Source organism: Vanellus vanellus (assembly GCF_965231255.1).
Source record: "Vanellus vanellus genome assembly, chromosome: 20".
Classification (NCBI taxonomy): Eukaryota; Metazoa; Chordata; class Aves; order Charadriiformes; family Charadriidae; genus Vanellus; species Vanellus vanellus.
Window position 1 is genome coordinate 8,682,333 of NC_138925.1, and position 144,179 is coordinate 8,826,511.

At 42.9% G+C, this 144,179-nt stretch overlaps 3 protein-coding genes and 1 long non-coding RNA gene across 4 annotated transcripts; 2 read left to right on the plus strand and 2 right to left on the minus strand.

Annotated features, from left to right (window-relative positions):
• Positions 1–2,659: 2,659 nt before the first annotated feature.
• On the minus strand, positions 2,660–3,729 carry LOC309680097 (transcription factor HES-5-like; the record flags this gene model as incomplete). The annotated part of the gene is made up of 3 exons (XM_082493600.1): positions 3,649–3,729; positions 3,149–3,329; positions 2,660–2,925 (listed from the first exon to the last, which is right to left on the minus strand). Exons 1-3 carry the CDS (start codon positions 3,712–3,714, stop codon positions 2,660–2,662), a joined length of 513 nt encoding a protein of 170 aa, XP_082349726.1. The 5' UTR covers positions 3,715–3,729.
• Positions 3,730–16,316: 12,587 nt separating this feature from the next.
• On the plus strand, positions 16,317–18,162 carry LOC309680099 (transcription factor HES-5-like). Its single transcript, XM_082493603.1, has 3 exons — positions 16,317–16,638; positions 16,820–17,000; positions 17,119–18,162. Exons 1-3 carry the CDS (start codon positions 16,576–16,578, stop codon positions 17,358–17,360), a joined length of 486 nt encoding a protein of 161 aa, XP_082349729.1. The 5' UTR covers positions 16,317–16,575; the 3' UTR covers positions 17,361–18,162.
• An 11,372-nt stretch (positions 18,163–29,534) lies between these two features.
• LOC309679987 lies at positions 29,535–39,488 on the plus strand. Its single transcript, XR_014269865.1, has 5 exons — positions 29,535–29,578; positions 30,819–30,923; positions 31,473–31,572; positions 33,070–33,174; positions 39,473–39,488. It is a non-coding gene; the product is annotated as an uncharacterized lncRNA (long non-coding RNA).
• Positions 37,328–63,946, minus strand: MMEL1 (membrane metalloendopeptidase like 1; the record flags this gene model as incomplete). The annotated part of the gene is made up of 23 exons (XM_082493469.1): positions 37,328–37,427; positions 37,835–37,911; positions 38,853–38,948; positions 40,950–41,015; positions 41,566–41,699; positions 42,745–42,864; positions 44,948–45,006; positions 45,498–45,601; positions 45,873–45,956; positions 46,575–46,673; positions 46,958–47,086; positions 47,324–47,417; positions 47,915–48,051; positions 48,314–48,403; positions 49,011–49,145; positions 51,394–51,459; positions 52,154–52,272; positions 52,866–52,961; positions 53,450–53,530; positions 53,970–54,131; positions 54,999–55,058; positions 63,596–63,759; positions 63,897–63,946. The coding sequence occupies 23 exons, from the start codon at positions 63,944–63,946 to the stop codon at positions 37,328–37,330; spliced, it is 2,322 nt and encodes a 773-aa protein (XP_082349595.1).
• Positions 63,947–144,179: the final 80,233 nt, after the last annotated feature.

Here is a 144,179-nt window from a genome sequence, read left to right on the forward strand (position 1 = left end):
ACACTCAACTAGCTCGCGCATTGAGGGTAAAATACTAACCAAAATAAAGCAGAGCAATATGTTCTTGACCTGGCTGGCCGGCTTTTTGGTCCTTTCCATGCGTATAACAAAGGGTTTCATCCCAAATCAAGTGAGGACTGGCCAGGTACAGTTAGTAGCATTGGAATGCAGTTTGATCTGTCGGCTTAGCGGACCTGAGTTTGCTTAGTGCTTAACTAAGCAGCCATTTGACAAGATTGGGTATTCTAGCTTTCCTTTTGTTTAAGGAAAAAAAAAAAACATATGCTAGAAACAAAATTTTCAAGGGCATCTCTCCCAGGAGAGTTGAAATTGTTGACCAATGGTGTTTCATGCTATTACTGTATGTCTGGGAGAATGAGAGTGCTCCCTCTCTCTTTGATATCCAAATCAACGTGTCACTGTGGTTAGATAATAGTTTTGTGAACTAATTATTTGTGCAGATTTAGTTTACTTTGAAGAGAAGGGAAACTAAGAGGTGAATAGTCCCCACTGAGCAATGAATGGGAACTCTTCTAAGCAAAAGTGAGTGAGTGTTATTGGGGAAAGTGCTGTGTTTTGGAGAGACTGTTGGTATTTAAGGTGCTCAGGGGTGGCTTTAGAATCCCCTTCTTGTGCTTTTCTTCCTGCTTCCCCAAATACCTTCTGAATCCCTTTTTGCTTGTTCACCTCATCCATTCCGTCTTTGTGTAGCTGTGTGGGAGAAGGACAAGCACATCCTTTACAACAGGTGCTAATCCTCCTCCAGTCGCCAGAGTGCAGCTGCCTTAATCCCCGGGAGACAGGAATCATGTGGCCTCTACATAGAGAACTGCAGAAGAGTCGAACAGGGCTTGAGGCGAGACTGCGCGGGGATGCTGCAGTGCCTCTCCTTGCGCTCTCGGGAAGCCCAGGCTGCTCACTTGGGGTCACGCAGCTGGTGCAGGCCAGGTAGGCAGGCTGTTGTAAACCTCCGTGTAAGAGGATATGCTAGGTTTGTTTTCTGAACTGAAGTGGGGTAAGAAAATCAGGGGAGGATCATTTAAAGGATACTTGGGAGAGACACCATCTTTACAACAGGCTGGATAGAAAAAAAACCCTCTAAAGCCTGGTGGAGTGTGGCCCTATTCATGGCATGTTTTGGACCCCTGGGTGGATGTCAGAGAAAGAGATTAAACGTTTGAAGAAAATAAGAGTAGGGGGAAATAATTTAGGAGAGGAAATGCTTTTGCAACCTGTTTGCTATCAAATTATGTATACTTTTAGCCATACACGGGCAGATTTCACTTCAGTAAAGAAAGCAATTCTGTTATGGCCTAACAGAATTTATGTTTAGGTAACAGAAGGTGCTAAAATTAAGAGACAACAAAAAATAGTTCACCCCATTGCAGGTAGTTTCAAAGAGGAGGGTGAGATTCCCAAGCAGAGTCAGGTGCTGAACTCTTTGGAAGTTATTAGGATTTTTGCATGTTGCTACCTCCTAAATGGACAGAAAACATAAGACTGAACTCAGGTAGGTGGGTAAATTAATGGGGGGAAATAAACTGGCTGTGAAATTAGTGATTTGCTGAAGTCTGAATAGGTTGCTGTTAAGTATCTAGGTCTACACCTCTCAGTATCTCACTTCAATTTCACCTCCATTTTAATTTTTGATAACTTTTCCAGATGTTGCTTCTTTGCAGGATCTGAAATCCTGTTCTGCCAAACGAATTTCACAAATATAAACTATACTGGAATGAAGGGCTCAGAAATATGACATTTCCTGATAGTTTCCCCACTGCAGAAGGACTCTACATGCAACACATAGCCCAGGAATATTAGCCATTTTAATAATTTCAAACCAAAAGATTAATGACTAGAACCATTTTTATTGTATTGTACAGTGAAGACACCAAAGTTGAACATCACACAGGATGAATACATTACAACTTTATAAAAGCTTTTAAGCTCTTTAGCACGTTCAGTGAATAAAGTACTTATTGCCTCCCTTTCTCTCCCTTTTCCTTAAGGTATCACAAGCATTTCCTTTACAAAAGGTGTCAATTATCCCTCAACTGTGAGAGCAGCACATACTGATGTTAAGAGAACTTTTCCTAGAGCTATCTGTTATCATCTTAACTTTCTGTAAGAAGGTATACTAAAAATAGCATAGGAACTTCAGAAGAATCGGCATTTCTTAATAACAACTTTCACTCAAAAAGTAAAGGCTCAATACTCTCTTTATGATACAAAATACATTCTTCAAAGTGCTCCTTCTTTAGGAAGGTCAATACATTATCTAGAGATAATGGAGCACTTGAACCAGTGACCCAGGGAGTTAGCAGAGAGATTTCCACTGACAGCCACAGGCTTAACAGCCTTGCCAAGCAAAAGCCTGATGGAAACTGAACGGCATTTGGCGCTCTCCGTCACCGCAGAGCTGGGTCCGCTCTTTGGCTAGGAGCCACCGATAAAAGCAGCAAATTTGCTGCAAGATACAAACGCATTCCTTCACTATGAAGGGAAACTACTCAGCAACCCTCATTTCTTGTGACAGAAAAACAGTAACTGCCCCCTCCCACCTTTGGAAAGCAACGTTTCCTACTTTAAAGAGGAACTATTATATCACAGGTCCCTCTAGTTTTTGTAGCAAAACATAGGAATAAAGCAAAGTTCAGCAGGTCTACCAGGGTCTCCAGATGGTAGGAGCAGCAGCCACAGTCTTCTGGGCAGGTTGCTTTCTGGCAAACAGGCAGGGGGACAGAGGTGGACTACGCAGAGCAGGAGAGTACATGACATCTGCACCCATCTGGGCTTTGCAGAAATGCTTGATGAGCTGCACCTGGGTTTCCTTCTTGGGTTCATAGTAGGACAGAAAATGCATGGCTTCCTTGAGGCACCGCAGGTATCCACTGTTAAAGTCCTGCTCTAGATTCTTGTGAATGAATGCTAGAAAAGAAAGAAAGAAGCATATATAGTGGGTTAAGATCATGGGGCAGTGGTGATTCATGCATTGAGTTTCTTTCAAGAGCCTGAGTCCACAAGCCTTGCTTGTGTGACCCGACCTGGTGTGTTGCAGCCCCTGCATGCCTCGGGGGCCAGGGCTAGAGGGGAGGGCAAAGGCTGGTGGGAGCGGACTTCAAGTGCTGTGCAATAGGTGCTCTGCACTCACTTTGGTCCTGCAGCTGGCTCTGCTGCTTCAGGTAGCTGACAGCCACTTCCAGGATGTCGGCTTTCTCCAGCTTGGAGTTGGGCTGGTGTCTCTGAAACTCCTTCTCCAGGAGCACTTTCAGCTGCTCGATGCTGCTGTTAATCCGGTCACGGCGCATTTTCTCCACCACCGGCTTCCTCAGCTGTAAGAGAGGTGGAGCAAGACCGTTAAGGATTTCTGAGACCTGACCTAGTTTCCCCTTCTGATGCCCTGATACACAAGTGTTCAGACGCTTTCGTTTGGTGGGAGAGCTTTGCGATGCTGCCTATCTGTTCCCTGCTCAATTTCATTTTTAAAAATCGAAATAGTCTCTTTTATCTCTCTTTAACCCATTTGCCTTCCCCCAGACTACTTTCTCCCTCCTTAGCTCATCTTTTCCCATGTAGTACATGTGTGATAGAGGCAGCCCATTGCACAGAGCGCAGACCGGCCTTCCCAATCCTGTCAAGGGCTCTACTTACTTTATTCTTTTCTTTTGGCAGCAGTTTCTCCTCCATGTGGATCACGAGAGTGTTACTGGGAGCCATTCTTAGTGCTCTCAGTCCTGGGCACAGACCCCCACCTCGGGCTGCTGTGCTGAGCGTTAAGACTACGCTTTGGCACTTTCTGCTGCCTCTATTTATACATCGGGGAGCTCCAGAGATACGTGAGTCTGGGGATGGCTGGTGTTTCCCACAGCCGTTCAGCCAATCCAGGCACGCAGCCCAACAATAGAGGAAGCATCTATTAGTGCATGGTACATTGATTGCAAATGCCCTGGAGAGAATAACCTTCTGCCCACGCTGACTGGTGGAGTGTGCAGTGTGGCCCTTCAGGGCTGCCCAGGGATCTGGGAAAACACTGACCCTCCAGCTGGTTGTCTGGGATCAATTGCATTCCTCAGTCCCCGCATGTGCCAGTCACATTTGTGGTGTGGAGGAGGCACGCTTTTGGGGGAAGGCGGGAAAAGAAGAAGAAGAAGGGGAGCACTGTTAGGGTCAAAATCAACAGCACCAAGGACATGTTCTTACTCTTTGTAGAGAGGGCACTTCACAGCCAGGCTCCCAGGTGCAGCTTCCCAGAGTATGGGTGTATTTGTGCTTGTCCCGTACAGTTGTTACACTTTTAACGGGTGAGCCAAAGTTCTGCCAATGTGAAATGACATGTTTGTTTGCATGACACTTCTAAATGCTGTGGAGAATCTACAGTCAGGATGGCGGGATGTCAGATGGACATGGTGAATAAATAGGGAATGGGAAGCAAATGGAAACGGTAACCTCTCTTTCTTTCTTCACGCACTGAGATCTGCAAGCCCGTTGCACCAGTGTTCCCATTGCCTTTGCTAAGGACAGCCACACTCCTCCTAGCAGAACCTGGCCCATGCCTAGTCACACCTGTAGCTCTTTCTTTTCCCTTTTCTACTCTCTCTTTTGTAGAGACATTTATAGGAATGATGGTTGAGATGGGCTAAAGAATAGCATCAGATTCAATCCAGAAGCCTTGGGAAGTCAGAGGCAGGTCGTGAATGGAATCTCGTAGCTGAGGCCCATCTTCGGACCTCAGCGAGGAGGTCAGTTCTGCTTCTTGTCTGAGATTTCTGGTGCGCTCTGTTCTCATCTGACCAAGGAGCATCACAGTGCCCCACTGCAGGCTGGACCTGCCGCAGTCTGCAGAACATGAGATCTTGGAGACCATGTGATTGCCTCCCTGTGTCACCTTTAGCATGTCATCCCCACCCCATTTTCTTATCTAGAAAATGGGGACAGTGCTGCTTGCTTATATTTGCGTGAAAATGTTAATAAAAATAAAGTCAACATTATTTCTTTTGTGGTAAAGGCAAGAAAAAGAATGAAGCTGTGTGGATGCTTTAGTTTGTCTTACAAGAAAATCTGTGCCTGGATAAGTCCTTGAGGCAGCACTGAAAATAACCCAGAACCTACCTGAGAAAAGCTGTGCTGCATCCTGCCATCTGAGGGTCTCAGCCTGTAGTGCCGGGGTGGAAGTGTGCTTGTTCTTTCCCAGTGCTCTGCTTGTGCACAGGAGCGTGGCTGAGAATTGGGAAATGGAAACGGTGGAGGGAAGTGTGCAGTGAAGTAAGAAAGCCAAAGACAATTTCTTACTTGGAAATCCTGAAGTGAAGCCTGAGTTTAATGGGCAGTTGACAGGAAGGAGGGAGGTGTCACTGAAATACCAGCTTGGTGGGTTTCATTGTATGGGCCTGAATGGGCTTAGCTCTTTGTGAAGGGCAGATGTTGTCCTTGGAGCCCTTTATTCCCTGCGTTGTGGGAAAGCCAGGAGACAAGACATCTCATGAACACTTTGAAGCAGTCAAAGGATTATGATACAAAATAAGATACAGCTCAGAGACTATGCCCTGGCTTTTGCCAGCTCTAATAAGGTGTTGCCCTTTTTTCCTGGATCCTTTGGCTGGCTTTCCTCCAAAAGCTGGTGTCCTGTGTTATCCCTTTCCTAGCGAGGGAGCTATGGTGGCAGGCCTTGAAGCTAGGAGCTGACAGGTAGGCATGTCCCACGCTGGTGGAAGAGACTCTTCAGTGTCAAAAACCATCTTTTTCCCAACTCCTGAGAAGCAGCCCTGACCTTTATTGCTGTATTATAACTGATAGCCAGATGGTCTTTTGGGAGTTGGATTCTTTCCCTTTAAATCATTCAGGCTCAAGCACCGTCACTAATGCCGTGAGTAGTTGCAAGGCACACTTCTATTGTCCCAAGAAGAAATGTTATCAATAGGGGAAAAGTATGGGAAACGCAGAGAAATTCAAACCCACACAGCCTGGTGCTAATAACTCCTTTGTGGAGCCTGCACTTCTGTCAAGGCACGATGAACTCACATGGCTTTTTCACCCAGTAAGGCTGAAAAGCACGTTTCCCCGTGCAGGCAGGGGTTTCGCAGAGATCTGTGTTTACCAGGAGAAAGGGGCAACATGGGGCAAGGGGGCAGTGACACTGGTTCCCACAGGGGGTGGCCAGCAGGAATACCGAGCTCAGCCGCAGCGCTGCCTGTCCCAGGGGCTGCTGGTTTAATTCACCGTGCCTCAGTTTGCTCTTCTGGGAAATGGGTTGGAAGCAGGAGCTGAGCCCGTGTCTGTGGTGCGGGGCAGGGACAGGGCTGAAGCAGCCCTCGTGCTTTCCTGGCACCACTTGGGGATACTGCAGAACACCTGCGAGAATGAAGTGGACAAGGAGCAGCTCTGGGGACAGTGTCCCTTTGCAGTGGGAGGGCTAAAGGTGACCTCTTCTCCCGGTCTCGCAGAGGGGTTTCTTTTCCCTCCATCTGTTGGGAGCCTGGCAGAGATGCTGCTTCTGCAGGACACCCCTTTGTCATGACGGCTGCCCGGGGAGCAGGGCCTTGCAGGATCTGTCCTGTGGGCAGTGTGATCTCTAGTGGGCTTTTTTCTCTTCCTCAGGCCAGCCTGTGGCCAGCATTGCTGGAAAGGCTTATTTACACAGGTAAAACGGAAGGCTTTTTAGGACCAAGCTAGCTCTGATCTCACTGGCCAGTGGCAGTATCACTGAGGAAGACAGCAGGAATGAGAACACCCACCAGGGACCCAAGCAGACCTGTGCTGACACATCTGTGTGGAAATTATCTTTGAATGCTTGATAAAACTATTGGGTCTGTGTGTTGTGCCACACTCATACCTTACTATTGCTGGGTGGACGTGTCTTAATGTTTAAGGTTCCTGGATTTTAGCGTCACAAATCCCTTCCTCATCCTCATACTCTTATGACTCGCTCTGTGGAGGTTTCTTGGGTAAGGTTTGAAAAGACAGGGTGCTGTCTATTTGAGGTGAACCCTAACGATCCTTTGACAGTTTTTAACTTATGAGTTGCTGCTTACTTTGGTGTCACAGACGAAGATCCCTTCTCCCAGCCTCCAGGTGCACCTAACCCTGCCTACCGTGTTCTGCTCGGGGTGTTTCAGTGATATTACGTTCTACACAGTAAACAGTTTTAAAAATGGTTTGGCATGGGAGGCAATATATAAAGGAATTATCCTGCAAAACTTGCTATTCAGGATTGGCTTCTTCCACTCTCACAAGCCGAGCGTAATTCTGCTGTCTGAACTAACCGAGTGGAAGTGTAGTGAAATCTGCCTCTTTCAGGGGAAAAGGTTATGTTGTTATTTGACCTATTGTATAAAATATTCCATTAAATGTCATTAGCATGGCGTTATCTCCTCCTTTAGACATTAGAACCCTGGCAAAAAGGGGTCCTTTATTACTGTACAGTACATTCTTCACAGGTTTAACCCCTTTTAATTAGTTTTTCTTTAGATCCAGAATGCTTAATATACTGCCATTCCCAGGTGCATGAGTGAAGGAAAGTGGACTTTGATCATTAAGAAACATATGAGACAATTTGATCTGCATTTTCAGGGTTGTTGGAGGCAAAAGCAATTTCTATAGCTGCTTGTGTGGGTGACCCTGAAACAGTCATGCACCAATGACACAGTCTTTCTACAGTGAGTATTACAAATAATTAAAAATTAAGGAGAATATATTATTTTTCTGCCCAGCTGAAATTCCCACAAGTCACCTCTCAGCATATTCAAGAGTGCACAAGAGGGATTTATTATTTCCTGGTATATTGACTCTGAAAGGTCTGGGGATTACAGCTGCTTTGCACATGAATAGCTGGAGTGTGTTGTACAAAAGGCATGGTCTGTGGGATAATGGGGTTGGATGTGGGAAAGCGCTGACCCTGGGGGAGAGCAGGCTGGTGCCTGATGGCAGGAATCAATTATGTCTCAAAGGAACACATTGCCCTGGGAGCAGGCTTTTTGGGAGCCACCATGTTATGTGTTTACCACCCTCCTCCTTCAAAAACCCATATAAAGCAACCACAGAATACCTCTTATCCTCCTGCTTTTTGCCAGGGACTGCAGCAACACCTTGCTCTGTAGTTCGGCCGGTTAGTGTGAAGTTCGTGTCTCAGTAACATAACTGTTCCCCATCTCAGCAGCAGGGCTGAGACCCAGCAGCTCTCTCACGTGCTACCAGAGGGTTCCCAGTTTTGCTCTAAAGCACCCCAGATACTGCTGACTTCGGTGGGAGCGCACGCTCCCCAAAAGTCCTCTGAAACAGGCAGACCCCATCAGGCAGTCACCTGCTCGGTTCCGGCCAAGGAAGAACAGCCTGTCGCTAACAATGGGGTGGAGGGAGCAAACACAGAAGCTGCTGAGTTCATGCACTTCCTTCATTGTTTTGGGTGGGGTTTTCTTGGAAGATGGTGGTATTCAGTACTTACAATGCATTGTAAGAGTGCTTACAGCATCTCTGAGGATCTGGCATTATTGCTGACCCTGCAAATGTCAAAATTTGGGCTTCAAGAAATGGGCTGAAAATCATAAGGGTTTAACAAAACCACTTTGATGTTTCTAATAAAAATGAAATTATTTGATGGACTTTTTTTACTTACTTACTTTTTGATTATCGAGCATTTGGATTTTGTTTGGATCGATATAATTAATTTTCTCTCTTTATAGAATCATGAAGGCCATAAGTATTATGAGTCTCATGATAAAAATCATGAGACTTACCAAATAGTGCTGCCAAGCATTTTAGCAAGGAGCAGGTATCCTGCAGAGAGACTATTTCGGAGGAGCAGGTTGAGAACTGGGAGTGCGGTTCCTGAGATTTGGCCTCATCAACCACTCGCTGTCATTGACAAGATGGGGTCGGTGTGTTTGTGCCAGATAGGAGGGCAGTCACCTCTCCCCTTACAAGAGCAGCAATTAATCCTGTCTGCATGTGTCAGATATTTAATTACTCAACTCTAGCTAGGGCAGCAGTGGAGAGGGGAGATAAGAGTCACAGACTTCCCTGGTGTCCCCTGAGCCTCATTTGATTGTTCCCTACCTTGGGAACAGGTTTGTATCCTGAAGTTGACTCTCCTGTATGCCCCAGGGAATTTCTCCCCTTCCCTTGAGCCCAGCCTGAGTTTTGGGATGTAAGCTCCTACTGGAATCCACGTTCTCATGCCTGGCAGCTGTCAGTCACCGCACTGCGTGCGTCTGGTGAAAGTGTGTTGGGGCTCAGTGTGAGGTCCTGCCTGCCAGGCAGGTGGATTTTGGAGGACTGAGGATCATCTTTGCTGTGTTCAGCTGGCAGTAGAAGGAAGAGATCATGTCTGATAAAAGCAAGTACCTGCCTTGCAGGCAAGAACGGGTTTTCAGAAGCTAGATAACCTAGTTCTGAGCCAGGCAAAGGACTAGCAGAGGGGCACATGCCAAGAAGTGAGAGACTGTGGTCCTCACAAGGCATACAAGGTAGAATTGGATGCCCTCATCACCGTGCCCCAGGGCAAGGCAATTCATCAGATGTCAGGATGAGGGGGATCTAGTGCAAAAAACAGAGCCAGACTCTAAAGAAAATAGTCTAGAGAGGGTTAAGAATAGGACCAGGAACCCAGAACATCTCCAGTGCAGCTGATAGCACAAACCGTGCCCTGCAATCATCTGCAGCACTGGGTACTGGGCATCTGGCACGACATCCCCAGGAGCTGCCATCAGGAGACTGTGCAGACACCTTTTGCATTCTACCAACAATCTGCACACAGCACTGTAGCTGAAGGTAGCACTGGACTTGTCAGCTAAAGCAGTATGCCTCCTTTTCATTTTGAAAAGTCACTTGTTTTATCCAGGCCAAGTGTCTAGGGCCTGAAATTCCCTTATAAACTCAGAGAGTTCATGTCAGCCGGGGCACACTGCATCCTCTCCTCCAAGGAGCTCCAAGCTCACAATAACCCTAACCGCTGGGAGGCAGCTGATCAGAATTAGATGGTGCTGACAGACAGATATGCACAAGGACTAAGGACAGCTGCGGCTTCCAAGTGAGGTTTTGGTAGGTCTTCAGGAGCACGAATAAACAAATTAAAACAGTTTACTTTCTGGAGAGATAAAGTTAATTTCTGTTGAATAGATCATTAAGTATTTCCTGATCACGGACTTGAGTGCATCTTCTTCTTCAGCCTTTTCATGGGCTTCAACAAGTTGTACTAAATAACATTTTCAAAAAACACCACTGAACTTGAGTACAAAGGAGAATTTTTGCATCTGCTTATCTAGGTGGTGCATGACTGCGAGTGTGGTCCAGGCCGGTAATCCAAATTCTCCCACAAGCTAGGGAGTTGCCTCCTTTTCAGAGATGCCAAAGCTAATTAAAACAAAAGTGAGCGCTGAGCATCTTTGCAAACCAGGTGTCCCAAATAGCCGCTTGGCGAAAGAAGCACTGCAACCCGTAGGCTATTTGAAAGATTGAAATTTTGGGTTTCTCCTGTCTGCCTTATTTTTCTTCCTTTGTAAAACATTGCTAATAATACATCCTTATCTCACAGAGGAGGTTGCTGAGAATTCATTAGCTGGTATTTGTAAAGCACTTTGAAAATGCAAAGCCAGTGCATTATTCCTAGTCTTCTGGATGCTTTCCATGTTATTAAAATCAGGATTTCAGAAAGGCTTATCGGGGATCAAAACAGCATCCCAAACTTGAAAGGAAGCAAGTCTGTTAAACCATCAACTGTCGCCTCCCCCTCCAGCCAGATGTTAAGCCCTAAAGAACTGAAGTGGCACAAGGAATTATTTTCCCAAGTTCCCCCAGCTGGGCTGACAGGCCTTGATCAATGGTTTTCTCCACAGCGAGTGCTATGCAGATGGTCTACCCAGAGCAAGGTTTCTGTGAAGTACAAAGGGAAGTCAAACACCATTTCTAATTCAGCTTGTAGCATGGCACGCTTCCTTTATCCTCTGCCTGAATGCAGTGAATAGGAGAGCAGTGTGGGAAACTGGAAGGAACTCCAAACTCACACAGTCTGCGGGGCTGTAGGACACTCCTGTCCTCAAACCACATCTGCCTGTGACAGACAGAGGGAAAAAGAGTGACAGAACGAAAAATCAGATTATAAAAACTTCACGAAGGGAAAATAAACCCCGAGTAAAAGGGAAAAAGTGAAGGAAGCCACGCAAACAGAACTTGTGCCAGACTCAAACAGGGGACTGCCAAGCAGCAGAGCGAGGGAGGGTCGGAGGAAGTGGCAGGGAAAGGTGCTCCAGGAGCAGAATCTTGCTCAGCCACCAGTAAGGCCAAAGAAAATTGTCCCACTGAAGGTGGCAGAGGTGGTTTCGGCCCTCACTAAGACTTCTGAGCCATATACTTTGTTTGCCTCTTTAATTCCCCAGATTTGTTTACGTTCAGGGAAACACAGCCCCTTGACATTAGTCAAGCTGCTCGTAAGCTCATGCAAACTGTTGCAAACAGATACAGAAGCTCCTCCAATCCTTAATTGCCTTGGCATGTTATTCTCAGTTGCTGTTTGCTGTAATTTAAATATGAGGTTTAAATACAGGATAGATTTCCTCCTGCCACCTTGGAGATCCTCTGCTGTAGGTGAGGCATTGCCTCCGTCCAGCTTTGCCCAGAAGAAGAATGTGGGTTTTTTCTAGGGTTGCCCACGGAGTCGCTGACAGACACCAAGAGTCTCTGCTACCGGGTGTCACTTGACAGTCGGACTGCCCGCGCCCCAGGTTGCTCAATACTGCTCAGTCTTGCTATTCTTTTCATCAAAGAATGGCCCGCCCAGATGTGATGGCAACCATTGCAGCACATGCCCCATAATGGTACAGCAGGGCACCGATTCCCGAGCTCCACGCGTCCGAGTTGGTGTGCTTTCCTCGAGCAAACTTGGAAATACCAACGCAGGTCCCGTTCACAGCCATCACTGCAGTTTTGCAGTGGCATCTTTGCACCTCTTTGCTGCACAGTGCTAAGGGGAAAAGATGACTCCTATGGACCATGAGGATATCATGATACTTTTGTATGATCCATATGGAGCTATGGAAGCTGGGCTTGGCCTTTAAGAAAATTAGATCCGATTTTATACCAGTAATACTATGGGGAAGCTTTTCTCTTCATTAATACTTCTAAACTACTCTGTGTTGCTTGGGTGAAAGAAATGAGAAACAGTAGACCAGATTCTGGTATTGGTATTTGCCAGGTGAAAATTCAGGGTCAAATTTTGCTGGTTAGGATTTTGATAAATTCCACTGTAAGTGTATAGGTAATTTGTATTTACACCAGTCTACCGGACATCAGGAAATAGCTCTGGAGGTGCAAAAGCTGCGGGCAAAATCTGGCAGTTCTCCTCACCCTTCATGAAGTGCAAAGTTTCTGCTGACTTCAGTGAGGATCCAAGTAAAGCCCTTAGGTTTGGACCCATTTTTATTTTTCGCCTCAGGATGGTCTGGAGGACTCAGTGTTAATTGAGTCTCCTACATTTTGCTGTTTTTCCCGTTCTCTATTCAGAAGCATTGCTCTGTCCCTGCTCCCAAGCGTTTTAGCTTTCTAAATGACTTACTAACATAAGGCTATGGAAGTTTGTGTACCTCTGAGTTTCCCACACCGTTTCTTAACTATATTCATTCCTGTCACAAAGGAAGTGTGCCTGACTACAAACCACATTAGCAACGGTGCTTGCCTCTGCATTGTGCTCAGTGGGAAGCCCCGCTCCCAAAAGGCCATCTGGGCAGCACGAGGGAGAAGCAATGGGAGCAATGAGCGGCTCTCCAGACTTGGGAAAGCGGCAGCATCTTTAAGTCTTCCTAAAGAGCTAACATCTGGCAGAGATTCTGGGGGAAGGCTATTGCTAATGCCGTATTTCAAACATGTTATCCAGATCCAGTATCTTGGGATCCTAATAAGGTTTCTATGCAATATTTTGTATGTTTGGAATGCTGGTAGAAGGTGTGTAATTCAGAATTCGTTACCCTTAGTGTAAAGTCCACTGACTCCGATAACTTTATAATAGTCGGGAATTTTTGTTATCGTTTTTCTTTAGGATTTCCAACCAAAACAGAAGCAGAGCATCTATTTTGATGAGTGAGGAAGTAGGAACCTCAGTGGATTCACTATCTGGGGGAGACTGTGCTACATTCACCTCACAATAGTCCATTGAATATTATAATTTTTATTACCACACATGGTCTCAGTATGGGGGGCCTCCAGCCTCTATAGTTTAGTGAATTTCTGACAGCCACAGAAGATCATTGAGCTCAGTAGCAGGCTTTAGGTCAGTTTGGATCCTAATGGAGAAGAAATGTTGAGTGCTGACCCCTTGATTGTGCCACGTGCCCAACCACTACCGCAGGGTCATCAGGCGAAGCGTTGGCACAACTGTCTCCTGCTCCTTTCCCTTTGGACTGGCCAAACGTGGGGCAGCGGGGCTGTTCTGGAATCCCTGCTAGGAAAGCTGGTACTGCCTTTGCTGGACTATGTTTTTTTGGGGTTTCTTGGGGTTTTTTGTAAGGGACCTGAGCTCACATTGCTCTGAAACCAGCATGCAGGAGCTAACCTGAGGGTACAGGCATGAGGGGGCTAGTCACATCCATGCAGTGTGGGTCATGGAGCGTGCGTGCCTTCACCACAGTCGGAGGCGGGAAGTCTGAAGGCTTGGGTTACTGCAATAATGCCTGACCTTGTAATTACTAAACAGCAGGAAAAAAACAGGTCCATTACATCTCAAGCTCACACAGTCAACATACATGGAACAGGACTTGATGCTTGGGATACTGGAAAATATCAAGTAGGCATTTTTATCCCATACAATTCGTTCTTTCAAGAAGTTATATGGAAGTTACTTTCTTGGAGCAAGAAAGGAGATAGAGGTTTTCATTCTTTTTTAACTGAAGCTAAATGTTGTAATAGTGAATTAAGCAAAATTTCTACCAAGACCAAGTAGAGTAAGGTGGTTCAGGGTTGCATGACTGTTCCCATGGAGTTAACTTCGTAATCCCCTGGGTGCTGAGTGGAGAAATAAGAGGTTCACGTGTAAAATCCTGCTGTAGAGATCCCAGTTGGAATCAGCAGTGGCAGACATGTGGGTGGCAATGCATTTGGCCTGGTCTGGATCGGCTGAGGGGCTGCAGCCAGCAACAGCCGCTCTGGGCTCCTGCCTCTCTCCCTCACGTCTTCAGAACCACCGGGCAAACCCCAGACACAGCCAGAGCCCGCGAGTGTGACAGAAGAAAGCCAATGGCAGACCAAGTGACTCACGTCACACATCTGCTCTGCTACAGTTTTGTCATGGAAAGTTAATTTGTGTGTCCCGTGTCCCCCCGTCCTCCCCCCCAACAGTCCTAAGATGCAGGAATGCAATAATGCACAGATTTCTGAGAAGTACGCTTGTTTCTTGTTGTGCACCGAGGGTAATTTCAGGGAAGGCATCTGACCCTTTAAACAGCTTTGTTGGACTAAAACTGGAGTGCCTGTTTATGTGACTTGTGCTGGAGGGGGAAATTATTGCTGTTCTTATAGCTGCTTATTAGTGGGTTAATCTGGAAAACAGAAACTGTCTCTAGCAAAACTGCTAGAGGACCCCGCCGATCACGGGACCGGCACATTTCTTCTTCATGCACTTGATTAATGAGCTCAAGAAATGAGTTTCTACTCAGGAGCTTCTGTTTCAGAGAATCTCCCCAAGAGGGATGCACGGAGCGAAAGATTGGTTTCAGAGGTGGCATTACATGGGCTCAAAGATAATCCACAAGCTTTGAAGAGAACATGTGAAATGGTGTCACAAAAGCTTTCCCACAACTTGACATAAAAGACTCAGAGCTCAACAGCTGCTGCCCTGTACGAAAAGAAGAGAGCCTATTCAAGAGCAGTACAATGGGGATGGAAAGGCAGATCCTGGAAGAGGTCATTTAAGCCTTACCTGGTCTTACGAATAATGAGTTGCAGAGTGAGAGAGAAATTTGTCCGTGTATGTGTATTCACATTAGAAGACATGCGTGACCACACACATATATATTACTATATACATGAACACAAACAGTATTTACTTACTACACTTCCTTTTGCAGTAAGAGATCCCAAACATAAGTCCTAACATTACTTGACAGTAATTTATCTGATTATTATTATTCCTGTGTTGAATCTTATAGAGGGAGATAGTGATGCTCCCAGAGAAGTGTGTTGAACTGATTAGGTCACGTAGCACATTCGGAGTAAATCTGGGACCAGAACACATGGTTCTAGATGTGTGGTTAATGCTGCCGCCTGCCCGCTTCGCCCTTCTTGTGGTGTAAGAGGGCACCGTCGCCGTCAGCCTTGTTCCACCCCGTCCAGGGTGCATGGCCAGAGGATGCAGAAAACACTCTGCTGCCATTTCTTTCTTCAGCTGCTCGTGTGAGGTTCGAGCTTGTAAAAGAAAGCAGTACTTGCATGGGCAGGATAAATGCAGGCAGATCTGGTTCAAGTTTTCCAACCTGAATCTCTGGCTGTGTGTTTATAGGATAGAAATAGCAAGGCCGTTAACTTTTCCAGCTGCAGGCACCTGCTGAGCAAAGACTGCGCATCTCAACATAGAAACTGCCCCAGTGGAGAACGAGGAGTCAGGAATTTGATTTCTAATAATTTTATGGGCTATGTGAATTTCTTCTGCACACAATTTTCCTTTGTGCATAGATTAAATGAAAATAATTAGATTAAAACACATTGTGGGGAGGAAGTGAGAAAGCAGGATGTGAGACCGAACTGATCCCAAAGCACTCCGAGATCCTCCTCCTTGTGGATTTATCTTGCAGGTATTTGAAAACAGAAACATAAAGCGCTTGTGACATGGTGTGACATAGTGCGTTCTAAAGAGGTGCATAAGATATCAAGGAAGAGAACAAAGATCAAAATAGAAAACATTTTCAATAACTGTGTGTGCTTAGAATTAAATGTATTTATTTGCAGTAAGCCAAACTGGAAAAGCTGTTTTCTGTTTCACATGGGCAAAACTGGTGTGACGGTCACCTGAGGGAGAACAACTGGCTCTGGCTTACTGAGAAAACAAGCTGAGTGGATTTAAAGAAATTCTGCTGTGTATCTCAGGAAGCCAGAAGCTGCTCGTGTGTGCGTGTGCATTTGTGTGTGCTGAAGCGTGTGCCTCCGGGCGTCCCCGGAGAGGAGCGCAGCCCCGCGCAGTGCTGTATTTCCCGCCATGACCTCCTCCTTCCTCCACGCATGTGAACCCGAGGCTGCGTCTGGAATGCTATTGATCTGCGGCATTAGTCAGCAGCCTTTTCCCATTGAAGGCCAGCTCTTTCCCAGCTTCTGACACGTAATTCTGATCCCAGCCTTTCACGTACCACACACTCCCCACCTGCTCATCTGGGAGAAGGTCATTATCCCCAGGCTATTCACCGGCAATGGAGCATGCAAGAATAGATGCTTCTCCTTTTGTGCTGCCTATCTCCCTGATTGGCTCTGGAGTGTGGGAAACTCCACCAAGCCGGAGACCCACAGACTCTCGGTGAGGTTGCACAGTATAAATATCGGGCAGAGGCAACTTCCAGCAACACGCTTCTCCTGGACCTCCACTCTGAGACCTTTCTTCCTTTCTCGGGACAGATGGCTCCCAGCACTGTGTTCATGGAACCCGACAACCTGCTGACACCAAAGGAGAAAAACAAAGTAAGTCCAGGCACAGCAAGGCAGCTTCAAGCCACGCTCTCAGCTGTTCTCATAGCAGTTTACACCAGCTGAGAAACTGGTCCACATTGTTTAGGAACAGTGGTGGGCAACAAACAGTCCTGTGCAATGGCAGAGAGGAGATCCTTCTCATAACATGTCTCTTTTCCTTTGCTTTTTACAGCTGAGGAAGCCGGTGGTGGAGAAAATGCGCCGTGACCGGATTAACAGCAGCATCGAGCAGCTGAAACTACTTCTGGAGAAGGAGTTTCAGAGACACCAGCCCAACTCCAAGCTGGAGAAAGCCGACATCCTGGAGATGACTGTCAGCTACCTGAAACAGCAGAGCCAGCTGCAGGTGAAGAGTGAGTATTGAATTCCGTTTCAGTCTCTAGCTTACTGTAAATCTGTGAGAGTTTTATGAATCTCTAGCCATGAACAATTGCTCTAAACCATTCTTTCTTCTCCCTCCCTCTTCCCTAGCTGCAGGATCCTTCCCTAAAAGCTCTCAGTTTGACTTCAGAGAGGGCTATTCTAGATGTTTGCAAGAAGCTTTCCATTTCCTCTCTCTTCATAAAGTCCGAACTGAAACGCAGACCAAACTTTTAAGCCACTTCCAGAAGAGTCAGTCAGCTGCTACGGAGGCCGCCTTTTCCCCTGGGAGCCCCAGCAACCCAAAGCAAGCATCTCCGAAAGATGCCAGTATGCTCTGGAGGCCCTGGTAGTCAGGGGAGTCCTTACGTCGCGGACCTTTGCCTTTCACAGTCCAGAGGAAGGATCTGACTGCATCTGATAGTCCAGCTCTGGTCCTCTCTTCTGTAGGGAATTTTATTTCCCCGTGTATTTTATTTATGTGTGAAAGAATGGCATACTTTTGACTTTTATGGGATCCTTTGGCAAAAGTGCAGCCATTCTGTGGAGCGGTACTGAGGCTGTGTAGAGGCTGGTGACAGCAGTCCACAGCACGCTGCCCCGTCAGGGTGCGAGTGTCTTCAAAATGAAGGAGGGTCTTTTTGTAAATGTTACAGTTGTGACGGACAAGAATTGCTGTAGGAGAGATTTCTCTAATATTGCTTGTAAGAGCCATCAGCTCTGCTCTTGCTTGATGAGCGACGCTTGTTCGCTTAGTCACTCCAGAAGATAAATTTACTACCCTTTGGTTCATGCACACTTGATTAAAATCAGTTTCCCTCTGTTTGCTTATAACTTGTACAACATCATTTTGTTTCGTTTTGGATTTTCCCCCAGTAACCCTTTCATAGTCCTAGTACGTAAAGTGTGACAGATGAACAGAAGCTAGGAAACTATGTGGAATATTTCTACTATTTTGCTGCTTTTTTCAATTTAGAAAAAGAGTATGTTACTGCTTTATGTTAAAGAAAAGGTAGTAGGTAAAAGGCTTAATTGGTCAATGTTATACATTTTGGGTGTAAGCTATGCTTTTTCTAGCATTTTCATTATAATAATGATTGTTGTCTGTATTAAGTGGTTGAATTCATGGTGGATAATGTTTCTCCCACATTTGGGACAGCCCTATGGCTTACATGCATACTGTGTATGCGTCTCTGTCTTTGTAGAGAGCAATAAAATGCATTTGTGTGCAACTTCTGTCTGGGTTCTCTCCTTCTGAGGGACACGCACCCACTTGCGCCCCTGTAAAAGACTAATATGTTTGTCTTCCAAAGGAGTGGGATTCTTTGTAAAGTGAAAGGAGCTCGTATTCTCATCCGCTCTTTATTCTCATGACTCCCATCACGCGCATACCTCACACCCTTAACCTGAAGAAGTGAGCTGGTGCTACCATCACACAGATTCTCTCAGCTGAATCATACTGAGCATTTCCTTCGTCGCTGCCCCTCCTACCCACACAAAACATTCTCACCTGAGTAATAAAGCCTTAAACCTGCCAGCTACATGTGGCAGCTGGAGTCTGAGTCCTCCTTTCACCTAACTTTTTCACCTGACACTGAGAGGAAACATACTCAATGCCTGCAGTACTGTGTATCCTCTAATGCCATCCCACAATTTCTTCTCTGAGAGTACCGAGGGGCAAATAAACCGTCCTGCAAACCTCAGAAAAGCACTGTAGAGCCGCGGGGGTCCTGCTGACGCGGATGGGCAAGTGCTGTCCTGGTGAGGACACACCAGGGCAAAGCCTCATGTTGCTGTTGCACCTACCTGAAATAGGGCTCCACGAGCATCCCTCACCAGCGTCCGTGGGAGGTGTGCCTGAGCCAGCAGCATATCCTTCAGGTGTGTCCCCAGACCAGGGAACTACCGACAGCTCAGTGCGAATTCCCTTCCTATAACAATAAACTGATCATGATAATAAACTAAGTTTGTGCAAGCACAAACTTTGATGAAAAACATTTTATTTTGAGAAAAGAAATACAACAATTCTGCCATTTACATATGAAGTTACAGAATATTTTGGCTAGAAATACATAATGCAGTTATGTTGGCCAGAAATCACACATTGCGTGCTTATGCAGGTTTTCATTTGTTTTTTTGTTATGACAAGGAATGATTTGTTCTGCCACGTTTTATCACTGACTTGTCATATGTATGCTTTTTATTGCAATAGGGAATGTGGGGTCTGTGGTAGGAGATACCATTAAGTGACAGAGTCCATATACACTCTTTCCCTCTTGGCAGTAACTTTGTAAAGCGGTAGGCATCTGGGCATTTGAGATGTTACTGTAACGTGTGTATTGGCATGATGTTGTTACTGTTATCCAGCAAGTGAATTGGCTTGCAGTATAGAAAACTTGCTATATAAACTCCTCTAACTATGCAAAACTATTGTCGCAGTATTTAGAGCACTAAAAAGTCCTTATTGCAAAACAATCTTTAGATGTATACAATTTTTTAATATTGCAGTATGAATACAATTTTATGAAGCTAAAGACCTTGCAAAGTTTATAAATGATATTTTAACTTTTTTATTATTATTTTTAGCCACCAGGGGTCACAGTTACTGTAAAAACATTTTCCCCCTTGGATGAATAAAGAAGTCAGGGCTTTAGGGTTTTTCAAGTGAAGTATGCTTCATGTGATTTTGTTTGCTTCATTTTAATGATCTCAGATGACAGTCAGTGATGGAGATTTTATAAATTCCATCTCCCGGTTTCTGTGTATGACATTGCATTTAGTTTTATGTGGACAGATGAATAGGGTATCTTGATGAAGCACAAAAGTGATGTAGAGAGTTTATTTTTTCCAGCAGTAGAAGTTGAATTCTTTTAAAATTTACATGTCTAAGCTGATGCATAAGCTACTTTCTATCACTTCTCTTGCAGTATTTGAACAGTATCTGTAAAGTATAACCTAAGCAATTCCTTCATGCTGTAAAACTTAGGACTGCAGGTCGGTGGCTTCCATTTACACTTAAAGGTTTTGCCCACTCAAAATGTTACTCAACATTTTCACACAAGAGCCTTTTTAAGAAGACACCACTGATGTATTACCGACGCACAGTTATGTATTCTTTTATCGATGCTTCCTAAAGCTAGAGCGTTAGAAATAATCAAAGTTAGAAGGAACAAAGAGTTTTCTCTGTCCGATGCCTTCAATATCACTTAGACCGGAGTAATTTAATTTCACTGTATGTACTAGGGAATATTACTTTTAATTCTGGCCACAGTTCCAGGTGGCTTATATGGCTCTGTCATAACATTGCGGTGTGAAAAAAACACCAAAAAAGTAGGGAATGAAGCTTTAAAAACGTGCAGGATGACTGGACCATAGACTACTATGCTATCAGAAACACATTAATAATGCTGTTTGATTTGTTGTTTTTTTTTTTGAAGGGGTAGAATTTGATGTTGTCTGTGGTAATTGGAGTTTAGCATTATCCATGGCACCTTTGTGGGTGGTGGACTGTGTTTTGAAAGATGAATGAACAGTCTTTGTGTGCTGGTTGGTACTCTCAAAATACAGACAAGCTGCGTGCAACCTGCTTGCATCAGAACCCTGATGCAGAAGACTTGTTCTTTCTTAATGCAGTTAGTTAAGGTCTTCAGCATAATCTTCAGCCCCAGGCATTAGATATCTGAATGCAAATCTGAGCGTGTACCAATGTGACAGTGATAGAATTGATTTCCATTCTCCAGCCAGAAAAAAAGCCCCACATGAGTCACCAGTGCGCATACTTAGAGATTCCGAGTCATAGAAATCTTACAACGCTCTTTGGATAGAGAGCACCCTGGAAATGTTCTCCAGGTGCTGTCCCAAAGCAACCATGATTATACCACATAATCGAGGGCTAGATGGATGTTGAACTAAGGCAGATTCAGGATTCCTGATCTGGGAATCACAGCTTTGGGGCTGGAACCAACCAGAAGGTTCAGACAGATGCAGATGGAGCGGTGGCTCTGGCCCCTGTCAGCGTGGTGACCAAGCAAGAACAATAGGAGATGATAAACAGATGCTCCTAAACAGAATTCCCATTACTTAGTCTTGAACTAATCCCCTCTTATCGCCTGCCCAAGATCTAGGGTTATTTTTTCCCCTCTTCCTTCTCTCCTAACAGTGAAGGCTCAGATTCTAGCCTTGATCGGGACTCTGCCCTCCACATCTTGCAACGCCTTTGCTGCGTGGAAGCTCCTTGGCAAGGGCATGTATGTGGATCTTCCCAAACCTGACACTAGAATCTTTAGTTACAGGACTGCTGTTGTCTTATATCATAAATTGAATGCTCCAGTCACAGGACCTACTGACTACAGTGTCATGTGAACGGCATAGTGTGGTACAAGCAAAAAATTGCTCAATATTTTGCCCAATTGTATGATGAAACAGCATGTGTGTTGGCCAGCAGCATAAATTAAGTAGGCCTGCAGCACCCTGCTGCGCAGTCGACCTGGGGCAAGGAGGAAGTAGAGAACTGCGGTAACAACTTGTAATAGTTGGTGATTCAGATCCTCACTGAAAAAAACACAACAGCAGGAAAACCATAACCAATTTGGAACTGATTGTCTGGTCACTCCAGGATGCCACAGACCTCATTTGTCTCTGGTGCGTCTAATAGAGATATCTTCTGTGGCTCAGTCTCACATTGTCTGCTAGGGGAAACTGAAATGCACGATGCTGTGCTGCTGCTGCTACCTAAACAGGAGCAGAAAAAACACTGAGACTGTGGGGCAATTTCAACTAAATCTAAAAGACGGTTGGAGGTCTCGGGAATATTATGTTGACATGAGTTTGGGGAAAACAGGCAATGAGGTAGAGAGGGAGATTCAAATTTGCTAGTCCCTTTAGGGGAAGATAGCAACGGGAACTGCCTTTATTGCTGTATACTGAAGAATTCAGAGACGAGAGAAATGTTACAAGTCTTTCCACCACAAGACAAGCTTTGATCAGAGCTTGTACCCTATCAGGTACAAAGTATTTTGAGTGTGAGACATAAAGCTACCAGAAACTTGTCCTTGTAAGTTCCACTGCTCATAAGCGTATTTGATCACAACAGGAAATGTATCTCTCTTCATTCTTGAACAGGTTGCATTAAGTCTATTGATTTTTATTTTTCTTTCCCCATGAGAGATATTTGCACTTAAAAAGCACAGCTGTTATATTTCAGTCCAAAAAAGCAAACAGACTGATAGAATTATAAACAGTTAAAATAACCTGAAGACATGAGAAGACTGCTACAATCTTAACGTGCAGGCTTCCTATATCTTCTAGAAATGACAAAAAACCCTAAGGAATCAAATTGGTGGCTTTTAACCTTCTGAGAAGTGATTGAGGGCATGCAACTCGGGATACCTTTGAACATTATCTGTATACACGACACCTGCAAAGGTAAATCCTGGACTAAGGATGCTGCTGTATGCGCACGTGTGAAGGAACGGATAGTGGTCTGAAGGAGGGGGAGAAGGTCTTTGCCCTCCTCATAGTCCTAAAAGGCTTCTCTTGGGACCTATTTTTTCTTACATCCTGTAAATCAGTATTAAGTCAGTTGAAGACAATAGCTACTGTCCCTCAGCTGTCCAGAGCGGCGTTTCTGTACCTTAACACCCAGGAAAGTCCTTTTGCTTGTGAAGACCAGGCACAACCAATCTGTGGTTGTTGGTGTCTGACAGAAGCTGGTACAAATCTACACCAGGCTCAGGTTCTTTGTATTCTGAAATGGTGATGGGGACACAGAAAAAAAAATGGTCCACAGTTAGGGAGACAAGTCAGGAATGACCTGATTACAGGAATACTGCTGAGCTAAATACCTACTTCCCACCCAACCATGAACTGCACTTTAGGTAGAATGGCCTCTCGGCTTTCACAGCTGATGTTAGATCACAGTGGTAGACAGCACTACTGATTTCTTGCCGAAAAAGTTAGTGCTATATTAGCGCTGAATGCTGGCCACAGCCCGAGCGGTTTCTAACTGTGAAAATCCTGTTGCAAATGTGATAATACCTATGAATTTTGACTTGTCAAACCCATTCCAGGGCAAGGTGAGGCAAGCTCAGACCTTCCCGTCACATGAGGAGCCGCTGTCCTTTGTCAGAGAAGCGTGATGCCCCGCATCAAGTGAAACCTGAAGCAGTGGAAAAGAAGTGGTGATGTGTAGGAAACCCAGGCAGCTGCTGTACGGTAAAATCAGTTCATGTCAAGAGACGGACTGACTACCTGTGATCGCTTTACAGTGAAGAAAACTAAGTAACTCTGTCCCCCAGCCACCAAATCTAGAAACCCCCAAACTCTGTCATTACGAAAAAAGGAAGCTTGACATTCATATTTCACAATTTTACTTCTCTACTTTTCATGTCTAAAGGAGCTTTCACTTTCTTTCAGCTCAAATAGCTATAAAAGTTAGCATAATCACCTAAAAATCAGAGGAAAAGTTGAGCAAACTACATGCACGGTGCACCACCGACACAAGTCAGAGACAGGGCTATCAGCCCTGCCACTAGGCTTGTGCTTCGTGTCCCAGACCACCAGTCATACATGCTCTGTGCGCCCGGTGTGTGCCAGAGCCGGCCATCCCCCGCGTCTCCAAAGTCAGCGCTGGCATTACCTCTGTCTGGCTCACTGCGTGGTCTTTGGCAAGGCATCCCACCTCGCCATCACCGTACGCTAGCATACACACGCTGCCGCAGGAAAGCAGTATCGCTGCCACCCCCCAACGCCTCCCCGTTACTGCAGCGGTAACCGACCCTTCCACCTGCTTGTCAGAATTAGTTCCAGCCACAGCCACTTCCCAGTATGTCGCTTGCTTTATGTGTACTGGTAGTGCGGTGGGACTGGAGGAGTGGGACCGAAAGGAGACAGACCTCTTCTTCCCGCAGTGCTGCTGGTTGTTAAACTGACTGGGGACTCCTGGTGTGCTTGCCCTGAAAAGCTGAGGTGTCAGCAGAATTAGGAAACGCGAATAACAGAGTTTGACGCCTCTTAAGTAGCTGCTCTTGCTATGCAGGCAGGTAACGGAATTTTAACAGATGTGGGCTGAAAATACGATCCCCGACGTTTTCCAGTCGAGCCATTTTCAGTTGGTGGAGGTCCGGGCAGAGGAGCACTGTGCAGCTGCCCCGTCTCGCGAGCGCCTGTGTGCCCCATGGGAGATCCTCTGCAGCGCCGAACTCATCAAAGGCCGCAACAAAAACCTCATCTCTTCGCACTCTTCTCACACTGTGTCCCGCTGCAAAAAATGCTGCCTATGCATTTCAGAAACTTGTAAAGTATTACCACTCTTTTTTTTTTTTTCCTTCAAAGAGGGGGAAATCTGCATTTACATCAACTGCTTCCCTGTAGTACTGGAGGAACAGTGACCCATTTCAGCAATGCGTTTAATATTCATGACAACAGCTGTTTTTAAGTACTACCTCTGCTTTTGGTAATCCAGACATCTGCTGGGAGCCTGAAGCTGACTAAAAGCCAGAACCGTAACCGGGTCAGTAACCCGGCTCGCCAACGCTGGAAAACACACAAGAGCTGCGGGAGGAACCTGAACCCGCTGTAACGGCAGATGCCGGCATTTGGGCCAAATAATTTACCAGCCGGGCACCTTCAACATCTTTTTTTTCAGCTGTAGACCGTTCTCTGGTCAGTCTCGCCTGCCTTTGTGAGGGCGTTTGCAGGAAGGGAGACACAAACACGGCCTCTGCGCCAGGTTTTGCGATGTCGGCTGCCTCTCGGGCCGGGCCCTGCCGGGTGCCGCCAGCTCCTGCTCCCCTCAGCCGCCTCCATTTAGCCCGGGCCTAAGCACAGCGCCTTCCCCTTCCTCCCCCTTCCCCTCTGGGGCAGGCCGCGCTGATCCTTTCGCTTTCCCTGGCGGATGTGGTCATCCCCGGATGCCCACTGGATGTGGCAGCGGCACGGGGCTGCGCTGAGGCCGCTGAGGCGCGGCGGAGCCCCTCGCCCCCCAGCCCGGGCGGCCATGCGCCTGGTGAGTGGGGGCCTGCGGCGGGGCCGTGTCTCCCCCAGGGCGGGACGTGAGGGGACGGGGAGAGGCCCCGGTCCCTGTCCTGCCCTGCGGGCGGGGTGGCGCGTCGGGAACCCCCTGTGCGAGATGGCGACGCTGTGGAGAGGGCGATCCTCTCTCCTCAGCCAGCTGTGAAGTGGAAGCCCCATCTTGTCTCGCCTAAAGGTGTTTGCCATCGCGCCGGTCATGCAGCTGGGTCGTGCGGACGGCTCGGGCTGCGGGCTGGGAGAATATCCCATACATTCTGAGTGCTGCCCCATGTGTGCTGCCAGTAGGTAACCGTGGACTGCTCGCCCGCCACGCTGGCGGTGGAGGACGGCTCCTTCCCACCTTCTTCCCGCCCTCCCTCAGCACGGCGGCGGGCCGTGGAGCTGCCTTCCCCGCCGGCAGTGCCCGCTGCGCCCTGGCTAATAACGCTGTTATTAGCGTCTTGCAGCTCACGGCCGTGTCCTCCTCCAGCCTCAATTCACCCCCCGCCTGCAGCAGCGCAAGGCCGTGTCCCTGCCTTTGGAGCCCCCGTAGTGGCGGCAATGAGCGTCAGAGTCTCTCTGCTGTGGCAGTTGGGAATTTCACAGTTGCCACGGGCTTTCATTTTAGGCCCTGGTTTCTGTTGTAGGATTGTCTCTGCCATTGCTATTAGGATATTTCTGAGGTCCTTGTGGTTTGTGTATAGTAGTTACAGGTGGTTTAATGCCAGTGGCCAGGTAAGCTCTGCTAACGGAGCCACTTCTTCAGGGGGCTTGTTTCTGGTTTTTAGGACTTCGGGTTTACAAGCACTGGACTGCCAGTTCCAGCACGACGTGCATGCCATGCGTTGAGGGTACATACAAAGATCATCCCAATGGCTTAGAACACTGCAGGGATTGAAAACTGTGCGGTAAAGATAAGGAGGATGCTAATCAGTTTAAGTGGATTTTTTTGTGCCTTTTGTGGCTATGTTCTCCCCTTCTTTCTTGCCTCATTCGCTTGGTGAATTGGTTAGCCTGTGAACGACAGAGAGGCTCCTGTCACTGTGAACGCTGTCAGCTGGGTGATGGAAGGGAAGAACTGGCACAGATCGTCAGCTGGCACCACTGGGAGTTTGATCTGCAGCCTCTCTTCTAACATTTAAAAGACATGGTGTGTAAAGAGCTGTCTGGGCTAAGGCAGGCCTGAAAGAGCCCCACCTGAGAGAGCTCCTGCTGAAAGAGCAGGACAGCTCTGCCAGGACAGCTCATGTAAACACGTCTGAGTTGGGAGTATTCTGCTTTTGCCATGCAAATCACTTAGGAGAGACTTAAATGTGACCCACGGCACTGTGTCTATGAGGAACTGGGCTCTCTTCATAGGTCAAAAAAGAGTCATCTTCGCTAATCCTGTTAGTTCTGGTGCTCTTCACCAGTACATCAAGGCAAGGCTAAACGATAGCTTTTGCTTTTGCATCTGTTGATTGTACTCTTGTAAATACTGTGGGGGTGTGTGTAAATTTCTCTTAGGAGCCAACCTAGTGCCAGAAATAGCATGTTCCTATATGAAGAATACTGTGTGTGGCTGTCTGCCTGGGCATTTCTGCAGTTATTTTGGGACTGAAGACTGTGAACTTTGTCAGCCCTACACTGTCTGCTTTCCTGACAGTATGGTAAAAGAAAGGGGTAAGCCAACATAGCATCAATAACAACAAAAGCAAAACTTTCTTATAGGGAATGCCTTTGGAGTTCGATTTTGAGGAGGCTGGCTGTCAGGCCATCCAGAAAAAAAATGAGTGAAGGGTCAGTGTGAACGGATAGGGCGAGCGCATGGTAGGTATGATGTGTACTGGTCCACTGTACTGCTAATTGTCAGAGCAGCAGTGCTCAGCTGAAAGCTTGCGGGATCCATATAAGTCCTAGGTGCTGAGGTAACTGATGTGGCCAAGAATGCTCCTTTTCCTGTCTGCAAAGACAGAAGTGTGTGAGCTTTTGTCTGTAGTGGGGGGTCTCTGCAGTGATGACTTGGTCATTTACAAAGACCGTGCTGAACTGAAGCCCTCCTGAGCCACAGGTGCAGACAGAAATCCTGTTGCTTTCTCCCGTATTGGCACAAAGACCACTGACAATGTGTGTGAAGCTTGTCCTCCTGGAACCTCCTCAACAGCCAGCATGCCTTACAGTTGTACACCACGGTACACGTAAGCAGCTCTTGCTCTTTATGGGCATGGGATTATTCTCTTTTATGATTTTATGATTCTATGAAGGTTGGAAATAGCTGAGCGATCAAGGCATTGGTTGGTATCGTCAGAGGTTGTAAAGCTCTTTTCTGTTAGCAGTGGTTTGTGTGGTATGCCTGGAGCTTCTTTCTTATGTACCAACTTGCACCGTTATCACTTGGCATGCATGTAAATATTCCAAAATATGTTTGTTAGTGGAATAAAATAGCTTTTTTTTTTCATTTTAAAGATTCCACATAACTAATACATAACACATTTTCCAAATGCGTTTTGTACAAATTTTCCCTTTTTAGAAGGAAAGAAAATATTGATGGGAAAAGGAATCTTGTACAGCAAGAAACATTGTAGCTTTGTAATTGGCTTTTAGTAATGCCATGAATGACTTATACACAATTACAGGCTTTTGCTAGTCACTTATGCTCTAATCATAGAATCATAGAATCACAGAATGGTTTAGGTTGGAGGGGACCTTGAAGATCAAGTTCCAACCCCTCTGCCATAGGCAGGGACACCTCCCACCAGCCCAGGTTGCCCAAGCCCCATCCAGCCTGGCCTTGAACACCTCCAGGGATGGAACTTCAACAGCATCTCTGGGCAACCTGGGCCAGGGGCTCACCACCCTCGGAGTGAAGGGCGATAACCTGTGATCATGTGTTACAACAAAAAAAGTTAAGGTGAATGTGATGCCTAGAAACAAAATTCTTACAAATGAAAACATATTTCTCTCTGTAAAGGAACTTCCCTGTTACATGAAGTGAAAACACCAAGGAGCTTGGCTGTTGGCATTATCTTAAAGAGCATCATGGTGGACATAGATTTTTGAGGAAGGATTTGGTGAGGATAGTAATGCTTTATTTATCAGCTGAGCCTGAGGGGAAGAATTGTATATAAAATGAGATGTGGAAGAAGATGGAGAGAGGCATGGAGAAGACGTGATGGGTGCAGCAGGATGCCTGGGAGGAGGTACTGGGGCTGACGGACTGAGCAGATGCCGACATGTACTGCGAAAGCCTCCCAGCATCAGAGTGAGAAGCTCGTGTTGCACAGGGTGCAGAGGGAACCGTCAGTGGAACTGGAGCAGCTGACATGGGAGATGGCTTTGCATTTCCATTTTGAATGACTCTAGGGAAGAGCAGAGGAGTGGAAGGGAGACAGGAGAACAGCTTGCAGTAGCTGTCACGGCTTGCTGATGTTTTTGCCACATTCATGCGGTCCCTCTGAATTCGTGTTCACCCAGGCCACACATCTAGAGACCGCTGCTCCTTGACCAGCAAACTTGCGCACCTTTTCCCCCTGGGACTACAAGGAATGGAAGAAAATGGGAAAGGGTTGTCTTTTGGCTTTGGGAAAATATGATAGATGATGACTTTTTTATTTTTATTTAAACTAATTCTGCTGAGCAAAATAAAGTGACATTTCAGAAACTCAACATGTATGTTTTATAAGAATGGCTACAGATAGCCATATAAAAGTACAGCTCTGTTGTAAAATCAAGCTGCAAGCAACACAAAGGTTTCAGAGATTGCTTTAAAATTCCTTTTAAAGTTTATGCTGTGTGCGTGCAGATCTGTCCATGAAGAAATACCTTCTGTTAAAGTTCTAAAAATATAAATGTTGCGATTTTTAGTGTTTTTTTAAAAGTCCCCACCAAAAGTCATGTACCTTTACATTGCAGTAATCACAGAAGGATGAACTCTACAGTTTCTTTTACTCCTAGTTATTTTTATATTAAAAAGGATGCCCACACTATTTACAATCCCAAAGTTAAAGTTCTGAAAGTATCTGAAACTAAGAGAGAAACAGCCTTCGTTGTTTCTTGTGTGTCTGCCGAGAGTCACACAAGAAGAACTTAATGAGCCCTGACTTCATTGCATTTTTAGAATTGGTTTTACTTTCGGTGGTCAAACGTGACAAGTCGGTAAGGCAGTTGTAACATTCTGAAAATATCAGTGGCAGCCGGCAAATGCATTACTATTTTTTGGTTTTGCCGGTTTTGTGGCCGGTCTGGTATGGCTTACTGAACATGTCACCATGAACAGTAAAGGCATGCGTTGGGCAAGCACATTTTTTTTTCCCTGGCCTTTTTCCTCTAGATTAGTTCTTTGGTACCTAGTTAATGTTTCGTGGAGTTGGATGTTCTCCAACATGTGGCTGACTTTAGAGTTTGCTCATTGTTAACCACTGCTTGTTCCTCCGCAATACCCGTTGTGTGAAAGGTTACTGCCATTGTTTAGTACAAAGCTTTCCTGAGCAGTTTCAAGATAAAACCGAACCCCCAAACGGAGAGAGTTCAGAGAAGAGTGACAAGGAAACTTCGGCCTTCTGTGCTCCATGCCAGCCGTGGGGTAAGTTCTGGCTTTTTCTTATCTTCTAATGACTTACTGTTATTGTTGAGGGCCTCCTGTGGCAGAGGTGGCATCCTGCTTGTGCACCTGCACGGGCGATGCGTGTGGCTTTGAACAGACTTCAGGCTTTGCAACTCTCGGTACTTCTTTCAGCGTACAGGTAGCAGGTGTTGCTCGGTACCTTGCTGGCTGACATGTACATTTTTTTCTTCCCAAAATGCAAATTGTGCAGTTCGTTACGCGGCAGTAACATTTCTGACAGGGGGCCTGGCTTTTTGCCGGGCACAGAGCTTGTTCTCAGTACGGGGGTATTTGGGTTTTGAAGATTTCACTGGTGTTGGTCTCTGCGTAATCCACATTGGTTAATTCTCACCTTGGGTTAATGAGAGTTTGTAAAGCAGTTTGTAAGCCTCAGTGGCCAGGTGTAGGCGCGTGTAAACCTTTTAGAGGTGCCGCAAGTGTGCTGAGAGGCTGCTGCTGCACCGTGGGCTGTCTGGTTGCCTTACAGTCTGTGGGATTTTTAAATTATTATGTTGGCATACTCTGGATCTTAAGTTATTCAGTATTACTTTTTTACTGAGACGAACTTTTAATTAAACAGCTGTGAACGCAAATTAAGATCTCAAGAAGGGAGAAGAGTTAAATGTTACTGTTGCTCGGTGTTGTCATTTGTAGGAGGGATTTATTGTAGTGCTTAGGCAGCGATTGCTCCAAAGATGTTTTTGCAAAGAAATGCCTGTCCTCCAGCCCCATAATTATTAGATGACCGGAAGCTAGAGATGCATGTCTGAAACAGCACAGAAACTTTGCTGTTTCATTACTCCTGAGACTGGAGAGGCAAAACTTGTAGGAAGAGGTAACCTGTGAGTAGGATTCTGGGGCCAGTTCTGCAAAGGACATTTCAGCTGGTATTTCCTGTTGACTTGAGAAACCAAGTTTGTCCTGGTAACCATTGGAAAGACCCTGTAAAAGAAACTGGCAGACAGGTGGGCCTGGGGAGGACCTCTTGGTTTCTAGGACTGCCGTTGCAGTTGAAAGAAGACGCTGTAGATGCACTGGGAGCTTTGCACAGGCAGGTGAAGAGACGGGATGCAGCAGCGGCAATCTACCCACTGGAGAAAAATAATAAATTTTGGTGCCTGCCATAGCAGCAGTGTGCTTAATGTCTGCAGCAAGTGTGCATTTGATGGAGTCTGAAAAAACTTGCTAATGTTTAGATGTGTCTTTTGGTCTGTTTTAGAAGTTGGAGCCTGATTTGTCGCCAGGTGGCAGCATGGGAGAAGGAAAGACTTCATTTCCTCTCCTCCTGGAAAACATGAAATCTGACTCTTCCTTGTTTTCCTAAGTATGTAATAAAGCTCTGATACTTAATTGCCTGCGAGTCTAAAATGGAATCAGATCTGCAGGAAAACACCTCTGGGTACAGTATTTTCCACTAGGCTAAAGTATTTTCTGCAGGAGCTTCTAATTTCTGTCCAGTTACATGTTATTTGTCCGGTACCTTCGTTATTGATGAAGGTGCTGTGTTGTGGTTGGGGGTGAGGGGTGTTAGAGGGGGCTGAAGTGGAGGCTGTTCCCCAGAGTCTCTGACTGAGACTTACAAACACACGTTGTACATAACTCAGCCTGGAAGCCCCTGTAAATGGAGCAGCAGTGCTGTGTGCGGGTCAGCCTTGCTGTCGGACGGATTGCATTGGGCTGGGTAGGGCAGGCTGCGCGCCTGACGGCTCTGCAGATCAGGAATGTGCATCTTCCTACTTCTCGGAGTGCATAAACCCTGTTTCAGTTGTGAGAGCTCTGGATTATGGGGAATTCCTTTAAAAAATATTACAGACCTTGCTTTGGGGACAGTTTCATTCTTACCTAGCACTAAATACATTATTTACTTGTGCAGGTGGAGGAAAAGATGGTCTCGTACCAGGGCCCTGTTCCTTTGAAAATAACTGAAAAGTCATCGCAACGCTACAAATGCTGAAGAAAGTGTGAAACCTCAGGTAGGAGCAGATATTGCTTGTTGCTGAAATTGCTGTCTTGTTTTGAAATGGGGAAACTGGTTGTAGCTTAAACTTCACCTGACCGTGGGATGAATAATAATCAGTGTCTTGGGAGCACAGCAAATGGTCCCTCTACTACCAAAATAGGCTCTCAAAGATAGAATGCTTGTAAAGCTGTGTTCTGTCGCTACCACTGCTGTTCACAAACTGAGTATGTAGCTGCTGCCACCAGCGACATGCAACACAACGGTCAATGCCAGACAGTCCAGCAGAACGGCTGGACCGTGGGATGATTGGTTGTACCAGGTGATAATAACAAGTTGGGCTGGAAAATCGTACTTGGGTGACTGCAGGTTTTTGAAGCTCAATCTGGTCAAGACTTGGATATTCCCGAAAAGGTGTTACCCTCTCTGCTCTGAACTTTGAATTGGCACTTGCGTTAAACTGAGATGGAAGGGAAGCTTAGAGATGGCAGAGGTGTCAGTTGGAAACCTAATGCCGTGTGGTGAACTCAGTGCACAGTAATAGACTCTCTCCTTAACAAGCCACAATATTAATTTGAAAGTCCTCTGCATTTCTGTCTTTGTAGATGTTCACGTACTGATGGGTTAAGGGCAGTGAAACTCCGTTGCTGCCCCTGTCCTCAGCTTGAATTGTTTCTCACTTGTGGTAGCACATCTCCTCTTCTGTGACCCTTGTGCATATATTATGGAAAAGTAACATAGTGGTCAATAGGGAGTGCAGTGCCATTTCCTAGTTGTTTTGAGCCCATCTCTCATCTCTGTTCCTGTTTCATCAAGGTCGTGGGTAGCTGGTGTGGTGTAGGGGGCTGTCAGGGGAGAGGGGAGGTGTGGATGCAGTAGGGGTGAAATAGAAGGACGTGTGTGGGACTGTAAAGGGAGGCTGTAGCTTATGCACTTGGGTTGTGCTGGCGCAGACACAAAGTGACAGATGGAAAGAGTCTTCTGCAGGTGGGAGGCGTAATAAACTTACATGAAAAAGTAAAGTAACTTCCATGTGCTGTATTAAAAACTTGGAATAAAACCTCCCAGGCACATTTTAATTATCCCTTTAGCAGTTGCATGTGCCAGAACTTCTAATGGCACATCTCCAGAGCTTAATGATTTTGCAGAGTAATTAAAATGTCAGCCATGTGAACCTCCTCCACCTGACCTCTGCACGCTGGTGTGCTGTTTCCCTTGCTTGGCATATATATACTGTTGTCACTTTCCTGAGTTCCCTCACGGTAGGCAGTGGCTGCCTAGCAGCTGCTCTAAGACTTGAGCAAAATATAAAATACTGCAATTCTCAAGGCCACTGTATTCTCACTGTATTACTGGTCACAACTTTAGTTGACTCTTCTTGTGTAATCTCATTTTGTTCTTGTGCATAACTCTGTGACCTGTCTCGTGAGCAAGGGACCTTTCCAGCCTTTTGGGAATGTACTGGGCTATAGACACTGCTCCCCAACCATAATTACTTCTGTATTTCTTACAGTGCAATGAAGAGGTCTACATCTGATAACAAAATCCAGGAGCAGGAAGTATCTAAGCAAAAATGAAGCTGCAAAGACAGTCTTTGTTCTATTACTCCCTATTTGTGGTAAACTTGCCTTTTTGCATTAATAATCTTGTATGATAGCTGGACCACTGCAAATATGAATAGGTCTTACATGTAAAAGACACTGTGCCAGACTCTATCCTTGAATTTGTGGTATTGTTCATATTGGTAATCAATAGTTTGTGTTTATTTAATACTTTTTTTCCCCCTTCATATATTGTGTCTGGGATTTTACATTAAAAAGTTACTCCTCAAATTTGCTTCTTTTTTCTAATATTCTGCTGCTTAAAGATGTAGCCAACCCAATTTTTCTGCCCCTAAAGAAGAATTCCAATTGTAGTTCATCCTGAGATACTGGCGACTTAATAGACAAGTTAAACTGTTGAACAGTGTAATATTTAAAATGTCACTCTCTTCTTAATAACCCTGGAATAAAAACATTTTCATGATGGCAGGCAAACTACCTGAACTTGTTATGAAATCGGTGACTGTCGGACGAATCTAGACCTAACTGTGAGGATGAATCTCTGAGCGGAAGGTGGCGAAAGGAACTGTACGTTCACAGCAAAGCAGGACTCCCCGGGGGAGTCCCAGGATAGCAACTTCTTCTTAGAACGAGCCGAGGAAATAGGTGTCTGTTACTGTGATACGTAGGGGGCAAATATTAAAGGCGTCTCGGGCCAGGACACTTTTCTTGGCGAGTCTGTTGCACTGTGAACACCTGGCTGTTAAAGGCATGGGAGGACAGAGGAAAGAAAGGCGTTTTGGCCAACTGAGCTTACTGCAAGCACCACGTGAAAGTATCTGCTACACAAGGGAAGAAGTTTTTGTTTCCTGACTTAGCGTTACTGTATGCACGCAATCTGGCGTGGAAAATCTGTGTAAGTGAAGATGGACAAAATGCAGTTTATTTTGCCTGCCAGCACACACAAATGATTAAATAACAAAAGCCAATTTATCAGAGCACTTGACTGTCTCATAACCACTCGTTTAATGTTAAAACAAATTAAAACCCTTCCAATAGGAAATAGCAGTCAAATGACCTTTCCACAAACATCAGTTTTAGATGCGATGAGAAAGGTGAACCTCACTTAATGGCCAGAACAAAGCTTGGACAGCATCTCCTACTAAGGAGGGTTGTGGATCATGTCAGTTTCTATACAGATAAAGAACAATTTAGGAAAAAAATATCCCTAGCCTATTACATCTATAATCCAATCCAGGAGCAAATACAAACCTAGTCGGTATGACAGTCGGTTTTAAGAAGGCATGGGACGTGAGCATTTGGTTAATTCAAGAGTAAAAACTCTTTTAAAATGAATAAAAACCAGAATGGAACATAATTAGGCTTGTCTTCAACATGCAGTTGCAAACATCTTAAAGCACTGTTGTTATGCAGAACTTAGTCTTCAAAATTGTCAGCAGATCACTGATCTGTCGGCCTCCTGCCTCCCTAACGGTGGTGGGCAGGAAATAACAGAATTGGCATGAAGCCTTTTAGGACATCAGAATCGCACCGCTCACCAATCTGCTGCTACAGCTGTTGTCTGACTACACGGTTCTAGTCCTGAGCAGAGTTGAAGGCTCGTGGTTAGTCATCGTTTGAGTGGAACTTTGATTAATGTCTAAATTAATTACTGTCCATTTGTGTTTTCCAGAGTCTGTGTTATCTCCTAACTAGCTTTAACTTGTCCACTCTTTGCTAATCTTGAAGTCATGTGGATGATTTACTATGATATTCTATGAAATTGCTTCTGTTGTGTCTTAGTAGCATTACTGAGTCTGACTCAAAAGGTTTTGGTGTTCAGTATCAGAGAGAACTGGAACTTATCAGAACAGACAAGTATTAAGTGTAGAATTAAGTGTAGAAAATTCACTACTGTGAATCGGGGGGGGTTGTATTGTAAACTAATCCAGCTCCAAGTGAAGTACCAGGAACGCACAGTACCTTATCCGACTGCCTGACAGGAAATAAACAGCTCATTATGTGTCTCAGTAGAACCAAAAGTTTTAACATGTGAAGCCCTTCAAACTGTACGGAGGCGTCAGCAGGACACATACGTGCCAGGTTCTGTCCCTCCACGTTTCCCTTAAGACCTTTTAAGTCACTTAAAGGGGAGCTTAATCCTCTTATATTGTAACTTTTTTTTTTCAAAGGGCTCTCAGAGCTTGTTACTGCACTCTCCTATTCACCTTTTTTTTGTTGTTGTTGCTGTTTTTTTAGTGTGGGTCAACCCTAATGTTTTCAGGCACTTAAATACGGGAATCCACCAATTCCCATCTGACAAAACATCCTTTCCTCCCACTTAATCTGCCTTGAATCAGGATCTTTGTTAGAATTAATGTGGTCAAGTGCAGTTATAGTCAGGTAATAGCCATAGCTGAAACAATCAGCAAACCCAAATGATTTTGAGTTTCCTTGATGAGGTCTGCATCTACAGTCATCTGAGGTGCAGCAGAGAAAAGAATTAGGTGGGAAGCAGTTTTTCTATTACTATTAACTGCATGGAAAGCCAAATTCTGTGCTTTGCGTAGTATTTGTTTGCAGTAGGCAACTCTGCTGGTGGGTGCTGAGCAGTCTGTTCTCAGTCTTCTGAACAGAGATTAAATCAACAAACTCGCAACTAAACCCTCTTACTACTTCTTCTCCATTCTGAACTTAACTCTCAGACTTTGAAGGGCGTAGAAGAGTGGTTAATCCCTGAGGTAGCACTGATTCTCTGAGAAAGTTATCTTCCAGGATTACTTTTAAAATGGAAATAAAATGTAATTGAACTATAGATTCTCAGCTACAATAAAAGTGGCGATTTATCTGTAGACTGATTTCACTTTCACAGGTGAAATTCATGCAAAACTGGGGCAGGTTTCAGTCAGCGATTTAGCCAACTCTTACTGCAGATGGCCAGAATAATTAATTGGGTCATCTCATGGCAAAGCTGCTTCTGTTATGTGATTTTCATTTCCTTCCCTGTTGTTTAGATAATCCAACCTTTTGCTCGTGGTGCGCGAACAAAATCTGTGAAGCAAAGGAATAGTGGGGTTTGGCAGTTTGTAAGCTGAGCACTAGGAGTTACTGTCTTGCTCTCTCCAGTGATTTCTGTGCCAGAAAGAAAAGCATTTGCTGGAAGAGTATTTAAAATTCACTATTAAGTGTTGGCAGTTTAAAATATTATATTAGAATACCTATTGAGGAAAGCCACCCAAAACTCTCTATAGTAAAATGCTTGCTGAATTGGCTACTGTGATTTTTTAATTTTTTTATTAAAAATTAATACGTATTACATTTTCAAGTGTAAATACTGAAAAATAGCCTATGGCAAAATGAAAAGGCACAGGATTAAAAACAGCTTAATTGTTTCCATGGATACATGTTTGCTATTTGGCAAAAAGTATTTCATACACTTTCTACAAGAATAAGCATCAATCATTTTAAATACATCTGTGAAGGGAGGGACCCTGTCATTTTAACCATAACAACAGAATTTGTACTTAAAAATGTGATCGTTCTATCTAGTAATACCTCACTTGAAGGTCACGTTACAGTTGTTCTTTGGAGAAGATGAACTCAAGTGCAGGAGGAGAGTGCAGCTTTGCGTTGAGTCAGCAGCCGACGGGCATCTGAACATACAGCTCACTCGGTAACATCGCAAGACAAATAGCGACCTCGTACAACAAAGCGGGAATCAAGGTACGCAGACAGCGCGAGAGTTTGAACTAGCTCTGGCCCGGATTTGGGAGGAACGCACCAGAAACTGAACCAGAACACTGGCAAACAGTTCATGAAACATCTCAAACAGGTTTGCTGAGTCTCAGAAGGCGTAAGACATTTTAAAATTATTGTTCCTTTGTGAAAAATAGATATATAGGTGTTTGTTGGTTTTGTTTTTTATTTAAGAATTAGTCTTTGTAACCCTGATGTGGTATCTTAATAACAGTCGGGATGTCATTTGAAACAGTCGTTGCTGTTCTGGAGCGTACTGTGGCTTTCAGCACAGCCCATCGGCCACCGAGACCCCCCTGTCCTTCCCGGGGGAACTGTGCGGGCTGCAGTGCTGGAGCCTCCTTGATTCTCACGGCAGCAGCTGCACCATTAGCCTTGGCTGTGACTGAGTGGGAGAACATCAGGCACATCACTGGCAAGAACTGTTTGTTGTGTCACCAGAGCACGTGTCATTCTCCCCAGTGTTCTTTTTGGTTACCACACTCTGCATTTCTCTGCAGGGTGCATGGCTGTGCCTTTTTTACAGTGGAACACCTCTGAGAACGCTTCAAAGTTCTGCAAAGATCCCATCACCCTAAATAAAGAGAAGGAATGTATTTAGATGGATACAGCACATGGAGGTTGTTGCTCTGGAAAACAGAAAGCCACATCCATAAAGTGATTTCGAGTCTCATAACTCAATTACAGTCTCGGAATATGGGATACTTTATGCAAGAACAATATAGCTCATATGAAAAATGAAATCGTAGAACAGAGCACACAGTAAGCGGGTTCTGGTCCGTTCTCTGTAGACTGGCAAGTCTACCAGGCGGAGTAAAGGAACACACTCTTCAGAGGTGTCCTCAAGCTATAGAACTTCTGAAAGTTAGTCTACATTGATCTTGTCTGTTAGAATATAGCTGCAACAATGAGCCACTCCCCTCCTGCGCTGTGTGGGTGCAAAGCAAGTTACTAATTAGGACATCAGTTCATAAGACCCACCTGTATTTCAGAGGGCTGTGAACATCTGTCTTTATTGACTGGCTAGCATATTCGGGTCTGTAGGAACCACACCAAACCTAGACAAGGAGGATTAATCATTAGTGGGTCAGTGTTAAAGGGAATTCAGTTTAGGGGTCTTCTTGGTGTCTTTCAAAGTTTTTCCTAAGAGCCATCCCAATTTGTTACAATATAGTTGGAGGGTGTTTTATAGAGGAGGCAGAATAGATGCAATTATTTGCTAATTAGGTTTGTTTTATCAAGTTCTTGGATGAAGATTTGATGCTTTGGGATAGATACATGAGCTCTTGATTTCACCCATGTGTTTCCTCAAACAGATGAGGTGAAGTCCAAGAGTCTGAGGCACAGCACTAAGCGTGTTGGCCTGCTGTCAAACATTTGACCTACCACTAAGTATTTGTCACTCTAAGAGCGTGAACACGTGGGAGTTCCTCAGCCAGGCTGAGGGGCGAAATACAACTCGGCAAACTTATTATTTCTGCAGTGTAATAGAGCGGTATGGAGGAAAAGTGGACTCTGTTGCAACATCTGTGATCTGAATAGGCATTCCTATTTCAGGGCTGCTGGTGTGGTATTTCTCGGGCATTCAGTTTTCTCCAGCACATGTTAAAAAATGGATGAAACCCCATCTCTTATCAAAAGCAAAAGGAGTTTTCTCCTAAATGCTAGTGGAACCAATATTTACATGAAACGGCAAGCTCTTGGAAGTTGTTGTCCCCCTAAGTTGCTCTCTGACACACCTTTCTGTTGGTAGATGCCCGGTTTCTCCCTGTCCTCACTCCAGCAGCTTTCAGTAGCGCCCTCAGAAAAGTTATTGAAAACCCTTTCCTCTAATCGCTAGACATCTTTTTCGCATCTGTCCTGAGGACCTTTCAGCGAGTGCAGTCAGTGGTCAATCACTGTCCAGCCGGAGCTGGGGACTCATTTTCTCTCTAAGCTTCAGGATAACCCGATGTATACTCTCAGGCAGCGCCTAGCGGCTGCAGCCCGGTGCTCTTACCTGAGCAAAGTTGAGGAAGAAGAGCTGTTTGTGGGACAGATTCAGTCCAGGCAACTTTGGCTCCTTCCCTTCCTGTTCCAGCCGTTTTAAGTAGGCCTAGAAATGATCCCAGATTCGATTCAGAGAAAACAGCAGGGTGGTGTTTTCAGGCATGATGGGGATTTCCAGTGTTATTTTGGGGTGAGAGATTTTAGTCACAATGTGTGTGAACCCAACATGTCTTCCCTTCCGTATTTTTTTAGTTTTTATCTTTCTAATACAAACAGTACAGCTAATTTTATGAAAAAGCTGTCATTGTAAGTACTCTGTTGACTTTTCTAGTAAAAAAAATGAAACAAAGTTAATTTGCATTCAGCTTCTTAAGTACAGTAATCTCTGAACTGAAAACTGTTATAAAACATGAAAAATACCAAACTGAAATAAAAACATCAGCTTTCACTGACGCTTTCTATAGGAATTTGTATCTGGAAATAAAGCGTTAAGGCTTCTCCACCGTTCTATGGTGATGATTTTTCTCTCTTCAGGTAACTGCGCATAAAATAGCAGATAATAACCTTGCTCAATGTTAAATCCATTACCTGTTATTGTTACACGTTAATTGGCCAATTTTCTTTTTTTAGGTATATTGACATAATGGAGACAAGTTAATGTGTCCTCACGCTGGTTAATTTCAACCGCTCCGTTACCGTCTCCTCTCGGCTGCTGAGATCATCCCAAAGCACACAAAACACAGAAGGCAGAGCTGAGGGTAAAAATACGCTCAGCACCACAGAAGAGGAGCGGATTCTGTATGCGGGCAGTTTATGTCATACCACACTACTCTTCCATATTTGCAATAGCTTTTAGAACCAAGGACACATTCACTTTAACAATGTAATTAATTTTAATGGTATCCGTCAGAGTCAGAATCGTCAGTTTAGATTTCTGAAAATTCAGGATGCTCTTCTATAAACCCCCTTAACTGTTGCCATATTCAAACCACCAGAGATAGAAAGTTTCACTGTGACGTCTGTTAGGATTATTTCTAGAAAAGAATATTCCACGCTCACACCTGAGCTCCACATGGAAAGAGCCTTTGTGCCGATAACTACTGTGTTCCTATTCATAACGATGGTTTGTAAATCTGGAGGATTAAAGATACTGCACTCCCCCGAGTCTGGAAGCCAACTTCCCCTGGTAGAGTGTGAGAAATAAGGTGATACACAATAGTGTTTGTAACAGATAAAACCACCCCGAACATCATAGTTTTTCAACCACAGCATGGAGGTGGTGCTCTGGAACACCCGTTGCATGCCTTGTTTTGAAAAGAACTGAGTGGTTGAAGCAGCCTTTTCCCTTGGAACAAGGCGGGCAGTTCTGAGATTATCAATCCTTGCGTTTTTATTCCGCTTTCTAGCTGCATGGGAAATAAACAGCAGCGAGGTAGAAGGATTACTTTGAGTTATTTTCCTAAAGCTTATAAAACACATAAAGAAAGCACCAAAAGGAGGTAGGATTTTAGAGACAGGTATTTCAGCAGATACGATCCGTACCCCTCTTGGGAAAGAGATGGTATTTCCATCTATTCTTTTCGTGTCCTACCTGACGTGTCACTTTTGAGATGAAAGATGAAAAGCGTGAGAGAAATAAACTTGGAAAAAACCAGTTGCTCTGCTTCGTAATTTCCCCAAACCGTGTTGCCAAGAAATTAGTGCTCTGTTGCCATGTGACAAACGGTTTGAAGTCATAGCTGCCATTTTCAGAATTAAGGGCTTTAGAAAATGGAGGGTGTTTTACCTTTTTACCTAGCTAATACCGTGCCTGTTTATGAGCATTGCTCTTGTTTACCTGAGACAGACGTACGCGGCATCAAGCACTGTATTGCACCCAGTATAGCTGGGAGAATTAGGTGGTCTTCTCCTGGGTGCAAGAACGCCAGCAGTCCTACACTGTCATTGGATCGATGGGGGCATAAGGTTCTAGATATATAATCAAGGCTTTAAGTTTTTGAATATGGTAATAATGTGTTCATTGTCAAATTTTTTATGACAGAAGAGGTAACACCATTGCCGAATCCCAGGGGTAAAGTTAACTCACAGTGTATTTGAAGAAGGTTACCTTATAAGCCTGTCGGACTCCTCCGTTATCTGCAATGTTTTCTCCTAATGTGCTTATTCCACTGACCTGTAAAAGAATAATCATTCACTTACTCTATAGTCAGTAACATTAGCAACCCTAAGAGCCACAAGCTGCAGCACAGTCATACACCGCAGACAGACAGTCATGTCTGGAACAGAAGGAAGCAGTGACTCCGTGCTGTGGCAAAGAAAGGAGAGAAGGAAAAGAGAAATTGATAGGGTAAAAGCTGTAGATTAGAATAGAGAGAATATATATGAATATAACATGAACAGAATACAGGCTGCTGGGCAGAACACACACTAGCAGAGGACAGTAGCAAACACCAGATTTCACCCCCCTTGCAAAAAACGTCTCACAGGGTCTGGCACACACGGGCCCTGTTCACCATTAACCCAACTGCGCACTGGTATTGCTGGTTTTCTAGGCTACACTAGTAGCCCCAATTTACAAGAAACATCCCTTGTATCTTATTTCCAGAAGAATTACCCTGCAGTATGTGGAGTTTTATGCTTATTGTCTGTAGAGATTCTCCATTTACATTTGTTATTTTTCTGTATTAAAAACCAGCAGTGTGCAAATGGTGGGTTTTACTTACATTTTGCCCTCCAGCGAGCTCCCACGTGTAGTTCCCATACTGATAAACCATGCAACGAGACTGCTCCTTGAAATGCATAGCTGAGAAATTGCTCCACCAGTCAAACATATTTCCATCTTTATCAAAATTCCTACCTGTATGAAAATGCAAGAAAAAAAGGAAAGCTTTGAGTGCATGCTTCCCATGCAGTACCCGTTTCATTTTAACATCAACACTACACTTCCTCCTCTCTTTCCTCCTTTGATTTAGATGGTCTGTGCTTCAGAGTTTTATCAGAAATGGTTTTGGCACAGGTGATTCTGCTTTGGCACAAGGGAACGGACAATTGCGGTCTTTCATCTCTGGTCTCTATTATCCCGTGATCCCTGTTCGGTCAGCAGCCCCGACTCCAGTTACAGCGCTAAGGCCTCGTTTTATTTCAAATTGGATTATGCAGACGTGGTGTAACAAAACTTGCCACCTCTTTTGAGGTGTTTAAGGGGCTCATTCTGTGTGTCCACGTGACAGAACTGAGGTTCATAGAGAATTAATTACTTTGCCACAGCAGGAGAAAGCTGGAATTGCAGTTCTGTGTTCTCAGCTCTCTAGAGCACGCTTTTTATTCGCTATAGATCTGGATTGCTGAGGATATATAGTGTGCCTATGTGTAAACTGCACAAGCTTATTATCATAAAAAAACACATTGAAGAAAACTCACGTATAAGAAATTACTGGCTTATGGTATCAGAAGTGAGCTTTTGCCGAAAACTATTTTACGTAGCATTCTAGAAAGATAATAAAAGTCAATTTATTTCAAACTTTCATGTTGAAAAAAAGAGTCTCCTGTGATTTCAAGACACTGCTGACAGCTTCTCTATCCCAAGAATGTAGTTCACAGATTTCACTTTACTTTAGGAGCCAGGGTATCTGCCTGGTGATGCTGTAAAAGTAACAGCTTTTCCTGAGAATTGTCATTGACAATTTATTTTTAACACCTGCTTACTTCTTGTGTGACCTGTTTAGTTCATGAAACATTCACTGCAAAACGTTCAACAGACCATTAATTGTGCGCTCCCAGAGGGGGACGTAGCGGATACGGGATTGTGTGTGCACGGATACTTCAGTCACAGCGGTGTGCAACTTTCTTACAGTGCAATGAATGCAACTGGAAGAGTAATATTTTCTCCGTTATCTTCTCACCATTGTCATCAAACCCATGAGTAATTTCATGCCCAATAACCATCCCGATCCCTCCAAAGTTCAGGGCTTGTGGCTGGTGTTTGCTGAAGAAGGGGGGCTGCAGGATCCCAGCAGGAAAAACTGCAAAGAGGGGAAGAGAGAGGGAGATACTGTAAGGTAGCGTTGGTTTTGCATACTTTGCAGACAGATTGTTTGCTTTGTTTAAGGCTCATGAAGGAACGTAAAATATAAAATGATTAGAAACAACATCATGCCTCCTCATGTGAAATTGTTTCTGTCTTGATAAATGGAAAGTGACAAGTTAATAAAGGTTTAATTTAGCACATCTGCAACTACAGTATCTTCTCGTTTGAGAACTAAGCATCATTTACATTTCAACTTCAGCCTAATTTGGTCTGTAGTGTGCGCTGCAGTAAGTCAAGAACAAAATGTTTAGTAGCTGTCTTTTGGAGATAGGTACAGTTTGTGTTTTAGAGCCATTTTATAGGGGAATTAATGGATGTTTTATTGCTTTATTTTTGTTAAAGGTTGGAAATCGTGCCGATTACCAACAATGCTGGTATGTAACACTTGCACAGCAGTAATTCCTACAGACCACCAAGTGCACTGGGATGCCAGTCCGGGCAGGGGACAGGCAGTAGGAGGTCTGTCCCTCTTCAGTTTACTGGAACAGCGCTATGTGGAATCCATGGGGTTTCGTCTTCATCCCATGTACATAAGATGAAAAGCATATATGCTTCTAGAGGAATTAAGATTTCATGCAATTCATTCTAATGTCTCACTTTCTAAGCGAGATACTGAAATTATATAGCAAATATTTCATTTAGAGACAAAACCCTTTTTGACTACTTAGGTTTTATCCATACAATTTTGGGGAGAAATATGTAAGACAGACTGCAGTAAGACAGAAGGAAGAAACACAAAGTACTGTGGAAAATCACTTTCCTCAAACTAGAGACAGGAAGAAACAGGATTTAACTGACAGCCACGCTGTTGTGGGTAGCTGTGCCTGGGTTTATGGCTCGCATTATTCATCTTCAAGTTACTTAAACCAGTTACTTCCATATTACTTATACAGACAAAGTTGTAGAGGCAGCGATCTTTTGGAAGACCTGAGTTCCTGGCTGGAAAGCTGGCTCACAGCTGACTACAATCAGCACAAAACACTGGGGATAAATAGGGAGCCTGAGCTGGGAGCTGCTGTGCAGGAGGTGGCTGAAGGAGTCCCCTGCTATGGCTGGAGGATTTAGCACAGCTTCTATTGTACATACAATATAAAGGTGAGTGACAGCGATGCAAACGGAATGCGGCTCTTTCTGATAAGGTTAGAGGGCTAAATTATGAGCGCTTTGGATGTTTTTGCATTTAGCAATTATCTAAATTTTCCTCTTGTGAGGGTTGGTTGGCTTGTTTGCTGTTTCTGGCCTTTGCCCTGTGGGCAGCGTACAGCTGCTGTGTGGTCTAAATAAGGCATGGTTTTTTCCTCTTATGGTATTTGGCAGTACTTGGATAGTCAATCTTCTTGGCAGGCTGGGAATTTTAATAAGGACTATTTAGTGAAAATGACTTGGTTCCTCTCCTGTTTGGGGTGCTCAGAATTCAGCAAAGGCTCTGCAGTATCTGCAGGCTTAACCTGAACTTCTGCCCACCTGCACCAGCTCAGAGCTCTGGGAGCACAGGGAGCCAGACAGGTTCACTGTCTTAAGTTCTCTGCAAAGAACAAGAAAGGTCAGCCCAGAAACTGCAAAAACTCATGGATCTGACACTCAGTAAGAAGCAGCAGGTTTCTTTGGTCTGGTATCCCCCTTAGCAAAGCAATTTCAATACCATCTGTACAGGCAGCAAACTGGAGAGCTGCTTGTGTGTTTATCAGGAATGTGGAAACAGGAGTACAAACAGCCCAGAGCACACTGTGAGCATTCTCTGCTCTCTGAAGCTGGCACTCATAGAGCAGCAGTTACTGTCTCGGGCTTTCAAACATAAGGCTCTTCCAATTACAGTATGTAAACTGTGCCCGCCACAGGCGGGGAAGTTAAATATCCATCAACAAAGCGACTACTTGAAAAGAACAGCCCATCTACCTTGCCCAGAATTTCCATCAGGGTACTGGCGGGTTTGCCTCTGGATAGCAGGCTTGCACTCTTGTGGTGCAAAAAGTGATTAATTGGTTCCATGCAGCTGTTTAAAATTGTTGTAAACCTACCTATCTGGTTCCGATTGGGGGAATAGAATGCATTGACCACTGCAGCTCCAATTATCCATCTAAAAATAAATGGTGCACACAAAGTTAGTCATGATTTATAGTTTTTTAGACATTATTTTTATTGTATTATTCTTTTTTTAAAAAAATGCAGGCTGCATATAAGGAAGGGACTGAGGTAGGGAAGAAGGGTGTCATTGAACACAGATTATTTTAAGCTTTTTTTCCTCCTGAATATAAATTTTCAGAAGTTCCATGATATTGTTTCTCTCATCTCCTCTTTGCTGAGTTGTCAGAAAGACCTGTCACTGCTTTTGTGGTAAGTAGCTTCAATGTAGTATCTGAATATGAAGCAGCTTGATGAAGGATTAGAGAGATTCCAAGAGAACTGGATGAATTCCTACCGCAAGAGGCAATGAACTACTTGTTTCATTCCAGGAAATATAAGATCTCAGATGTATGCATTCTCTGCTATCCACAGCATATGACATAAGACAATAACCATTATTTCAGAATTTAGATTGGGTCTGTAGTATGCAGTCTGGAAACTTACATATCTTGGTCAACTCTCTCTCGAAGTTTTTTCAAGCTCTTTTGGGCTCCAGCTCTCAGGTTTTCCAGAATGTTTTCAAAGTAATTGTTTTCACTGAAGTTTAACTAAAGAAACAGACATTCAAGTATATTACTAAGCTGTGTAGAAAGAGGAATTCCTTATACCACTGAATGTATCTTCAAAAAAAATTGTTTTGATTGCAAGGTATCACTTAATAGTAGCTCTCTGCGTGCATTTATTTATTAAAATGTTCAAAATAATCAACTTTGTATGCTGTTGAGCCACTTGGAAATGACAGTTTCACAGGTATAAGTATTCCAAGTGGTGAGAAAATAAGTGTAGGCTTTTATATTGCGCTATGCACTACATACTTACATTGGCATATTCCTGATCTAGTTTTTCATTCTGATCTTCCAAAATATAATCCGGATAGCCAATTTGTTCTTTAATTGCCATTGCCTAGAAGAAAAGAGTTTAATGGTTCATCTTAATTGTGGGGTGTTTTTAAGTTTCAATACATATAATCATTCAAATTATTGCTATTGTCCCCCTGTTTGTGAGAAACTGGACGCAAATATTTAAAGATCTAGTGAAACTTTTCTATTTTTACGGAATGTGCAGTCGTCCTCCCTCCTGGTGTCCAGTCACTATGGTAGACTTGCAGACCCCACAGCACCATCCGACAGGGATTGGCTTTAACCCTCATTTAGTGACCACCCCCCCCCCCTTTTTTTTTTTTTCTTCCTTGCTATTGGAACAGTACTGATGGTCAATGAAAAGTCTGAAAAGTCTTCTTTGGGGTTTGCATTGTATTCAGTTATCATTCTAGTCAATGCGTTTGGTGCCATCTTATCTCATTTACAACATGGTTCACGAGACTCATTAAAGGAAAAAATTTATGTGAGCTAACAAAGATTAAAAAGAAAAGGACAATGTAACAGGATAATGGATAACAGGGTGGTGAACATCAAATCTCTTTTTCCTCTCATTTGTAGAGGAACTGGGAATGGTGACGCTACAGAACTCCAAAGATTTCATATTCAGGGTGGAATACTGAAATTCCTTGTTTTCTCTGACCTTCTCACGAGCTTTCTCTTTAGATGCCTCATCCATCCACTGTAACTCATCTAAAGTCTCGATGAACACTTCACGAATCTTATCTATTAAATCTCGGACCTAAAAGAGAGGCAGGAAGAAACTAATCATTTACATGCTGATTTTTCCCAGGCACAGCTAAGCAGCAGTGAAAAGCTTCTTACTGAAAGATGATGTCCCCAGATTCTACGCTCTAAAACATGGTACTTGGCATTTAAAAGAGCACCACAAATAAGTTCTTATGCCTTCTGACTCTTGTCTGTTAAAGATATCAACCAGCCAAAACAGGTTGGGAGATCAGATAGAGGTGGATGGGCACTGTAGACACTGTGGATGTACAATAGTATGAAGGGTAAACTACATACCATCCTCTTGCTCTCACCAGCAAATGTCTCCCTGACATACATCGCTCCCACTGCATTCTCCATGTTGTTGTTGACATAACTCACACACTCCCTCCAGCGGGCTTCTTCCAGCGTTGTTCCATAAAGTGCCTGAAACACAAACCACCACAGGATTAATTCTGCCTACGCATCTCTTTTCTAAATCATTGCCTAAAGGGGAGGTTAACCTAAGACAAAGGGTTCCATTGTTGTGACTGCTGTTCGTAGGTTTGTTTGGGGATAACATGACATAATAATGTCATTGTATTGAGAAGGACTTGATCTGGTGACTGCAGGACTCTTTTCCAGTACTATGCTCTAAGGTCTCTTTAGGAAGAGAGGAAATACCTTCCTGTAGCTGGCCCGAGCATCCTTGAAACGCCGGCTCAAGCTGCTGACTCGATCAATTACCAATCGCCAAATGAGGTAGTTCTGGATGGTGCTGCGTGAGAAAGCAAAGCTGAGTTTAATCCCCTGTAAAAAGCAACACTCGTGCAGGCAGTCAGAGGGGGATCTTAATTTTGAATGTAGATCAGAAAGCAAATGATTGCTGCCAGTCATCAGTTTCACAGCATCTGCAGGTGACTGTTCCTATTTAACAGGCTGGCTAACTGTAGAGGCATCTGGACTGGGGACTATACTATAGCGTCTGTTCAGGGATTAACTTCTTTTATTTTTGTCCCTTCTAGAGTGTAACAAGAGTTAAGCCTGTGACTTTTTTTTTTTTTCTTCTCATTTAACCTTTTCTAAGCATGTGAGCAGGTGAGACACCTAGTACCACAGTACTCTGGGACCTTAGAAGACATTAGCCATACTTTACAGTGAAGCAGTGTCACTTTTCTTGGAGAAGCTCCAGCAGAACTACCAAGCAGGCCCAATAATTTACATTTCCACAATACTTCTGTGACTTTTGTCTTGGATATTCTCCAGTTTCTTTACCTTGCTGAGTACTTTGAGATAATTGCTTTCAGTTCTTGCAGATAGGGCATGCCATATACAACAACTTCTTCTTCTGGGTCAACCTGAACACTTACTGAAGACATGACACCTTGGATGAAGAAGGTCCAGTTAAATTCCTAGGCAGACAGAAAGACATATACCAATGCCATGTGTTTAAGTGCCTTAGTAACTGTCTGGATTTCCTACAGTCTGTGGGACTGAACGTAGTTGTAGTGGTGTTCAGTAGAAAAATGCTTTTTAAGAGACTCTGAAGACAAGATTAAGAATGGGAATAATTTTATACCTCTCTGTTGCATCACTGAAACTCGCAGAGCCATTTCCAATTGGCATGGTAATAAAAGGAGGCTGAAAGTATTGGACTGCTCATTAAACACTTACATTCAATGCAAACTTTTCCTGTAGCTCTTTTAAGGTCATCTTGTTGTACAGCAAGGTTACATCATGCCTTTCTTCTGCTGGGGTAGTTGCCTGAAGACATTCACAAGGTTATTACTAGAATCAACTGACTAAGTGTCAATGGCTGAAATTGCAAGCATGGATGTGCACATATATGCACTCAAATAATATGCGAATAAAACAGTTAATTTTGAAAAATAAAGCTCATTTGATGGTGTCCAGTGCTGCCTTTTAAATGTCAGTACAGGAACTTGCCCTCCCCCCCTTTCCCCCTTCAATAATGTTTCAGTAATATGTTGAGCTAAGCCGTTCCCTCTATCCTCTTTAGAATGGAAGACTGAGCTCTTAGAAGTCTACAGCACCCTAAAAATCTCTAAGGATGCAGAGAAGCTAGCCCTGGTGTTACCATAGTGTACATTTAGCAGAAGATAGATTATCCTGCTTTAGGAGACTTCCAAAAATAAATATGGCTAGGACTAGCGTAGGCACACTATCAGCGTGTACAGTAGGCATAATTATACACATGGATTTCTGGCTCTGATTTCTGGGCTGCTCGTGGTTTAACGAGTCGTATTCCCCTTGGCCATGAGTTTTCTGCTATGTTGAAAACTGCTACACAAAAGAGCTCTCCCCTTGTCCGCCCCCAACATCCTGAGCAATTCTTGATTTCTGTACTCACATTTGCAATCTCTGTTTCGAGCTCCATAACCTTTGCCATTTCTTCTTGGACGAACGCATCATCTTTAGACATATTCTTGTCTTCCCGGATCATTTTGGCAATGGTGATCATGAACTGCAGGTAAGCTTCTCTCACCTGCACGCAAGAAACAGAACATGCACGTAGCACTGTGAAGAAAAGGTTTGCTGTCTATTGCTTCTCATTTGGCAAACTGTTCTTTTGGTTATTTTAGCTTTAAAGTATGTTGTGAAAAAGTTTGGCCCAGGGGGTCACAGCTTCTGGCCTTGGCTCCAACGCAACCCTCCCCACTCCATTTGTCTCACTTTTTTTTCTACTCTAATAGACAGTGCTGCAATTCCTGGGACCTCAGTTCATCCTGGCGTACCTCACACTGCAGTTGCCACTCTCAAAATACCAAGTCAAAGCAACACTTTCTGCTTCCCTGTGCAATCCAACTCTCTGATGTTCTGGGTTAGAATTACTGCTTGAGCAAAGAGAAAGCACTGTGTTTTTAGTTGATCCCTACTAGCTAAAATACCAGGATAAACACGGAGGGTTTAAGTTCTCTGAAAGTAATACCATAAATCTTCTAAACTCTGTTCTTACTGTCTGAAAGAAAAGCTCTGTCTCGATGGTTCCCGGTGATACCTTCGCTTTATTTCTAATAGGAGGGTACGGCTGTGATTTATGCCTCAGAATGGACCTTGGAAAGATATTTGGCTGCTGAGGGAGTACTGATCTCTGATACAGGAAAGCTTAATACTACCTATTCTTCTTGCATACTTTTGTTCCTCCCTAGACCTTGGAAACCAGATAAATACAGTGACTGTTGTGAAATTGAGTCTGGGCACTTACATGATGATGATTTGTGTTTTTAGGCTGAATGTTGAGGCCTTAATCAGGCCAGACTCCCACAGGCCTCAGTAGGAGTTTTGCCAAAAGATGCTGGACTAAGCACAGGGGGAGTTTGGGTCATCAGAGTTTGGTTCATTGTCTGTGGGAAGTGAGCTGTTAAATAGCAAATAAAAAGGGGTTGTGTCTCCTCCTTATTCATTAAGATTAAAAACACAGGCTTAGCGCTGCTTCTTTATAGCTTCAAATTAAAACTGTATTAAGCAGTACTGCTTTTCTTTTGCTAATTCAGGATCATCTATGTACTGTACCTGATTTTCTACCTCCTACAAGTCAATCAAAGTCTGACTTTCATGCAACAATGCATAAATACCCCTCTTTTCTACTGTGTGACACTTGCAGAATGGAATCCTAGTTCCTGCAGCTATCTGCAGTTCCCAACACAGCTGTGTGGAGATTGCTTTGTATCGTGAGACAGAGCTATAAACTGCCAATTTCTGTTAAGGTGTCCAGAAGGTGTGGAAACAATCTCGTAAAAACTTGACAGGACTATATTATGCATGAGAATACAGTTGAACACAACAAAGTAAAAAGAAAACTGGTCTCACTGATGTTTTCATCTGCCTTTACAACCAGTAGACAAAAGAGTCTAAAATGTTGATTGTTGTCTCTCTGTATTCCCTTCCATTCGTGTTAGGAAAATTAGTTTGATGTTAGGCTGCAAGTCCTCTTTGTTAGTACGACATAATTGAGGAAAGTAAAATGTAGTGAAGCAATATTTTCGTCTTGGAAAATTACCTGGCTATGTTTGCAATGGCTTTCTATGTATTTACAGAAACCCTCACATTTTTGCTCTGAGCATTGGCAGAGAAAAGCAGATAGAAAATAATCTCTCTCATGTAACTTTGGGGAAAGGGGGGAGTAAGTGGCAGCAGATTCTTACTAGCTGAGTATCTTATTAGCTGAGTATCTGTTCCATTAATACAGCTTTTGCTGCTCCATGTAAAACACTCTTTTATTTTTTAACTTTTTTCCCCTGAATGAACACATGAAAAATTCTGAATATTTTGGGGTCCAACAAAGCATTTTGGGGTATTGTATGTTCAAATATGATCCAGTATGATAATTCTTCTCCCATATCTATAATTAATCTTTCCAGTACCTTGTAAAATGGTAGCCAGAACCAGTGGCTTAGAAGATAGAAACAAATCCAAGATAAATTTACATTTTCAGTGCAGGTTAGTCTTCACAATCAGATGCTGTTTTAAGCTATAAAACATGTAATTTCATTTTCCCACAACCTTCTCATCTTTATGAATTGGCCAGTTCTGAGGAAGCTTGACAGTTGTTCAGTCCTTTTGTAGACTTTACAAAATTCTGGCATAATTATGAAAAGATGTAGCAATGAATGTCACAGTCTAATTCTGATTGTTACATAAGATGAAAATTCATATATCTGAGTTTTCCAAGACACGGGGATAAAAAAGTTGTTTTAGTAGCACATAGTAAATAAATTACTAGTAATACCTACTCTTTGATAGTTGCCCCCGTTAAAGTAGTAATCCCTGGATGGCATTCCTAAACTTGGCTGGTCAATCTGAAGGAAATAACACACATTTCTTTAGTTAGTGATGAACAGGACCTGATGTTATCCAAAGATATCCTTGAAAGGCAACACAAAATGCTGCATGTGCCTTCCTTTCAGTGTTGGAATGGCAATAGTGCACTCTTACCAAAATATCAAAGAACTTGAGCTTTCTAGGAACTGGGGTGAGACGGAAGGCACAACGTTTGTCTCTGGATTTCCAGATAAGGACAGGATGGATACTCAGCGTGGGTTATTAAGCAAAATCTTTCAGTAACCTTTGAGATCTAAGAATAAACTTAAGCAACTTAGAAAACAGGTTGCTTGACTTGAGGGCTTGTGTTCATGCATAAGCGTATGTGAACTAACTCTGAAATATTATTTACATGTTTTAAAAACATGGTCTCCTATATATTAAGCCTCACCATTGTTTTGCAAGTCACAAGAATTTACATCCCTTACATGCTGTAAAATGGCAAAGATCCATTGATTTTTATTTCTTTAACTGAAACAAATTATGCTATCATAAAATGTCTCCGAATATGACTTTGAGACAGATCTGCCACTTGGGGTATGGAACTGTTGCACAGGTTTTGCCTGTACTGTGCATACCCACTGACTTACGGAAAGCTAATATGTATGCAGCGTAAATAACTATCCATTATGATTGTGGCAAATAAATAATTCCCCACAATCTTTTTCTTACATAAATGATGTGTCTGCTGGAATCTCGGTCATCATTCCACACAAACATGTCAATGAGGACACGTTTGTTAAATCTGGAGTTCATTATGGAGAGTTTTTCTTCCATGCTCCAATTTGGCTCTGGGAGATAAAAGGGAAAACACACATTATTTATCAATATGTATCAGGACTGATTAAGTGGTATAGTTTGTAAGCTTATTGCTGAAATTGTTTAGAACCAGACTGGACATGATATGACAATATTTGCACAGGAAATGCCTATAGTGGCTAGAAATGGCTAGACTGTTCTTCGTGTCCTTACCTGTCTCAGTGATAGAAAGTAATCAGTAGATGATTTATACACGTATACATGCAATTGCCTATACATAGTATAAATCACCATGACCTTGCCTAGCTAGGCAGTTATGCTCCAAACCATAATTAATATGCAACCATTAGAACACAGCTATACTGGTTGCGTTGCTTCGTTTTCGTTATTCACGTTGCTCCTTTAGGTTTCCAAACTGTCTTAAGAAGTACACTGTTCATGAATGAGATCTTATAGTTGATACTATCTTATTTAATACAGATCACTGCATGCTAAATATGTATGATGCCCGACTTTTGTTTATGAAGAAAAAGTTAAAACAGAGGATCTAATACAATGACAGTCGTCTCTTCAGTGCAGTAAATTCTGACTTGACACTACTGAACTCTTTCAGGCACAGCATTACCTTTAGTCTCATTCCAGTCTGCAGAAGCCACTGGCCAATCTCCAACCATCGTTAAGGCTTCTAGCAGAGGCAATGAATCTCGTTGCTCTATAAGACCTGAGAGAGGAAAAAACAAATGCTATATTGTTTTCATAAAAAACAAATGAAGAAACACAGGTAATGGGCCGAACAGTTTAAATCTGAAACTGAATTTGTCATAGCAGAAAATAAGAGATACCAAGAAATCACTTGTCTCCTACATTAGTCTTCAGAAAAGTAAAGAACATACTTCTGTTTACGCCAGTCCTGATTTTGACTGAATGGGTTTGGAAAGGATGAAATGAGACATGTTTTTGCATGCAGAAGGGAAGGCTTTGCATTGATACCAGAGGTAGGTAACCAACATCCATCCCTTCTGCGCCCTTGAATGTGTATCTTAAGCCTTAAAGATGTACCAAGTCACCTTCCCCCATCTGAAGATTAGCTTTCCAGGCAAGGCCATGCAGATTAGATAGATATTGATTGGACTTTTGCTTAAAAGTACATTGGTACTTTTGTACATTTGGTATTGAACAAGAGAATCAATGGGCTAAGAAGAGACTCACTCTCATTCATACATGACTTGTAAAGTATTTTAGCTTTCCGAAATGCTTCTCTGTCCCCTTGATCTGAAGTCTCCAGCACACCTGGGGAAGAAACCATGGCAGTGAGATTTTTGCCCTGGAGAGCTTTGATCTTCTCATAGAAATCATTGAGAATTCAGGGCTATGATAAATACTTCTTACTGTAGGCTTCAATTACTGTGAAACTAGAGTGCTCTTTAAAGGAGCTATTAATGGCAAAAGCGTCAGGAAGAAGGACATACACACAGCTTGTCCCGCTCCTTTTGAAGTTAGTACCAAATCACCTATGCCTCATTTTTAGTGGGAACAGGATGTTCCCACAAAATGGATGTAGTAAGAGATGTAGAGATTAAAGGACTAGAGAAAAATAATCACAATCAACACTTCTCTGGAAGTTTATTTCTCTGTGCAGTAAATAACATCTGAAACTAAACACTAGTGCATAAAACTAGTGAAACTAAAAACTAGTGCATAACCAAGGATAGAATAGCTGCATTCTTACCTTTTAGGATGATCTCCAGCTCGTCTCTCAGGATGTCAAAAATGCTGTATCTGGAGCTAGTTTCTGGGATAACATGCCGGTTCAGCCAGCCCCCACAGGCATACTGGTAGAAATCCTTGCAAGGGTCAGCTGTTGGGTCCATATTCTGAATTATTCTGGCAGCTAGGTATCAAAATCGGAGAGTTGAATTCCACAGACTGCCCCGTAATCTCTGGGACTACCAAAGACTGTCAAGAAGCTGCTTGGCAAGAAGGCATCTTGCTTATGCTGCTTATACTGGATAACACTCATTCTCATATATTATGACTCAAAGGATCCTATTTTATGCTTAAAAATGCAAGGAAGCATCCGACAGCAGACACTTGTGCTGCAATTGTACTGCTTTCCAGTGGAAGCCTCCGAACGGCAGAATAATTCTCCCACAGCACAGTGCCTTGCAGGCACCAGCACGCTGCCCGGCACTCCGCCTGGTGCCCCAGTTTAGGCTACAGACTCGGTGGCTCCAGGGGGCGATGGGGAACACCTGTGCTGGGGTCTTATCTCTCTCAATTGCACATGATGGAGGTGTACAAGAAGATGCTAAAAATAAGGTGAATAGCCCCATGCGTAGAACACATTCTGCTTGAGAGAATTGGGCCTAAGGGGAATCTTATACTTATGATATAGACTGCATTGGTCAATCCGCTTCCTCGTGGCTCAGGCCAGAGCCAGAGAACTGTTGACCACACTGGCAATTTTCCAGTACTAATTCCTTATGAATGATACCCCTGGTGACAAAGAAAGTATACAATGGAGAAGTAAGAATAGGGGTGTGTTTTGCTCAGTGTTTACACACAGAACAGTATTTGAGGAGAGCTGTACTTATTGCCTTTGACAGTAATAGCAATGTGTATCTAGCCCAAGGGGAAACTTCATTCCTTTCCAACTTTTCAGACTTAAAGCCTGAACTATTGTTTATTCAGGTTTGGTAGAACTAACAACATGGAAAACATCACCTCTGCAATAATCCTTCATAGTGACAATCCTTACCTGCTGTAACACATCCAGGTGTGGTACATATGTTGCCTGAATTGGTGCCGTAGTGAGTGCCTGCAGGGAGAGGAATAAGAAAGCAGAAAGAATTAGTTGTTTTCGAAGAAATTGTTACCAATGTCACTTGCCAGCAGCCCAGCCTCAGTGACAGCTCTGTTTAGTTTTGGAGCAAGCCAGTGAATAGTGGTGCCAGTAAAAGATATCAAATGACAACTGTGAAGAAATCTCTTATCTGCAGATTTATGGGGAAAATTTATTGGAAGAGTCTTGACAGTGAGTTTTAACTTTTCTAGAAAGAGAATAAGATCTCTTTTTTTTTTTTTTTAACCCACTAACTGCCTCCACAGTCTTTCTGACACATACTGAAAGTATGAGATCCCTTTCTAGACAATGCTTTGAGCATCTGAGCTCTTTCATGATCTTCAAAGTCACTGTCACTGAAAGGTTTAAAGGGGGGCAAAAAGCCCATTGCTGGATTACTGCTTTCACACTGTTTTGAGTCACAAAGATCAAATTCAGGAAGAGAAATTACTTTTCCTTCTGTAAGTGTGTGTGTGTTTAGGGGAGGAGTTGGTAACAGAGCTGTGTTTGTTCAAAATTTCAGATATGCCTTCTAAGGTTACTCCTTGCTGTTTGGCAGAGCAGTCACTACCTAATCGGTAATGTTTAGGGCTGATGCAATAGCGTATAAGGAAGGAGACTGGACCTACGCTCAATCTGTGTTCTGCCTTTGAGATGAGCCTGGAAAAGTCCACTGAAGTCATTATCAGTCATCTCAATGTGTCTCAGTACTCCAAGTAACAGATCATAGAATGGTTTAGGTTGGAAAGGACCTTGAAGATCGAGTTCCAACCCCCCTGCCATAGGCAGGGACACCTCCCACCAGCCCAGGTTGCCCAAGGCCATGTCCAGCCTGGCCTTGAACACCTCCAGGGATGGGGCCTCAACAGCCTCTCTGGGCAACCTGTGCCAGTGCCTCACCGCCCTCACAGGGAAAAACTTCTTCCTAACGTTCAATCTGAACCTGCCCTCTTCCAGTTTAAAGCCATTCCCCCTCGTCCTATTCCTACATGCCCCAGTAAAAAGTCCTTCCCCAGCTCTCCTGTAGGCCCCCGTTAGGGACTGGAAGGCTGCAATAAGGTCTCCCCAGAGCCTTCTCTTCTCCAGGCTGAACAGCCCCAACTCTTTCAGCCTCTCTTCATAGAAGAGGTGCTCCAACCCTCAGATCATCCTCGTGGCTCTCCTCTGGACATGCTCCAGCAGGTCCATGTCCTTCTTATGTTGGGGACTCCAGAGCTGAATGCAGTGCTCCAGGTGGGGTAAAATCTGAGTAAGTGTAGCACAAACTGCTAAGAGCTAATGGGCGCACTAGTATAAGTGATGATATAAGGACACCTCTCCAGTAAAATATTAATTAAGTTCCATTAAGACCTTGGCTCAGTCCTGGTGGTCACTTTCCTCAGTAGTCTGAAAGCAACCAAACATAGGAATGCTGGGGACCTTCATTACTTGCTGGTTTCAGCCCACAGAGGAGGAGTGATGAGTGATGCGACAAGGAATTTGAGAGGGAGCACAGGCAATGAAACCTTAGCAGAAGCATTTTGCTGTGATTTCTAAAATAGAAGCATATGATGTGTGCCTCTACATGGGGAAATGGCTCTGTATGCTCGTTCCAGCAGAAGCTGGAAAGTGTTACTCTTGGCTATTAATTTTCTGGTTTGGACCACTTAGTCTTGGTTTGCAAAATTCTTCCAGTGCAGAAGAGCCACAAAAAGCCTATGCACTTCTAATGCATCGGGGGTGAGCAGAAGCTGAACTGGGAACAGTCCTTAGCTCATATTGCTTGGTGGAACTCTGCTGGGAGTTTGAGGGCAGTGACTACAGAGGGCCTTGATATGAATTCACAGCCATAAGTTGTGCTGCAGACTTCCACTGAAGCCTTTGTACAGGAACACCTAATTTATTTTTTTTTTTTACGCTGAGTACTAATGTGAATGTGTTTGTGATGCTGGTTATGTCACTCTCTTGTGTGCTGTGCACTACAGAACTGGGATGGGAGATATCTAACGACGCAGCCCCATGAGTGGCCTTGACCCTGGGTACAAGAAAATTAATTTTGCTGTTTTAATTTCCTATTAGTGAAACTGGACTAGCTTAGTGTCTGCTTATGTTAAATATGTGACTACTTGGTTCCACACTAGAAAACAAAAACCTGATGCCCTTGCTTTCCAATAGGATTAGCCATGTTTTTAAACATTTTTTTTTTTTGGTCCTTGCACCAAGATGATTGCAGAAAAGAGTTACTAAAAAAATTCCTTCCACTGAAAACAAGTGTTTTACATGAGAGCAAACAAGATTACAGTAATTCAGATAGAAATAAAACAGTAGGGAAGAAAAGAAGGCTTTGAAGTTCATCAGTGGAAGCAACATAAAAAGCCCCCACTGTGATTGGGAACGTAACATTCAGGGTTCAGCTGAGTGCTGTCGTGCTGTGTGGGAGTAGATCTGCATTAGAATAACTGCATGCTTTATTATAGTTTAGCGTCTAGCAATCTGAACATGGGATGAGCAAAATACATGTAACAATGGGAAGCTTCACATAGAGGAGTTTAGCTTTTTTTTTTCTACGAAGCTAAGCCCAATTCTGGCGGTCTCCTAAACTTTAATAATTAAAAATCTGCCCCCTCAAAAAAAAAAAAAAAAAAAAAAAAAAAAAAACCAAAAACCCAGCCCAAACCAAAAATTAAAAAAAAAAAAAAAAAAAACTAAAAGCCCAGGCTATTTCCAAGGAAAAAAAAAAATCCTTTTGGGGAAAAAAAATAGTAGTTCAAAGGCACGGAAATTTTCCATAAAGGAGAAATAGCAATGGGCAAGGTGAGAAAGAGATAAGTACTATAAGTATGATATAAGGTAAGAGATAAGTATTATAAGTATGCTGGTTTTTTTCATCGTTTCTCAGGGACAAGGCACGACTCAAATGAAGACACCCCCCCCCCTTTTTTTTTTTTTTTTTTTTTTTTGTTTTTAAATCAAAGCTGCTCTCTCTAATATAACCTGACAATGTCTAACTTCAGTTTCCGGAACCCAACTGCTTTCAACAAGATTCTAACTCCGCACATTCAAAAAGCCCTTGTGATTGTGAAAATGTAATTGAGCTGTATAAGCAGGGAAGCCAAATCTGTTTTGAAACTTCGGTTGCACACTCAGGGCTCTGAAACTCTGCCGCAAAACCAGATAATTAGAAATGGCTGGTGAGGGGCTCTCAGTTTACTTCTAAAAGTGGCTCCTTTGTGTTTCTATCAATTATCTCTTTTATGCCTCGGTACCATTCCTGACAAAGAACCAAGCCAACCTGACTCTGTATGAGATATGACCAACACTGCCCTGTTTTACTTCACAATATATTTGTTGGGTCTTTGCTCGCTTGACTGAGGCTCTGACTACTGCACCTCTTGAACTTCAAATAACTAGAAACAAATGTAAAATGCACCTTCTAAAGTCTCAGCTAGACAATTCTGTGCACTTCATGTTCTCAAACTACCTTGCTAAAGGTGACTGCCCAAGTATTTGTCTCTGTATTTATTTTTTCTTCCTGGTTAAATATTGCTGACAGGTTGAGCTATAATGACGCAGACCCATGCTTTGATGTCCATGGACAGACTGCTGCAAGTACAGATGTGGGAGGCACAACTCGGGTTAATATTCTACAAAGCCTAAAAGTTGAAACAAACCAAATTTCTAGCAGGGTTTAGATGGATGTGATGGGAAGTTTCTGAACATAAAATCATATGTGGGAAAGTAAATGCATCAGTGGAAGTGTCTGTGGGGAATCAATACTTGTCTCTCTTCCTATCAACCCTTACTTCCCACTTGTTTTCTCCCACAGCCAAGTTCATCTAGAATCTACCTTCTTACAATGTTTTTGGCTTGTTTTTTTTCCCCGCTTATAAAATCAATCACTCTGCTTTCCCACCTCCTTCTTCTGAGATAACCTTCCTGGGGTATACCTTTTAAAACTATCAAAGAGGGATGTCAAAAGAGCAGAAATGGGCCAGAAAGATTTCATCACTGGAACTACTTTGTGCAGTACTAAGTTCCTTCATGACTCTCAATTCGGGACCTCTGCAGTATTACCTTTGCATTTACTTCATTAAGAAAGTTAAGTGCTCTGTTGATAGTCTTGTAAGTCAAACAATGAACCCTCTGCAGACTAAAGGCTTGTCTCACTTTCAGTCTGATAGAGCACGATCAGAGAATTGGTAAGGGAAGGTAAGCTTTAACAGAGCTAAATAAAATTCCCTTAGCTGTGGGACTACTGCACATGGAAGAAAATGAGGGAAAATAAGTAATCGGGATACTATTTCAGAGGTCAATGGCTCACACGAAAAATGGCAGAGCTGGGCCATGCTTCAGACCAAACTGGATTCATTGTAAAGAATTCTATTGTCTTAATTTGACTTTACAAGAAGTCACTGAACAGTACTGCATTTCCTGGTCAGCAGCAGGATATAAGCATAACTTCTGCGAGCTGTACAGTACGGTAGTCCTCTTCAGCAGGTCATCTTTTGAATAGCAATTTTTTTTTTTTTTTTTTTAAAGACAAGCTGCTTTTCACAGCCTTACTGAAGTTCCTTTTTAGGCAACAAAAGTGAAGCAAATCATTCTGTAGTCTCTGAAGCACACAGTTTGTGTTTAGTGTTTTCCCACTGTGTGTTTTGAGGACCACAGATGGCCGGGGATGGCACACATGGAAACAATTAGAGCCACAGTTGTCATCAGGCAGCCAAGTGTGAGCTTCACCTTTCAGCACCTTATCTATTTCTCACACGGATCTCGTCTGCAGAAGTGCTGTCAGCACTGCAGACTGCCTTTGTTGCTATTATAACAGGGAATTGTTTGCAACAAGTAATGTAATTGCCAAATTTAGCTTTTCTTCCTCTGAGAGGGCTGTCTATACCAGATGTCAGTGTCTCCAAATGGACTCCGTAACACAAGTGTTTGGTTTTTATTCCACCTTTCTTATGATTTCTTACCTATAGTCTATCTATAAGCGTGGCTGAGACAGAATTTCATGTGAGAATCAGTAAACTGAGTATCTGCCTACTTCCGCAGCCCCGCACGGCCTGTCACTCCACATTCATGCTTTACATTTGTGTAGCTCTGTCCGAGTAGAATTGAGAAGAGCTTTGCCACCCAAATGTCATGTCGTCATGACTTTTGTGTTACCACCACTTACTTAAATTCTCCATCTCCTTTGAATAGATGCCTCACTAATGAACACTCACAAAGTCAAAGACTGAGCAGGCATCAGTCTAGGAGACAAGCCAGACCCTCAGCCACAACCTCTTCTCGGTGTGCCAGGGACCAGTTTAGATACTGCCCCTAGTCGGCAGGTTCTCGCGAATCTAGGATTCAAGTGCACATTAATTGCGTTCACAGCACAGGAAATGCGGGAGCATAACATTGCTCTTTGAAATCCGTTCCCAGAACAAGGTGCTTCTTGGTCCAAGTGTTGTATTTCTCTTCGTTTCTGTGCCTGTAGCCTGCCTAGCAGGACAGCGCGTAGGTGCGTAAGCCTGCCCTCTAGCTTTATAACACTGTATAATAGATGTGAATAGTGACTACCTGTGGGGATGCGGGCGCACACACACAAATATATCTGCGAATCTTACTTGTGAGAAACCCGACAAACTTGGAAGCCAGAAAGTAAATAAAATATCAATTAAACTAATAACATGACTTTTGAGTAGTCAGGACCGGCAGTTAGGTGAGAATGTAAGTTGTTTGTAACTCCGAGTTGTCTGGAGAAGTCACTGACTGTGACTTGACGTGTCAGCTACAATAAGTGTTGAAATGTTCTTCAGACTGTAACCTTTCCAACGAGTGATGAGATTTGGAGTTTAGTAAATATTTGTAGAACATGGCTGAGAGAGAGAGAGCTGTGAAAAGGCTGCAAAGATGTATGTGTGGGTGTGATGGAAAGATTGAGAGCACGGTGTATTCAGATTCAAAACCGAATGATTTCAGTTCTGTCTGCCTCCCTTTCTGTCATCACCCAAATACTACTCTGCTATTCTTACTATGTTTTCCTTTAGGTTACTTAGACAAGGTTTTATGGGTATGAAAACTTCTTTGGATGTCAAAAATCACCGAACTGCTTCTAGAACTATATAACTGCATTGCTGAAAGCTGCAGTGTTTTTGTTGTCTGGCAATATAGATAAAAATCAGTCACTATTAACACATATTACATGCATTATTGCTATAACCAGAGGCCTGTTTCACGTACCACAATGCTCTTCTGCAAGCTAGATACAAGCAGAACAAAAATATACTCCGTGAACCACAAAGTCTATATATACCTTCACATGTAAAGAGAGAATGTAAGGCAGGACAGGTAATCCTTTAAATTTTCCATTAGCTGAACAGAATTATTTTTCAGAATAGTAGTCATTCTGTTGACTGCTAGTGTCATTCTGATAAAGGATGCACAAAGATGAAGTGGTGAATCGCAATCTGCTCTTAGTAAACAATCCAGCATCCCATACACACTTCAAAAGGAACATTTGAGTGAAATTAAAGGATCCCAAGGATAACACTCTTGGTTCTATCACGAGAATTCTGCTCAGCTGCATTTTCTTCCTGTTGCTGTGTAGGACTTATGTTACACAGCTTTGAGCAATACGCGTTCTCTACTTGGAAAGTCTAAGAGAGATTTCAGTCTTTTGCCTGGGGCTGGGCCTAGCCGTAACATCAAACCAGAACCAAGTGGAGTATTTGGACAAAATTTTCAAGCCAGAAAATGTTCCCTTTCTGCAAGAACGCTGAGTGGTTGCACTGAAGAGCTCTTGCTTTCTCAGTGTTAGACCCCAATAGTGCATATAGGCACTCATCTAAAAGATGGGGTAGACTAAAGCTCCCGCTGATGGATTCCTCCCTGTGAATCCCCTGAAGGCTGTGGCTGCTCTAGGGTATGACTACATGGTGGTGTCTCCCACTGCGGCAGTTCAACTAGGTATGCCGAAATGTAAACTGAGGGAGGGAGAAGCTGACTCCAGGTCAGTGCTGAAACCCCCCCTGGGGCATGAGCCAGCAGCCGGGAGGAGCTGCGCGCTGTACAGGACCGGCAGCTTATCAGCTCTGCAATCGCTTTGCACTCGCATTTTGCTCAGGAATGTCTGAATCCAGGAAATATCGCCAGTGAAAGTTTAATTGCTGATATGAGTCGGCAAAATATTTAGATTTTGGAACCGCTTTCTCACAGATAAGCCTTTCATCAAAAAAAAGAAGTAATAGCACTTGCTTTACATGCACACTCTTCCCATGGATTTGGATGAGAGAGCAACATTTGGGCAAATATTATTAATACCTGAATTCTTATGTGCCCGAACCCAAGAAGCAAGATGTAGAGCTGACTTCTCAAATCCTGTATGCATGCAAGCAACAAAATTCTGCATAGCTCAATATTTTGATATAGAAACTCCTACTTTAGGACCAAGCTCTGGGGAAATGTTTTCCTCCTGTCTCCTGAGCTAATAGAATAAATATAAGCCACTTGCTGATGAGTATTATGAATACCAAAGACTCGGAGATTTCATCACACTGGAACAAAAGCTAGTAACTTTCAATTGCTGGTAGTGAAAGGAGTGAAGAATACAAAGGCCTTTCTTGTGAATTTTTACTCAGAATTGTGCAGTGTTGCACTTGCAAGTGCTGAAGAAAGCAGTTCACTGCAGGCAGGGGATGCAGAGACAATGCAAGGAGAAAACAATGCCTTCAGTTCTGCTATTCATACTTCTTAGGTTTATTCCCTAGTGTTTTAACCAAGCTCTGAGTCCGAGAGGCATTCATGGAAATGACAAACATGAGGCAGGTGCTGCTACCAATCCTGTTGATTGCTTCCCAGGATTTTTAAATAGGACTTTGCATTTGGTGTGCTAGTGGACAAACTTAGTTTTGAGAGTAAGCAGGCTCTGCCGTTAACGTTTCAGCAAAGCCCCTCAAAGTAATATGCCTTGTTGTCAGCTTCCTGACATGACATTTGCATGAAAGTCACTGAACCAAATTTCACCTGGAAATCTAATATTAGAAAAAAAAAAAGTCTCCCTTTCCTCAGCAGCACACTGGTGGTTTGTTTTTCTTTTTTTTTTTTTTTTTTTTTTTTTAAAAAAAAAAAAAAGCTTTCACATTGTAATAAGCAATCTCCCCTTTAGACCTGCTAAGCAGCTGTTGCTTCATAACTCCTGGCAATAATGAATTTTCACTCAGGCTTCTATAAAACAAGGAAACGCTAGGCACACGCTTTCCCCTCTAAAATAGTGCAACATTTTTTTTACGTTTTTCAAAACAATGCTGAAGTCATTAAAATGCATAGAATTAATTAAAAACATAGAATCTTACATTACATAATTTAAAAATTAAATAAAATCCAACATAATCCTTTCTGTGCATGAGCTTGGAGCAAGGCAGAGATAGCCAAGTCCCTCACAGAGGTGATCTCACCATTTCCCTGTATTTTTGTTTTCATTTAGCTCTGCAAAAAGATTTGTATGTTGTTTGCAGAGGGAAGAGAAGAATTATTCACAGGTTCCTTACCTCTGCTGCTGGCATACAGGATCACCAGGGCGACCACTGCACAAGTCATGAGGAGCAGCAAGACAGCCAGACCGATTGCCACAAAGCTCCAGGATTTCTTCCCAGATTTTGTTGATTTTTCCACAATATCCATTTGACTTTCTGATTTCCCCATTATTGTAACTCTAAATTGAGGAGGGGAGGGTAAGAAAGAATTAACAGCACAGCTAAATCAATATAGGGATAAATGCATGACAAATCAGGGAGGAAAAGGAAGGAGAATAAAAGCAAAGACAGATAAAGAAAACTTCCAAATTATTACATGTATTTGTCCATTTGATTGTCCACAGATTTCCCAACCTCATTCTCCATCTCCTGCGCCCACCAGATTGTCTGTGCTCAGGGTGTGCTGCAGGGGGGCTGTTCTGGACCACACTACCCTAGGCTCCCGGCAGTGCTGTGCCGTAACTTCAGGAGCCTGCTTTGGGAAGTATGGAAAAGTCTCATGACCAGGTTGGGCAACTCCTTTCTCCCAAACAGGGAAGGAGGGGAAAAAACTGCCTCCTTCCACTCCCTGCTTCAAAAGTGGCTTGCTGTTTCGAAGAATTTTCCTCTGTGGATGTAAGTAGGTCTGCAGAGCTCTGTTAACAGCAGTAGAATCCAAAAAGAGATCCTTCCAGGTGTGAGTGCCTTTGAGCTGCGCCTGCTCCCTTCTCAGCAGAGATGAAGGGTTTGGAAAGTAGAAGGCTCCTAGAACACGTGTCGGCTCCCAGGTCTGCAGGAGTTTGTGACCTCCGGCTTCTCAGTCTTCTCTGAGCCATGCTCAAACTTCGGAGCTGAGCCGTGTGCGGTTCCCAGCTCCAGGCGAATGCTCCTGAGAGCAGGAGGAGGGGTTGCAGCACAGCAGCAGACAGGGCTGGGCACTCGCAGCCTGCAAAGACGCACAAGCTCCGCTCCGCTGCAGCTTCTCTGAAGTTTCCTCTAGCTTTCCTGAAATCTGCCACTGGGTTATTTGGCTGCTGTGCTCGCAGAAGGAGTGTGAAGTCAAAGAGGTGCAATGAAACCCTCTGTCTCTGAGAGTGCTGGCAGCTTTTGGGTGCAATATATGGGAACAGCTTCTTGTTTGAAAACACACTGATTTATAGGTTGTTGCAGGCTATGCACAGAGTTCTACGCTACTGCTGGGAAATCTATTTGGTAGCAACTGAGAAAGACAGCAGGATAGGCATGTGATTCCCCCCCCCCCTTTTTTTTTTAATGTTTTTATTTTATTATTCTTTTTCAGAACTGACTTTAGAATGAGGGAGAAGCCCATTGGTGGTTGGTTTTATCCCCCCCCCCCCCCCCCCCCAGGCTGGTTTATTGAGCTAGTGTAACTCCCTGCCAAAGTTCACACTATATAAATTTTAAGATTGGTACCTCTCTTGACCTGAGTGCTTCACCAGCACTGCAAGTTTTGCGTGTGTTCAGGAGGAAGTGCAGGGATTTCTTTCTGGCAGTCATCTTTACTGGGAACGTACACGCAGAATGTTCCAAGAATGTGAAGGCAGACCTGTTTCCGTGAATGGGGTAGGAAACAATGAATGCCAGTTTCTTCTGCCAGGACTCTAAGCTTCCTCTTCTAGTCAGTATTCTGCCTCAAAAGCCCTATGAGAATTTGCCTGTCTTTTCAGGGTCATGTTATCTTAGGCTTCTGTCAGGTGTGAAGGCAGCTATTCTCATCCCACCATCTGAAGAGGAATAGAAGACGACAAAGATCTGAAAGAAATGGATGCACTTGCAGATCCTGGGTGTCCATATGTGAAAACTAGCTACAGAAGGGAGGGTTGCTCATGAGGACAAAGCGATAGATTTAATGAGGAGTTACGTGATCTCTCATTTCTGTTTGCAGGGAGCTCTACAGCTAACAAAAGATTGGTTTCCTATGTATGTGAATCTTCCTTATTGCTGAGTTTTACTGTTACCATACAATGTCACTGGCCCTGAGGAAGGTCTACCTGGTTAAGGTCCACAATATTGCAACAGACAAGAGCTTCACTGGATTTAATGTAGCTATTCTTGTAACATGGCATAAGATACTGAAGGGCATAATTTTGCCCATTTCACAGGTGGAGAATTGAGATGCCAAGAATCTAAGGACTTTATTCCTCCCGCTTTCTATGCGTGCCTGTTGTAGCCAGTGACTAACGTGGTCTCTGAGGCCAGGAAAGGTATGAAGGACTCTGCCGGCTGCTCTGAGGGCACCCTCACTCCCCAGGAAATCAACAGATAGAGGACTACAAAGACCTAAGTAACAGCTGTAATAAATTATTTGAACAGGGCCCAAAGTGACTTAATTGAGCTCATGCATGAGCACCAAGGATGCAGGTGTCTCTTATGTCCCCAGGAAATTCATAGATTCCCTCAAAAAGCATTAACCTAATCATGAAGAAAATACTTTTTTCCCTTTTTTTTAATTTTGGGAGGAAGTGGGAACTATATCAAGAATCTCTTCCTGTGCCTTTAATGGCTTCACTTCCTTGCAGAGATGCAGAAAAGGTGTACTGCTTCCAATAGGAAGTACAAGGAACTCTGGATGTAGCAATGGCATTGGCTCACATTTTTAAAGGTTATGTTAGGCCAATCCGAACATTAAACTGGCAAGTCAATAGTGACAAATATTTTGTATTTCTTTTACTCTTGCAGTTTAGCTCTGACATAAACAGCTTAGTATTTGTAATGAAAATACTTCCTTTGTCAGTTCTCAGGCAGGTATCAGTCACAAATGGTTTGGGTGGTGCTGAGCATGTTTTGGGTTAGAGAATGCCAGAAAAGGGAAAAAATCCATTTGTAAGTTTGTGTTCCTTCTGGTCCTATTTCAAATTACTTCTTTGCCTGTTTTTCTACACCAAGTCAGTGTTTGGGTGAGCAATAGCAGTGCACAGCCCAAAGCAGTCATCCAGAACTCTGCCGTTGTTGCAGACGAGTAAAGGAAGCACCTGACTATTAATACCATATTCTGTTAGGAAAAGTTGTGGGCTTTTATCCTCTTAAGATTCAAATTTGGACCAATTGGCAAACACAGCATATAATTTAAGTGTCTTAGGTGTATATACATTGTCTTTTCTAGGCAAGTATAAAGAAGTCAATTGGAAGCCGAGAGGATGTACCTGACAATAAGGCAAAGCCAATATGGGCTCTGAATACAATCAGAACAGCCCACAGGCTTAGGAGCAATTGTTGCAACTAATGAGTATCCCACTGCTGTGTCTTTCCAACAATTAAATGATACAGAATATACAGAAAGCAGATAATAAAATCCCATGTGCTGGACCTAAAGAAGCTGAAATTGATTGTTGTTCTTAAGGTATTGGTGACATAAACCACTGAGCCCTTTTGCTGATAAAATACACTGAGAAAATATTTCTTTTCTTCTACTTGATGCACCTATTGGCAAATTTTCCCCCTAAGGAGGGACAAGCAGAGCTAATACTAAAGGCAGCCAAGGGAGCTGTAATTATGTATATGAGAGCAGAATTATGGCTTAGTATAGACATGCTGCAGGCGGAAAGACTTGAAAGGACTTTTAGGGAGTGTGAAAGGATCTTGTGATGTGATATATTTCTGGTCTGTGACATAAGCTATAAAATACACAGTGATAGACATAGAGATAGAATACTAGACAGTATGATTTTGATTTAAGAATAATGTATCTTGTTTTTATTAGATGGTTTCTCTTCTTGATGGGAAATCTGGTAACAAGTATTTAAGTTGCTATGCTGTAGGGAAGTTTAAAAAAAAAAAAAAAAAAAAAAACAAACAACACCAAAAACAACCAAAACCCACAAACCCTCGGAAATGCTTCTCTTCTGTATGAGGAAAAGCACCAGCAACTGTAAAGGACATATTTTACAGAATCATTAATTTTAATTGTCTTGAGCAACTTTGTGTGGTCACTGAAATAGAGTAATCTGTCATTTTGACAGTTCTCTGCTGGTGCAGTGAGGTCCCTGTTCTGTTCATTGCTTCTAAGGGGAAAGACCTATTTTGGTTTCTGACACAATCTACATATCACTCTGTAGCCTTTATGGCAAAGGAGATCTAATGATGCAAAGTGGAAGTGGTTTTTTTTTTGCTATTTCTTTCCTAAATCTCACACTTGACTGAAGCATTCAATGCAATGCCAGGGTTGCGGTTTTAAAAAAGCCTCAAATCCTAGATTTTTACACTTGGAGCCTGGAGGGGTGGGGCTTGAGTAGCCAATCTGGATGACTGCCTCCTCTTAATAAGTTTTTACTATGAACTTTAAGACTCCACGTATGACTCTCTACTAAAGAGGTGTTTCCTCAGACGTAAGGCACCCCAAACCACTCAGAACTATTGTGGCTCCAGTGGAGAGAGAGAGAGACAGAGAGCACTGGTCTGGAGTTTTTATGCAATGCTTTTCTTCTTGGGGAAGTTTCTCAAGTCTGGGAGGAATTTATGGTCAGAGAGCCCCAGCCCTGAAGAGTAAATAGCCTAGCTGGTGCCTCACTTGTCTGGGGCACTGTACTTGATTCAGGGCTGTGAATATTTTTGTTTTCCCATTTCCCTTGGAGAATCTGGAATAACCATGACTATACCTGGGACACTGCGCCGGGAGAAGATAGTATTCAAGAATACTACTGCCTTTCTCAGAAGTTTGGTTCCTATGCCTTCATTGCCTACAGTATCAAATTGACCTTCAACCCTTCATTTAGAAGGAATTAAATCTTAAGTTAAAAATTGTGAATCATAGTTTTTTTTTTTTCCTTTGCATATGTTTGCTTTACCATCGGTGATGTGTACCTCAAAAACTCTGGATTTGGATTATATGAGAATATATTACCTAATTCAGTTTCCAGCCACCCTGAGGTTTGGCACAGTCTTTCCTCCATGCCGACTATGACCTTCTCCCAATAACTTACTCAGGTTGCACTAAGACAATTTGTTGTGTTTAGTATTCATGTAATTGAATGTGCTGGGTCATCTGAATAGATGTTCTAATGGTTGCTGCTCCCTGTACGCCCCAAGAAAATCGGGGACCGCATGAACAACAATGTAGTTATTTCCCAGCCAGTGCTCTGGGGTTCTCCTGCAGATACATCAAATGTAGAAACAACTCAGTGTCCTAAAGCAATCAAAACCAAACAGGACGTGGTGCTGACATCATCTTTAGTGTTGTGTTTTAAGTATTGTTACCATGGAAACAAGGTCTCCATCTGTATCTGTTACACTTTGTATCTCCTTATAAACTGATCCATACTAAGATGTGAGAGAAAGCTCACACACCTCTGGATGCCTGGGTTTTGTACTTTGCCCATGCAAAAAGTCACATATAAATCTTGATTTTTAGGCAGTCACCTAAAGTCTTTAGAGGGATGTGGGTATACAACTTCTGTCATGACATCACTTCTGTACGAGGTGGTTAGCTTGGAGGCTTCTGAAGGGCTCTAATGGGCTGGCCTTGGCAGCTACCTGCAACGTGACACTCCACAAGAATTCAGTGCAACTCCTACTGGAGTGTGATGTGGCTACGACGTGGAACTTTTCTACAAATTTATTTCCCTGGAAAGGCCAAATCTTCTGTTCTGGGTATTGCTGGAACATAAAGTGTGAAGAGCTATCTCTATTTTGATGCAGTAGCACTATTGTGAAACCAGAATAATGCCGATGCAGCTTCCAAGGATTGGAAGGGACCCCGCACTTCATCATGCAATAACGTCTCTGAAAATTCAGCACAATTCTTGCAGAAAGGGTGTTGCTTTAGTACTTGCTGATCATACGTTTTGAGTCTGGTTTTAGAAATGAGAACTAATTAGCTGGAAAACTCTGTTTCATTTCCCAATTCTATAATGTATGCACATATACAAGCATATGCATAGATAGGGGTTTCTCTGGTTCACACAGGCAAAAAGAACACCACTGTAAAATCTAGCAAGTAAAAATTCTCTAATGTGTGTTGGATGGACAATTTTCTTCCAATAGTAATTCAACAAGAATTGCTCTGTGGAAAGATATTTTCCTTGGCTCTGACACAAACAGCAAAAGCAGCTTATTTTAAAAGTCATCCATAGGTGAGAAAACAAAGACAAGTAGTTCATCAATGAATTTCATACTTTTTTTTTTTTTGTCCTACATGTCTGCTTTTTTTCCTTTCTGTTTTTTTTTCTGAGCCCATGCTCAGAAAGCACATGCTTAGGCTACGTTGCACTGCAGCTTTGCATTTCACTTTGATTCTATTGCTTTGGATTCTGTTACTGATGGATAACAAATATTTCACACTCGGAACAGATGGGCCAGTTAAGAGTGAATTTTTTTTTTTAAACATGTGAAATCTTTTTTTTTTTTTTTTTTTTTCCCTTTTGGTCAGTTGTATTTACCATGTATGAATCGGCAACTGTATCTATCCCCATATCCCAGTAGAAGTGCAATACCAGATCTGAAATCACTTGCATGTGAAGTATGTCACATTTCTTCTTTAGTACAGATTACAAATTACCACCTCCTGAGTGTGTGTGAGAGGCAGGGGTATGGAGAGTAGCTTCGAAACTCTTCGAAGAGACTGCTTAAATACTCTTTTGTCGCTTACCTCTTTTGCCTTTAGTACAATAAAGAACCGTAAGTCTAGAAATATCATAGAACAGATCAAGACAGACACAACAGATCTGTTGTGACCTGGGTTTCAACATTCAGGTTACACAGATGCAAAGATATATTTCTTCTGCGTATATGAATTAATCTAAATAGGAAAGCTCATATCTAAACCTGGCAATTTTACTATCAACATCGGTAGTTTTGTTTAGTAACCAAAGGAGTATGCGCTATTCTAGTCCTGTTGAATGTTAGTAAATGTCTTCATTAACGTCAGCCTAAGCAGTTGCTTTCTGAAGAGTGAAAGGAGTATTTAAGAATCTGTGATAGAAATGAGTCTAGTATACACTTTTACCTTAAATACAGAAGACTACCTGAAGCTACAGGGTGACATTAAAAAACCCAACCAGCCTAGACCCCAGTAAATCAGCACAATGAATGACTCCAGGACAATGGCTGGATGCTGCCCTTTGATTTATTGTAGCAGGGATGCAGACTACAGAGGGTAACTCATTGAGCTCAAAAATAACAGGTTTGTCTTTGAAAGCCAGTGTAATCCTGTCATCTGTCAACTAGCATAAAAAAAACCCCAAACAGTACTCAGTTATCTTCTTATACCTAGTTGGCTACCAGATGTGTGTAGTGTAAATAACTCCTAGTAGGCACACATCTCAAACAGATTAGAATTGGGAAAACCTTGAAGTTTAGATGATGTTTCAAAACTCTTCACCCACCCCCTCTTTAGAAATAATCTTTTGAACATCATCAGCAGAAAAAAATATCAAGGCACTAGTGGTATTAGGTATAAAAGGCGTGCAATGATTTCTGCAATGAATTTCTACATGCATGCACTCTGCACAGAGAAGCAGGTAAAAATGTGAAGTTGTCTTACCTCTGTCTTGTGGAGAATCTTTTTCAGCTGCAGAGGTCAGGTGGCTTGTGTCCTTTCTGGGATGTAATTGGAACGTTTACATTTTCTGGCAGGCAGAAAAAAATGCATATTCTTATTATAAGCACTGATCTCTCTAACAGGCTCTCCCCAATAATGGTCTTGCAAAGTACTGTGCCTGCATCTCCCCCTCTCTTCCCCTTGTACATTCACTGTCACACACAGGTGGCTTAGAATGCCCAATGAATTAAATGCTCTGCTCAGAGACTTATCAGGGAGAATTAACCCTTTCCACCATATATGAAATCAGTTGATTTTATGTCTAGACTGGATAATAGGTTCTGCAGTAGGCACAAGCAATGCTGACCTTAAGTGGACAAGATGATTTCCTAGCCTGTTAGCATTTAGAAAAGTCTCTCCCATTACAGTAATTCATTCTTAGGAAAGTTCTCATTTTACATGACATGCTTTACATCTTTCCCGAGAGATTTTTCAAGTTTCTATGGCAGGAAGACCTCTTCTGCAAAGCAGTGTGTCATTTTCCATACACTTAGTTTCAGTACAGTGATGAATACTGTAATTACATTTTTTATAACATGTTTTGGAATTATATGCACGTGACTTAAAAGGTATATTTTTGCATTATTTTTCTGTATGGGAAGATGGATTACAAACAGAATGAATTTAAGATATTTTACTTGACATTCTTTTGGGCTACAGAGCACATAAAAATTTAAACTGTAATATCCATTAAATGTACTGTTTATATCCCACAAATGACAGAAGATAGTTCCATTTTTCCAAGGAAAGATATTCAGACCAGTTGAAAAATTTAGAGTATGTAACCATAGTCATATGCATTTAAACACCATGTATGTTTCATTTAATTGAATGCAGAAGACAAAACCATAAAATCCTCTTCAATAAATTGCTACACTTGGCTTTGGCAAGACCATCCATGGTGTGAAGTCCTGAATTATCAAAATGCTCATAAATGCATTTAACTTCTAGCAAACTTCCCCTTTTCCCCCATGCCTTACCTCTTTCTTGCATGCCCACTGATGATTAGGACACTGTTGTGGAAGCTGGGAGGTTTGCACCGTTGAGCCTGAAGATGCACCAAGCTTGCATCCTGAATGAACAATTGGTGGTTGTGTGGAAAGTGGTTGTGGCACTATCAGGATAAAAGAAGGTAGAGAGGACTGGTCAGTTCTTTCACATAGTAACTGCTGGAGGTGCCTCACACCAGGCATGGACCCTGGCTCTGGAAGATGCAGAGAGGTACCTGACTGCCCACTAGATTTGGATTCGGATTCCAGATGCACCTCTGTGGTTAGAATTTCCCATTAGGTACTCGTTGGCTGGCACATAGCTCGCTCTCAGAAGCAGCCAACTCCGCAGGCAGTACAGGGTGTGCCTAGGAGGCATGTGGATTCCAACATACAGCAAAGACTCCAGGGCTAAAACTTAGGCAGCATCATGCCTATAGGAAGGTATCTAAATACTTTTATTGTTTCTTAACCCTTGCCATTGTCAACAAAGCAAACACGGCACCTGTACCAGCAGGCTGCACACTGTGGGATGCCCAGATGCTTTCTTGTCCCCACTGGGGGCTGAGGCTCTGAGACAGCTGTATAGACAAACAGGCGGGTATCAGACGCAGAAGAGAGAGGTGACCTTTACCAGCACCGCTGACTGGGGAGAGGGTTTGATGAGAATCTGTAGCTCTTTTACAATAATGTAAAATGCAAAAAAGAAGTAATCTTCAAAGCACCCAAGAGACACTGAAAAGCATCAGAAATAGGGTATTATCCCCATGTTACAGATGTAACAAAGTCACACAGAGATTCAAAGTCAAGATTAGATTAATAGACATCGATGCCAGAAGAGCTACTATGTCTTGTCTGGCATCTGGCACAACAGAGCAGAGAATTTCACACAGATTACTCCATTAAATCTGTAACCTCTGTTTGGGCTTAGGAAAAGCCGTCTAGAGCTGAGACAAAAACACTACGCCATCCTGAAGTAAGTTGCTTGCAAGGCACTACTGGAAGTTTCCATCATATTCCAGTATGAGTTTATTTAACTTCTAGCTGCCTTATCTAGTTTTGCTTGAATAATATATTTTTAAGAGGCCCCAATATTGCCTGAAATCTTCTTTGCATTGCTGCCATCTAAAGATAATTATCAAGTCGCTACCTTCTCCAGGATAAGCTGACAACACTGAGTTTCTTTATTCCTTTAGTCTACACGGGTTCTTAACTCATTCTTTTAGGTAACAGGACTTAGGCTTTTCAAAATTTAAAAAAAAGGTAAGATAATTTTTAGAAAGCATCCATACCATTTACTGTTAATTTCTTCTCTCCCACCTTGTCTGTTTCATTTCTCTGCTGCATTTTTTTAAACTTTTGGCCCCTATTGCAATGCCTATAGTATGAGAATCTTTGGAAATATGAGTGGTCCAGTGTTTGCGGAATTAGAGCCTTCATTAGTAAAGTCTTATGTGTATTGCTCTTTGGGTATAATATAATAAAAAAAATAGCAATAAAATCAACTTGAGAAACCTTAACTCTACAGTTGGTACTCAGGTGACTGATCACAGACTATTAAAAGGCAGTTTTCTGGTAAAATTACTACTTAGTTTACCTTAGTTTAAAATAAATGTGGAATACAAACTCCTAATCTTATCTCTAGGACTCTTATCACTTCATATATTTGTTGAATAAACTTTTTAGATGTCTATCATTTGAATAAATTGATGTTCCTATGCATTTGAAAAGTTTAGGAAATAAACAATTTCAGAAATGACAATAAATTTTAGCAAATGTTACAGACTGGAGAGGACGATTACAGGGGAAGCTCTTGGGAGGAACCTCAGTCAGTAACAGACTTACGCAGACAGACTGGGGCAGGTCCAGAGGAGGGCCACAATGACCGAAGGGCTGGAGAACCTCTCTATGAGGAAAGACTGGAGGAGTTAGGTCTTTTCTCCCTGTAGAAGGGAAAGCTAAGGGGACACCTCATCACAGTATTCCAGTACTTAAAGGGTGGCTACAAAGAGGACAGAGGCTCTCTCTTCACAAGGAGCCACATGGAGAAGACAATGGGAAACGGGTGCAAGTTCCATTGGAAAAGGTTTCATCTTGATACAAGAAGGAAACATATATGTTTTTTTGTTGGTTTTTTTTTTTTTTTTTCACAATGAGAACAATCAATCACTGGAACAGCCTCCCCAGGGGCATGGTAGAGTCCCTGTCACTGGAGGTTTTCAAGATGCAACTGGACAGGGTGCTAGATAATGTCATCTAGGCTCCTTTCCCATGAGAGGTTGGCTCAGATGATCTTTTCAGGTCACTTCCAACCTGGGCTGTTTTATGATTCTATGAAAAATGTTTTGTGGATAGGAACTGGCTTAAGTATGTGCTGAAAAGGCGTGTTCAATCAGGTCTTGGTTACCAAATTCACCACCAGTTATAGTCAATTAGAAGTTTCCCTGTTGAGAAGTGATTTGGGTCTTTCAAAATGACACACTCTATTCTAAACTGTCAGTTCTGTGGCATTTCCCTCTACATCTCCACTTGATGTGTGATTATATTGCAGTTCATCAGTCAGGTTTATTAGGAGGCTTAATTGGATTGCATTAGCTGGCATTTAAGCCATCCAAAACAGTTGAGAATGCAATCAATTAAAACATCCAAACACATTAAAGATGTAGTCACAGGGCAATTTATGTAGATGGCTAATTATCTGTTTTCTCCAGTAAGTGGATTTTATCACCCAAGAATGGACAAGTGATGCATGAGGAGAAAAGAAACAGCATTGCAAAATTACTGTTGGCAAGGTGGCAAAAAAAAGAACAGCAAGGTATAAATGTTTCTATTGTTAAAGCTCTATACTAAAAGAACAAACCCTGTACTGTTACCAGCACTCAGAAGTGTTCCTAATATTGTAAGATTTTAATGTGACTTTTAAAGAACATATTGAGTATATTACCAATGTTTGAATGTCTTATAATATGACACCTGAGGTTTCTAAGCAATCAAGATGCTCCATGAGATGGTCATTTTAAGTGGGGAAAATACTAATCGCTGTCAGTTCTTCATTTCATCCGCTACTGATCTGAATCTAAAACTGTGGCTCCCTTGTGACTTCAGATCCCTACATGTCATTCTGTGTGACACCCATGAAGCATATTTGCTTGGTTGCATATGGCATACGCAGCACTGACCTGGAGATGAAAGTACAACTGAGGGGCATAACAAAATGCAAACCAGGAATGGAACGGAATCATTAACATCCTCCTGTGTTTCCTGCTCCCTACTACATTCCCCCCCCCCCCGGCTTTACAGCTAAATTTTCTCATTTACTGTGATGCAGTTCAGGAATGAGACATACAAACTTATTATCAGATACTGTTCCTAATTTCCTTTACAGTCTGTGGGGAAATCCTTATGCTAGTTTATTCTCCGTAACTCTTGGCTTTTTGGAATCATGTAGGGAACACACAAATACAAAAATGATCGGGTTAGATGGTAAGACACCTAAAGCTACAGCTGATCTGCCAGGTTAAACTCAGTCGCACGTTGCATGCAGAAAAAGTACTCAGTGGTTCTCGGGAACACAGAGTAGGCTTGTCAATGTCTCAAGTAGGTTTTGGCCATGCATTATATGTCCAAAATAAACTTTGGAAATGAAATCATTTTAAGTAGTTGCACAGGTCTTAGATATCTAGGTTACACATCTGTATTGAGGTGTGGAACCCAGAGGGCCACTGGTACCAGGCTATGACAAAAGGGAAGGCCAAGACTGGGCAATGGCAGCTGCCCAGAATAGAGGCTATGTTTTTTCACTTGCCCGCCTGTTGCCAGTCCATTGGTGAGAAACTGAAAATAACAGCACTATGATCATGATTGTCTTCCACTCTCTGCTGACATATCTTTGGGACTGGCTCATTTTCTCTAATGTTGCCATTTGGGATGGCAATTTGTTCCCTACCCGTCCTCGTATGTTCTCAACTGCTGAATGCTACAAACAGCAACATCATCCTGTATTTGTCTTCTACCCTCCATGCACTTTTGTGACCAAATAAACCACTGGTCCTGTGCTTGGGGGTGTCAGAGTTGTACACATCTGTGAGGCAGGTGCAGGTCTGCAGTATTCTTTGGCATCCTACAGAACAAATGACTGAAAAAGTCATTCCTGGAACCCACAGCAGGAGCAGGAGGAGAAAGAGCCTCCGGAATCCCACAGCTTTGGAGTGCTGCGCCTTCTAAGGAATGAGTCACTTTCCTTAAGGTGTCATTGAATAATGGCTGACTGAACCAACAGATTCCAACACAGACCAGTTTAGCTGAAATATGATTGAAATAGCCAAGACTCCAAAGGCAGACTATAATACCAGTAATAATTTCATGTAACACATTAAATTAATGGTGACAGCGACTCCTCAGAGCCCTGGCAAATTGGAAATCGCTTGATGCAGAAGCAGTACAATGATAACACAGTTAATCTTCCGCAGGGAAATGACAGTAAAAGAAATGGTTTTTAGATTAGCTGTCATTAAGGTGAAACATCTGCCTCTGCAAGTCAAGTGGAATGTCCTCGCTTATGCACACAGAAACTCATCAAAGTTACTGGGTTTGCATGGCTGTAAGCCAGAGCCAAATTTCCACCATGATCTAAATCTGGGAAGCACAATGAATTAGACTGAAAGGAAGATGACTCCCCAGGCAATACGTCAGCTTCAAAAATGCATTCGATCAGTTGCTGAAGTTGGCTGATGTGTTTAGATTCTCTTAATATCTGGGAGCATATAACTAACTGAAATAGGAAAAATAAATGGGAGCGATATGATCTTAAAGGAAATAAAACCTTTTGAGATCACAAAAGTTCAAAGTTTAGCTCTGTCAGAACTCTGAGGAAAAGCTTCCAGTTGAACGTTTAGCTCCAAATAATTTCCCATCATTTCTAAGCTGTTCTTTGCCTGCTGGACTGCAAAGCATAATGTCAGGAAACTTTACCTGTGTAACTGTATTTGTAATGCAAATATTCTCACATCTTATTTTCCTTTTATATTCTCGGAAGGAATGCTGAATACTTCATAGAGCCAAGACTGGCAAGCAATCATTTGTGTAGAAACATTCTCAATCATGACTACAAAGTTTTCTTTCATTATCCATTACCTGGTGACAATGTGCAACAAGGTAGTCTGTCTGCAATTATTACAGCCTGACTGGTGCACTCCTAAGGTTGCAGAATACTTTAAAGGAACAAAGTTCATAGGGAGCAAAGAAATATTTGATAGTGTCTGTATATAGCTCAGAGTTGAATAAACAAACTACAGATATTTAAGCTTGCCTTGAGAGGAATGTAGCTTCAGGCTGGTTTGCACATAAACAGGTATCCAGTTCCACTATTTAGATAGGTTATCAGACCATATTCTCTTCTTGATTACATTAGTGTTGATTCACATAAATAGACTTGAATTCTTCACAGTTATCTAACATTTACAGCAGCATGCTTTAAGAATATGTCCTAAAGCATATTGCACAAGAGACTTGCAAGGACCAGGTGTTACAATACAGTTCCTTTTCTAAATAACTTCAGCTATCGGCTGCTTGCACAGAATGAGGGATGCATCTCAAAGCACTTGGAAAGAGCACAGTCTTGATGAATTGCAGCTTAACATTAAAGAGACATACAGAAATGACCGCTGCAGTTTTTCTATCCAGATTCTTCAATCTGGAAGAATTGGAAACAATATCCTGTTAGAAAATGTTATGTATATAATGAAGTAGGTAATTCAGCTGAGTGGTCCCAGATCCTGACATGGATATGACAACAGATAAGAATGAGATTTATCCGCCTGGAGGGGAGGGAGATGTTTGTTGATAAATACTGATAGATTTCTGGTGCATAACTGTTGCTGGCGGGGGAGACTGGGCTGAGAGGAAAGCAGCCAAAGCTAGCTCCCTAGCGAGAACAATGCCCTCTCTGCTGATTGCTGTGATAGCTTGTTTAACATAGCAGCAGTCTGGCTAGAGCCAGACTCAAGTGCAGTGATCCTATTAAGGCATCTTAAATGGTCCTCATGGTCTCACTAGCACTGAATGAAAGATCACAATTAGCCTGAGTTATAGCCAAAGCCAGTGATGGAGACTCTCTGTTAAAAATGCTGGGTACTCAGAAACGACTCCTTCCATGCAAACTGCAGCATGCTGTTTTTTGAAAGATACCATCTCCTGGCAAAGCACAGCATAATAGAGCTGTGGAGGTACGTGAATGTGCAGGCACAGGGGTGCTTTTGGCCATTAGGTGCACGGGCTGGGCAGCAGCTGAAATAGATGGGTCACATTTAATCCTGCCTGCTCCCCAGGACTCCAGAAAATGAGTGTCAGAATGGGTTGTGGCGAGTGTGAAATTGTGCTAGGCATGCATAATGCAGCGATGCTGCTAATCAAACCCCTCTCACTGTGACTAATCAGAAAGACCTGTTTGATATTCCAAGAAATTATTTGGAAAAGCAAGCACGTAACGGACAAATAAAGAACAAATCAGAAGCTTAGGCACAGGCAAAGATAAAGACTTTGATCACAGTAGTTTAGTGGGCACAGAAAGAGGACAGAGAAGATAAAAGAAACAAATAAAAATGCTGATGAGAACAGTTAGGATCTGCTGAGAGAAGCAGCCATTAATCTAGACCATGAGGAATAGATAAGTTATGTGCCTTCCTGGTGCTTAAAGAAACAGCAGCTATAGGCACCTAAACCCAAATATTTCCTCAGCATAAACCTATAGCAATCTTGCTTTTAAAGAAAGTGTCTTTAGGGGCAATAAATGCATTCTATTCAGAGCAGCAATGAAGGAAGAATATACTACTTAAGAAGACAAAGCATGCCAAACCCCCCAAACTTCCTAAGAGGCAGCCCAGGCCAACGCATGGAATATTTGCCTGGGAGACAGGATGACTAGATTGTCTTCCCTGTGCTTTCCATGACTATCAGGTGGTCTGAGAAAGCTGAGTATGCTGGTTTTACATAACAGAAAGACGACAGGCTCCAAGAAAATCTCAGTTCACTAAAAGTTACATAGTAAAACTCAGAAAGTTAGCACTGCTGCTCTCAGCAGAGAGGCTACTAATTCACTAGGCTATGTGGACTGGTTTTCTACTGATATTACTCTTATCTGTCAGCATGGATAAGTGGGAGGAGAACCAGATTCATGGTCTTCTGTAATGAAGTTATTTCACTTGAGTGCAGCTGAGCATCTCTGTGCCTGTTCTTTGTGTGTCTAGATTTCCATGCTTAAATAACATCTGCAGCAAGATAAATTGTGGCAAAGGAGACTATACATTGTTTCAATTGTCTGTACAATATGACTATGTTGTACAGACACAGACATCTCAGACTAGATATTAGGAAAGTGTCTTTACTGAGAGGGTGGTCAAACACTGGAAGAGGCTTCCCAGAAGCGGTCGATGCCCCAAGCCTGTCAGAGTTTGAGAAGCAATTGGACAATGCCCTTAATAATATGCTTTAACTTTTGGTCAGCCCTGAAGTGGTCAGGCAGTTGGACTAGATGATCGTTGTAGGTCCGTTCCAACCAAAACTAGTCTATGTTAAAGCCCACAGAAGGATCCAGCTGCTACAGACAGAAACTATTGGCTGACTGACACTGAACCAAACCTGCAACTAAAAGAGGCAATGCTAACAGAATAGAAATGTGAAGCTGTGAAGAGATTTATTATCCCAGTCAATCAAAAAAACCCAAAACAAAAATCAAGGGGGAAAAAAAAATCCAAAGCCCTAAACAACTGCTCCTCAAAAATTTCTGCATGAGGCACAGAGAAAATCCTATCTGTTGATTACTGTTTGAAGAAAAATCAGCAAAGCTATTTCTTTCAACTTGCAAATGTAGACAAAAGTTGTTTAAGGATATAATTTCATGCTTGGAAAGAAACTATTCTGTAGCATCTTGATGCCAATTAGGAGAAAAAAGTACTCATCAGTGTCACTAGGATTAAAACAGAGTAACTTTTCTTGAATTTGAAAGGAAAGAAGCCCATTCTTACCTGTGCTTTTAGGGAAGAAAGAAAGGAGCATGTGGAGAAGAAAAAAAGATGCAAGGGTACTGATGGTATCACTGCCTATTGGGTTGATTGCATGGCTGCTGAATGAAGTTTCACTCTGGAATGTTTCCTCTTAGAAAACAATGTAGCAAAAAAAGAAAACATTCTATCTCCCTTTCATCCTAATCAAAGCAGGAGAGCAGTTCTCAGTATTGCTTTAATCTTTGTTTTCAATAGTAGTTTCTATTTTTCTCCATGGTTGTATTATCACACTCCAAAAACATTGGGACAAATTCACTTGGAGCAGTCAAAACAAATATACAAGTCTGTTGGTTTTGGCCTCACCTCATTGTTTGCTTTTTGCACAGCATAGGCACACTGCCTCCAAATTAAGCTATAGACTCCCACTGCACAGATGAAACACCAAACCATGCAGAAATTGGGTATATCAGCACTTCTCTGTGCTGCCCCCCAAGTCTAGCTGTCCTTACAGGTGGTGACATCAGGCAAAACCCTTCAGAGCATGTGAGATGTTGATTCCCACGCTGTCCAGCATGGATGATGAAGAATGAGCGCTGAATCACTGCAGAGCAGTCACATCACCACCTGGGCTGTTGCCTCCAACCCCGACCTCCTACTTGGACATAGATCACTTCTTGATTAGCTCATGCTCCAGAGCTGTCTTTGGTGCAAATATCCAGGAGTGTGAAAGGCTCTTGTACACACCCCTACTGACAGATGATCTCCATTATCTGCACTGGCAAACTGAGACACCGGGATCTGGAAGTCCAAGGTGAAGTCTGGAGTACAGCTGCCTGTGTGTCCCAGGTAACAGGGTATTAGTCACTAGGTTGGATGTTTCATCTCTGTTGAGTCTCATCCTCCATATTATCTATGTTCCCTGGGACAGAAAAACAGTTTACTTGGCATTTGTACTGCTCCTGCTCCCCCATACTGGTGCTGATCGTTGCAAATCCACTAGACACTGACAAGGGCAGTTCCTTCCATTCCGGAGTGGGTCACTGAGCAGCGTAACACATATGGTCCTTCAAAAATATTAAGCACGTTACAAATGTTACTTTTGACTGATCTTTTCAACTGGCCCATAAAAATAAGGGTACTGAATTGAACAATATGTGCTAAAGCTAATTGAATAAATAGCAAGGAAATACGTGATTATTATTCATAAACTGCAAGCTATTTGCATGTTTTCCTTCACTATGATTGGAACCGATGTGTTAGAATTAGTTCAGTTTAGCCAGACAAATACTTCCTTCACAAGGAGGAGTTTATATACATCCACAATAATTTCAAAAAATACCGAATAGTGCGATTTGCCTTTTTGTCATAGCTGTCTTGGTCAGTTTTGTTTCACTGCCTGAAACTTTCCACTTCTAATCTTGCTGTACCACGTTTGGTGCCGTGTCCATTGCATATTTATCATGAGCTTCTCATCTTTCCCTTATTCTTCCAGCCTCATAAACAAATTAGAAAGCAACCAGACACTGGAAAATACCCAAACAGATAAATTAATGTATGCTACAGCTTGACGCTTCTCGCTTAAGTCTTGTTTTCAGCTTTTTAAGTTCAGTATTTTTATCAATTTTAAGACCATAGTCTGTGATTTTCCAGGCCTCTTCATAATGCTGCATTTCAAAATTATGTTGTGCAATCTTATGAAATGTTTTGGTTAAAATGTCACTGCCAGGGCCATTCATGATGCTGCACAATGCCACAGATTCATCTAACTGCAATGCCTCAATATACTGCTTAACTGCTGCTTCTTCCTCAGCCATTGACAACAGTAGGTGTCCTTTTGAGCAGTGGTCCTCCACGCGTGTTTTAAGGCTGTTACGGCTGTGCTTCTGGATCACTTTCTCCATATCTTTTAAAGCTTTGTCATATTTTTTCAGGTGCATGAGGCAAGCAGCCCTCTGTCTGAGATACCTTGGATTATCTTTGCTTGTCAGGACAGCTAGGGTGTAATAACCAAGAGCCTTCTCATAGTGATATTCTTTAATCAGCACATTTCCTTCTTGGGCTGCTACCTGTGGACAGAAAAATACTTAATATTAGTTATTAGAAGTGAAAACAAGAGTAAAATATCTAGGCTGAACTGGCCACTGGTGGACACAGACACTAAGAAATTTTGGATGCTTTTTCAAACGTTGAAATTGCATCTAGTTGCAGAACATAATTTGCGTATTTTTGGCATGCAGATATAAAAATCTTGGATCAATGGGCACTTGCTGTTATCTCAAGAGTTTCTGAACCACTCTTCTTTGTTTCTGCATGTTTTGCTAAAACTTTCTCAGAATATTTATTCTGAAGTTGTTTCCATGCCTTAGGAATGATATGTGAACTGAAAACTGAATGGAACAAACTCTAGAAGTAGACAGTGTTCCCTTCATGAAACCGAATTTCTGCCATGGTCTTCTCTAACAGGTGACTATATGGAAGTTGCATCTTCTGGTCAATATACAGTCAGCCCTATGTACTGCCCCACAAATTTTTCCATGTGCCAATAATGAAGGGTGGTCTCTGCTGAAGCTTACCAAAGGTGTACGAGAAAATGGCCAACTGACAGCTTTGCTAGTCATTAATCTCAAGTGCAAGTGAACTATCTGCCCTTATCTGAAGGGAAAGACAACAAGAAAATAGAGAAAGCAGAAAGACCCACATAATTTTTAGGTTCATAAAGGTCAATAAAGAAAACTCCATTAGAACTATTTGCCTCAAATGGATTTCTCATTATTTCCCTTTACTGGTAATAAACAAAGCTTTTAACATGCTGCAGAAGAGTGAATATTTAAGTTATAAACAAGGCTGCCACCAGCTGCTTAGGTCTTACGGAAGGCTGAGCCAAACAAGCTGAGCCTTCAAGCGCAGGATAAATGTTCTCAGCAGTCTCATTCCATGGGATATTACACATTGCCTTTGGATGCTTGTGGCTCCCCAAAATTCAGTTAGCCCTGCCACTGCCTCCATAGCCACACTTGACAGCCAGCTCAGGTCTTCCAGTCTCCTTGTGTGCCTTGTTTTCTTTTTCATTTTGGTTGACTTAGATTAGAATTGATTGTTATTTAACAGAACTAAGGAAAACAGGTTCTAGATGAAAGGGATCAATATTGCAGGTCAAGTCCGAGCACTTCATCTGAGACCAGTGGCATGAAATCATTTAGCCATTCCTAAGAGTTTATGAAGAACTCTACCCCTGTTAGTTTGCTATAAAGGAATGTAAAATCCTTTATGTAGTCATATCTATTAGAGGGTCTCTCAGCTTCCACACATAGAAATAGAGGTAGGACCTCTCCCCAAATAGTGTCAATTACTGGCTTTAATAGTTCTGGCCATAAATTGTAAGGCAGCCTGTTCAAAACCATCTCAGATGTCTGTTTGTGTATACATTTAAAGAGTAGTCACAAGAGACACTTGTCATTTCAAGTGTTTTTAAGGCAACTAGTCTATGCAAGTGTTTTCTCAGTGGCAGGATTTAACAAGGGATCGAGGTGGAATGGCATCTGCAGATGAGGCACATTCTGACGAGAGATTTTTCTTCCCCTAGAAATTCTGAAGTTCTAGATCACATTGTTCTAAAGAGAACAGTGCGGTTCCTCAAAATACCTTGCATTTCTATAGTTAAATTGTAATTTTCAGCCTTGATAGTGCATTTGTTGTCTCAATGGCAGAAGAAAATTATAATTTTTGTTGTTCTCCTGAATGACTAATTAATGCTGAACCAGTTAGTGTGCTAACCAGAATAATTTGGATTTTACTGCACCATGTACAATATTCCCACTTATTAACAGAGCCACTGCTTTGACTTCTTCACATTTCACTGTCAGTCCCCAAAGTAAGCAAGCTACAAGACGCTGGATTTCCTGCCATACTTCGAGGAAAAAGGTGCATCTGAGAATAAATGATTCTCTCTCATCTTCACTGATGGAGTAAACATGGGCATTAGGTGGCTGGATCCTCTTTTGGCTCTGCCTGACTTGAAGGAACTGAGCTGGGACCCATTTTTTGGTGTATAACACAGATTAATTAGCAGCTTACTTACACATCACCTTCTGAACAAATGTGAAAAGAAGACTTATGGAAACAAGATCTAGGAGGTCCATAGAAAGCCAGAAGGATATTGCACAACTGAGTTCAGCTGCTCTCTACATGTGGCTTTTGAGAAGCACTTTTTTTGCCATCAGCCTCATTGCAGGTGACTGAGGAAAGCCAAGAGCAGGCTATGCAGTCCATTCACAGGTGGACTGTAGTCCATCTTCAGACTTGTCACTAAAGATTTGATTATGGCTTCTAGACTGAAATAATTCTGGTGCCATCTGGAAAGGGCTTGGCAGGCCGTAAGTGACTGTTGATTGGACTGCTTCCTGGATTAGGTTTCTGTGTCCCTGTGTTCTACCATCTAGCTATCTCACTGTGTGATAAAGGACGAAAAATACATGTATTTTTACTGCACTTTTGGTTCCAGTCCCTAGTGACCAATCTTATGTTGCAACTGACCAAGGTTCGATCCCTTAGAAAGAGAGTGAGAGAGGAGTTTAACAGGCACGGAATCATGGCCAGGGGTTAGTGTAGCAGTAAATGCCAGAAGATGGACTGAGAAGCATTGAGCTTTGGAAGAGGGATGGATGTTTTCAGAACAGTTTGGAGCAAGTCTTTCCTCCTTTACCTGCAGACCCTATTTGGGGCCCACATACCATGAAGGTATGTGGAATGGCAACCTCTACCTTGGGCTGACAGCCTAAAACTGACACAGACCACATAGCTTTTGAGACCCTTTCTGTAGGAGTCAGCTCTGGATATCCTATGGCATGTCAACAGCCAACAGAAAGCGCAGCTCTGGGGATCTGGGCAAGGAGCAAGCAGTCATGCATTTAACCTTTGACATAGGAAACTGAGGGGTTGAAGCTGCACTAGTAGCAAGCAAACTCCCTTCCTCTGACCTTTTGCAGTTTAATAAATCTTTCAGATTCCTATTCCCATGTGGCTCTCCCAGTTGTTTACAAATTTCTTAGCATGGGACCCCTTAGACTATAAATAATGGAAGAATTTTATTGCTTTGTTTTTCATGAAAAAAATCAGTACATCAAGGAGCTCTCCTTCCTCCACCCTTTCCTATTCAGCTTATGTAGAATTATTTTTAGCTTTTCACACCAGACTCCAGGATAATGATGACACATTTCTATAATGCCTGTAATCTCCAAACACTCTAAAACAATGTGGCAGTAATACTTTTGCACAGGGAATGCTGAGACTGAGGGCACAGCGTAAACCACTAAACTCTTCTTTGCTTCAGTCTCCTTACTTGTGAAATGGAGGTAACAGCAAGAACACCCTCCCCTAGAGTGCAGTTAGAAGCCATGGCAAAGTAAGGCCATCATTGGGGTTTTTGGCACTAATTCTGTCTGCAAGCTTTTTTGCTTTTACTGAGATCTTCTTTTCACGCACAAACTAGAATAACCTTGCAGGCAAAAGGAAGTGCTACTGGAAAATCCTTTGAGACACCAGGCAGGTGAATTAACTAATTCCTTCCACGCCCCAGCAAAGTACATACTTATCAACTTGTCACAAAATACATATTTTTAAAAAAAATTGTGATTCTGGGCTAATCAGTAATAAAAGTAATCACACTCAGGAAATCTTTGAAAATTAGAGAATATGGAAAGACAGCCAGGTGCTAGAGTCCAAATGTTTACTCAGTTGAACAAAAGCACACAATTAAAGATTGAAACAAAAGTAAATTACTCTATTTTACTTCCAACACTGGTATTGAGTTCCAGTCTTGAAATCAGTCCAGCCACCCCTATTCTCTCAAGTGGCAGAGAAATCTTTCCTGATAAATAAGCCACCAGTAAGGGGGTTTATTCCTGACCCTGTTCCACGGCTGCAAACAAAAAGGACAGAAATAAAGTGCCTTTTTCATTTTAAAGGTTTCACTAATCTGTGGCACCAGTGAGTTCCTAATACACCAGTGCAGTTTAAGCTGTACAAAAATTAGGGGTTTGGGGTTTTTTCTTCTCTTTCTTTTTCTTATCGACAGCATAAGAAAATCCTTCCTGTGTTTTCTCGGAAAGCAGCATGGATGGACTTAGCTGTGAGACTTCCATACAGCACGAGTGATGTAGCAGCAAGGGAAATTCAGCTCTAAAATGTTTCTTCATTTATAGACACCTCCTTAGGGCCTCCATAGACACGTTCTTGATTGTACCTTTATCAACTTTATGTAGTGAAAGATTGCAAATTTGCTCTAAAATCTTCAAAATCTTCCCCATAAGACTGAACTTTTTACATTACTCAGAAGAGAGAGGCTCTTTTCTCTGTAATGGGGTATATCTAGGGACCGGTAAATTAATACTTGTTTACTTATATCCTCCTGCTGTTTTGCTAAAATACATACAAAGTACTCCTCTCAAGATGCATTAAGTACATCAGCATGTTGTTTGTTTTATAACCTGGGAGAAAGCATAACAATATAGCTTCTCACCAGGGCGCACACAATCTACAAATTGAATAAAAGGAAGCAAACTGATTCTCAGAACATGGAGCTTCTGGGTAATCAGAATTGCAGATGCTTGAGTGAATGTTAAAACTCCTCACCATCAATCTGACCTTGTCCTGTCTTATTATTGGAGATACCTTCTCAGAGCTGGACGTACTTTGGGGGAGAAACTTGAAAAAAATCCTGAAAAATACATACTTGGGTGGACTAGAGCAAAGTGTCATTTCTGTGTCAAATAGTTTTAGCTAAGAAAACCAACACCAACCTTAAAACTAGTAATTTTATAAAAATGTGAATATATTTAAATTTCTAAATGTTACACAAAAGAGCAAAAAGGATTGAAGCATTTAATGTGATCTTCAATATCATTTCATCAAGAAAATGAACAAAACATGAATTCCACTTCCCCAGAAGCCAGCTATGAGCACCATGTAACTCATACAGAGTACGGTACTAGCAATGATCTTGTTAAATCTCTAGCTGCTGCCCCTCACATCTCCTGCATTTTAGTGGTGGGATTAAACAGGTCTCATGCTACGGAGACCAACAAGAAAATCCCCCAAGTGGTACGAAATGGTAACGATGAATTATTAGAGACTGAAGCAAGGTCACTGCGTTGAAAGAAGTTTGGATTCAACTCCCTGTTCTGGCTGAAGTGAAGGCTGGAGGAAGAAGCCAATTTGTTCTTAGTTCATCTGATAAATGGTCTTCCCACACACTTCTGTTCAAGGCAAGGCAGGGAAAATCACTGCAGCCTAATTTTGCTTCCTGTGGCATCAAAAAAAGGATTGTACCTGAGCGAGATGCTGCTGTTGCTTGGCATCTACGAAGTTCAGGAGAAACCCCAACTCCCTTTCATCTTTCTTAGCAAGGACGCTGAATGAGTGAGCTGCCAATGGCACATTCCTTTTCTTCAGCTGCAGCACAGCTAGTCTTGCACTAGCAAAGTCATCAGCAAGAGAATGGCCAAATGCTTCCTGAAGGTGATGAAGGGCCTCTTCGTACCTTCCTGTTGGTTAACACCAGTACAAGCTATATAACCCATTCCATGTGGAGAAAGAGTCATCAAGAAAACTTACTAAAGCAGGATTTAGGTCCACATCTAAGGATATTAATTACTTCATACCCTTTCCCTAAACATTTGCAAGCTTCTCTTGAAAAGCACTATATAACAATATGCTTGCCATTTAACATTCACTTTCTTTTAATTTGCTGCTCATTCACTTAGTCTGATCAGCTATGTAAATAATGGGAACTTACCATTTACAATTAAAACATCTGTGTAGAAGATGTGACTTTGTGCATCCTTGCAAATTTTAATTAGTGCTTTTGCAATCACGAGAAGATCCCTGAGAGCTTCTTCCTTCGAAAGGTCTTTAGTAACAACAAGCTCAGTTAATGCAGTCCTGCCATACTGAAGAAGCCATTGAGTGATCAACCCTTGGGCTTCACACTTCAAAGACAGGATTGCTGAGATCACTACTCCTGCCTCCACCTTCAGCGCTGAGATCAAATCTTGCACTGCCTCCTATGTAAACACAAGACCAAAAAATTAAATGGTAGCAATAACTATGTATGAATAATTTGTTCTTTCAGGTGCTTTCAGTTGTCTGCTGTCCCACAGGTCAGCTGCACACCTTTGGAAGCTCTTTGCTCTTCCCTGTCCTTGTGCTGCATGTTTTCCATTTGCAAAGCTGATATAAGAGCATAAAAACAGGTTTGCATGACTATTTGCAAAGTGTTTTGAACTCCTCAGATTATCATTGAAAAAAAATTCTTACAGCAAGAAAGAGATGCTGTGAATGATTCAGAGCAAGCAGGATTTGGCTCAGCCAGAATAAACCAGCACAAATCCACACACCCAATCAGAGACGCACCATTTCACATTCACTGTAAGATTGGTGTGATACGCAGGTAAAGTGTAAGGCTATTGACCATCTTAGAAGCAGATAAACCATGCAAACATCTGACATGATTTCCAGAAATTATATACTGCAGTCTCCAAAGTTCACTGTCGCACTAATTGCACACATGAGTTTTTCAGATGGAGAGGGACTCGCTAAACCTTGAAACTGTTCTTTGTTTTTCCTTTTGTTGTTGGTACATTTCATCTGACACAACATCATGTCATGAAAATGTGAGATCAAATATAGGGGAGAGTATGCAACATTGCAAATCAATGCACGGTAGTGACAGTGAATAAGGTTTAGTCTTCCTCTCTCTAGACTCGGGAAAGCAAATCAGTAACATCAAATAGACTAAAAATCACCATCAAATCAATATAATGATAATACCTTTTGCTGCTTCAGAGCAAGGTAAATGAATCCTCGTCCACTCAGAGCTTGCACATTCCTAGGGTCCTCCTTTAGGATGGCATTAAAATCAAAAATAGCAGTTTTCTTCTGACCAAGGCGCCCATAACATTGAGCCCTAGTGAGAAGGCAATCTTCAGCATAACCACCTGGAGGAGAGAAATGCAGCCATGCTTACTTGAGAGGTCTCAAGTCTACTCCCCTAAAACAGGGTGCAGTAAACCCCAGTGTATGCAGACCACTAAGCCCCAGCAAAGGGCTTCAAAGCGGCTAACTGAAAATGATGTAGTAGACCTACACGTTGTGTTACGTTGACTGCAGGAATGAAAAGTAAGCACCACTTTATTCAGAGCTGTGGCAAGGGTGGAATAAGAGGGATGTGCTGGATGGAGGCAAATGTGCTACGGTAAGGAACTGCAATCCACAGATGTGACTGGAAGAAGAATAAGGAGGGTGCTGGAGAGGATATCTATATGAAGCTATAGAAAAATTCCACTTTGCCTGAGGAGACCTGATGAAGTACAATGACAGTACTTAAGTGGTAGTTTCCTTTATTTTTGTTGCCAGTGGAATTCCTGTTGCATACTGTCAATTTTGAGTTGAAAGGAAAAAAAAGAATACTCCAGGTTGGTTTCCAAAACACAGTACTGAATCAGTTAAGTGTTCTGCTGAGGCCAGCAGAATTCTGTCAAAGAATGATTTTTCACTGGTGAAGTCCTGAAAGCGTTTTCTGGCGTGTACTACAAAGACAAGGCTACTCCGATGTTCCAAGTCTTGTGGTGTACGTGTCAATGTCATTCTGCAGGGAAATGGTGAGTTGTGGTTCAGCGTTGCTGCTCAGGACTGGAGTTCAGTGTTTAGCTTTGTTTCAAAATTCCTATCTAATCTCAGAAAAAGCACTCAATTTCTTTGTATTTCGTCATCTACCTTGGAAAACATATCTTTCATGGCTGTTTGCGATAATTTCAATATGTTTGACACAAGCCACAGAAACATTAATGGGACATAGCAACAAAGCAGTTTGAGTGTTACACTAGCCTAACACCAATGTCAGCCTAAAAGCTTCCCCACGCAGCCAGCAGGCCCATGCACCAGTGTGAACGTGAACCTGGTCTTTCTTTCTGTGACATAAAGCTAGCCATGTTTCTCACTTATGGGTGGCTGACAGCAGAAACCAGTGTATCTTCGTACTTGCTCTATAGGCCACCAAGGAACAGGCAAGCCTGAACCAAGAGAAAAGTCTGGGCTCTGCAGTAGGTGCAAAAAACCCTTTCAGGGCATGTATTTTGCTACTAAGATGAACATTTCAAAAAAGAAAGATTCTGCATGTTCTAAAAGAAGAACCAGTTCTGGAAATAGCTAAAAAGATGTATATATATTGATACTTAAGAAAGAAAAAAAAATAATTCTAATAGTGATTTACAGAAAGAAAGGGAACTTTGCTAAGAGTAGTTGTATGGCTGCAATTTGATTTATAACTGTAACTGTCCTACCGTGACTCAACTCTAACTTTCCAGACAGGAACAGGAACCACACTCTGCCAGGCACACCAAAAACACAGGCCCCACTTCAAAGAGTCTTCAGTCTAGTTAAACATGCCAAAAGAACACTGTAATAAAAAAACTGAATGGTTGGAAAAGGTAACAGAATGAAAATCATAAAATCACATTACTCAACTAGCTCAAAAGCTTCCTGGTTTCTAATAAAAACACATATCCATGTCGATCAACACCGTCTCTCTTCAAATAGCCATGACTGCTTTTCTGATTGCTTCAAGGTCTCAGCAAGAGGGGAGCTCCACAGGAACAGCCAAAGGAACCAAAAGGAGTGGCCTGCAATTATTAAGCACTCAACCTTCCCACGCAGGCAATTTTTTTTTCTACCTTCTCTGGGATACCTAGATTCAGCCAGCTGACAGGATAGAGAAATTCCATGTTTGCCAGTTGTCATGAAATTACTGCTATCATTTTTTTTGAGGAGTTATGGAGAGCTTTACCCTTTGTTATTCTGCCCTAAGGTCTTCCGTGCATTTTCACAGGGACGTCTAAAAGACAGCATTGTGGTGCTGCTCTGGAAAGCAGCAAAAGGAAGATGAGGCTATTGTAACAGGGAATGTCTTCAGGGAATGTCATTAACGTGCAACAAATCTAGGCAACCTACCAATGTTATAACCATCATCTCAGGATCCAAGCTGGATTAGGATCCAAATCATTAGAAAGAATCCTTGGAGATTTTAGTATGATGGAATCGGAGCAGCACAAATGAGAGAAGAAAGGTCTAAAAGGAAGATATGTGAGGATGGAGGCACAAGGCCATTTGGCTGTTTTAATACAGTGGAGTCAGAAGGTACACGTTGTTTTGGATAAAACAGTAATCCAAACGGGACTGACTAATTTACTGCCGCACATAATATGCACTAAGATTTGTGATACTAAAATTCTTTTTTCTCTGCTTTCAAGTAAGTTCTGCCCAAACACATACAATTGACAATGAAAATCACGGTCCATTCACTCACTGGTTGCAGAGCATATATCCTTCTGCTCCTTCCTTTCAAGGCAATTTCAATAAGGACCTTAATTTGCCCAGCATTGCAATCAGTAACTGTGGCATCCCAATACTGGATGATAAATCATCAGTGCCACTGTAAATATTTTTTCACAGGGAGGTCAGCAAATGCAGCGTCTTGCAGCTGCCTGCAAAGGTGAGCCAGCAGGCAGGTTTCTAGCAATTCTTTTACAATTATGAGGCTTTTTCTCCCTCCTGATGTGCTCCAAAACTTCTGTACCAAAGGTTATTATCGGTCTGCAGCTCTATCAATTGGATTCCATAAAGACAGTATCTATTTCTTAACAAGCATCTGTTCTAGCAGGTGAGGAGTTGATAAGCTGGAATGCAAGGGCTGTGAAATGGAACCATCTCAAAGCAATTGACAGGGTTTTTTCCATTTTCATAAACCTGTCAGTCTTCTTCTCAATGCTGCTGTCCTAACATTTGCTCAGAGTGAAAATGAGATTTCCACACAAATGTGGTTTTACTTGGAACATGCTAGAAGCATGATCTGTCTCCTTAGGAAAAGCCTGTAGGGATGCCTGTAAGCGGGTGCATTTTGCACTGGAACGATGCATTCCTTGGTGTGTTGGAACAAGAAGGCAGGTTGTTTGCTGCAATGACTGTATTTGCAGCATGTTCATTCTGATGAAACAGGAGGTACCAAATAAATTTCACTGGTAGGAAGGTTTTCAGGTTACTAATTGATGTAACAAACTGAGGCTGAAACAGAGGAGCCTTCTACTTCTACACTGCTCGTCTAAAACGGGCTGAAGGTGCCTCTGTTTCAATAGCTTTTCTGAATTACTTGCCAGCTAGCATCTCCTCTAAAAGTTACACAAAATAAATAGGATGAAGGCTTCTTTCTTCTGAAAGGGGGATTTCCTTCATCTAGATGATTTTGTGAAATGTCCCTTCATTCACATTCTTTCAAGGACTAACTGCTCACAGGGACCAAACTGCCCTCTCATTTATCACAAGTTTGGCTTTGATCTCTTTAAAAACCAATTATATTGTATTTTCAAAGAAGCTCTCGCCTCTTCCTAGATCAAGTTTAATTCTCTGGGGAAATATTTCCGAAAATATAGTCATCCAACCTAGCAGCTGGACAACAGGATCAAAAAGCCCTGACTTCTCTTGACATTACCAGGCTTCTGGCTTCCTCAGTCACCTGTGTGCAGAGTTATGTATTGGAAAGTCAAGTTTTATAGAAGGAAAAGTAAGTCTGTAGGATAACCTTGAGACTTTTCCCTGTATTTTGAGCCTGCACCTGTTGCTGTGATAAAACAGCCCCCCTACATTAAGTACAGAAGAACCCTGCTGCCATTCTGCTTTTCCTTTACCAACAGAACAGCATTGCACTGCTTACCCTAAAAGGGTCTTTTTTAAACCAGAGTAAAGAAGGAACGCATGGCACATAAGAAGGAAAATAATCTAATGGCTCTGAGAAGATAGCACTGTTAACATTAAAACATGTAGTTTGTTCAACAGCACAGCTGTTCTTGTGAGAAAATCTGTGACTATGCGTATGAAAAAAATTATGGTTACAGATCAGTTTGTCCAGACCAATTACTCAGAAGCAACCTACAGCAATTGAACAGTAATTGCAGTCTGATGTTTGGTAGCAGGTCTACCATAACAAAAAACTGTGAAGTGTAAAGAAGACATACATTGTGTTTCCTGTACACTCTACACATTATATTTCTGGAGCAGGAAAAACAGGGAAATGATTAGATCGGAAATTTCAAAACGCCAGCTGGAAATAGATGGATTCAGGATGTTAAAGATCTTTTCCAAGGTATGAAGGAATTGTGGGATTGTCTGTGTTGATATGACCCAGTAAGGGTGGTTTATGCCCAAACTTAACTTTTAGCATGTGAACAATGCAATTTAAAATAATCCTCAGCTGTGCTCCAGGAGGATTTCATGTGCTAAGCAACAGAACAAAATCACACCCTGGGTCTTCTGGACTGGTGAAGAAAAGTTCCCTGTAGAACTGAACCAAACCCTTGCAACCCACTTCAAGGAGTTCACAAGCTACTTACAGGACAGTAAGAACTGCAGTCACCATTTAATTGCACTTTTTCATAGTCCAGATGAATTCTTACTTTAAACAAATTTTATGCCACTTTCACCTGCTTCCGTAAGTCTACTGTTTCAGTCTTCTCATTGGGGAAATGACAGACGAGAATTGGTTGGACATGCTTGCCTACCCACTGATCTGATTTCCCATAAAAGTAAATCTTCTATCAGTACCTTGGTAATCCTACCTGAAGCAAGGATGGCAAACGAAAGGTAGGCAATGGCCTCTTTAATGTCAGCCTCCTCCTGTTTATCCTTCAAGATGGTCAGCGCTCTGAAATGGCAGTGAGTTTGCATCAACTTCCTGTCTTCATCTCTGAAGATGTCCATGATTGGCAGGAGGCAGGAGGTATCTCCAATGCTGATCACTTTCTTTAGCAGCTTCACAATGTGAGACAAAAAGGCAGAAGAGAAAGATTGGCATGAAAAGATAAATGAACTCATGCTAAAGCTGGAAATATTACAGTCTGGTGAGACAAGTACACTCTTACCCAGTGCTTCCCCATGGTTCGCTGGGGCTTCATCCAGCCATGGTCCAGCCAAGGACCGTGAATCTCTTTTACTTAACTCTTCAGCTGACCCTAATGTAAACGCATGTTGGAGAAAACATCACTTATCTTTTCTCACCACCACTGCAGCTGTGGAAATCATTCTGGGGAAATAAATAATGCTGCTTTGCTTACTTTGGGCAGCATCTGTTCCAGACTGGCAGTTAACTTTTTATAAATAAAGCTGAACCACAGGATGATTGTCCCAAAGAGAGAACATTTCCGTGGAACAGGATTCCAGTGACCCCTTTTAACTGTAAAATTGAAACCAGTAAATGAATGGAAAATCAGTAAAGTGCTGTGCCTTTCTTTTAGTATTGCTACTGGGAACCTGGGAAAAGCATGGATTCAAATCCACAAACTACTGTCCTGGAAAAGAATCTTGCCTGACATATGGTATCTTTGCCTCCATTCACTAGAGTGAAAATCACCACGCACTTTTTTACTACATTTCCTAAAAAAAAAAAAAGAATCAAAAGGTGTTTCCTCCAGTAAAGCAAATGTGCATAGCAGGTACTCAACATTCAAAGCTGAGCCAGAGAAGCCAGGATGAGAACAAAGTTATCTTGATGCACCAGAAGCATCTATTGAACTTACTACTTTCTACATTTTTATTATAGATACAAGTTTCTGGGTGCTGACAGGCAGGTGGGACAAAAACATTTTGAAATTTTCGGTGACACATATGTTCCATCTAGAACTTGCAGCGGAAGCTGCAGATAGGAATTCCACTTTCAAGGGCAACATATGAACTCTAATAAAGTCATGTCATTCATTAATAGCCTTCCCAAAGGCAGCAAATTACAAAAACAATTTATTTTTCATAGGGAGTATGTGGTGACAATAAAACCTTTCTCTTTATAGATAGTAGAATTTATATGGCATTTTAAAAAATGCAATAGTTCCCTCTGATGGCAGAACCTGGTAATTCAGCTTTGCAGTCCTTGGTAGGAGAATCAACATGTTGGAATCTCTTTCACAGTTTCAAGCACAAGTCATTAGCCACTAAAGAAAGAAAACTGCAGACTGATATTTAAGCTTCTGGTTTTGTTTCTTTCCCCGCCCGCTCCCCCCCCCAATGTTTCATTAAAATAATCAGTTAGGTAGTAGTTCTGCCTTCTTTCTCTAGGGGAAAATTACCAATCCCATCAATATTGTCTCCAGGGGCAGGATGCTCAGTCATGCTCTGCCTAGTTAAAAGTCTGATGAAAAGTGCCACTAAATAGCATGTGATGAATGGGCTGTATTTAGCTGGGAGTCCTTGTGTGGCCTGTGCTGCAGACAGAAAGTCCTACTTATGAGGCCCATATTAACCAGTTTACCACCAATCCTGAGAAATACCTTGAAACACAGGTTGGGGTAGCTGCAGCCCCACTGGAAAACCCATCACAGGTCGTGTGATGGGGTGAGTTCCAACTTTGCGTCATGTGGTGAGGTGGCCTCACAGTGCAGCTTGTACCCAGAGCCTTACAGTTGTCATGTAACACTGAGGAGCAGGATCAAGCAGAGCACTGTGCTGGGAAACTGAAAGCCCTTGGAACACGCTCTGGCAAGTCTACATCTCCAAAGTAGTCTCTCTTAAGTTCTACCATGCATCCTCTGTATCAGCCAGAAGGGCCGTTGACCCTCTTCACCATTCCATCACTGATCGCTCTCTCATTCTCTTTGCTAGCCTGGTGCTCCTTACCTGGTTGCCATCATACATGAAACCTTTCTTCAGTTGCAGAAGTGCAAGTCTAGCCAGGATGGGAGACCTTTGTGGATTTCTGGAGAGTGCTACTAAGAGGAGCTTGTGAGCTGCTTCTACACAGCCCATCTGGTACAGGGCATCAGCACAAAGGATCCGTGATGCTTCATCAGAAGTGTCCAGCTCCACCAAGAGAGAGGCCAGCTGGTAAACCCCAGGGGCATCTCTGGAGGGAAAAAAAGAAAGAACAAGGGAAAGACCACCTCCAAGGAAAAAACGCTAATGAGAGTAACAGAGCCTCTTTGTCTCACCTGGAAGCTAAAAAGCAGGTTATCAGTCCAGTATCAAAATGGATGATACATTTTACCATATCCAGTACCAGAGATATCTCTGCCACTTAATTTTATAATCATAAACCCTCTTTATAAAAACATGTTCTTAAGCAGTTGTGGCTCTAAAGATAGGTTAACAAATCATGATTCACATCTGTGGTTGCAGCCGATACCACAACAGGAAAAGGAAAAAGTAACAGAGGTAGTGGGAAAAAAGAAAAAAGATTGCCATTTCTAATGAAGAACTGTGTGTTAAAATTTGAATGCACTTATAAGAACTGTGTTAATAGGTAGCTTCTTGTTCCGGAAGCAGTGACCTGTGTCTAAGGGGACTTGTGTTTGTGCCCTGATCTGCCAGTGCAACATTGAATGAGGCTGCACATTTTTCTGTCTTTCAGTTATACCACTGGAGTGCAGGCCCCAAGTACTGGGTGTGAAATGTGCATCATGCAGCTGAAGAAAAAGGCCATAATAATACTAAACTGAAGAGACTAAATAAATGTGGGTATCAGTTGTAACAAGCAACCACCTGAGATAAACTCTCACATGCTATTTCCCACTCCAAATTTTCAAGTTTTCCCTTGAAATATTAGTATTTCACATGAGGAAAAACTGAGAACGTAACATAAAAAAATCAGTTTTGGAGAAAATGGAAGACTTTTCCTGGGGTGGTATCAGACAAAACTTTGAAAATGAAACACTGAAACTTTGACATTTAAATAGTAGCTTGTTTTGTGTTGGAAGAAATAAAAAACTAATAAAGATACTACTTTGATGAGCAATCTCTGTCATATTCCCACTAGCATTTTGCTTGCTCCTAGCTTAGGCCGATTGGTGTATTGTAGATGAACTTCCATAGAAAGATTGAGCCAATTTGGCTACGTGGATCCTATCACATTCTGCCATAGCACCAAAACAGTATTTTGCTGGAATAGCCACACCTATGCAGTTTTATTTCAACCTGTTATCTTTATTAGGAACATTAAACAGGTCTATATCCTTTTCTCAGTTATCTGAAGCAAGCACCCTCTCTACTACTCAAGCTGCTCTCTTTCTGTTAGGAATCTGCACAGCCCTGTTTCTTTTTCTGCCCACAGGCTGAACTGCCTCCTAGGTACCTTTTCTTCTGGAGCATCTTCTGTCCTTCTTCTTGGAGAACCTTTAGCAGCAGTCCTCTTTGGTTCCATGGCACATAGGACTTGATTGTGAAGATGGTTTCTTCCAGCTTTAGCTGGCAAGCTGTGATATAATCCAAGGCTGTCAAGTAATGGCTGCCACCAGAAATCCGGATAAGTCCACGTCCACATAAGGCTTTAATACAGCTGTTAGGATGTGGGGAATCATGCTCAATGACCTTTTGAAAGTCTTGCAGGGCTTGCTGATGGTCATGAGCATGGAGGGAGCAGAATCCTCGCAATGCTAAGAGAGTATTGTAGTAAGTTTTCTGCTCTGCTGTCAAGAGATGGTCACAGATATCCAGCGCAGTTCTGATGTGTCCATGCAGGAGATGGCAGTCTGCTAGCCGAACACTGAGCTCACGTTTGCACCCTGGGGAGATCTGAAGGAGGAACTGAACTGTCTGGATGACAGAAGGGAGCAGTTCAGTACCATGACTGCCTCTGAGTTCAGTCCGAGTACGCACAGCCTCCCTGTATGCTGCAAACTTCACCTCCAGGACAGTTCTAGCCTGTTCTTCTATCCTCTCAGTGTCGTGTGGTGAGAAAAGCTCTTCAAAGTGTTTCATTGCCTGGGCAGGGGTGGCTGCAAAGGCTTCTGCTAAATCCTGTATCATTTCCTGCATCCGTCCACCCAAGAAGAAATATGCAGCAGCCCGTTCCAAGAGCAGACCCAAAGCTGTCTCATCTCTGCAATTATTATCAGCTGACAAGCCCTTGAGGACCTTGCTACAAACGGCCACACACTCCTCAAATTTGCTTTTTTTGAAGAGGTAAGCTGCCTGCACCCTGCAAACGCAGATGTCATCTGGTGCCACTGCAGACAGGAACTCATAGCAGTTGTCCAGCCACTGGTCCAAGGAACTGCAGTCTGGGCTTTCTTTCTGATATGTTGAGAGATAATTAGAGAATGCCTGGATGACCTGTGGCAGGTGTTCCCTTTGCCTAGTACACACATAGGCCACTGCCTCAGCCCGATCCATCACAAAGGCTTGGATATAGTCTGCAACTCCCTTCCTAACTTCCATCCCTGACAGCACCCATGCCAACGCCCTCAGCAGCAGCAGTTCCATTGAATACTTTGGGTTAGCCTTGAGCAGGGTATTGCATTTACTCACCACCTCCTCTGAGCATCCTCGCCTCAGCAGGGTCTCCAGTTTATATACTGAGGATACCACATTGTTGGGACTCAGGGTGGAGAGAAAGATGGCAGCTATTCCCACACTGAGGGAGACAACAGCCAAGTTCTTGCTCTGGATCTCAGGAATCTGACTCTTGCCATTACACCACATCTCCAGGGTAGCTATCACTTTCTCCCAGAGCCCTTTGTCAAAGGAGTTCACTTTCTGTACCGCTGTGGGGGCACTGCAGCTGAAGGCAGCTGTGTAGAAAGCAGTGGCTACTGGCAACTCCTGCTTGGCGAGATGGTGGTCCCCTTCTTTGCAGAGCAGTGCAGCAAGCTCCTGAGGTGACATTTTCTGCACTTGTATCTCCACCAAGCAGCAACACACACGTAATGTGGTTTGCGCCTGTAAAACAGAAAATCAGCAACGTGAGGGGCAGTGGAGCACAGGTCTTTTTTCGCTTGGGGGCAGCTTTCCAATTGACAGCCGCAAGCAAGCCTAGGTCCTGTGAAAAGCCAGCATTTGTCACCGATAGGCTTATTGGGGAGCAAAGCCACGAGAAGAAACACCACAGAGGTTCTTAGTCCACAGCCACATTACACTGGCCAGCAAGCAGCTGCACAACCTCGTCAGTGTTCCCAGCCCCATTGACTGTCCGGCACATGGGGCTGGAGGGCCTATCGGGCTTTGTCCTCCCTGGCTGAGATGTCACTTTGATAAATTTTTAATCACCAGACAGTATGTCAGTGCTAGTGGTGGACAAGGAGGAGACAGAACGGCACCTTGATACGTGGCCCACCACTTGCCTTTCCCCCTTTGCCTTGGAGAGGCAGGAAAGGGAGAAGAAAACAGGCACCTTCTCCCCGTTTCCACCTCAGGAGTCGGCAGGAAAGACGGGGTTTAGTGCCAGGACCCCCGCTCCAGAGCCCATCCCTCGGCCCCACACACCTGGGGCCTATCCCTCCCGGGTGCGGGGCCCTCAGCGGCGCTGGAGATGGCGGGCGGGGCGCGGCTGCGCGGCGGAGAGCACAAATACCTGAGAGCGGGGCCTCGACGGGACCTGCCGAGCGGGCCTGGGGCCGCCGCGGCCCTGCGAGCGGGCCCCCAGCGCCGCCTTCTCCCGCCGTGGCGCTCCCTGAGGCGAAGGCGGCGTGAGGCGAGGCGAACTCTGAGGTGAGGTGAGACGAGACGAGACTAGGCGAGGCGGCCGGGGAGCGGGGCCGGGCAGCCGGGCGCCCCGTTGCCTGGAGACCGCAAACACTGCGGGCAGGGGAGCGGGCGGCCGCCGCAGGCCTTGGCGGCGGGGAGCCGTGGCGGGGAGCCATGTCGCCTGCCTGCCCTCGCCGGGGGCTGCCTCCCCCTCGGGCCGGCAGCGGGGGCGGCCCCTGAGGAGGCCGGGCCCGCGGCTGGTCGTAGGGCGGGCCGGGCCGGGTCGGGTCATGGCGCTGGAAAGGGGGAGTCGGGGAAAGGGACCGTTACCTCAGGGAGAGTAACCCGGGTCCCTTCAACCTCGGTGGGGCTGGAGAAAGTGAGGTGGTTACCAAAGGCAGAAAACCCTGCCTGTGGCACAGCATGCGTTTTTAACCTTATTTTTTAACAATAAAAAATGTTTTTAGTGGTAAGTCAATTGTGGTTCTAGGAGCCTTTAGACCAATGGTGTTCCTTTCAGCCAGGGCTGTTTCTGAAGTCCAGCCTTTTCCTTATCGAATGTCAAAGAAAAACCCTCTATGATTAATCGAGACTTCTTGCCATTTTATTAAGAGTTTGCCTATTACTTTGATTACTTTCACTTTAATTACCCTAATTAGCTATCATGATATAATTTAGCATTGCTGTCATATTAGGCCACAGGTGATATTACCAAGAAAGACTTGAGGGCATAAAACCCTCTCCCCAAGTTCTGAAATAGAAATCACATTAAAAGGAGGTGGTTTGATCAAAGGCATGTGCCTCTTTGCCCCTCCGCTGAGGTTCAAGCGCAGCTTGTGGGAATAAAACCGGGGCTGGTGCCTCCAATGGATTGTGGTCGAGGCTGCAAAAATCATTACCCATAATTTGACTTTGTGGCATGACTGAGTGGTGTGGAAGTTGCTTCCAGCCATGTTTTGCCTTGTAGATACAAAGAACATGGAAGTATCCTCCATTCATCATTTCTAGCATAAAGAGTCCCCGTTTAGTTAAGAATCCAGTGTGCTCGCTGCTATACATGGATGGTTTAAGGGATGGTGTTACGACCTGTATGGTTGGCCAGAAAGGTAGCAGCAAGGTGAAGAAATAATTTTGTTGACTTAAGGTTATATAGCAGGTGGTATGAATACAGCCAATTTTAAGTCGTGCATCAAACTCAAGCTTAGATTAATTTAGGTTCCTAACTTTGGTCCTCAAAGGAATAAGAGGAACAGCATCTACAAGGCTGATGGAAAAAGAGTATCCTTCTGGTGGAAAGGACTGTGGCCTGGTATGATACCCAAGATGTATGAATAGAGCCCAGTGTGAAAACACATTGTTATATGTGGCAGAACCAGCACTGTAACTTAGAGGCCCTGGTTGCTAACATTTTTCTCAAGCCACCAGAAAATTTGCTGTTTGTCCTAGGGGGCAGATAGGCAAGCCCTGTTTCTAGGATCATAAAAACTTGGGGGGAAAAGAAAAAGTGTAGAGATGTTTATCTGAACATTAAATATTAAATATGCCCCACACTTATTAAATATTAAGTATACTACAATAGCTCCTCGTGGTGTCTTTGATTACTGATAAATTTTTAAAGGGAGGTGGGTGGGGAGGGAGTAAACAGCACAAGTGGAGAGCTTTGCAAAGCAGGAGATGCGCTAAAACACCTGCAATAATCCTTTTCAAAGAGACATGGCTGAGAAATCTCGCACTTGTTTCTTTTAAAGGCTCTCAGTGCCTGCAGTGCATGTAACAAGTCACTCCCCTCAGGGCTTTTAAATGCTAGGTGTAGCTAGGACTGAGGGTCAGAAACCAGTAATACGTGCATTTGGTACAGAAAATTTGGCTTAAGAAAGAAGAGCATGGACTTTGTTTGATAGAAAGGAGTGTAATGGGTTGGGGCATTAGTAACTGAAAAAAAAAATCTTTTATTTATTTGACTGACATTCTTCACTCTGAGCTGTACCTGGGTTGGAGAGCAGACCCCAAATTCTGCTCTCGTTTGGGCTGCTGTAAGCATGCAGGCTAGGGAGCCAAGATGGCCTGTACTAAATTGTACAGGCTGGGTGACTGAATGCCCACAACATTGAAGTCAAGAAGCTCTGGTGATACACTAAGCTGCTAAGCCACATGATGAAATTTCATCCCTAGGTGTATTTATTTGCACACCCGCAGTCTGCCAGGAGGGTTAGACTGCTGGTAACTCTGTTGTCAAACTGCGTTAGGATATTCTTCTCTTGTGAAGGAAATCTGCACCCCTGGCACTGTATCCCCATGACCACAGCTGCTGCTGTTCCTTTGGGTTAGAACAGCAGATTTCAAATGGAGACCTTTAAGCTTTGTTATTAACAGATCTACATCCTAACATCAGTAGGAAAGCATACATGAGACGTTTCTTTTCAGGATGTTCAAGTTCTCAGCCAGCTTTTTATATTATGTTCTTTATACAATGTGATAGACTGCTGTTTGCTCAAACCTTTCTGCCCCTCAGATAATCACAGGAGTATAATACATTCTTGGAAAACTGTAAGGTGATTATATCAGTGTTTGTAAAGAGCTCTGAAACATGTGGGTGAAAGGTGGCATAGGCCAGAGAAGTGTTAGCCTTGTCATTGTATAGTCTGACCCAATTACTCTGGATCTGCTTGAGTATTACAAAATTCACCCCTTTGCTCAAGCTTCTCAGTAAGGCCTTGAGGAAGTGGCTATCTTACCTTTTCACTTGACTTGGTTGGCTTAAATATAAGTGTGTTACTACCTCAAACATCCTAGTGCTCTCTGAGCCTGTAAAGGTATACGGTCACAGAAAGCCCAAATGATCTCTTTATGCACCGGACTATTTTCACGTGTGTTCACTCCAATGAGAATGATAACGCAAAGGTTTGCAGGGCAGGATTAAGATGCACTTGAGCAAGATGTTGTTGCTCCAGCAGAGAAAGAAATAATCCCTTTGTTTATTTTCTAGAGGTTAAAGCAGTAACAGCAGAAAAACCCCAAAGGTCACCACGTGTATACTTTGCTGTCTCGGTTATTGTCTATGATTTAACTGTGGGATTCTGCAGTGCAATTGCATAATTTAATCAGTTGTCCTTGTGCCGGGAGTCCTGAAGCAGCTCTCTGTATGAGGTAGTCAAGTGGATCTGCTTATTCCACAGACAGATAGGTGTGTTTGATTTTTGTCTACTCCCGTAGGTATAATGTATATGACCCCTAGCAATAATTACCTTTAATAAGCTTGTGTTTAATTGAAAAAGAATTGTCTTAACTGAAGAGGACAAGCCAAACATTACATTATCAGAGACGTGAGCAGGAAAAATTCCCTTAAAGCAGTTAGATCAATACCACTGTTGTCCACTTCCAGAGTGTGTACTAAGTGTACCAATTAATGGAGTATCATCTCCGTTCCCCTGACATTCATGAGTCAAGACATCATCCCCTCTGATGCCACATCCTCTGATACAAAGGCTGAAGGGTAGAAATTTCTGGCTGAAATTTCCTGCTCTGAGTTATTTAACTAGCATTTTCCAGCCTAGCTGTGCAAGTACAAGATTTTCTAGATGGCGACTGCTGAAATCAATAGCAGTTGCACGATGTATAACTGGGGAGCAAGGCTAGCCTCTCAATAGCAAAACATTTCAACATACTAGATTTCCCATCCATTGCACCCTAATAGTTAGCTGGCCAGGCTGCTTCTTCAACTAGCTCAGCACCATTGTGTCCAGTGAGGAAGTCATCAGAACAGGTTTGCTTGAACAAAGTCTTCAATATGCCAAGCAAGTGGTAGCCCAAAAAAAAAAAAAAAAAAAATCATGCTCTCTCCTTCCATTCTTCCCAGTACAAAATGGCTATTATCAAGTTTTGGTTTTGTGATTTATTTATTATTTAAAATTTTCATTTTTGCTGTGTGTATTTAGGATATAAGCTTTGAGGGCAAGGATAGTGCCTGGTACGATGAGTATGATGGGTTGAATCTCAGAAGGGATCTTCCAGCACTGCTGTAACATGAAGAATAACAATCTGTGAGGTATAAAAAAGGAAGCTGTTACAACATCTCAGTAGATACAGAGCCAACTCAAATTAAACAGACGGTGTTAAACAGCCCACTTTATTCTTCCTGTGTTAATATTGAAACTTACTGCTTTTGTTTCCTCTCATTCCTTCCCTGCTTTATAAACAAACAGGGATAAGAAAATGTTGTTAAGGGATAACTTAGTTGGTTATGCTAAGTTTCCAACTCATAGTGGTTTGAACAAGTTTATCAACCAGCCATGGAAACATTAATCACCCAGAAAAATAGCACACGGTGAAATGACTTTTCAAAATGTCGTTGGTATAATTATCATCTTGGCCATTACATTAAATGCCACCATTTATAACTGTTATGTTTAAGTATGCAAACAGTAATTAACTTGGTAATGAACTGAGGACCCCTGTGCCTTTCTTCCCTCAGCTAATTTGCATGTTAATTATCATTAGCAACCAGGGAAACAAGTTATAAACAGCTTAATTAGCAGCTTAATCATTTTTACAAGAAAACGTGCTGCACTTTGATACATGAGCAAGAGTTAGATTAATGAAGTCAGATGAGCATGTTTTTTCAGCGCTGTTCCCTGCTGCAGCGCTGTGCTGGTACCTGAGCCATGTGGGTGACACAAACGCACGCAGACTCTGCCTCAGGTGTCTGTGCTTTGTTTCACAAGCAGGCCTTTGTGCAGGAGGCTCTCTCAATGTTCCGAGAGGAACTGCCCTTCTCTTCCATGTCTGGTATCAAGTAGTTATGTTAAATAGATACTAGGAAAGCTGAAATTCCAGCATGATCAACCAGGACTCCATGAGTCTAGTTTAGATCGCCATCCTCGTTTAATCCTGTTGGTTTTAGGCCCCCTCTGCTGTGATTTGATTTGATTCCACTTGTAGTCCCTGCAGTGCCAGTCGGACCCCACTTCAAGTGAACTGTGTTGGCACTATTTGGAACACCAGTGACACCCTGTGCACAGTGCCCCGCTAGTTGAGGCGCTGTGGGTGCCACCGCTCTGGGCTCCATGGGCAGTGCTGTGTGTGGGTGCTTAAGTGCCGGCATTCAGGCACGCTGATGGTGCTATTACTCCGGGTTGGGCTTTTGCCCTTTAGGCTGGGCTCACAGTTGAGGGCTGAGCTTGTCTTTCTGAATAGCATTAATTGTGAATGTCTTAAGCAGTTCTGAAGTTTATAAGAAAAAATAATTTAATTTCTCTATTTTTCTTGTTTCTTTTTTTTGTTTCCTTCTTTTTTGGCGGAATGGAAAATTAGGTACAATTTGAGATTTTATTTTTTGCAGGTTATCGTACTTCCATTCCCTGATATATGTTACAATAAATAATAGCTAGCTCACATGCATTTTTGAAGACTTTTTTTTAAGACTTTTTATTACATTCAGAAGTTAAAGGGAGACCTGGAATCGTGTCTTATTACAACAAAGGACATAATGATTAAAGGAAGGAAAATATTAATAGGAAGAAGAAAGGAGAAATGCAAAGTGTGGTTTATATCTGGTGTTGCCCAGTATGCAGTGTAAACATGCACTGATCTGTGTGGAGTTTGGATTTCTGTGCAGGTACTGGGATCCTTGATGTGTAAGCTGTCCAGATGAGGCTCCTCTGTTGCTTACACAATGGATAAAATGTCAGTCGGGGAATTATTCCACATTAGTTTGCCAAGAGCACTTCTCATTTGATCAAGAATCAACCATTTGATGAAAGGCAATAGGAATTTTGTCATAACATGAGAACACGTTGTCCAAGGAGGTTGTGGAATGTCTGTCACCAGAGATTTTAGGAATGGGTTAGATAAATATCTGTAAGGGATGGTTTGCGTATTGCTCATCCTGCTTGAGGATAGCAGGGTAGACCTAAGGTCTGAAGGCAGACAGTTTTCTGTGATGTGGCTGCAGAACATCCATGATGCTCGATTGGGAAATTTGGAATCCAACAAAACTCATTTCACTGCAGGCTTGATCCAAAATCAGGCTGGATTCCTTATTCCATGGGAGTCTAGGGATTCTCTCCATCATGATAAAGATACTCATTGTTACAATGTGTAAAGAAATATATGCTTGCACAAAATTAAAAGGTGGTACAACCTTGATGTGACTCTCATTATTAGCAATACAATGCCCATTCTTCTGCCATGACAAACCATTACCAGTAGAGGGTACCAGTGCACTGTTTGTAAGGATAGAAGTTGTCCTCTTTGGAAATCTTTTTTTATTTTTTTTTTATTTTATTTTCTGTGATTAACTGGGGCTAACACAAAAGCAGGAAGCTGCTACCTTGTGAGGCTTGCAAGTTCAGCACACAGAATTTGCCTTGAGTGACTCCTTGCAAAATCCTGACTGTTATAAACAGAATGAAGGAGTTAATGGTGGGGGGTTCAAACATCTTTCCTTTTTATTCTTCTTTCTTTCCTCCTGCCCCAGACAGAAAGACTTTGATTTTTGGACTTTTGAATTTATCTGCTGGCACATCACTGCCCTTATTAATTCAAGGTAGTTTGTGAGGATGGGTAAAAACCTGAATGTTCCCAGCTCAGGCAGGCTTTGAGCTGCTATACTGGAAAGTATAGGTCAGTGGACTCTGTGGAGCTAAGGAGAGTTGTGTTTCTGGCTCTGGATGATGGTTGAGTGAGATCTTACACTGCAGGAGCAGCTTCCTTTCAAACTCAGACTAGGAATTTAGCCAAATATTTTTCTTCTTAAGAGCCTGTGTAATTTATAATAATGCAGAACATCTCTGAGGAATGCCCTACAGAATCCTCTGGATTTTGTGTTTGCAACTGTCCTGCCTCCCAAAACTGAAATGCAGCCCGAAATCACTGCCTGTGCTGAATGCCATAATCCAACGCTGTTCGAGTTGGCTTGGTCACTGACAACAGTATAACAATCTTCTTGGTTCTGAAAGTTTGTTTGAGTAGCTTTGATGCCAGCCAAAGTGAGCTCTGCTTAGCAAGTGGTAGACTGTAGTTAGTGACAGGACTACTGTGGCCATGCCTTAATAAGCCATGGTGCTCAGTTCCCAAATGAACGGCAGCCCAAAGACACTGTCCGTCTAGTGAAGTAGTTGTCTGTTGAACTGAGAAGATAATCCAGGTTTCACTTTGACAGTTCTGTTGCATCTTTGAGTCTGCAGAAGCCCAGAGCTGAGTGTATTTGGAGACAGAACTAGCTGCTTCCAGCTAGAAGTACTCCATATAGTTCAGGGCTCACCTGAAAAGAGAGGAAGCTTGCATAAAGTATTTGTTGATTTACCTGATCTCTTAATAGTCAGGTGAGATCAGATGCTGGCAATTCATCCCTTTTCCTCAGACACCTCGAAGAATTGTCACATACTTTGCAAATGCACACACAGAAGGCATCTGTTCAGGTAGTTTACCAACTGAGCAGATGATGATGATGGCAGATGATAAAGATGAGAAACTACAGTATTTGCAGGTTAGCGTGTAATTTTCCCAAAGAAAAGACAGTAAATGCGGAAAGGGGAATGAATTGTTGTGTGAGCCAAGAGTGGCAAGCAAGTGCTCCAGCCAGCTCCACAGCCCAGCACGGCCCAAGCAATGGCCCAGTCAGGGAAGCATGGCTGATTTACACCAGCTGAGGATCCAGTCTAGTATGTTTTATCTCCTCTGCCACTGGCCCCCATCATTTCCTCATGAGGGGCACTGCCCTGCGGAATGGCAGCCAGTAAAGAGAGAGCTTCCTGTGCTATGTTTCATGAATTCTTTATCAGCTCGTGTAATCAGATAGCATGGCTGGATGTTGATTTTGTTACGGTACCTGGAGCGAATCTCTATATGTTAATTTAAAGCCATAAAACTACAGCTTAGGGTTTCGGCATCCTAACTGAAACTTCCTCTTCTTGGAGGCATTCATGCTACGGCAGAATAGTAATCATCATAAAAAAGCAAGATGCAGATAAAATGAAAGTGCATTGTTTCAAGTAACCCATAAATGCCAGGAAAACTGACACCCAGTGCCAAGCATGCAGCTGTGCTGAAGGATCTCCATTGGACTTTCTGCTTTTGTTTTACCAGCAGTGCAGTAGGAGCTCCATAAAGAGATCTGCTGTTGTCAGAAACATGGTGTTAAGTCTCCCTTACCAGAGAGTGTCCTTGTTTGAACTGTCATTGCATGATGAGTACACAGTACTTGGCATAGTGGGGCTATCGTTTCTGGTCAATGCTATTTCATTGCCCCTTTGACGTTCTGCTCTTCTGCCGTGGAGATGCTGCTGAGGTCAAAAAAAAAGAACTGAAGAACAAGGTATCTGTTCTCAAACAGTTAAATCTGGATACTGAAAACACTCGGTGTCAAGGCAGTCACTTACAAGCACACATCATGTCCTTAAGGTCTCCTGTTCATTGGCCAAGAATGGGATGGGGGAGCATCATGTGGAGCTAAAGGAAGGAGATAGAGGGTGGGATACTTAGAGCCAGAGGTAAAATAGATAGGAATTGGCAGAAGAGTCTCCTTGATTTCCTGGAGATGAAGTGGCCCTTCAGTGGGACCTGTCTGAAGGCAGTCTGACCTACTGACACTGGTGTCTGCCACGAGCGGCTGGAGCCATAGGCACTGAGCAGCCTTTGCTGCTGCCGACAGGCCAGGACTCAAATCCGTCACCGGTGGGCTTGAGCAGGGCCAGGTTTGGCAGTGGGCTCCTGTCTGTTGGTCAGTTGTCTCCTCCAGCTCAAGGGGCCAAGCTCTGCTCTGCTGCACCCCCCAGCCTCAGTGGCTTGTCTCCAGAAAGACCATTAATGCTTAGGCAGGGGTATAGGACCTTGTGCTTGGAAGCGAAGCAGAAGGGATAAGACAGCACTGGCCTGCGGACTAGACTGTGAACCGAATGCTATAGCAGATCAAAGGGAAAAGTAAATCATAGATTGATAGATGCCTTTAGTTTATAAGTTATTAAGCACCAGGTAACAGGTTAGATTAATATTGTGCCTGGAGGTTTCTTTTTGCTTCTTTTTTTCTCTCTCTCCTTTTTTAAGAATTGAAGAAAACAAAATATTTTTCTAATTAAGTAAATCTACAGTGCTTGCTAATGGGGCCCGTCTGTGTGCTTGTCACAGGGCACGGGGAGAACTGGAATAATGATTTTATTTTTTCATTAAATAGAATTATAGGCAGTTACTCAAAGCAACTGTGAGTCTAATTGAAAGAAAACCATTTCTTCTTAATTTACTTTCACGGTTCTGGATGATAAAAGAGTCTGTTCGCTGGAAAATTAAATAAAAAACACAACATGAGGAAGCTTGAAATAATGTTGCTCAGGCACAGGTGGGCAGAGAGAGCACAGTAGTTTTCCTGCTAGTTATTAGTGACTCAGATACCAGTGCTTCCTCTTATTCCCCAAAAGGTGCATTTCCTCTCTCTTGGGACCTTTCCTAAGCTTTTGTTTCAGCTCCCCCCCTTTCACTTTGTGTTCCAGTTTGGTCATCCACCGCATTAACCATGTAAGCTTGCCTCTTCCTGCAGTGTTGGACTATTACTTCCCCTCTCCCTCCATGACTGACAGCAGGCAGGTATCAGTGCTCCTCTCTATCCCAAGTGATTCCCACCTAGTTCAGGCATTTGGATTACCAGGATTGGCAGGAAACAGTGGGACTCTCAGCTCTAATGGGCGCTGTGCGAATAGATTGCTGTGGTGAAAAGTGCAGACCAGGGCAGCAGGCTTTCCTTTCACTTGCATTACGAAGCCCTTTGGTTCCAAGCACCAGCCTTAAGCTCATGGGTGCTCCTTTCTGGGCTCAGGCTCCAAGGAGTTGCCAAGGTCTCATGGGTTGGTTGGATTTCTATTCCCTTACTAGGGCTGCAGTGAGAAGTAAGGTTTCACCATATCTTTCTCAGCCCTGAATGGCCCCAGAAATCTGTAGGTGCTGCACAGTACCCCTGCACAGGCACGTGAGGGGTTAAGAAAATGGGAACTGATTCATTCCATGGAGAGGGTCCTTATCTGGCCTGGTGCTGCCTCTGAAACGGACACATCTGGTAGGGTCACAGCATCAAGGAATGGCTGCAGCGCTGAGGCAAGGGTCTGTTTCCACTAACCATTTCTGCTACTTCTTACACTAAGTACTTCCTAAAAAAGGCACAGGATAATGTTTCACTGTGGCTGCTGTTAGATTTACGGGGATACCATTTGCTCCAACTCTTGGATTCACTCAGTCCGGGACAAGATTAAAACCAACCCTTCAATTTCCTTTTTTCTTTAGGAAATTAACTGTGGCTTTTCTGCTAATGAAAGTCCAGAGACACTAGCTTATTCAGGCGCTCTGCTGGCTCTGTGTTTGTTTGATATGTCTTCAAGGTGCACCTGAAGGAAACAAGAAGTTAAGGCAGCAAGGCAGCTATGGGCAATTAATGCTAAATGTTATTTTCTGCCTTTTATGTATGCCTGCGTATATAAAAAAAGCCAGAGCAGGGCTTGGACTTGTCACTTCAGGAAATGCTCGGTCTTTTCTATTTGAAAATAGGGTAAAGAAAAAGGCAGTGAAAACTTTCCATGAAACAAAAACTCTTTTGACTCCATCTATAGATGTCCGTGCTTCTGTGATCCTGTTACATTAAAATCTGTTTCGTTCCAGTTTCATCTTTATTTCTTCATGTTGTGTAATACAAAACTGAAGAAGTACTTTTAAAAGAAAATTGGAATCTTCTCTTCCACTTCTACTGATGTATTCCTAAGAATTGTTTTTGTAACCAGCTTTACTTGAAAAGAACTTCTTGCAAACTGTTCTGCTGCTGATGCCATGAGGCCTTCAAGGGAAGGAACTTCCCTCTAATCAGCCGTGTCTTGGGTCAGGACAGTGCAGGCAGTCAGAATGATTCAGAGCAATGGGACAATATATTTATATTTTTCCCATCAGTAGACTTAGTTGGGAATTTTCTGACAAAAAGGGTTTTCACTGGAAAGTGCAGGTTCAGCCAAAATTATTTTTCTTCCATCTCATTCCCAGAAAACACTGGCTTCTTTGTTTCCTTCTGCTGCTGGAGAACATGGGCCTCTGGGATCAATGGTTCCAATGCTGCCCCAGTGCAACCATATCAGCTCCTCCCTTTGGAGAATATGAAGCCTTCCAGGTATTCTGGAGGAGAACCGGACACCTTAACAATCTCCATGGAGGCAAGCGAGCTGAGACTCTGGCATCCAGCTTGAACCCGGGTTTGTGTTGGGTTTGCAAAGGATTTGCCAAAAGAAAGTTGTTGGGATTTTTTTGTTTATTTTTCATCAGTATCTGAATTGATGGGTTTAGTTAAAGAGAATCCCTAGTTAGTAAACTCACAGGTTTTTATTACTAACAGCTAACACACTGGGAGGAATGCATGACCAGGCCCTTTGAATTAGGTGCCTTTTTAGGTTTGGAAACACTTTCAGTCCAATTTGTTGAGATGAACAAAAGCGAAGAGAAGACGTTGCTGAATCTCCTGTTCTCATTAAAGGGGAGGCTTCCCCCATTCTGAACATCTGGCCCAAGTGCTGTGAAAAATAAACAGCGTCCTATGAACTACCTGATAAATGCTTCTTTCAAAATAAAGATTATTTTTTTTCCAAGCTCTTTAATACCTTTCTAAGCTGAAACACAATTTTTCTCCTCTATAATCGCTATATTAAAATTTAATACCATGTATTAATATAATACTAATGGCAACCTGCATATTATTCTGAACATAGCTGCCCTGTGAAAGAGTTCAGTGAGCTTGGACAGGAGAGTATTTAACTCTTCCCAGGCACTCAGTGGGTAGCAAAGGTGCCTGGTGGTAGTTGCTACCACACAGAGCAAACTTCTGTGCTGGGAATCGTGTGGGCAGGTTGCAAGTAAGGAACCTATCCTCTTCGTTTTTCTGCTGGAATCACTTCTGTTTTATAAAATGTTTCTTCTGAGCCCATTCTATCTAGCAGGGAAATTTAGACCAGAGAGATGGAGAGGATGAAACCATTATGAAGGGAAGGCTATTATGTTGGGGTGTGTGTTTGAATGGTGGCAGGGTGGAGGATGAATGAGTGAAGAAGTTGGACCATTCCAAAAAAGAGATAACTGGAGACACAGAGAAGGAAACTTGGCCCACACAGCAGTGTAGTTGCTAACAGTCTATAGCCTGACTGCCACCTGGGTTGTGTCCCCATGTATGCGTGAGCGCAGATGCTGCGTGCAGGGTGCTGTGAAGTACAGAAAAGCACTTTGCCAGCTTTCTTCTTGTGTGCTGCATCTCCCTGCACTTCTCCAGAGAGCAGATATTTGAGGTCCTGTGCGCTGCTCTTCCTGGTGACTGTACAGCCCCTGGCGCAGAGGCTCCTGCCCTCAGCTGTGTTCAGCCCGAGGACCGCAGCCCTTCCTTCGCCTGGTTGTTTGCTGGCTGACTTTTCCCCTTTCTATCTTAAGCCTTTAGAGCAGGAACTGACCCATCGAGTTTCACTGTCTAGGAAATGTGGACATCTGGCTTTTAGAGATTGATGTTCTGTAGTATCAGAGCATCAAACATTAGTATAACTACCCACCAAGGAGCCTTAAAAAAAGGAATTAGCCCCAGAACGACGAGGTTGGCTTAAAACCACAAGATTATTGTTGAAAGTTATTGTTTGAAATTTTGGATTTTGAAGCTTTGTATTTCTAGTGTTCAAGCTGTGGTCTGTAACTTGAGAGGTAGAAACTTGCTATAAAGGAAAACTCAATTAGCATGTAAACACAGACATGCAAAACCTCCAGCTTAATGCAAAATGCTGAGACTTGTGACAAAATCTGTGTGGCTGACAAAGCCCTAAAACCTCAGATCCACTTAGAAGCTAACGAACACAGGAAACAAATATTTCTGTGCAGGTTTGATTCTGCTGGTGCCCCAGCCCTTTTGCTTGACTGGTTTATGAAAGTGTGTTCCGAGGAGCTAAAAGCAGCAAGAGTTAGTTCTTTTACAATGTTGGTTGAGTTGGTGTTGTGTGTGTTTGTGTTTGGTTTTTTTTTAAATAGAATCACTGAGTAAAATATTCTCACCTGGAAAGAAGCCTGTGCTGAGATGGAAGGAGGGGAAAGAAATTAGAAAAAGAAAATAAAGAAGCAGGCAGTGGGTGGCAAAAGGGAGAGCGGTACACAGTGGTGAGTGTGAAGGATGACTTGGAAAGTAGAGGGATGCTATTGAGGAACAGCAGTAGGAAGGAAAAGGGGGGCTGAGGGGAAAAGCAGGAGACATGGTAAGTTAAGTAAATTCACATTTATTTCTGCAAGAATTTGCTTCAAACGCTCTTCCTGCCCTCACTGAACATTTGCTGTTTGGACGCCCTCCACTACGGGGAGGAACAAAACCGCTCTGTTAAGGCAGCAGTGGTGGAGGTGAACACCGGGTCACCGGCAGGCTGCTGCGCTGGGGTCTGCGCGCTCCACCTGAGGCGCTCCGTGCGTGCCGAGGGGAGAGCCAGCAACCTCTGAAGCTCTTGCAAAGGCTCCCTTGGGTCCTGCCTGCGCCCGTAGTCTGGTACAGGAAACCAAACTCCGCTGCTAATTACTGGTCATCTCCAAAAACTCCGCGTCTTTCAGGGTAGCTGGTTCTGGTCTCTGGGGTGTGGTGGTCATGGTAAGGTTTATTAGCATCGTCTTGACAGTGTTTAAATGCATAATGGACAAGCTATACCATACAGCTGAAATTCTATCCTGCGCTGCCCGTCAGATGTGTTCAGAAAGAGATGGTCCCTGTTTAAATTACAGCCTTGAATATCAGTAGAAATGAAAGGGTTTTCAGCACCAAGGAGGACAGAATTATTTTTACCCTTAGCTCACCTCCCTGTTGCCTGCACACCAGATAGCAGATATGTTCCAGCTTATTGGGACTACAACCAACCTATTGTTTTGGTCCAGTGTGAGCTAAAGAGAACAATGGGAGACATTGTTGGGGATCTCTTGCTGAAGGTTTTTAAATGCATGTTATGCTGTGAAGGCATAGGGCATCTGCAGCGTAACTGTCTGGAGACATTACTGTACAGTCTCGAGGAGCCTCCTTTACAATCGCCCCGCTTTAACGAGGACTTCCCATTTCCTGTGGAATCCTACGTGATTTCAGCTTTCAGTATTGTGAGTTTAGGGGCTTCTCTAGACAAAAGCTGTAATGCTTTAATGATCATTATTCTGTTGTACTTTGCACTATGTGCTCCAGCCATGGGCGTATTGCATGGCAATTGCTGTTCACATATCCCATAGGCAAGCAGTATTAGTGCAGTAGGACAGGTATGCTTTTATAAAGTATATTTCTCATTAAAACTGGCATAGTTGTTCTCTACCAGTCTAGTTAATCTCTTATTTGTAAGTATGAGGTCTTCGCTTCCGAAGTATGTTGCATAATGGTATTTAAGAAATTAACTAATCCACTTTCTGTGTCCATTAAAAGGTACCATTTCACTGCTATACACCATTTAGTCCTTTGTGAAATCTGTAATTTCCAAAAAATTTTAGAGACTTAATTTGAAATCCCCTGCCAAATTTATTTGGCCTTATCACCTGCAGATAAAGGCTCTTACAGGTAAATACTGAATTGCTTTCTGAGATGGCGAATACCTTCCCTGCCACATGAGCTGGAAGAGAATGTTTTACGTAGACCAGTGTGACTGGCCGATGGTCTGACAATTGAGCAAACCCAATATTTCATGCACTGCAAGTCTTGGTTCCTGTAATAGGCAGTTAGCATGCTCCTTCCAATAGGTAACTTCTCTCTTTTGAAAGTAGGATCTGCTGGCTTTTTGAACCAGGTGCTGTCACCCTGTATCTCTGGCATTTGCAGTAATGGCAGTGCCAGGAGTATGACAGCTTGTGAGCAGGGTCCACTCCCTCTGTGATAGCACTAGAAACAGGGACAAGATTTTAGAATATTATGGAGGTGGGGGGGGTGCTAGGGTTTTTTTGATGTGTGCTTTTTTTTTCTTTTTTTCTTTTGAGAGGGCAGCTGATTTATCCTTGTTCCCCACTGACAAACAGGCTGCTCTAGCCAGGGTGCGCTACATGACTCCTAGGAAACCAGAACTTGATACCTAAGCTTCATTGATCAATTATCAGTTACTAAAGGTGGAGGAGGTTGAAACATGGGATACCTCTTATGCCATTCATCTGTAAAGTTGCTGGTGAGCCCCGAAGCCCTGATAAGTAATACAGAGCCAATCAGGGCAGAACACAGCTTACAGCTGGATGACATTTTACACACGTTTAGAGTGTCTCACAAGATGTTCTCCAATTAGTCATCATCACTCACAATATGTTTTATATATTACCACACAGTTTACAGTCAGTCAGCCTAATACAATTGCAGTGCAGCTGCTCACAGCAAGACACAAAGGTTATGGCACTGTGTACATAAGCAAGCTGTGAAAGTTACAGCCATCCAGCTCCTTTACCCTCTTGTGCTTTTAAAAGCCAACAGAAGCAGAAACAAATAGTGAGTGCGCCTCTCATTTCAGCCCTGGAAAAACATTTGAAAGCATGGAGTGAAAGGAGGGATTTTGTTTTTATAATTTGATTCCCATTGCTGCAGCTGCAGCCAAAACCTTTGGATTCTGGAAAAAGTTCAGAAAGTGCTGCTTTTTGGAAGAGGTCGTGTTTATTGGAAAATTACATCTTGCCCAGTAAAAGCTGACAGTATAAGTACTCTAGTCTATTAAAAGCTACAGAAGACACCGTTAAGAGTTTATTTAATGATTGCTACAGATGGGGTTTGGGAACTTGGAGCCTGGCATTGGTATATTGGGTTTGAGATTGTGTTCTGGGAACACAGAAACCATCATTGTTTTATTAGTGACCCCTTTCATCCACCTACACGGTTAAACTAGAACTAGCTGCCACAACTAGCCTCTGCCTAGTAACTAGGTCTATTTTCCTGAAGAAAAAGGAAAAGGTATCAGAGGTCAACACAGCAGCTTGGTGAGGACAGCTGAGACACTGCAACCAAGGAAGCCCAGAGCTGGCAGACTTAGGATCCTATTCTGAACGTAGACTCTGGCTCAGACGGGGGCTTGAACCTGTGAAGTTTCCTGGAACTGTTTGGATTATGGAACAAAAATACTTTGTGGAAAGAGAGGAACCACTGCCTCAGATGTTAGACCTGATCTAAACTCCATCAGAACATCATGAGCTATCAATAGTCCTTGAACTGAGCCCTTAAAGCATAAACCTTCCTTGCCTGGAAGTGCAAAACATAACCTGGAGTACTAGAAAAGACAAAGGTCTGTTTCTCATAGCTGTTCTGCCAACGAGGAAGGGAACAACCTTCCCTTTTGCTTGAGGAGTACTCCTGTTCCTTTTCTGCCAGTTGTCCAGTCTCTGCAGATCATTAGAAAACCCAGGTACAGCAGTGGTTTCTGTCACTAGTGTCATAGTATGGTAATCTTAGACATGAGTTGGTAGAGTGGGGAGTAGATAGGGCACTGCTCTGCTCTATTCTGTTCTGGGCACTTCCCTGCTCAGCTCCCTGGAATGTGGGGGCTTTCCTGTAGTCCGTTTAGGGAGCAGCAGTTACCTCTATCAGGTGTTTGTAATTATGTTTTTCAAGGAAAGAAAATGCATGAAATAGTATAATGATTTTGGAACCCTTTTGGTAGGTATATATCCACATTGAGCTACATCTTCATTGAAGAAAACAAGATAAAACAGCGACACTGATATTTATAGCAGAAAGTAATGAGCACTATAAAGTCTTTACTTTCTGGAGGACAGACAGCCATGCACACGTCTTTTCCTCTTCTGTGGCTGTCTATTTTGTTAGTCCTTAATTATACGTGAGGACCTGAGTATCCATACAAGAGATACCGGTAAGTAAATCCAGAATTGTCTGTAATGTGTCCCTGGTAGCAGTGCAGAAGGGCACCATGCAAATGCTTTTGCATTGTCTTACATCTTGCATCTGCCTCTTGCAATTCTACTCAGTCACACTTCATTGGAAAAATGCATAAGCCTTCAGCAAGTGGATGCCTCTCCAGTGGTATCAGATGTTTGAGTCTAGTCCAACCCTGCTGATTTCCTCTTTAAATTCCAGCTACTGTATTTGTTTCAGTGGTGCCCACTGTCTTTGGGCTTTGCACCCTTCAGACAGGCATGTTGCCTAGAATTTGTATGGTGCTCTAAGTGTGTGGGCCATTAGTACTAAGTTCTTGTGTCAGGGGAATGGAAGTGTTATGAAACTCTGTTATCTTTTGGTTCTGGGGTCTGTTGGTTGGACGCCGAATGAGATTCCAGGGACCCATGTAGGTTCTGCTCACTGTCTCTGTGATTGACCTGTTGTTGGATCATCTACAGCTATCTAGAAGCCAGGCTTTCCTATGAATTCTCTCTTCTCATGTACTTCACTGGCTCCTGAGACCTGGACAGAGTGGGTAGAGACCTTCTGTGCCTGTGAGAGGAACTACCTTTCCCCTGAGCATCAACTGCAGTTTTACTATAGCCAGCAGAGTGTGTGTGTAAAGATCCCAACGTCACAGCTGTTTAGAACAAATTCAATGTAATTCAGTTTTACAAGCAGTGTTAGGCTAAATCCAAATCAACATTGCTTTCGGCAAAATACAGTTATAATTCTTTTGGCCTCCTAACAAAGTGTGTGTTGCCATATTTATCTTTCGGAAGCAAAATAAAATATGACATTTACTGACAGCCTGCTTCAAAAGTGGAACAGCCTGATCTCACTTACATGCCGAGACTCTGGAGGTGATCCGTTATTGCTCCTGATTCCACGGGGAGGTCTGCCATCGGAACGTAACCCACTGCAAAGAGGAAAACTCCTCGAACAGGAGGGGCTGTAGTCTCTTCGAAGTAGAGGACTTGGTCTGCTGGACTATGTTTCCTTCAGGATGTTTTCAGCAGTTAGATCATGTGATGGAGTGAATTTTGCAACTCCTCTGCAAGACTTTCTGGTAGCTGGCACGGAGGTCAGCCAGGGTGTTAGTGCTTAGTTCAAAGTTAGCAAAGGGGTGGAAACGCTGTGGATTTTTATCTTGTGTGCTGGGCTCAAGCTACATTGCCAGCCTGGAAAGTCTCAAAGGTGGCTGTAATTCTGATAGTTTTACAACTGAAAACTGGCAAATTCTAAGTTAGTGGTATGAAGAATGTTGTGTGGCTTCTAGGACATCCTTGGAGAGCATCCCTCATATCCAGAGTACTCACCATTCACTCCGCATCACTGTTTCTGTTCTCTAAAAGTTCTTTCTGCTGTGGGCAACACTTCTAGGGCCTCATTTACTCAGCCATTAGAGGCATTCATTCTCCACTGGAAATAGCCTGGTTAGCTGACGTACTTAGATATCATCTTGTAGATCTATTTCCCTCCCCATCATTAAAGCTGAAAAAAGAGGGAAAAGCAGATGTGTACGTGCACACAGTAATATTCTGTCCCTCCTTCCCTTGGAGATATTCCCCTTGTATGCATACCTCTCTGGACTTTCTCCTACCCAGCCGCACGCTCTCCCATAATACTTTTCCCTGTGAGCATGTGCTCAGAAGCAGATGCCCTCCTTTGCTAGCCCCACTTTAGCTCTATGGTATTTGGGCAAGTTAACAGCTAAGACAATGTTGGCTGCTCTCCTAGCATTATTGTGTACCTCTTCAACTCTTGTTATGTTACTTTGGTGATAAATAGTCATAATAAATTCTTTAATAGTGTGAAGATAGGTCATTACTCATCACAGCCAGGCTTGAGAAGATCATAAATCTGGAATAAAAGCCATTCGTTTGGTTGGAGAATCCAAAGCTTCACTGTTTGGAAGGATTCATTTCCACCATCCCCCTCAGTTAATCATTCTCTAAGTCCTCATAAATATCACAGGCAAAGGAAAAGAATGACCCATTCTTGCTGTGCCATAAAATGTATGATGTTTGGGCTATGAATTTTTACTTCTCAGCTCACATGCGAAAAATTCAGCAGCAAACCAGAGGTTGCAATGTGGAGTTTCTTGCTGACTGTGCTTTCTAGGCCAAAAAGGAGGTGGGCATAAATGTATTTGAAGACAATATAATCTCCCAGGGGAAAGAAAAGACACAGCAAGGATCGCGTGCATGCACACATATGTGTATTGATGTATTTTCTTTTTATAAAATCTGTATTAGTAGTACAAACTTCAAAAATACTGCACCAGACTACCTCAGCACCTCTAGCAGATAGACTTAAAACAAGCTTGATTATTTCATTATTTTACCAACTTATCATTCTAAACTTGGGAGGGGGAGGATTTTCAAGTTTGACTCTCAACTCTAGAAGGCAGACACGTTTTTGTTAATGAAGGGTGAGATTTTCAGGCATTTATTAAAAGTGTCTTATGAAAGACACTGAAATAATGACAAATGAGTCATGAAGATTTCCATACTGTAAAAAACACTGGAGAAAAGCACGGATTGTATTTCCATTATAAAGAAAGATTAGGAGCACTTAGAGCCAAAATGTGAGTGGGCTTCACGCAAGCTCTAGTGTCTATTCTGAGAGCTGATTCCTTGAGGATCTAACTAGGAGTCTGCTACAGTTCTACAGGTGGAACTGCTGCTAACTAGACCACAGTTCATGAGTTAGTGTTGGCCGAGAATTCATTATCCAGATGTGCAAGTTATTATTTCTTCCTTAAAATGCCAGTTTTTCTTGTGGGAAAGGTTTCTGACAAATTCTTGACTTGGATAATGTTTTGGAAAAATGCTTTGAGTTTGTCAAAATACGTTATTTTGACATTTTAAAAAATGCAATTGTCATCTTTCTGGTTTAAATGACTTTTTGCTTTCAAACGTTAGTGAACTGAAGTAAAGGTACTAAAAACTGCTCAAAATGTTCAAAAATGAAATGCTTTGTAATATAGAAAAGATTTTGATTGACAGAAGTGATCCAGGGTTTTTTTCAAGTATTTATGTCAGGAATTTCTAGATTTCTAGTTTTTAGCAGATTTAGTTGGATTAGTGTTTTCCATATTTTGAGATTTTCCCTGCAAAAAATAAATAAATCTTATCTGTAGAGCTAAAATCCAGAACTCCTTCGGCATTTACCCTTTCTGGGACTATATAAAGTACCTTGTAATTTAGGTACCCCGACACGGATGGCTGAGAAGTAGGAAGAGGAGCCTGTCTTTTCTCCGAGCTCTAGAAGAATCCCAGGGGATGTATGGGCTAAAACTGCTGAGCTGGTACCCAAAGCTGTGGTTTAACCTCCCCTTGAAGAGGTGTCGTTTGCATCTGCCATGTGTGATTCTTCCCCTGGCTTTTCCTTCCTCTCCAAAGGGAAAGGAAACAGTATGAGGAAATATGACTTTATTTAGGCAGCTGAATATCCTAGATGGTTGCGGTGCTGCGTTCTTCCGCTACAGAGAGGCAAGACTTCAACTGCCATCTACCTTGAACAAGAAACGGGCAAGTTTATGGTTCCAGAGTTGAGCTATATTTTGGTGATGTGGTATCTGCTCCAGCTTCTGGTTACTGGCAGCAGTTGATAGTTTTGGTTGCTTGTAGCCTAAATCATAGAACCACTGGTGGTTATTAAGACCATAGCTAGTGTTTAATGTGATTGCACCTGTCTTCCCTTCTTTTGCCTGTCATCAGGTAGGCCGGTGCTGATGCCATCTGCCCTGCCGTCGCAAGGGAGGAAGTCTCTCTTCCCTTGTATGTCTGGTCTGCTTAAGAAGGAAGATGAGGGTGGGAGGGTCGTTTTGGGATGTGTGTGCTAGTGCTCAAAGGAATCCAGAGTGAACTTTGGGGATGGAAAGGAGGGAGGTTGCTGTAGTGGTGCTGAGCCGCCTTTCTCAGGGCTACAACAGAGAAGTTCAAATGAATGTGTTCAGGGGAGCAACGACCGCGATTAATTTATGCACCCAGCTTTGAACCAGAAACTGTATAAGCAAGCAATAAATCATGGCACTGGAGGAACACAGAAGCTATTGCCTGGGACTTGGCCAGTTATGAGAAGGAAGTATAAAAAAAAAAAAAGGAAGAGAAAGAAAATTGTCTATTTTTAATAAATTGTTTGAGCTTCAATATTAGTGGGCTAGGCTTTGCCTTGGGATTAGGAGCCAGCTTGGGAACCAGCGAGTGCTATCTTTGCCTTCATATAACCTCATTAACTCTATAATGTTAAACACATTCTTCAGCTGGCCTCCTCGGTTGTGTCGCTGTGGCCTGCCTTCCTCCCAGGGTAGCAGCCCATCTCATAAGCATCTCTGTGAAACCCTTGTAGTAAATGTTAGCGATCCCGTCAGAGCTGTTATTGTCTCTGCCTCCAGATAACTAAGCAGGTATACACTTAAATCCAAGATAAACACTTCCTTGGCCTCTCATTTATTGCAGATATAAACTCCTATAAAGCTCGCCACTGTGCTAGCTATCATGCCCTCTATCGCCTTTTTGCAAAATGTAATCCATAAAATGCTTTCATGGTAACCTTATACATCGGCAACCAGTGATAACATCTCTAGGCCCCCGTGACAGACAGGAACTCGCAAGCATGGAGTTAATAATGCAAACTTTCAAAAAATGAAACTGGCAGAAGGAGACGAGGAGGGGAATAAAAGGGGCCGGTGTGGCTGTAATTGGGACCATGTGAGCTTCCTTAGAGAGGGATTAAGGGAAAGAGACAGGCCTCGCCCGCGAAGATTAGTTTCAATTAGACGGGCTGGAGGCGAAAGTCAGGACTTGGTGAAAGATTAAAACAAGAAGGGAGAAAGTTTCCATTGCTTTTGCTCCAGGCCTACACAAGAGGGTTCAGTGAGATCATGCTAATTGAAGGCAAAGCTTGCATGGAAGTTAGGAAGAACTCGCATTAATTGATTCGATGCTGCGATTTTTTTTCTTTATCCGCAGTGGTTTTTTGGGTTGTTCTTTTTTTCAGTTTCTTTTATTTTTTTCTTTCCCTTTCAAAACCTAAAGAGGGAGAAATCGTCCGTAATTTTTGTTGTGGTTGAAGTGACGCAGAAGGGAGAGCAGCGGACAGTTGCCTGGTGCCATCTAGTCAGTGCTGTGCTCCATCTCTGCGATCCCCTTTCAGTTTAGTATCAACTATTAGAACCAAATTGATGGTGTCATTGTTACTACTGTACGGCTGGGCTCCTTGTTTCACAAATTAAAATTGTGTTCTCTTGACAGATTTCTTTTTCCCACAAGAAGATCCAATTTAGAGCATCATTTAAAAATCCTCTCTGAAATTTACGTTATGAGAATCAACCGGGCTTGTATTTGCCAGGTCTGAGGTTGAGCAGAGAAAACACATGGTTTCCTTATGGCCACCGTAAAAAGGCGCTCTTCAGGAAATGGCAAGCAGTGTTTTAGTCCATCTCTGACTGGGTGAATGCGGCACTGGTGTCACTGTGATCCTAGCGAGGAAATTCATGGCTTTTCTCCTCCTGCCTCTCTCCCCCCGCTTCCAGTTTCAGTGAAAAAGGAAATCATGGAATCATAGAAATGAGAATTGGGAAAGATGGGCTTGTGTCGTCAGGCAGCGCAGCCTTCCTTGCTGCGGTATAGGCTTCACTGCTTTGTCTGGTTTTCAGTGCAGTGAGTGCTGAAATTACAATTACACCATTTCCTTTAAGAGGAAACTATTCCAAATATGAGTAGGTTTCCACGTGAAGAATTTTCTCCTCTACCCCCTTGATAATACTGAAAGCTATAGGAAAATGTATATCCAATCTTTCTATATTAGATCAATATTTTTATTCCATTAAACTTGTCTCTGAGGGGCAAGATACATCATCTTTTGCCAGATTTCTGTATCAGATTGTCACTCTGTGGATTTTTGTTTCATAAAGCTTTGGAATTACAATGCCTAGTCAATTATAGTTAAATGCATTTTCACAGCCGGCCAGAAAAACATTAGCACTAATCAAAAACATTGCACGAACAGGGATTCCCAAAGAGATTTTTTTGTTTTGTTTTATGAAAATGTTCTCTCAGCTAGAAACATCAAAGATAACCATGAATGTGATCCACTAAAATATGAGAAAAAGAATTTGTGCTCTAGCTGCGTTGAGATCGGTCTGTCTTGCAGATGACAATTGATGCAAAATTTTTGCATTTAAGCTAGTATCAATACTCCGCAGGGGAGGCCACTCATGACAGCTCTAATGCTCTAATAACGGCTCACTACCATCCTCTGTCTTCAGCTTCGCATGTGCACATTGTTTCATTTTGATTTCTTGGTTCCTGCTGCATTTTTTGAATTCAAGATGCAATTAGATACTGGGGGCTAATTGCTCAGTACCTTTACATTTTTCATGTTAGGAAAAGGAAGGAGTCCCCTGTAGGATCTCACCCAGCCACTAGATGACTGTGTGATGTTTCGGTCACTGGCGAGAACAAGCTGGAACTCGGACTGCGTGGAACATCGTTTGCAGCACTGGCTGTTTTCTTTCGTAATTAACGCTTGTTTTAATGCACCCGTCATATCGACATGTCATGGCATCCCTTTCTTAGAACAGTGCTGCTTAGCACCGAACCGGGGAGCGCTCCAACTACAGCTTGGAGGTGTCGCAGAGGGTCCTGCGCTTTGCTGTGCCCTGGCTGCTGCAGGACCTGGCCTGCACGTCTGCCAGGTTTTTCCAGCTATCAGAATGACACCATGGACCTTTCTTAAGTGAATACGAATGCATCTGGGGTGTGGGAGGCTGCAGTTGACCGAATATAAAATCTTAAAAGTTCTGTCTAAGACTGGGCTATTGTTCAGATGTAAAACCGCTGAGCAGAACAAATTGACATCATCTGCTACCTCGGAATGGCACCTAGACACAAACATTACTTTGTAATTACGATACTTCTTTTAAATGGAAACATTGACAACATTCACATTTTTCCCTATTAAAACCTAGTATCCCCTATTTCCTCTCCCCACCTACCTCCCCTTCAGGCTTTTTCTTTTTTTTTTTTTTTTTTTTTTTGGCCTGGAGTTGTTGCATGGAAGCCTGATAAATGGATGCTATGAATGAATGTTTTCCAAACAGTGTAGGAACTATTAAGAAAGTGGTTTTCCTTCTTCCCCTTTTTTCCTTCCCACACTCCACCCCCTCCCACCCCACAACTAATAGCATACAAATAGCACTTCATGTAATTTTGGCTACTCTCCACTATTCCAGGCGGACCTCAGGAAATCTCTTGATTTATGGTTGGGGCATCCAAAGGCAGCATGCTGCCTGCTTCCTTAAGGGGTGCCTATTGGTGACATTTAGTAAGTTTGAGGTGCAGTATTTCAAATAGGCAATATCCATATTTTAGTCTGATAACTCCATGTTTATACTTGTAAATTGATTTAGTAATGAAATAAGCTGCTTTCATGATGCTTGCTGGATTTAGGGTCTTTGTTATGGTATACTCGGACTGTTCCTGAAGTTTAGTTTACCGAAGTAGAGCCAAAGTTTTCTATCCATATTCCCATAAGCAGTCCAACTGAATTCAATAGGGCTATTCACGTTAATATGTAAAGCAGGATTTGGGACTCAGTTCAGAAAAACCATCAAGCATGTGCTTAAGACCTGCTGTCCTTTTGGTTCCCCACTGCTGCTGTTGGCTACTCTAGGAATACCAGTTCTGAAATGCTCTATTAGGTTGTTAGTGGAGTCGCATATCTGGTCTCCTGCATGATGGGATGCTTGGAAGGGGTAGAGTTCAGGCCAATTTTAAGGCTACAGCTGAGTGATTTGCCCTTGTATTTGGTTTTTGTCTTCCTCTATGGATTGATGATATTTCACTTGAAACAGTCATCAAATACAATAAATTCCCTGCTATTGGTAGGGTCTGCAGATGTTAGCAGTGTGCTTGGGTTTTCCTGCTCTCTCGTTTAGTACTAGTCCTTTATAAGGACTAATTAGTTTTTTGGTCATTGGGGGCTGCTTTGCAGCTTGTGGCATGGGAAAAGACCTGAGATTATTTTGACTATTATTTGACTTGCATGAGCTTTATGTATATTATGTAAGTTCCTTTACAGTGAGGGATGCAATTATCCTAATTGGTCCCCTCACATCCTGGTTGCATTTTTTTGTTATTAAAATATTGTCCAGAAAAACCATTTGAGTCAGCTGCTAGTGTTGCGATAGATGCGCAAAGGGCTGTAGCAGAAAAATATCTATGCCTCAAGTAAGACAGGATGAAAGAAAGGAAAGCAACATTACTACCCAATAAGGCAACTCTTCATCTCTCCCTCCTATTCCCATCCTTCAAGTCCAGGATTCTGACTGGGTTTCCAGGTGGGATATTTGTATGGAAACATTTTGGCCACCCTAGAGTATTAAATGGTCCTTTGAACATATCAAAATCATGCAGGTACAAAAATACCTTCTCTGTCTCTGGCTTTCTTAGGTATTAAGAGTTTGAGATTCTTAATGCGCTGCTAACAGGAATACAGTCTAACCAGCTAACACAGAACATGCCTAATCCTTGACTGACTCTGCCTAAGGATTCCTTGTGCGCAATGGTCACGTCACATCACTGTGGATCACAGGAGGATCAGAACCAGTGAGTTATGTTTCATTGCAATTCTGTAGGTGTCTGTCTCTAAAAGATTTGCCTTCACTTTGTGATGCGTTCGATAGAAGAGTAACTGAAATACATTTTAAAGGAACAATAGCTCATCTTACGCCAGAATGGGAAATCTGTCAAACCTTGCTGTTTTCTTTAAATGAACTTGGTGAGAAACTCTTTAATATTCTCAAGTGCTTTCTAATATTTTTGAAGAATGGTTTTTCCCCTCGTGTTGCAATCGTTGTTAGGACAAAAATGAGCAGAGGTCTTCAAGGAAATGTTGAAAGCATCCTTCTTCAACTTTTCAAATGCCTTCTTTTAAAATCTTACATTCATTTTCTATGGGAAAAATATCCTTATGTTAAAAAAAAAAAGTATTCCCTACAATTTCTCTTTTCTTCATGTTTTAATTGTTCTTTTAAACAAACAGAAAACATGTTTCAAGATGCTGAATTTCAAGTTCTGTTTTTTTAGTTCTGGGTTTGAAAAGCTAGAGTGAAGCTCAGTATTTGTGGTGTTTCCCTCTAATGTGGCATGTGTGCTTTAGTTCTCCTTCTGTTTTAGCACCTTCTACTCCTCCCCCCCCCCCCCCCCAGTCAAACTACATATCATATTCTGCCCAGGCCCCTCCACTTGGATACCTTTTCTTCTCAGGATTGTAAAAGGTACCTTTCCATCTTGAAAGCTTTGATTTTGATGCTAATCCTTGCAAGTGTTTGTGTCCTAAAAGTACTCGTTGCCACAAAGACTGGCACTGAACCAAGACTGTCCTTTACAACTTCCAGGTACTCAAGGTGGGCATCGGGGCATGGACATTGTGTAAAGTTTAGATGCCCCACTCTGCTTGGAATCTCTGTAATTTCTGTCCCCCGGTCCTGCATTAAATCATAGGTGGCATCTACTGCTTTGTGGCCCTAAGTGCTAGCTAAGAATCCCCAGCTAAAATATGAATAAACTTGTTGTACCGCTAGGTTCATATGTTAGAAGCATTTCAGAAAATGACCTTGCTGATATACCATGATGGAACATGGCAGAGATTTACCAGGTTAGCACTGTACTTAATTCAAGCTCACTTTCACTGGGGACCTGTAAAATCTTTCCATAGGAAATACTAGAATAAGTAAGACTTCAGTTTGGACTCTCCATCATGGGAGACAGGACTGTCATTGTTGTGTTTGGAAGGAGTTTCTCATGACATCTACTTCTGAGCTGGCCTCGTCCTGGCTGCCTGAGAAACGTGTTTGCAGAAGGCAGACAGATTGTTTATGGCAGAGAGAGAGAGGTGTCATTAAAAGTAAAAAGACATGTTTTTTTGACTTTCCTATCCAACTTATTGCCGTGAATGAAACATTAATGGAAAGATGTAGCTGGATCTCACCTGAATTCCCGCAGTCCCAAGCTTAGGCAATGGCTTATGACCCGGGATCAGGGTGTTCTGGTCTCATTTGAATTAGATGTATTTACTCTGTTTGGCAGTGTTGTTCCAGAGTTTTAGTCCATTTTACAGATTGGACAAGTGACCTGTGACATTCACTTTTCTAGAGATGTTCTAATTTCCTCATCTATAAACGGGGGAAGCACCTATCTCTGTGAAGTGCCCGAAGACAAGCACTAGGCAGCCTTGCTTCTGCTGAGGGCTTTTTAGAAGGTTCTCAACTTCAGATAAAATAAAGCTTTATACCATGAAAGCATTATTATGTATTAGGCCAAACTGTGGCATCCTCGGACAATTCTGGGACATCAGCTCCCACTGAGAGCAGCAGGAATTACCTGACTCAAAACATATTTGGAATTCTGCCCAGAGTTAGGAACATTTTTATTAGTTTAGACTTGTTTTTGAAGGGAAAAAGATTAACTGCACTCACAGGTATCTAAAAGCTCTTTTGGGGGATGTAGCTTCAGGTTTCCCACCAATTTGAAAAGTATACTTATCGATAGGTAATATTTCCCTTTCTCCTGTGCAATATATTTCTCCTTATAGTGTGTCTTTTCTCCTTTGCCATTCATTCTTTGTCTTAAATGGAAAAAAAATCCCACATGAACTGTGAAACAAATGAGTTCATCTTTTTCCCCAACTTTCTGATATTGCGTGTTTATCTTCTTTACTTCCTGGATTATGACAACAGGTAAAGCTTCTCCCAAGAATAAAATAAACTGTGCTCACAGAGTTACAGAAATCAGAAAGTTTTTTAATTAAATCCTGCAGTCCTGCAGCAGGCAAAACTCCCTGACAATTGTGCTCCCAAAAACATAACATGAAGATGCCATGTTAAATTTTTTTAGGTAAGTTTGAAGAGGAAAATGTAATGAAGAAACAGAATGCAGGACAAGCTCCAGAGGCTCTGTTCTCCAGTCTCTTTGCAGAGCTGTGTGGGACTGGGGCCTTTGTCTATTGAAAAAATGGCCCAAATAGCCCCTTCTCCTATCCCACTCCTCCCACGGCTTCAGTTAAATTCTCGGATCGTGAGGGCATGTAGGGAACAGCTGCTTATGATCTCTTCACAAGTGCTGGGTCACTGGTAAACAACCATCCCTCCACCCTCTCGGAGCAAAAAAAAATTATACAAAAAATGTATTCATTTTCCTGATGATGAAGAGTAATGAAGAGCACGTGCATGCCGCACTAAGAGAGAGAGAGAAAAAAATGACAAATTAAATCATGTCTCGTTTGACAACCCTTTAAGTGTAACAGATCTGCACTTGTGCTGTCTGACAGGCATGATTGATACCACGGAGCACTCGTCAATTTTTAAACACACAGACTGAACAAAGAGTCACTTCATCCTGGTTCTTGTAGTTTACAGGCAGCCCAGCGCTACGCAGGGTAAGCACCCCTTCATGCACTGGTGTTTTACTTGGCAATACACTGCATCTCACTGTTTGGACAACTATATTTATTTTTATGATCCTTAAAATATTGTAACCCAGTCAACTCAACAGTCATTTAAGGTAATTTCTGGTCTGAACAGCATCTATTTTCTAGACAACTTTACAATAATATATGTTTGCTGTGGGCCAAATTCTTTGTGTAGGTACCTCTGTTTCTGTGCTGTATTCATAGCTGTTAACTGGGCGAGAGTCACAGTATCCAGTAATTTCTAATAACTTGAAATCTAAACCTCCTAGATGTTTTTGACCGTGCTATTTATAGATTATATTTAGCATGGCAAGACAATATGCTTTTCTTTACATTTTGTGTACAAACAAACCAACCCACAGATGAGCTATTTTAGATTGCTTTTGGGGGGAAAACTCAGTCTGAGACAGACCTTGAAAATTTCAGTCTGAACAGCTCAAAGTGGTAAATATAAAAAAGAATACTACTGTAAAAAGAGTCAGTCTTTATCAGTGTTCTGCTATTGCACCACAGTAACACAATTGCTATGGGTCTTTTAAATGTACCAATGAGGGTTGGAGGATAATGCTCTGTTGAATTTTACATTTCCTTCCGAAAAGCACTTACGTATTTTTCACCCTGAAATGACTATGCGACATCATGAGACAGTTGTAGACAGGAAGACTCATCCATCACTGACGCTCGTATGCCTCCATGCCAGGAATTGTCTGCTACACGACATCAAAAATGGCTCAGCAGTTCAGGACAGCCAGAGGGGAATTTGTTACGGCACAGAAGTGGAAGGGAGAGCCGATGCAAGAGCACTATAAATGGAATAGAACATAGGTAATCCCGTGGAAGGAGACAGAGTAGTGTAATAGCTTTAATTTTTAGGGACTTACTAACCAATCCAAAGCACCGTTTGTGGAGCAGCATTCCATCTTCCCCGGGGCCAGGAGCTCTGAAATGACAGGAGGCAGTGATGCTCTCTCTCACCTCTAGATGTCCTTGACTCATGTTTTTACATGTCTATGAAATTATTTACTAGCAGGGAAAAAGAATCAGCACAGCTTTTAGTGGGTGTTGTGAACTAAATCCGTGGTCTCTGTAAATCCAAGACCTGCTTTAGACAGGGGTTTAGGAGATGCTTACACACATCAGCCGTATCTGCGCAGGGATGAATTCCGTCATCTAGGCTTTCATTTTGTGTATCTTTACTACTTGTCCTGGGCCCTTAACTCCATTAAGGGTAGATGCACAACTCTGTTTATTTAGGCCTTTTTAATCTGACAGTTCCAATCAAGCTAATTCGTCCGAGAGAGACCAACCATCCTTTTATTTATTTTAAACTATTTTACCAAGGTAACCCAATCCAGACCATCTCCATATCTTGTTTACAAGAGCAGCCTTGGTGACAACATCTGTCCTGTGTAAAATGTCAAAAAAAAAAAAGGGGGGGGGGGGGGGGGGGGAGAAGAAAAAAGAAAACCTAGCAAAAATTATAGAGGTATCAGAATTGTTATTCAGACACACATGCCAAAATGAGCCTCCAACATCATTGCTTAAGCTTTTCAGAGAAGAAAAAGAGGTCAGGAGCAGGTATTGGAGCCGAGGGCTCGGAGCTGGTGTCGGCTGGCAGTCAGGCTACAGCACGCTCCGTGGAAATGGTTAAAGGCTGTGAGCAGTGGTTGTTGGTACCCTGTGATCTCTGTCAGGAAGTGGCAGACTGCTGGGGAGATGGAAAATTGCTGAGCAGATTGCAGTAGGCTGTACCTTTTTCCTTTCTCCGATGTTTCTTTGTAGGTTATATGTACGTTTTCAAAATGTTTCATGCTCATAAAAGTGAATGGTTTATGAGGCAACAGGAGACAGTCTTTTCCTGGTGTAACTGATCAGATACATCAGCAAGAGAAGACTAAAAGGAAGGAAAAATGCTGTAAAAATCAGTCTTTGGGCCCTCTAATACCTGAATGGTCAGAAAGGGGTTTGCACCATGCTTGTGATTATTTGCGTATTAAGCTAATCATAGATCTGAATTGCACTAAAGGGATTTTATGCCTTGCCAGTGAAAACTGCTTCTTTGAAATGGCAATATGAAGTAGCTTTTGCCATCCAATAAATGAGGGAAAGTCTGATATAGTTCCATGGCAAGAGGTTAGCTTACACTATAAAATGACAGTTGCAGCAGGACATTTAAAAATGCTGCAGCAGTTTAGAGGAGATAACTGGCTGTAAGGGTGGCCATACTTTGTGGTCCACGGAAGTGGAGGAAAGCTGAGCAGCTCCCATTGCTGAGATGCTTTGGCAGTACTCGATGGCTTGTCTTGATCCTTGCTGATCCCTGAGAGCTCTTATATTTCAGGAAGAGTTGGAAGCCTGTGGAATTTATTTGTCACTTGAGCTAGTGATGGCCATCAGGATTGAAACCTGCATAGTCCATTATTTCTTACCATTGTGTTGTGGGTTCTTGTTTAAATTCACTGCTGCACGATGTGTGGTTTGAAGTGAAATTCATGCTGGTGGAGCGCTCCTTATCGACAGACTGCAGAATAACATTTTTTGCATATGCCCAGAGCAGGTAGTACAGTGTGCATGGCAGTCACACATGCCACCTCTGTGCCTGCCGTGGCTCAGATTTGACCTGGTAGGGCCATGTCTGCTGTACCCGAGAAGACAACAGACCCTGTGGCAGAAATGTTATGTTCCTGTATTTTGTAGGATTCCGACATGTCCCCAAGCCAGGACATAATTTTGATTTGCAAAATAATTATTTCATTAAAATACCTGTTTTGGTGGAAAAGCCATTCCTTACATAAAAAAAAAAATACATTTTCATGTGAATGTTGTATATCTGACAAATATCCCTTTGCTGCTAAAACTGAAAAAAAAAAAAAAAAAAAGTTAAATTAGAGACAGGAAAAATTGCCCCGCTGATCCTTCAAATTTCAACCAAATGTGCCAGAAATAAATCTCATGCAAAACACTATGGACGTGTTATAGAAGCCAAACAATCCTACCTGAGAAAGCTTTTAAAATGTATTATGTACACATAAATGAGCCACATCTGCTCTTGGCATTGCGCTCGCATCCACGTGAAAGAAAAGATTAAAACAAGATACCAACATAAAAATAGATTGATACAGGAGAAGCGAGTGGGAACTCCTGGAAGGAGATTGTTAGATAGTGACTGCTTGGAATAAGTCCAAACCCAATTGCAGCTCGGAGAAATTGGCTTTCTGTTGTACCATGTTTTCTGTAATGCAAACCAGTGCGTGTGGGGAGGGGGGGGGGGTATGTGATTGTCGTTATGAAAAGCTTTTGCCAGCACAGTAGCTCAGACACCAGGGGATAACGCCTTACGCACTGATGCTTTCCAGGACGTGGACTCTAAAGCAGTTGTGGTGGGTTGTTTCTGTCGGAGGATGTGAGTTTCTGAGCCACAATTTCCCACAGGGTGTTATCTTGGCAGTACAAGGGTAAGATCCTTCCAGTCTCACTGCAGAGAAATGCCCCCAACCTTCCTGTGGTCTTCAGGTTTCACCTCGCGCCGCTGCGCTTTGAGGTTCGGGGCAGGGGATTTGTATTTCAGAGCACGGACAGAACAATTGGGAAAGCAGCCCCCAGTTTCTGTTACAGCATAATCCCACCTGGGAGAAAGGCTCACTTGTTACTGCAGAGCCACTGCGTGTTGGAACACCCTGCAGAGATTAAAGCACCTCCAAGAGGAGCTGTGCCACCTGCCAGGCTCTGCTCAGGTTGCCGGCTGCTTTCCTGGCAAAAGCTTTTCCCTGCTTGACCAGCGCAGTGGCGAGGGCTGTGGACCCCCTGCTGAAGGTCGGGAATCGGGCGAGCGGTCCGAGAGGAGAGAGCGTACCCGGAGCTGCCTTACAAGCTGTGGCATTTGGGGGATCCGGTGTAAATATAGGGGCCTTGATCACGTGTGGCCATCAAGGAAATCCTGGAACATTGGCTTTACGCTGCGTAGTTCTAAGATCAACGACTGAGCTGAAAATGAGTAGCCATGTGTTGCTAAACCCTTACCTTCTGTAGTTTCAAATTAATGCAATAAATTTTGCTTCGTGTCCCCAACTAGTTTGCTGTATGCTATTAGACACTGCCACCTTCCACTTTGGAGGTAGCAGGTGCTGATTGTTGGGAAACTTGATCTGTGTATCGATTGTAACACATCTTAAAAAATTTAACTTACAAAAATATAAAAGGGAGTCCACAGAATGCTATTTTCTTCCTTCAGACCTGGAAAACCTGGTGGTGTCTGTGGTTTTGCAAAACCTCTCATACTTTATTTATTTTTATTCCTCTGCTAGCCCTTGGGTACAGATTACTTTCGAACAAGCTGGTTTACTGTTTGCATAACACGGGCTTAAATTCAGTTAGAAATAGATCATTTTTCAAGTAAAATTCCCCAGAAAATAATTACAAGTATTTGGGGGTGTTGGGGAAAACATCAAAACAACTTTCTTGTTAAGGTCTGGTGACACCTGGCAATTAAAAATAAAAATCCATTTCTTGATCCAGACCTTCCTCCCCCTCCTTGGGGACAAATTAAACTGAACTGCAGAAGTTTCAAACATACTTCTAAATCCAGCATCGTTTGCTTCTGGGTAGATTCTACATTCTACAAATTATTTCGTCCTGGGAAAGTGTCTCAGATTCATATTAATGAGGATTCCATGTTTGTGGTTAGGAGAAATTTAGTCTTGTGGCTTAAGCAGCCTCAGGACTCTCATTAAGTGCCAGAGGTTAATAATCTAAACTAGCAGTTAACTAGCTATGGTCAGCAGAGCCTTATTGCTTTTGGCTCATGCTGGCTAAGCTGGTCCCTTGTCCTTTGCAGTGCCGGAGATGCAGGTGAAAACAAGGAGAGCAAACAAGGCTGCAGATGAGCCATTGCTAATTTTAGCACTGGAGGAGATGTTATGAGGTGTTATAAGTGGAAATAAGATACTGATGGGAAAACTAGGCTGCATGCATATGGCTGTAGGAGGAGGTGGATGAGCTCTTCATTCAGGTGTAGTTTGTGCTCTGGTAGCTTGAGGTCCTTGTCCAGCCAAGTGCTGTGCACGAGCAGCTCAGGCCAAACCCTCTCTTTCTCTGTGGGGACAAACGGTCACTTCTTCGCAGTGAAGAACTCCCAGCTGTGCTTGGCTCACAATGCTGTGCGGGGAGTCATTGTTTTGTAGCATGTGTCCAGCGTGTCAGAGACTCTCTTAACTGGACACCCACTGAAAGAAATCCTAGAATTACAGAACGCTGGTTGGAATGGATCTCTGGAAGTCAGCTATTCCAACCTGCTGTTCCAAGCAGGTCTAGTTAGCTCAGGGCCATATCCAGTTGAGTCTTCAACACCTCCAAGGACAGAGATTCCAGAACCTCTTTGGGCAACCTATTCTAGTATTTGACTACCCTTATGGTAAATAAAGGTTTCCTTATATCTATTTGGCATTTTCCATCTTCCACTTTGTCTGTTGCCCCCATCTCATTGCCATGCACCTCCACGAAGAGCCTGGCCCCATAGTCTCTGTATCCTCTGATGATTTAGTTGTAATCAGCAATGAGGGCTCCTCTTCACCTTCTCTTTATGCGGAAAAGACTCGCCTCTCTCAGGTTCTCCATGTAAGTCGTGTGCTCCAGCCGCTATCATTTTGCGGGCTTGTGGCTGGACTTGCTCCAGTTTGTCGATATGTTTCCTAAACTGCTGAGCCACAAACTGGACACAGTGCTCCTGATGCAATAGGAATAGAGGGAAGAGATTGTTTTCCTGGACCTGCTGGCTGCATTTTTACTAGTACAGGCTGGGATATGGTTCACCTAACTATTAGCAGGATTAAGTTGCTTTGTGGGTCAAGAGCTTGAAAGAAACAATGCAGGTATTCCTGACATTGAAGAATTGCTGCAGAAATTGGAGGGCAGTCGCAAATTAGCTCTATCCTTCTACAGGCGGTGGAAACTTTAGTTTTAATTGCACAGACCCCAAGCAAATTAAAAAGAAGCAACCAAATCAGTTATCAGACTGGTTTCCTACAGTATCCTGACAGGTCCCAGAGGCCTCTGCAGATACGAGGTTTGGCTGATTTCTGCCACATCCTCTCTGCCTACTGCTTAAGAAGGTAAAAAAAATTCTAATCTGCAAGTGATCTTTGTGCAGTTATGGTGCAGACTGTTGACAGTGGAAAAAAAAGAGGTCACGATCAGGTATCTTAAAATTATCCTTTCTAATGCATTTTATTTCAAGGATACGGTTTATTTAAGGATGATGTCTCTTATTGGAGCATCCATGGATTTATTTTCTGGCATTTTGAAAAAGAGATCCCAAAATACCCAGGAAAACACACTTCATTTAGTTTCACTAAACTTTGGTCTGAGAACAAGATGTTGTCTCGAAATCCAAAGCATTATTCTGAAGAATCAAACAGAAGTGCGGTCTGCCTGAATAGACATATCTGAAGGAACAGATCTCTCTGATCAATACAGCATCATGTGTTGTCTATCCCATGGTAACATCAGCTCACACTGCTCTGAAGTGCTTTTGCAGCATGCTCTGAATTTGCTTACAGGAAGATACCTGCTGTAAAAGAAGAAAGCGGTTCATGACCTGTCGTTTTTGCAAGAGATAGCTGTGGTTTTGCTGTCTGCAGTTCTTGTGGTACCACGGTCTCCAGGATGGCAGGGCTCCTCCCTGCTTCACCAACAGGCAGCTGCAGTTTGGTTGGAGCAGGAGAAGCTTCAGTCACTGGTCGCAGAAAGTGGAAGTCTCTATATGCACGGGAGCCTCCAAGTTAATGCAGTTTGGGTCTGTTTCTGAAGCCTCTCTCTTCTTATGTCAGAAAAGCCGTCTCTACACTAGCAGTTCCCCTTGGGAAGAAGTGCCTGGGACTCTAGCCTAGCCATACATCTCTGTCAAAATCTCTATGAATAAATTAACCTTTCTAAAGATTAGTGCACCCTAATACCTCAGGGTTTTTTTCTTGTTTTTTTAACAGAACAAATGCTAAAAATGCCTTGACAGACCTTGCTAGGTTTTGTGCTGTGGATCATCTAAAAAGGATTATGCTGCGAGTAGTGTTAAAGGCACAGCCATGTGCTTATTGGGGAGTACTGATTTGTGTCCTCCTCTGGAGAAAGGCTTTAGTTTATGGCAAAACATATGATTATGAGTAGGAATTCCTCATTAGGGCAAATAATAAAAAAGCTAATAAACTCTTGTGCTTTTCCTTTTAAAACACCTCGAATTCAGACACCTCCCAATGCTTCACAGCTGTCAGTTCACTGGAGCAAAGACATTACCTGACTCAAACACCTTTGAAGATTTTTGGTAGCTACATTTAACACTCAGATAGTGAAAAAGCTGGTTGGCGACTGTATCTGTGAAACAATGGGCTCAGTGTCCATAGCCCAATGGGCATTTTCCTGTTTCTCTTCTTGACTCAAGCCCTTATTTTGGTAGAACAGGCTGTGGGGAGGTCAGGTCTCTGTCGCTCTATTCTTTTGCCATTGAATTGCTGGAATTGATGTGATCCTTTCCAGGCGGCTGGGGGCGGGGGGGCCATTCCAAAGATGGTAGGGAGTGTTTTGATTTTTGATCCTTTTGAGATGAATTATGGGGAGGAAGCTGTCTGCTATCAGAGGAATTAGTCAAATTCCTTGTCAGATGTGCAATCCCATTAAAAATGCATTATCTGTTTTCAAAGCTTAAGTATGGGTGTTGGTTGAGAGTCTTTAAAATATTATTGTAAACTTTCACTGAGAAAAAGTATTCCTGAGTCTTTCATGAAGGCTAATCCCACTTCAACTACCGTAAACCATCAACTTCTGGGGTGGCCTTCCCAAGCAACACTAGGCAAGAGCATGCAATTCTGGGAAAATCCCCCTGGAAGATGCATACGTTTGTTTTATGATGTTGTTAGCAGCTCTCAGCATTCAACTGATTTGTTCTGATAATGATTCTGTGTCTGTATGCTTCTTCAAGTTCTCCCTTTGCTTTTCTGTCTGGCATCGAGAGTTAAAATAACTATCTGAACCCAGGTCTGAGTGTGTCCTAAATGAGATCCCTAACTCTGCTTCCTGCAAAGAGTGAATTCAGAATACTTGAATATATATGCTCGTAACTTGAATATCTTAAAAGTAGATGGAAGAAGTTTGAGTCAAAGCTTTGAAGTATGTATCTGCAGAGGATTAACAGGATATCCTGGAGCAAGCAGTATCACTCATTCTTTGAAACACATTCCTTGGAATTTTTTTTAATAAACGTATAATGGCAGCATGTAAGCTTCTCTTTTTAAAGTAACAGTTGCAGAATCACAACCTCTTCCTTGTTGTTTTTTTTTTTTATTATTTTTGACATGTAAATGGGATTTCCAGGAAAATGTCACAAACTTCTGATGTTTTCACTGACATTCACAACTATTAAACTACTCCAATTGGGTTTACAGTAGCTGTGGTAGATCATCAACGCTGTTCTCTGGCCAGCTGGACACTGTTCCATAGGTTATTTGCGTAGAACTTTGCTCATTTGAAGTGTTAGTGCCTTAGGACAGTGGTATTTCCACCATTGCTATTTGCAGTCCAGCAGTTCAACCTCAAACTTCCTTACACTAAGCAGTTTAAGTCAAAAGCTTAACATCAGAGCAAGATGGGATCATTTATGATAGCCAAGCTACTTTGCTCGGCAGCATGTTACAAACGTCAGGAAAAAATGCTTTCGTTCTGTATGGTCTCTTTAATGCCTTTCTCACTGCGTCATCTGAGCACAACCGGATAGCCGAGAGTCTGCTAATCAGTCTATATAGCAAAGCTGTGTATTTTAGTGATAAAAAACAGGGTGGTCACCTTTTTAAAGGAAGGAAACAGCCTTGGCTGGCAAGGGATTCTTGCAAGGGCTGTGCCAGCACCGAGGGACATGTTTCATGCTATTTTGTTTTTCTGTTCCATGAGAGGAGTTGGCAGAAAATAGGCAAATTCCTCAGGTCTGGCTGAGTGCTCTGGCACCAGACAGTAACCGTGTTTCTTGCCCGGTTCTCTGGCAAGAGTGTGAGTTTCTCTAACAGCTCTGGTCCTCTGTGTCACTGCAGGCACATGAAACGCAGCTTGGGGCTTATCTCCTGAAATACCAGTAAAGTTATGGGTTCAAGTGGCTGTTAGGCATCATTGCCAATCCACCTGTTAATATAGTTTTCAGACAACAAAGTATAGAAGGAGTACATGTACATCATAATTATTTGGGATAATGTGTTATGTTTGAAGGCCTTTGATTTTATTTTGATGGTGGCTGAACTCCCAAGAGATGGTATTGGGAGCTGCAAACCAATGCCGCGGAATGAAATAAATTGTGCACGAAGGTGAAAGCCAGCTTCTCTCTTTCTTTAGCCAATCCGTGTAAAAAATCAGCCCAAAGTTTTGTGACTGAGAGTTTAAAGGGGGTTTCCCCTCTCTCTTGTTTGATAAACAAAGGAGCACCAGCAAATATTCTTGTGCTTCTTTCCAGGGTCGGTAAGCAGTGCAGCCTGAGAACCTGAGCTGGTCTTTACCTTGCAAAGTTTCCACTGCTCTCTGCAGTCTCTTTGCAGCCTTGGATCCGCAGAGTTCACGTTGGCACAAACATCAAGGCAGACCCTGTCCTGACACTGTCTAGACAGCCTTGTAACCAGATAAAACTACGAGAAAAGAAGTTTCCTTGTATTCTAACTCTACTATGTACTCACAAAGTGAAGATAATCAAAGCAATGGGAGCACTTCAAATCTTTTCCTTACCATTTTCATCAAAGCAGGGAACATGTGGTCCTCAGGTCTTCAACAGCCCTGTGCATTTGACTGTGGATCGTGTGGAGCAGCTGCGACGCAACTTATTTTAATGCTGTAAAGCAGGGATGGTGGCACTTTAACGTTTCCTTTGCTAGAATAGGTTTATCTCAGAATTTTATGTTATTTCAACAGTGGAGTGTTTACCATAAATAGCAGGGCCTGCAGAAAGCCTGTTGCAACACTCTTCCTACTGTGAAGCAGCGGTACCTCAAGCCTGAACCAATTTAGGAAGGCATTGGCCATATGATTTTAATATTAACAAGTGGAGCGAATTTGTGAGTGGGTTGTTGGCCAGTTTCATAGAGAGGGGCACCTGCAATCGATCAACGCGGCTCATACAACAAGGTGTGAATGCACAGGCAGAATAATAAGAATTTGGTGCGTACAGGGATCACTCAGCTGGTGGGGAGGTGTTAACATGTGGGAGAAAAGAAAACATTATGGTGAAACATTGTTATTTGTTGGTTAGTTAGCAATTGCGTAATTCATAGAGTCATTGAATTGTTTAGGTTGGAAGGCAACTTAAAGCTCATCCAGTGCCACCCCCTGCCCTGGGCAGGGACACCTCCCCCAGCCCAGGTTGCTCTAAGCTTCGTCCAACCTGGCCTTGAGCACCTCCAGGGATGGGGCAGCCACAGCTTCTTGGGGCACCCTGCGCCAGGGGCTCACCACTCTCACAGCAAAGCATTTCTTCCTAATATCTAGTCTAAATCTCCCCTCTTTCAGTTTAAAACTGTTCCCCCTCATCCCATCGCTCCCCTCCCTGATCAAGAGTCCAGACCATTTGCAGGCAAATGCTGGAAAACACATCTGATCTGTGGACACTGGCTTGGCTCTCACAGCACACAACAGAGGAGATGTGAATGGGCATGTCTGTTTGCCAGAGAAGAGAAAGACAAGAAACACCCACCTCTGGAAGAAGTTTTGAAAATGCAAGAGGGATAGATCTCTCAGCACCGTGCAAAATGGAATGGACTCTCTAGATGTTGCTCTAAAACTTATGCTCCTTAGGAAGCATCCTTCCCAGCTGTGTCCTGAGCTGTTACGTACATTTTTTGCAGGGATGTAGTTTCTTGCCCTATTTCATAGATTTCTCCCTTCTCACAACATCCTGAAGGGTGATACCAGCATGTTGTTACGCTCTTTCTGTTGTGTGCCAACTTCAAGTATGACTTTTCATTTATCTGAATAAGCATAGAGCTACAGTGACGCTATCCAGGATTAGAAAAATATGCCCTGTTGCAAAAATGTAGCCCTCTTTGAAGGAACACAGGTCACCTCCTGATCTCACCTTCCCCTCTGACAAATGTCTGGAGCTGCTGTCTCCTGCTTGAGTTGCTTTGTCTCTGTTTGCCTTTACCTCTGTTGCTTTATTTCTGTCTTGCTTAGCTAGTCTCGACTTAGCAGAATGCGTATACTCTAATTCAGGTGGTTCATACACGCTATTGGCAACACGTGCTAGCTTTGTTGTGTTAATGGCATGCTTCTCTGCACATCTGAAACACCACCAGTCTCCTTTCTCCCTCCAAATGAAAAAAGCCTGAGTCTACATTCTCTTTGCCAGTCGCTGTTGCCTGTCACTTGCAATGGCCTCTTCCCAGGAGGTAAGAAAATAACCTTGCGTACTTTATACCAATGGTAATCTGTTGTTTTGGCATTCTGTGAATGACTGGTTTCAGGCGATTCTGTCAACGTACCTTGCCAGCAACCAGGTTTTGGATGTTTGCTTTGGGAACATTTTGTGGTTGAATGGCCGTGTTCCACTCCACATGTAAACACGGGCAAAAACTCACATTTAACAGTTCTAAACAGTTGGACACTGGTCAAAGAGGCGACTCCCCTTCTCTTTAATACGTTGAGATTTTGCATAAAGTACAGAATAATTTAGTAGCAGGAATGCCCAGGTCCTGCCAAACGTATGATTTTGTTTTATTTTATTTTTAAAAATGCCTAGCACAAAGACCGAGCCTTTATTTGGAAGGAGATGTCAGGAAAGCAAAACTTAATTGAATCTCAGACTCTACAATTGGAGTCGTGTCTAAAAGGAAAGCTGTCTTTTCCCTCAGCATGCACTTGCACTGGAGGCCAGTTTCCACTCTCATTTGCATGAGTTTAAACCACAGTAACTCCACATGACGCTGTGCCAGTATGGCTTGAGATTAGAATTGAGTCTTCAGCTATTTCAAGCTTTGTTTTTACTTTCTCAGTCATCTGATTGATCGTAGTGATGCCAATCTGGTTACTTGCTGTAGCCATGCAGAAGAGTCTGGCTGCAGCAACAGGACCTCGTGTGTGCTCCGCGCTTTTCAAACTCCAGGTCTGTCTTAGTAAATGTTGCGTGCTGTGCTCCAGTGGGAACAGGAGATACATGCATCCTTTAAAAAACAGTAAGCTCTGTGGCGCGAGGAGCTTGTGACAGCTCTTTGCTATGGGTAACTTTATCTTTCAGCGATTTTCTAACCATTCAGTGGAGTCATCTGCCTCAGCTCCTCAGATAATGGAGCCCATCTTCTGTATTGAGTCAATGGAGAGGTGTATCTCCCGTACCCCGGGGCTGCAGCCTGCCTGCGGTACCAGGGAGCACTCTCAGCCCTCAGCTCCTGTCTTCCCGGGACAGGTTCCCAGTCTGGCCGTCAGGCTTTCATTACTTACGTTAAGCATCACTGCGGAGTGCCGTGTTAGTTCTTGGAGGAGATGTTTGCTGTACAGAAAGCGTAAAAAGCATTTGGGAAGAGAGATCTCATTAGGTCTGACAGCAGAGAGTCCTGTGCACGCTCAGAGGAACACTTGAACGGAAGTGGAAGATAAAAAGGCCTTTGCCCAGAATCAAACTCAGCCCCAGTCAAAGTGGATAAGCAAGCAGATCTTTTCCTGCTTCACCTGGGTATATGGCACAAGATGAGTATGTTGGGCCCTGTGTGTTCGGGTGACTTCATTTTATACCCTAGATCATCCGTCCAGAACCAACCCTTAAGCATCTAACTCACACTCCTTTTACACACTCACTGGTTGCAGAAGTGCAAGGTGTACTACTTATGTCCTTACACATATTTACGATCCGCTGACATCCACTGTATAATACAAAACACCATTTCCATACCTATTTTAGCTCCAAACATGTCCTCTAGGTCTCTGGGAGTAGGGCCTTTTCTAGTAAGGGGTCCAGGAATAGCATAGCTCAGCCTCTTGGGCATTTGCAGTTTAAGGGCAACTTCTGGCCTGTTGGATGTCCCAGGTGTATTCTATCGTGGGCTTTCATGCATGGGCTGTAGAGTACTGGTGATCTCTGGTAGCACTTGTTGGTGCTCCACAGATTGTCTGATCACATGATGCTGGCGTACTGCCTTATTTCCAGCTGCTAAATTGCATTCAAAGGCCATTTAAAATACTTTCCTAATAAAACGTGCCTATAAAAATAGTTACTATAGCTGCTGCAAGGATGTTCTAGGAGCTGGTCCAAAAGACAGTCCCTACTGAGATGAGATCCACCCTACTAAAAAAAGCTGAGAAATTTCAGCCTTAGCAGAATTCCAGCAGAAATTAACAGCAGCAGAAAAGCGGCAGCGGAAGCGTTAATCAAATCGTGTGCTTTCTTAGTTAATGCACGGTCACTCCTGCAGCTGATGAATAAGATAGGGAGCACAGCTTGTTGGGTAGAGTTTCTAAACTGTTTAAATATGTTACAGCTTTGCTTTTAAAGTAGAAGAGCTTGGATTAATTGAGTAAGTGGCACTTAAGAGATTGCAGGTTAGGAGGATGCGGAGTGTGGCTAAATGCAGCTTGGGTGTTCGACTTTTTTTTCTTTTTCCCCTCTTTAAATCTGTGGTTGCGCTTTCCCTGTAGCTGTGGGGTTAGGACAAAGCCGATCAACTGCAGGTTTTATTGCCAGTGAGCTGAGACATGCAGCTGTTTCAATTCTTTGATCACAGAAGATAGCAGAACAAACAAACCCCATGCTGATGCAAACTTATTTTTTATTCAAAAAAACCCTCTGTATAAGTTCAGTACAGCTGCTTGGACTCCCAGAAGGTGGCAGGGATAGGGAGCAGGGGCCGGGCAGGGCTGGCAGTCCGTACTTACAGTGTCCCGGTGGCAGATGGTACCTGCTGAGTCGTCTTTCTGGCTGGGTGTAACCAATCCTCGGTTTGCCATTTCATGCCGGTGCCCAAATGTGCTAGGAACACAATTTTTTAAAAAGTTGTTTTCTCCATATGCAGAAGAAAGCCTTGGAAGCTAGCATGCTTCGCTCTCCGTTTGCACGTCTCCTTTCCTTTCTCATGGACAGGAAGCGTATGTGTCTACCTCAGCCTTATCTAACCAGCTTGCTTGACGCTTTAACTTATCCTTCTGTTATCATTAGTTCATCAAGGAAAATTCTTCCAGGACTTTCTGACTCACATCCTGAAAACCTCTTTTTCGTCTCAGTACTTTGGCCCAGGATAGAGACTTCTTTTTTTCTTCATGTTTGGACACGCCTGGTGCATATGCCAGTTACCACGAATAGCCCAATCTCTCTTCTTCCTTAGGCAGCATCTGGACTTTTTCCTCCTGTGTCATTACAGTGGTAGACTCTGACCTGGATTCTCTGCTACATAAGGGGTAAGAGCAAAAGAACGAACTGTCAGGGAGCTGGTCCCACTTCACAGCTTGTTTCAGAACTGGATGCCTTCTTGTGTTGTGCAGTGGGGATTTAGGGGCAAACATTACAGGTGCGCTTTCTTTCGAGACTTAAGCTCCTACCAAGGATATAAGTGGTAGAGGAGGTGGTGTTATTCAGAAGCAGAGGGTCATTTTCCCCCTAACAGCAGATTCCCGTATTGAACCAGCACAGTTCGTCACTGTGAGCGGGTGTTTCTAAAGAGATTCACGTCAGGCGTGCCCCCACCTCTGGTTGCTTCTCTCCCCAGGACCTTTCTTCAGGGGGTTGTCACTCCACTGCCACCAGTTTTATTGGACTCTGCACAGATCTGTGCACATCTCCAAGGATACCTGCAGCTCTTAAAAGCTTTTGACTGTGCTGCACTCAAAAAAAATATGGAACAGTCCAATTATGCACAGCAGCTGCTGGAGAGGCAGTGGGAGCTCTGAGTCCCTTTGGAAATGGGCTGGAAGTTTTTCTGTAGTACCCTCTTCTTCCTCTCTCCTCAGTCTTAGCTTGTGATTTCTTGAGAGGACATGCTGCAGCGCTTTGCTCTGTGGTGAAATCACACCTGGGACATTCTGGGTTGATGCTAATAAAATGACAGTGACGAAGCAACAGGAGGTGTAGGTTTTCTGTCGTTGGAATGGTCTCTGTTGTGCTGGCTGTAAGTGGAAAGTGTCTCATTTGGGAATGTTAAAACATTGATTTCCAGTGCTAGATATTGCCTTCTGTCTATTTCTTTTTTAAAAACTTATCCAGCTTTGAAATGTGTTAAAATTCAAATTTTTATATTGCTGATTGGACTGTTTTAACAAGACCTAAGATGGCATAAATGGTCTCTAAGATGAGTTTCTTCATATTGTTTTTATGGGAAAGCTGTAACACAGGAGGTGATGGGGTGTTTTTTAGCGAATTCTAAGTGAAGTATAAGAACTCTTCCTTTCAAAGTTGTCTAATTCTGGTGTGGGAATTTAGAATTATAATTTTCCATCCCCTCTGATTTCTAACTGTCTTAATTTTTCACCTGACATATGTGGCATAACATAGAGGGATAACACTTATTTCATCGTTATGCGTTACTAGAATATGGTACTTAGGACTTCTGGGATCATTAGCTAAACGAGGTGCGTGTAAGGCTGATTTGAGCTAGATTATCAAAATTAGGACCAAAATTACTTTACTAAAGCTGAAATTTTCTGAAGTACCATGTGTTGGAAACACAAGTCAGCTCTTCAGAGATATTTGTGCTTTTCCTTGTGCCTGTCAGTGCAACTGGCATTCGGGGCACTCTTAAGGATATGGTTTTATAATTGCCAAGCACTGAGGTGCTCATACTGACTTCAGTGATACTCAGGCTGAATGGAAATCACACTACGTGTTTAGGAACCTCACTGCAGGCGTGTAGTTTCTATGCAAGGAATGAACGCTGTATGGGCTCTTGTCTTGACATTACTATAACAGTCTTTGCCAGTAGGTGGGGTTCCAATCCTGTTAAAAAAACCTGGGAAACCTTGTCTATAAATGCTCGCTCCTCTTGCACTTACATACACAAGCTGGCCACATCTGGAAATGTTTGATTTGATATAGTGTCGTTTTACATTGCAGAAATGAGCGTAAGCGGTTTTTTAACCCACCAAGTGAGAAATGTGATCTGGGTTTTACTACCGACCCTTTAAATAAAAAACAGATCGCTTATTAAACCATTATCTATCAAGGATATGGAGAGAGTTAGAAATATCCCAGGATCAGAATCAAAATTGAAACGGACACATTTCTGTCTACTGTCCGATCCTGACAGCGGGGTCCGGT

Coding starts and splice junctions, on each gene's coding strand:
- LOC309680099 (XM_082493603.1), top strand. CDS start 16,576: ATGGCTCCCAGCACTGTGTTCATGGAACCCGACAACCTGCTGACACCA. Junction 16,639..16,819: donor CACCAAAGGAGAAAAACAAA/GTAAGTCCAGGC, acceptor TGCTTTTTACAG/CTGAGGAAGCCGGTGGTGGA. Junction 17,001..17,118: donor GAGCCAGCTGCAGGTGAAGA/GTGAGTATTGAA, acceptor CCTCTTCCCTAG/CTGCAGGATCCTTCCCTAAA.